Source organism: Elaeis guineensis, chromosome 7 (assembly GCF_000442705.2).
Source record: "Elaeis guineensis isolate ETL-2024a chromosome 7, EG11, whole genome shotgun sequence".
Taxonomy (NCBI): Eukaryota; Viridiplantae; Streptophyta; class Magnoliopsida; order Arecales; family Arecaceae; genus Elaeis; species Elaeis guineensis.
This window is the reverse complement of record NC_025999.2, coordinates 12,086,783-12,230,961: the sequence shown is the minus strand read 5'-3', so window position 1 is coordinate 12,230,961 and position 144,179 is coordinate 12,086,783. Positions and strand designations below refer to the sequence as shown.

At 36.6% G+C, this 144,179-nt stretch overlaps 5 protein-coding genes and 1 pseudogene across 8 annotated transcripts; 1 reads left to right on the top strand and 5 right to left on the bottom strand.

Annotated features, from left to right (window-relative positions):
• The first annotated feature begins 10,035 nt into the window (after positions 1-10,035).
• Positions 10,036-23,125, top strand: LOC105049139 (coatomer subunit epsilon-1). The gene is made up of 7 exons (XM_010928704.3): positions 10,036-10,258; positions 10,347-10,430; positions 17,564-17,715; positions 20,355-20,490; positions 20,601-20,756; positions 20,887-20,966; positions 22,759-23,125. Exons 1-7 carry the CDS (start codon positions 10,088-10,090, stop codon positions 22,850-22,852), a joined length of 873 nt encoding a protein of 290 aa, XP_010927006.1. The 5' UTR covers positions 10,036-10,087; the 3' UTR covers positions 22,853-23,125.
• A 2,387-nt stretch (positions 23,126-25,512) lies between these two features.
• Positions 25,513-38,268, bottom strand: LOC105049137 (large ribosomal subunit protein uL1c). The gene is made up of 7 exons (XM_010928702.4): positions 37,807-38,268; positions 37,490-37,669; positions 37,339-37,393; positions 35,092-35,219; positions 27,932-28,015; positions 26,055-26,180; positions 25,513-25,918 (listed from the first exon to the last, which is right to left on the bottom strand). The coding sequence occupies exons 1-7, from the start codon at positions 38,122-38,124 to the stop codon at positions 25,781-25,783; spliced, it is 1,029 nt and encodes a 342-aa protein (XP_010927004.3). The 5' UTR covers positions 38,125-38,268; the 3' UTR covers positions 25,513-25,780.
• Positions 38,269-57,605: 19,337 nt separating this feature from the next.
• LOC105049136 (uncharacterized) lies at positions 57,606-84,603 on the bottom strand. Of its 4 annotated transcripts, XM_073260796.1 has the most exons (7): positions 82,409-84,603; positions 82,108-82,212; positions 63,336-63,425; positions 63,101-63,205; positions 62,844-63,011; positions 59,774-60,629; positions 57,606-57,825 (listed from the first exon to the last, which is right to left on the bottom strand). In XM_073260796.1, the coding sequence occupies exon 1, from the start codon at positions 84,297-84,299 to the stop codon at positions 82,614-82,616; it is 1,686 nt and encodes a 561-aa protein (XP_073116897.1). In that variant the 5' UTR covers positions 84,300-84,603; the 3' UTR covers positions 57,606-57,825; positions 59,774-60,629; positions 62,844-63,011; positions 63,101-63,205; positions 63,336-63,425; positions 82,108-82,212; positions 82,409-82,613. The 4 variants fall into 4 exon arrangements, with proteins under 4 accessions (XP_073116897.1, XP_073116898.1, XP_019707117.1 ...); XM_073260797.1 differs by lacking the exons at positions 59,774-60,629; positions 62,844-63,011; XM_019851558.3 differs by lacking the exons at positions 57,606-57,825; positions 59,774-60,629; positions 62,844-63,011; positions 63,101-63,205 and adding an exon at positions 63,714-63,821 and having other exon boundaries at positions 63,385-63,425.
• Positions 84,604-105,450: 20,847 nt separating this feature from the next.
• Positions 105,451-108,911, bottom strand: LOC105049135 (uncharacterized). Its single transcript, XM_010928698.4, has 3 exons — positions 108,754-108,911; positions 108,604-108,656; positions 105,451-105,772 (listed from the first exon to the last, which is right to left on the bottom strand). The coding sequence occupies exons 1-3, from the start codon at positions 108,839-108,841 to the stop codon at positions 105,650-105,652; spliced, it is 264 nt and encodes an 87-aa protein (XP_010927000.1). The 5' UTR covers positions 108,842-108,911; the 3' UTR covers positions 105,451-105,649.
• Positions 108,912-110,901: 1,990 nt separating this feature from the next.
• LOC140859266 (probable NAD kinase 1) lies at positions 110,902-117,797 on the bottom strand (annotated as a pseudogene).
• A 2,028-nt stretch (positions 117,798-119,825) lies between these two features.
• LOC140859432 (serine/threonine-protein kinase-like protein At3g51990) lies at positions 119,826-121,657 on the bottom strand. The gene is given in 7 exon segments (XM_073261198.1): positions 119,826-120,464; positions 120,467-120,628; positions 120,631-120,672; positions 120,675-120,752; positions 120,755-120,990; positions 120,992-121,496; positions 121,499-121,657. Coding segments are annotated over 7 exon segments (1,599 nt in total). The 5' UTR covers positions 121,554-121,657; the 3' UTR covers positions 119,826-119,943.
• Between the last annotated feature and the right edge of the window lie 22,522 nt (positions 121,658-144,179).

The window sequence follows — 144,179 nt, the reverse complement described above, 5'->3', positions numbered from 1 at the left end:
TCAATGGCACCTACATTTTATAAATTATGCTTGGTTCACAAAATTCTATGATGGTAGATATAACTTCAAGATAACTAGCATTTTTAAAGAAGATGAATCTAGACAGAACAATATACAAGAAAGTTCTGCATCCAGATCTTCATATGCGGCACAAATTTTTAAGGAGCCTATTTTCTAAACTCCTAAAAAAAATCCAACATGAACTTTTTTCAGAAATCACTCCCACAAAATGATTATCAAGCATGATCCAGTAACATATTTTTTTATATGTATCAGCTTCTTTTCCTTTAAAGTAAAAAAAATTATATTAATCACATCACACCATATGTACAGAAAGACATTAACAATCTTACCAATGAAAAAAATTAAGTCCAAGTTACTCTAATTTTGATAGTTATATATGCACTTTTTTCTTTTATTTTGGTTTTTATTGCATTGCAGAATTTTTGCATTTAAATAATATTCCAACAAAATTTTTGTATGCTCTTTTTGTAGTTTGGGTGAAAAAGCCTTTGCGGATGAAGATTGATGATATATTCTTAATTTTTCTATTTTATAGCAAATAATACCAGCCATATGTGATGATGTTAGATGTATCATGAATGATGTCTACAACTGTTTATCATGACATTAGATAATACTATCTATTTTCTATTGAATGGCAGTATACTATTGTTAAAAAAATAGATAGAACCTAGATGGTTTTTTGGTGCTAAACAATATAATTCTAACTTAAAATTTTTATCCTTTTTAAATTATCATTATATACTTATCAATATTTTTTTTCATTAATTAATTTTGCCCCGTCACGTAGCGTGGGTGACTTACTAGTTAGTATGATGGAAACCTTAGAAATTATAAATTTCCTGTTAAGTCCTCTACGATGAAAGCAAAAATCTTACCTTATTTTTCGAACAAATACTAGTATTAAGCATCAACAAAATCCACCTAAATAAGTAAGACTTGCTTAAGACATGCACCTCAAAGAAGATTATATAACATAGCATCTAAAGATCACATAACATGCACTTCGGAGAGTAGACCTTAGTAGAGAAAAGTTCATCAAGATTTGATGGGGTCAAAATCTTTGACCGACTTAGCAATTCTTAACTACAAAGCCATAAAGATCATTTACCTATGGGGCCAACTTTTGTGAAGGAAAGTCTGTAAAGAGACAAAGATCTCGTCTATTAGCTAAGAAAACTGTTACAAAACTTGGACAATATTTATCAATAGGAGCGAGTTTATAACAATGGGGGTAGGAATATAGTTGGCTAAAAATAGGACTGTATTTTCTATACTAACCCCTTCCTCTATTTTTAAACATATTTTATACTTTTTCTTTGTAAATATTTTGCTTTAATAAATTTCAGGCATAAAAAGCACTGTTACACACTAGAACCTTTCTTTTGAATAAAAAAATCCACTCACCCATCTACCATTTCTCTTTTTTTTTTTTTTTAACTGCTTTCAAGAACCAACGTCCCTCTCTACCCCACCTCCCCTCTCTCCTCTTAAGATCACATCCAAGGAAAAAAGAGGCCAATCTTTTCTTTCTTTTCTTTGGGTTCTTTTGGTTTCTTACGAGGGAGAAGGGGTTGAGGATGGCATCAGAGAATGAAGAGAAAGAGATCATCAAATAGAGCCTGAGCGATCGAGAGCTTGAGTACTCTAGTTGTGTCTACCACTTCGGCATCAATTCCATTGACCACGAGTACTACCATCTTCAGTTTCTCTATCTAAGGGGCAAGTATGTTGCCATGTTTAAGAAGGATCCTTATAAGAATCCTGGCATCATTAATATCGTATAGAAAAGATTCTTTCTTGATCTTTTTTTTTCTTGATCTTTTTTCTTTATGATCTTTGAATTATGGATTATTTTTTGAGTTTTTCTTGAGCTAAATAAATATAGTATGAAGGCTTCTTATGTATTTCTTTGTAATTATGGTTACTGCAATGTTATAAGACATAGAGGATGCCATCATCTATATAACAGCAGAGGCAAAGGATCAGGATGATGGTATGACTGAACTAGTTGATAGATACAGAGGGTGGAGCTCATCATTGGTGTGAACAAAGAAGCAGAATCGGCAAGTGCAGCTAGTCCTATCCTTGTGAGAGTTGGAGAGTAGAGGTGCATTGGAGGAGGTCATCGTTGAAGGGAGAGGAGATTGGTTATAACAAAAGGAGGATGTTCTGACTTTATTTTGCTCATATCTTTTTGAAGATTATTTCAATCATTTTATAAAATTATTATGATGTGACATTAGGTCTCATTTAGTGTTAACGGTCTACTTAACGATATGGATTAAATAACAAACTTAAAATAAATTTTGACCCAATCTTAAGGAGATTTTTGTAATTTATTCTTTTTTGGTTTCATGCTTTCTAGCCCCAATCCATCCGTTCATCATTTATTTGAGTCCGCCCCATCCACCCAAAAGAAAAGATGAAAAATCATAAAAAAAAAAAGTCAAACAACACTCTGCAGATGTTCTTCATTTTTTTAAAGTTTTTTATAGAATTTTTCTTCCTTTTATATATCTTTTTTTTTGCTACTATCCTAATCCATCTATCCTTCATCCTCCTTTTTTTTTCCAAAAAATAAAAAAAAATAGAAAGAGAAAATTTCAAATCTTGGAACCATGGCAAATAGCTATCCTTTGCCCTACATCCTTCCATCATTTTTTTAGAAAAAAAAAATAGTTTTTTTTTCTTAAAATTCATGCATGTGTCCTGCTCATAACCATTTTTCTCCTATTTTATTCTTCCACTCTACAAAGCAAAAAAGGACAATGATTGCCACATGTCCCTCAACCACTAAATCCGACCTCTATCCTACTCAAAATAAATCAGCATGTGTCCTCTTTTCCTTGTCCTGGTATGAGAAACCAAAAAAATGGAGCAAACCGCATGTTCTTCTAATACTAGAAAAATACTAAAAAAAGAAAAGAAAATCAATATACTTTTTTCTTTCTATTGCTCTATATTCTTTCCTAATTACATCTCTTTTACTTATCTTGATTATTCTATATGACCATAAAAGTAAGGAAGTGGAAGGCTACCTCAAAAATAGCCACCCTCTCACCTCTCTCATCATAATTTTTTCATCCTGATCATGGGAAGTGGAAGGCTACCCTACCAGAAGTGACGTCCTACACGAAGAGAAAAAAAAAGATGAGGCTGAGGACCATGTGCTATGAAATCTCTTATCGATAAGGAGAAATATGGCTGAGACACATGCTCTGCACATGGATTATCATCCTTGGATTACCTGAGGTGATAGTATTGATCATTCTTTTAGATCTCAAAGCGATCCGCTATAGATCTTGCCCTTTTATATCATCCTATCCATTGTCGGTCCATATCTATCCATCCAATTTTTTTTACCCAACCTAATCAGGTTCCAAATAGCCGGTAGATGTAACTGGGTATGGATGGTGTACATGTCATATGGAGGTAACTTAAATCTTCTCTTTTTCTACTTATGTTTCGGCTTTGGTTCATAATCATCACTCAACATAGAATTTTTTCCTTCTCTAAGCAATGCCTAGCATTAAATCAGATTTTTTTTTAGCCGATGCATCACAGCATTAGCTGCATCACATTTAATGACCATTTAAATCCCTATACCGAGGGAACCATATGGGCGGCATCATATATATTGTATATCACATCAAGACTTCTTACACCAAAGGGCTAAAAGAAGAGAAGTGTCTACATCTGCAGCAGAGAGCATCTATGATAGAGCAAGAAAAAAATGTGACCCTTTCATTACATGACCCTAATTATCTATGGGGGAGTCTTGCACTTGTCTTTAATATATTGTATAGATATAGATGTCTAATTTCTAATTTTTGCTTCTTTTTTTTTTCTTTTGATGCATAAGAAGACTATAAACTTAAAAATTAAGTGTGAATAAAGAAAGTGCTATAAGTATTAGCTCTTAGCAGATAGAGTAGTTAGGTTGACACAATAATATTATCCTCAAAACTTATTTTTAAATAAAAATGGGCTGAAGCAAACCACTTTATCATCTGATTGCCTTTTCATATGAACATGTGCGGTCTTGAAAGACTAGATAGACTTCTTTAGTAGCTAGATAATTTTTAGTTGGAGCTTAATCTCATAATTTGGTCTACATGCCTCTTATCAAGTTGAATTTGAAAATCCAATATAAACATCATGTGATCTAAATTGAATGCTCTTTTATGAGACAAAAATATTGAGCTAAACCTCAATCATTAAATCAAATATCCAGGTTGCGCCTGGATTATTTATGATGCAATCTAAATTTAAATTTTATCCAGACAAAAATCAAAGTTCAATTTACATGGATAAGATCAAGATTTTAAATTCTATAGGATGAAGATATCTTGATATCTCCATGGAATGGGACGCACTCCCGATAACTATTTCAGTAGATATCCTCCATCTTTTTCTCTTTTTTTCCTTTCTTTCTTTTTTTTTTTTTCCTTTTTTTCTTTCCTTTCCTTCTGCCTTCCTTTCTTTTTCTTTTTTTTGTTATCCCTTCTTTTTTTTTCTTTCTCTTTTCTTTCTTCCTTCTTTCTTTTTTTTCTTCTTCCTTCCTTTCTATTTTTTTGTTTTTGTTTTTCTTCTTTTCTTTCACTTTTTCTCTTTTTTTATCTTTCATTCATTCTTTCTTCTTTCTTTTTCTTTCCTTATATGGATGGGTTTTGGAGTTCTCCTTGTAATGATCTTTTGATCTTTTTTTTTTTATAGTAATAGGATGGGATAGCCTAGACGCTGCCATCCTGCTAAGACATAAAATCTTGGATAGGATATGACTTATCAAATCCAAGTTTGTAAGCACCAATTTAGTAATACAAATACACATACTTTCCATACTTATTCAATGCATATTTTTTTGATCTCCACGAATATTTTTTATTTTTTTTAGTACTAACAAAGTTTTATTAAATGCTTGAGGAAAAAATACAACCTCATATGTCCATCAATACTTGAATTTATGAATATATGATAGACTAACCGAATAAAGTATAAATTAAATAGATACCCATATACACCTAGAAACATATTCTTAAACAAACACATATAAAAGGCTGGTTACCTCTACTATAACCTTGCTATTACAACAACAGCCAATATTGTTTCTTCAAGAACTAATAAGTATGAGTGACACTTTAGTTAGATTACTCTTGCTTCATCAAGGCTTCAGTAGATGCTGGAGTGGCCAAGGATGGTGGATGGTTCGAGTGCCGGAACGTCAATAGATATCTGAAAGAGAAATCCACATGCATCGGGGGTTCTTCTATGGAAGAACCTTCACTACTTAAGTCGGTTGGAGTTTGAAAATAGTAAAAGAGAGAGAGCATGAACTTAGTGTTGTATTGCACATACCTCAAGGGTCCCCTTACTGTCCTTTTATATAGCAATAGAGTTGTAGGCCGTTATATAGGTCGGTAGGTTGGTAGGCCAAATCTTGATTTGTTAGGCTATTAGGATAGGGATTCTGTAAATTGAAGGTTATTAGTCATAGGTAGTAATTATATTCTAACAAAGATTCTTAATGGTGGCCCACATGACTGGGTAGATCGGTGACCTAAGGTCAGGACATAGCTGAGATCTTGGCTCGAATATGTCGTCATTAGTGTCGATCATGAAAAATCATCCCATATAGTCGATAAAGTCCCAATGTTGAGCTTGGTAGGTGCCCGAGTCAGTGGGTCAGATAGGAGCCAACGAGATTATTTTCTTTTAGCTCTCGATGGCAGTCCCGACAGATCATCGACTATAGTCATTGACGGCATGTTGATGTCTTCGGCATATGACCGAGGATGAAAGCCAATAAAGTTATTCGCTCCATCAACAAGATGTCTAGATGATGCTTGTTATTTGGAGTCCTCCTCGGTATTGCAGCCAATCCAAAGAGTATATCCGAGGATAAGATCTAAGGGCAATAGTCGAGGTGGTATGACCCCGTAACACTTGTCCCCCACTTCTAAGTTCAAGGCATTTATTTTGGATGAAGGAAGTAGTAGTTCTCGATGTATATCCGAACTGGTGAATCTAAGTTGCCTAGCCTTCAGATGAACTGCCACATCGCTTCATGAATTATACCTTAATTATTTAGGAAGATTTGGTGCTTCATGAATCCCGATGTATTTATGAGGATATGAGGGATAGGTGGCTTGAGACAAATCATTATTTTAACTTTGAAACTTGGGAATTGATGGTTATGGCTTAACTAATTGAAGATCACCACATATTTAGCATCATTTCTAGAAGAATTAGATCTAAAAATTGCCCCTGGACCTACTCAGACTCGCCATATAGTAGGTTGTGGTAAGTTCTAAGGCATCTTTTATGAATTATTCCATGGGACTTAATCGGATATGGACATAATAAGCGATCACAAGGCCCATCGCTTCAAAGTTGGCCATATGGTATGATTTGATGGTTTGATGAATAGATCCACATCATTCAAGGTCTATATAAATAGACCATCCATCTGATAGAATTTTGTCAATTGCTAGCCACCTTTCCTGTTGCTGCACTTGTCAGAGGGTTTTTCTCTTTTAGCCATGAAACTGTTGTTGTGGTCCGTGAAGCAGGCAGTAAACAAAAAGATGGCTCCCTCTTGCAGAGAATCCTCATCCAAGAGGGTGAGGAATGCTCAGCCGAAGCTTCCTGCTATTGCTGCATTAGCTATCTCAAAGTCATCGTAAGCTCCTCAGTTGAGTTGGGCTCTGCCACCCCCCATAGGACTTGGGGTGAATCCTCCCCTGCCCAAAGGTAGTAGGGGGGCCCCCAACGCTTCCTTGTGGATTTCTGTTGAGGTCTGGCTCCACTGTGTTGAGTATAAAGCTTTAGCGATCTTCGAGGATGAGATTATCGATGCTTCTACTACCACCTTCATCCGAGGCTTTGAAGACTATAAAGCCTGCCTGAAGCCTATGATCTCAAAATTGAACCTTAGGTGCCTCCACCTCGACAACAGCGATGAGGAGGTTGGGGCATTCTCTTTGGATAAAGATTAGGTCTTCATCTTCCTATATTTACTTTTCGATGCCTTCTTTCTGGCACCTTTTAGTAAATAAGATATTTTAATTAATGAAAAGCATATTCTTATCGTATTTACTTATTGTCTATATGTCTTTGCTTATTTGTGTCATTGGTGTTTGTTGGCTTGCTGAAGTCTATTCTGACTTTAGATATCGAAATTTTTATAGTCATTGGCTTTAGATAAATCCAAGTTTTATTCACAGAGGCATGCTAATTCTCTTTGATAGAAGTTGTAAGTCGAGATCGTATGTTGTTCGATGAAGACTTCCAAGGCCTATCCCGAATTGACTATGTGGCCACATTTTTTTTTGTCAAGTCATTTTTGTCGATTGGTTTTTGACATCAAAGTTTGTCATCGAATCATTTTTGAGATATTTGCTAATGGAGATCCTAATTTGGATCAGGATATCTCCTCATTATCGGTGTCTTATCGACTAATATTTTGAAGGTCTCAGCCTGAGCTTCAAGGGATTGGTCCTTCGATTCAGTTATCAGGGTTCAGTTTGTGTTTGAATATCCTGTAATCATCATAATTATCGGTATCTTGTCGATCATAATTTCAGAGATCTCAGTCAAAGCTGATAAATCTCTGGAGGATCGTGCAAAGGGTTGCCTTGATTGGCCATCGAGAATGTGTTTGACTAATCATGAAGGATGTGTTCGACTAGTTGTCGAGGTTGTACTTGGTTGGCTACTAAGAACGTATAATTGTCGTCAATCCTCATCCGACCTTTTTCTCGCCGATGTGCGACCTGAGCCTCCTCGACCTGCATATACTTATGGGCCCAAACTAGAAGATCAGTATAATTCCTTAGGAATATCTTATCCATGGAGTAGATGAGGTGCTTGTTGCAAAGGCCTTGCTTTAGAGCCGACATGGTGATAGCTTTATCAAAATTGCAAACTTCTAACATGGCCGTGTTGAAACATGCCACGTAATCCCATAGAGATTCACACTCTTCCTGGTAGGTCGAGAAGAGCTATCTAAAATCCTCAACTAGATCCAGTTGTTTCCAAAATGAGCAATGAATTGGCATCCAAGTTTTTCGAAAGAGTATATCGACTTTGAACATAGATCAGAGTATCAAATTCTTAGTACCTTCTTCAAAGTCATAGAGAAGGCAAGGCAAAGGAGGACATCCGAGGCATCTTGGAGCATCATGAAGGCCTTGAAGCCCTCCAGATGATCCAACATGTTGATAAAGCCATCAAATGGCTCTACCTATGGCATCTTGAATCAATGTTGAATTGATTTTCGAAGAATGGTATAGGAGAAAGGTGGTTGGAAACTGAAGTCGAGAGCCTCATCGTTCCCCCTTCCCCATTGGACCTCGATCAGGCGATGCTCGATCTCCCAAATCTTTTGTTTGAGGCTGTCCTCCTGATGAGATCTTCTAGGGCATAGGGAGTAGCCCAGAATAGAATCCTTGTCGGAGGAAGTTGGGGAACACCAACATCTTTTGCCCTGGCTGGAACCACAGTGAGATGACGATCACTGATCAACCATGGCGGATTGGTGGGTTTCTCGAGAGGGACTCTTCAAGGTCGGAGATCGGTTCCGATAGTTATGTCAAGATGGCACTATCTGTGGAGCAAGCTGGGGGGCTACCGTTGCTCTGTAGTCTACTACAAGTGCTAGACGGCATCGATTAATATTTGGACCCGACAGACCACATCATCGAATTGCTATGGGTTGGCCATTATGGGCACCCTGGCTGTACAGACCCATTCAGAGCAGATAATTGTATGACTCTACCTGGCTTTGTTGGATGGACCGTCGGTGGAAAGCGGTGCAGTAGTTGTGTCTCATCGTTCAGCTGTAATCATCGACGGCATATTGATGTTTTGGACATGTAATTGGGGATAAAGTCTGATGAAGTTGTCCACTCTATTATCAGGATGTCTTGATGATGCTCATCATTTAGGATCTTCCTTGGTATCACTGTCGATTCGAAGAGTATATTTGAAGGTGAGATTCGAGGATAGTAGCTGAGATAGTATGATCCCATAATAACTCTTATTATGAGAAATTCTTTGTGCACTACGAGCGGTGTAGAAAATCCAATGTGGAGCATACCGCTTTATGTGATTAGTCCACGTAATCACTATTTTTCAACACGTATTTAATACTTGCAGTTTTGCTTTTTCATTTAAAAATTTTACATGACTAAAATATTTCTGCTCTTTAAAAAAAATTATAACATCCTGTGGCATATTATGACTTCCTATGCATAGGATGTCATAATATGGCTCATAAAATTATGAGATCTTGTGGTATATCATGACATCCTGTATTAAATTATGACTTTCTGCATACAGGATGTCATAATATGGCTCAAGATATCATAATATAGCCCAAGATATTATAATATAGAAAGGATATTTTTGTTCAACCACTTTTCAACGTGCATTTAATGCCTATAGTTTCACTTTTTTATTTAAAAATTTTGAATGATGAAAATATCTCTATTCTTTGAAAAAAATTATGACATTCTGTGGCATATTATGATATCTTGTATCAAAATTATGACTTTCTATATACAGGATGTTATAATACGGATATAGGATGTCATAATTTTTTTTAAAAAATAAAGATATTTTCGTCATTCAAAATTTTCAAATGAAATAGTGAAACTACAAGCATTAAATATGCATTGGAAAGTGGTGACTATGGACTAATTATATGAAGTGGTGTGCTCTATATCAGATATACGTTGAAAAATGATGACTATATGAACTAATTATATGAAGCGGTGTGCTTTATATTGAATTTTCTATGCTATTTATGGTGCACACAGAATTTCCCCACTTAGTATTGTTCTTTGTGTAATCAAAAAAAAAAAAACTGCTGCTATTCTTAAATAAATAATGAAATCAAAGTGGAGGTTGACTTTTTGTAGTACTCAGATTACGCTTTACAAGCGATCGGCCTATCGGGTCGGGTTGGATCAATTCATGTTGCGCTTCCTAATATTGTTCCAGCACCTGCTATCACTTTCTCTTTCCTTGGTGCTTCGTTTCGTTGGCTGGATCCGCGGCAATGGCGTCGTCGTCGGGCCCCGACCGCCTCTTCAGCCTCCGCAATAGCTTCTATTTGGGGGCGTACCAGGACGCCATCAACAAAAGCGACATCCCCAACCTCTCCCCCGACGACGCCGTCGAGCGCGACTCCCTCGTCTACCGCTCCTACATCGCCCTCGGCTCCTACCAGGTCGCCTTTTCCTCTATTTCCTCCAGATCTTTGATCTCTTGCTTCCTCTTTTCTTCTTTGATCCCCGGGATCTGCTGCTCCTCTGCAGCTTGTGATCAGCGAGATTGATTCCTCGGCACCCACTGCCCTCCAGGCTGTCAAGTTGCTCGCCCTCTACCTCGCCGGAGACAAGGTTGGTTTCCCTGGTACCCGAACTGAATCTGGTTGGACTCACTTTTAGGTCTGGTTGTTTGGATCTAGAGCAGGGAAACCCAAACCGATTGATCTGTCATGGATTTGTTTATTTCTTGTGATCTGATATGAAATTCTCGCCAAAATATGATTTTGGTCGTTAGTATGTTTCTTTGGAGTTCTTTTGTTCAGATCAGATATTGTGCTTTCATTCTTTCAATTGGACTAGCTGTGTACCACCATTTATGAGATGTGTTGCGAATTGTGTTCCACTTAGTCTAGATCATAGATCTATGTCAAATCGTTTTATATGGTACTCTGCGCTGCAATGGAGTGTCATTTCTTTGAAAGACTGAATATATTTCTGTGGGGTGCTTTTTCTCGGATCAGATATTGTACTTCCATACTGTCAATTGGACTAGTTGTTTACCACCACTGATGAGATGTATCACAAATCGTGTTACATCTAGTCTATATCATGAGTGCATATCAAATTGTATTATGTGGTACTTTGCGCTGCGATGGAGTGTCATTTCTTCAGATTTGGTCTGGCTGAGTCACATGAATAGCTCTGCTGCATGTTATTTTTGTGTGTTTACGTGCTGCATTTTTATTTACTTGTTTGCACCTAGTGCTTGAATCACTTATTATATGCTCCTAAGTGCCAATGTTGGAAGGTTGTGCTTGTAAGTTTTGCATTTTCAGCATGTGTATAGATTAATAGCAATGTAGGAATGGGTATCCACTACTTATGATGTTTGTTGTAGTATATGCCTTTGACTGGCCTTTAATTTGAGTGCCCGAATGATTTTCTTTTTTTGTTTCAATGTTTCCTAGGGCAATTACCCTTCATCAATGCATCAGGCTTTAGCACTGGGTGACAAATTATGCAATATGCAGGGCCAAGGTGTTGAGATATATCATTTATACTGATGAGTGATGATGGTCTATTATGAAGCATGAATAGCTTGAATCTATAATTTCCAAACATGTAAAGTCTTGCATTTTAAGCTTGATTTTTGACCTTTTCTTTAATGTTTAGCTGTTCTGTGTTTTGGGCAGTTGTATCCATAGGGACGTTACCTCAATTCTTCACATTAGGAAAGTTGTCACGGAACCTAAATTTCTGACTCAGATGATTGATGGAAGCTCAAATAAAAGAAAAATAAAATTAGTAATTTATTACTATAATATTTATGATTATGATGCATTATCATTTGGCTTCTTTTGATTTCAACCGTGTCTGCAATATTTGATAGTTATTGGGAAACACATCTCTTTTAGTTAGGAAGTTCCAAAGTTTCTAAAAACCCTTATGATAAATTGATCTTATCTGCTTTTTAAAAATTGTAAATTAAAGAGAAGAATAAAGACATGGGAACTAAACAAAAACTTGTTATACAAAATATTAAAGAACCACTGATTAGAAATTGCCTAGTGGCTTCTAAGAGTTTCCTAGATGCTTCTCACATATTAAAGTTTTTTTTTTTTCAATTTCATGCATTGAGGCATTATCTCTCAGCTGTACCCTGCTTGTATTTCAAGGTTAGTGATAGAAATATTGTACTATGATGCTATATTGGCTATTCAAACTCTTCTTATTCTGACTCTTGCACTTGCTTCTCAAGTGCTTTCTTAATCTATATTTCTTGAATTGCCCTCTGCTTCCCCATTCCTACACCTGAATCCACTCTTGATCTTGGAGATAATGGTTTGAATCTACTTGCCACATGTTTCAACTCACTTTCCATTCTCTCTTAATAAAAGGAAGAGAACAGCAAGCTGTAGCAGACTTTTAATTTATTTTCTGCTTATATTACGTTTACATAATTTTTCTTACCTTTTATGCAAAAGATGTGCTTGAAAGTTGAAAGTTGAAACCCTCCTTTGCTTAGCTAATTGCACCAGGTTTGTACTTGTTTCTTTCTTTTCTTTCATGAAGAGTAGTGTAGTTGCAAAATCTTTAGCAAGGCAATTCCATCAATTAATGAAAAAAAGGAAAAGCTTTTAGACTCACCAGTTAAAATTATCGAATTACTTTTTTACTATATTTTATCAGCAAAAGTGAACATATAAAATCATATTAAAAAATTAATCTGTTAGGATTTATACTCCCCTAACAAGAGTCTCTCAAATTCGAGGATGAGAAGGGCTCCAAAGGCAATAATATTAATCCTAGAAATTAAAAGGAATAAAAGAAAAATGGCAATCCATGCCCCTTAAGGGTGGTTGGTCAAGCTTATTTATAGCCTTCTACACTAGTTAGATTAATAAGAAAAACAAAGAGAAAAATAATGGCCAGGGCTGGTTTATAGTTTCAGCCATTCTTGCTTTATTTGTTGATATTGTTGATTAGCCATTTTTGCTTTATTTGCTGATCCACTGATTAGCCATTATTACTTTATTTGCCGATCTGTTGATTTATTATTGATTTGTTTTCAAGTTAAAATGAAAATCTTTTAGCTGTCCTATTTGTTTCCAACTATATAGATTACATTTCTTATCGAAATAGGGCTAAATCAAGCTAGATTTGTGACCGATCAACTGTTCTATTTATTTCTAACTATGCTGATTACATGCTTTATCAAAATAGGGCTGAATTAAGTTGGATTTATGACCGATCAAGATTGCCACTGTAACAACTCTCTGCCCCTTTGAGACACCTTGTCCTCCAGGTCCAATATCGGAAAAGCGAAGGATGAGATCATCATGGTCCTTCAACTCGTTTCTTCTTAAGATCATCACGGGCTCTTCGAAATCTTCAGATAATGCCTCCTCGCCTTCTTCTTGTGACTGTTCGTCGTAGGCTTCCTCGACATCACAATGCTCGTCGTTGAACATCACCAAGTACATTGAGTTTTGCATTTATGCTCCGATCAAGGTTTTAAATCCTGCAGGATGAGGTTGTCCTGATTTTTCACAGAATGGGACGCTCCGCCATCCTGTTCTGTCCTGACACTTAGGACAGAGGATGTCCTAAGACTTTTCGATTGGGATATTGAGACGCTAGCGAGACGGTTCTGTTGCGATGCATAGGATGATATCTTATCTCGATGTCCCATTGGGACCTGAATCTTTGGCCTCGGCCTCCAATTTTTGTCACAATGGAAACAGAGTCTCTTTTTCCTTCTTTCCTCAACCTGAGAGGTGGTAAAGCTTCACATTGCGTTGGTCGGAGTCTTATTGGCTCCACTAGTGGCCGACCCACCATGGAAGGGCCTTGAAGGTGGTCAGCCAGCAAGCGTGTTTGCTGGTTGATTGTTGTAGTTGCTTGCTGGCTGAAATTGGGATTGTGGATGAGCTTTATATGATGGGACAATCAAAGCCAACTAAGACTCCACCACTTTTGCTTCTCTGTAAGCCTCCAAAATCGATGTAGGCTCATAGGCTCATACCTCCACTTGTAGAGACTCCTTCAAGCCATCAATAAAAGAGCCAATCAAAGCATCTTCGAAGAGGTTGGGCAGTATATCAGAGATCCATTCAAATTCAGCTTGGTAGTTACCAACGGATCCCCTCTGTCGGAGTTGGTGAAGTGCCTCCATGTAGTTCATCATGCAATCTGATCCAAATCGTGTCTCGGTTACTTGCTTGAAATCCTCCCACGCCGGCTGCCCCATTCGTGTAAAATATCATTTGTACCATTGTGAGGCCTTTTCCAAATAAAGCGATGCAATTGCCACCTTACAATCTTTCGGCGTGTTTGTACATATGATATAATTTTTAGCAGCAAAAAGCCAAACTTGTAGGTTTGTCTTCCCATCAAACTTCGAAAAATCGATCTTTGAAGATTAAGGTTGCATTGCTTGTTGAGGGAAGCGATGCTCGCGTGGAATCCGGGGTTGGCGCAAAGGAGTCCGCTCGAATCCCATGTTGTTCCCTGCAGTCTCTCGTTGTCCACTGCCATGATCATAAAGATTTCGGCCATCATTATCTTATCGAGGTAGAACCTCATGATGGGCTGTTGGTATCTCTGTTTGAGTAAAAGTTGGAAGCTGTGGAAGTGCGAAACAAGTCCTTTGCTGCCCCAAAACAGTAGTAGACGGGCCGGCCTTGGTGGTAAAGGTGGTCAGCCCATAGTCTAAGTATTCATCATCATACTTCTTGCCTATGTATAGGTCTTGCGAAGGTAATGCATAGGTGAAGATGGGCTGATTATGCAAACCTTTGGACTACTGGTTTGCTGAAAGAAAATCTCTGAAAGTAGGAACAAGGGGTTTCTTATCGTGTCCCAATACTATTCCTTGGCCGTAAGGTGCACCAGTTATGTGGGGCTGCACCGAAGCACCTCCCCTACCCATAAAGGGGCCGGTGACTTGTGGGGACACCACATCTCCTTCTCTAATAAAAATCGAAGACAGAAGAAAAGCATCTACCTGTGCAACCCTACTTTTGCCTGAAATATTTTGCGCATTTGTGAGGGATCCGGTTGAAGTATGCCGCATCGGGGTTGAAGACATTTGTCTGACACTATTAGGCACCAGAGAGTAGAGTTTGAAGAATCTTTGATTATCTTCAACTTTCTTCAGCCGTCACGCTAAGGCATCGATGGAGGATAATATCTTTTGGAGAGATTGTTTGATTGATGGAGCTTGAGTGCCTTCAATTTTGTCATCGTTCTTCTTCATCATAGGTTCAGATATCAGAGAAGTGATCATGAACATCGAAGAAGAAATCAGCAAGAAGAGTGGATCGTTGTAGGGCTCTGATATCAAATTGTTAGGATTTATACTCTCCTAACAAGAGTATCTTAAATTCAAGGATGAGAAGGCCTCTGAAGGCAATAATATTAATACTAAAAATTAAAAGGAATAAGAGAAAAATGGCAATCCATGCCCCTTAAGGGTGGCTGGTCAGGCTTATTTATAGCCTTCTACACTAGCTATATTATTAAAAAAAATAAAAAGAAAAATAATAGGCTGGTTTATAATTTCAGTTATTCTTGCTTTATTTGGTGTTCCACTGATTAGCCATTCTTGCTTTATTTGCTGATCTGCTGATTAGCCATTATTGCTTTATTTGCTGATCCGTTGATTAGCTATTATTGCTTTTATTTGTTGATCTGCTTATTTATTTCCGAACTGAAATAAAAATCCTTTAGCTGTCCTATTTATTTCCAACTATGCAAATTATATTCCTTATTGAAATAAGGCTGAATCAAGCTAGATTTCTGACTGGTCAACTGTCCTATTTGTTTTCAACTATGCTGATTACATGTCTTATCAATATAGGGCTGAATCTAGTTGGATTTGTGATCGGTCAAGGTTGCCATTGTAACATTATCCTAGTATACATGGCAAATGAATATCTAACACTTTTCTGGTAGGGTGAAAGATCGACCTACTCTCTCTTTCTCTATCACTCTTTCGATGCATACATACTACGTACGTACGTACGTACATACATACATACATACATACATACATACATACATACATATATATATATATATATATATATATATATATATATACACACACACACACACACACACGTATGCGCACACACACACACACACACACATATATACATATGCATCTACATATACATATGTGTACATATGTATATGTATATATGCACACACACACACACACACACATATGTACGTACGTACGTATGTACGTATGTATGTATTCTGTTCTATAAGAAGACTAGAAAATGATAGAAGAAATTATCCTTTGTTATTAAAAACTATGGTTCTTATGTTTCCGCTTCCTCTTCTATTAATATGGTCCAGCCAAATCCTATTTTTGCTAACCAAGCAGAATATGAACTATCTTTTCTTTGATACTGGGTCTTAAAAAATCTCATGTTTGTTATTGATGTTGGGTTCTTTTACTTATAAGATGGAAGAAAAAAATGCAACATTACATGGGATAGGAACTAGTTATTGGATCAATATGGTCTTTTGAATAAAGGTAAGAGGGAAAAATGAATGGTGCTGGAAAATGTTATCTTTTCTAGTAAAACAATGCCAAAGGTCTAAAACTTGATTTTGGTCTTGGTTTTGGCTGGGCCCAGGAAGTTTTGATTTGTTTTGGTTCCGCTTCATAGTTTTGGCTTTAATTTTAAAATTTTTGGCCAAAATTATAAAATCAAGGAAATCCATTGGGTACCCTTTAGACCATATTGTGTTGTTGAGTGCCTTTTTTTTTTTTTTAAATTAAAATTTTTTTTTTGATAGTTTCATTCATCCAAATAAAGGTTTGTTCAATAAAAAGTTAAAAAAATCAATTCTGCATCAATTTATTGTGTAGCATATCTTCTTGACATTTCATGAATATTTTGCATATAACAAATTACATGGCTATGATATTTGAGATCTAGAGTATCCTGATTCATGTCAAAAGATATACTCCTTTTTTTTTAAAAAAAATTTAAATCTAACTTTGCAGTGCTTTTGAATATTTTCAAAACTTGAAAAGTCTGACATCAATCTTGAGAAAATTGCTTTATGGTATACCATGAAATGAAGAAATGACAGTCAAGGTGTCCATGTTTAATATATATTTGGCATAAATTAGTTTTACATTTTGATTGGTTTTTTATTTTTGCAATTTTCGCTAGTTGGATTATAGTTTTCTTTCCATTTCTCAATCAATTACATTAGAAAAGGATTGCAAAAATGTTAGGTGGGTGGATGTCATGAAAGCTTGTTTAGATTTATTGGTGAATGATATTTAAATAGTTTAATGTGATGGGAGGGAAATTGGTTTCCTTGAGGGGAATAGAAATATTAAAATCTGTAGAGGGTTTTAGATGGTGAATGCTTTAAGTTAGTGTGAGAATTACTTTGGTGGAGATGATCTCTCTCTCTCTCATCCATTGTATTGCTAGTAGGAGGCCTTTGTTTGTTTCTTTTTGATCACCAGAAGCAAACAGTTTCCTTCCCATAAATATCCAGTCTTGTTATTTATGCATTTTTTGTGCTTTATCTTTTTCTTACCCTATTGAGGATTTAACCTTTGCATCTTTATTGCATTTAATGTATATAACATAATGTATAGTTATACATACGTTGGAATATAGCTTATGAGCTTGGTCTGTGCCTTGTCTTTTTGCTCTGTTTTTTGTGCTTAGTCTTTGCATTTCTTGATTCTCAAGATTTTTTTTTCTTGCCTTTTTTTTCTCAAGGAATCTGCTATTGTGAGTCTCCAAGAGTGGCTGCATGATGCAGCAATTGGAAACAACCCTGTTCTTCGACTGATTGCTGGGATCATTTACATGCATGAACAAAACTATAATGAGGTTCTTAAGCACACAAACTCTGGAGGAACTCTAGAATTGTTAGTCCCATACCCCCTTATTATGTCTATTAGAAAATATTTCCTTCTACATTCATATGATTATGTGTGTGACAGACTGCATTGGATCTTTTGAAATTGTGGGATGTGGTGCATGTAATTGTGGTGATTCCTTGCTAATAAAATAATGATTTAATTGTTGGCTATATTCTGGATGAAATAATTAGTATGCTAGTCGGAAATCTCTTTGTTAACAATTTTAGATGTCATTGTATTCATGCAAAGTAAATATTATCTATTGAATTATTCATGTAGAAAAGATGGACTTATAACTCCTATCATCTCCATCTGATTTGTGCAACTTTTTATTTGGATTTCAATGCAACCCTTATTGGGTTACAAAACACTTGAATAAGGCCTTCATTAGACAAGGACTACAGTTGGCTTTTCACAAATAAGGATTATAAGGACTACATTAGGGTTGATAACAAGCAGGGATTTGATCAGGAACAAGTAGCTTGAGCACTGTTCAAGCTTTGCCCTGAATCTCAGAGCTCAATCCAGTCATGGCCAGGTTTGGGCCTAGCATTTCTTATTTATTAATTTGTTTTTTGGTATGTGTCAAAAGCCCTGGTGGGAGGTGGGCAAGTCCTGTGTAAGATGTTTGCAGTCGGACTCAATGCATAAAACCAAATGAGGAAGCTATTGCCTTGGGATTGAGGATATGGAAATTGGGATGTGATAGTAGTGGTGGAAGTGGGAAGATAGGAGAGTAGAGAAACAAAGAGATTTCGAGCAGGGAGACAGATTGTGAGCCAGGGGATTGGGGCTATAGGTTTGTTGAGTCGGGGTAGGTGATGCTACGTACTTGTAGCCATCCATATGGTGGGAAAGATTGGGCAGGATTGTGGTGGTGGATGAGGCAAGTTGAGAGTAGATGAGAGGAGGAAAAAAGGGAGACTGGAGGGGGAAGGAGAACTGTGTGGTGAGAAGAGGAAAGGAGACGGTACAAAGTAGGGATCAGGTGAAACTGATTACTTTTTTTCTTTTTCAAATGGATAATATGGCTATAAAAACAAAGAACAAGCCAAAAACTTTCTGTAGGCCCTGAATATACTGACTTAGAAATACAAATTCGTCTTGGTCAACAACTAATTTTACTTGGCCCCAGCCTAGTCTGATTTAGGCCCATGCCAAGTCCACTAACACTCTATTTGGTATCTTGAGATTGGACTAATTTTCCATTACAAAGAGAGGGATAATCACATATCTCCCAATAAGTTTGTTAGACATAAATCTTATCAAATTGTTTCATGTACCACTTTAGGTATTAATATGGAATAATACTAAAATAAGTTACATTCTCTTGTATGTATATGATGTGTAGGAAGGTTTTAGTTAGTATTAATATGAATTTGAAATTATGCTGGTTGGCTTAAAGTATTGCTGCTTTTGTTGGTGGGACTTGGGTAGCATGACTTCAAGGTTACTCTGTTGGATTGCCTATTTTTGCTCACCAGTAGGTGGAAGGTAATGACTTGGAATTTGTTCTTAGGCCATATAAAAATCTGAATATACTGATATTATTCTATGGAATAAGGTATTGCCTGGTGGTCGCAGTCTGGGTTCTGTTCTCCATCATGCTAGATGTGGGCTCATTTGAAAAAATAGGGGTACATGCCATTCTGTATTGATCAAAGCTGGTTCATGCTGGATACTACCTCAAAAGTCGAAATTTATGTCTACATGCCATTCTGTACTGATCAATTCTAATTGAATATGTAGTCATAAAATGGAGAAATCCCACCATAATTTTTTTCTGCTCTTCTGTGCTTGTGTAATAGTAGATATTTAATCTGTTTGTGTAATAGTGATGGCAGTGGGTTGACCTAACCGGTGTCCTTTTTGTTATTTTGTTTGACTCTTTTTGTTCAAATAATTAATGAATAAAACAAAAAACAAAAGAATAATTGATAGCATAGAGTCATGCGCTAGATGTATGATATATGCACCTGAAATGTACCTTTGTCCTTTAAGCTGCACTTGATGTATCCAAGTGATGCAACTCCACTGATTACTTGTTATTTATCTTGGAGCACAGATTAGAAACCTTGTTGAACCATGGTTTTCTTCTATTAGTACCATATTTTCTGTAATTGTTTCACCTGAGCATGTTAATCCAAGCTAGATTTTTCAGAACCCACTTTTCATGGATTACGAACTTTTTTTTGCCTGGTCATTTTGTTAATTTGCATAGTGTTAGATGTTTTGTTGGATTCAAATTTTTTGTCAAACTCATTTAAATCAATGGAAGAAAAGTAGTCTTATTCATATTTTATAGATGGCAGCTCATAATATGACTTATTTTCCTAGTGCATCCATACTATCATGCTCTTGGTTTTTTTGTGGAAGAAAAACAAAGGTGCAGGACTACAGATTGTGATGTGAGAAATGCTTTCAAGCAGTTGATGTGCTTGAATAGTATGATGATATAAAAGGTGTTAGAATGTATGGGGTATAAAGGATGCTTATGCATGATAAATGCCATGAGCATATTTAGATGCACTAGAGCATGAAAAAAATTTTTGGCTCTTGCAACTACTGATTTTTTCATGCTACTAATGCCTGCCGCCAAACAACACTTAAAACTATAGTGATTTGACCGAACTGCTTGTTTGCAGGCATGCATTGAATGTTCAGATATACCTTAAGATGCACAGGTCGGACTATGCAGAGAAACAACTGAAGATCATGCTACAAATTGATGAAGACCATACACTGACACAACTTGCGAATGCATGGGTAAACTTGGCGGTGGTAAGGTTTCTTTTTTTCTTATATATATACATATATTTGAATTGTGTGTTTACTTTGAGATACTCTTAACTGTTTAATATGGACCGAAATTATATTGCTTTGCAATGCAGGGTGGTTCAAAGATACAGGAGGCATATCTTATTTTCCAAGATTTCTCTGAGAAGAACCAGGTGACTCCTTTGGTTCTGAATGGTAAGGCTGTCTGTCGTATGCACATGGGTCGCTTTGATGAAGCTGAAATCCTGTTACTTGAAGCACTTAACAGGGTAAGCTCTAACATCCTATATTGTGCTTTTATATTCTTTTGTTTAGGTATTGCTTTATTTCAATGACTTATAAAGGACTAGTTGCACTGTGGAATGGACTAAAGAGGTTCTGATTTTTTGTTTTCTGCAGGATTCCAAAGATGCAGAATCACTGGCCAACATAGTTGTATGCAGTCTTCACCTAAAAAAACCTGCAGGTCGATACCTCAGGTATATGAATGAAATGCTGCATAAAAATTTTGATATAAGAATCTAAATAACATGAATTTTTGGCTTGCTTTTTCTATGCACATAAGTGTATAAACTCGTCTGTTCAGGCATGAATCCATGCTTTGATTTTCTTCTTCTTCTTCTTTTTTCTTTTTTTTTGTGTGTGTGTGTGTGTGTGTGTGTGTGGAGGTGGGGGGGGGTTGTTACAATCCATGCTTTGATTTTACTGAACCATAATTTTCTTAACATGAAATAAACCAAGGTTTTATGTACTATTGTACCATGCATATGGGGTATAGTACAGAGGCTCGACATGGTACCATACTGACACATGCTATTGGCTGACTTAGCATGCTTACCATGTGTCAGTGAAGGGGTATAACATACCATGCCACACACACAAGGTACTGATACAGGAGCTAGCATTGAGATGTAAAACCTTTGAGATCAACCATATGCTCTTGAGCCTGTACACTTCATTTTTATTCGTTGCATTCCTTGTTAACTGACTCTTATGAATCCAGAAAACTTATTTTATTATAAATTAATAGAATGCAAAGAAGACAGGCATGTACTTAAAGCATGCTAGAAAGCATAGAAATGATAGATACGAGAACATAAATGAACAAAGAGGAAATTTCAGTTAAATTTTGAAAAGCTTGTGCTTTTGTTGCACATATCTTTTTCTGTCTTTGTTGATAGGATATTGGTACATGTGTTAATATGATTGTATCCATTGATAAGATTTAACTTCCCTGCATGAGTAGTTGTATCCTTTTTTTTTTTTCCTCTTGCGGATTCTTATTCAACTGTTGCAATGTGACTCTTATTCGACTCTTGCAATGATGACCATGAAAAGCTGGTTTTATGGTATCTGGAATGAGAAATAATTTCAAGTTTCTGCCACCCATTGTTGAAGTTTGAATGCAGCTTGCTTGTCATTGGTAGATCTGTACCTAAGATCAAAACTTCATAATGTTTTCTTCGAGCATTGTATATACAAGCCAGGATTTCAGCTAAAAACCAATGACTTGTAACTGGACAATTGCCAAAGCTTCAGCCACAATTATGTCTAACAAGATGATATGTCATGCCAGGGAATCTCATCCATATCTTCCTATCAGTGGATCAATTCTCATAAATCAGATGTGAACATGATATGTTTTCCCTGTTTTGTAGAACCACAATGTTAATCTTTGGGACCTTACTCCTCATATCTGGTCACTATGGGTTTTAATGTTAATTTATTATCGAATCTATAATGTTAATCAACTTTATGATGATATCAAGGCAGTTGGATGAAGCAGGTAAAGTTCAGTGAGAGAACTGCCAGAAAGCATCTTGAGTAAAGTTTTGTACTATTACTTATGCATCAAAGTGATGTCACATTACCAATTTACTGTAATTGTACTATTAAGTGCCAAGAAATGACAGTAGTTTTCAAATTTACAATAATACTCGTAATTATATTTATGTTACAATGAAATTAGAACATATGTAAAGCTTTCATTCAACATAACTTCAAACTGCTGGATGCTTTGGCCTTGTCTAAGATCCGAGATGCACTCTAGGCATCTGGGTAGTTGCCATAAAGTGCATGTATAGCTTTAGACACTGAGTTAGGCTTTAGGCATTTATTGTAAGTCCTAACTCCTGTTCCTGATCTCCTAGTGTACTTGCCTGCAACATCCTCATTCTTACTGTATACTTGAAGCAAATTCTCCAATTTAATGCATTATATTAATCTAATCCTAGTTGAATGCTGCTGAATTTTGTGACTTTGCTTCTTCAGCCAGTTGAAGCTATCACATCCTGATCATTTGCTTGTTCATCGTGCCTCTTCTGCTGAAGTTATCTTCGAGAGAGCTGTTCAAGCCATTGCATGAGCCCTTGATATTGCAGTGTCCAACTGGTGGAGCGTAATTTCATCTCTGTTCTTTTTGATTATACTATATCATAGTTTAATGTTCAGCAATTGCTTTTTTGGTGGTCCTCATGTGGGGATTATATTTTCTCATTGAATTTGACCAAAAGATTGTTTTTGGTCACTATATTTTGGTCTTCTTTTTTAAAGCCAAACCCTGTTAGTCATCGAAACTGTCCTGTTAGATGATATGGATATTATAATGTTCCAATGGTTACACAGAACATGAAGAAAATTGTCCAATGTTCTTTATAGGTAGGATTTCTTTGTCTGCAGGGGTTTATAGCAGCTCTCTATATGGAGAAGTGCACCGTTTGACAGATATTGCAATAGTTAATTTAGTTGTTTTCAGATCAATAAATTGTATATAGATAATTATGCCCTACATTCATTTAAAGGAATAATATTTAATCTTTACTGCCCTGGAAATGACAGTCACTTCTGGCAATATTACCTGTCTCTTTTGCAAAATATGGGGATTATTGAGGCTTCTGCTAATTGGGTGTCATCAGTATGTTAAACCTCAACATAGATTTGGCGGAATCCATTTAGCAAATTAGTATAGGATAACTGTTGAAATATATGTGGAATTGTAGCTGAGCCCTTGGATTGGCTACCATTTATCATTTATGCCTAGTGATTGGAACTTTATCTTGTGCCGTTGATTCGACATTATATTCTTTAATTCTTGTCTCGTTATAAGACAGGCATGAATGTGTTCAGAAAGCAGGTTGAACTGTGTGAAACGATCCAAACTGTCTGCCGACAATTAAATGATAAATGAAAATTGGAAAAGGATTAAGCATGATTGCAGTCAAACGGCTAAAATAAAGTTTGCCAAATATGAATTCTTTGTAGGATTAAGCATCTTCCATCAGATTTGAACTTGCTGCCCTTCGATGTAGGCTTGAGCGAGTTGAATCCAACTTAGATGCCATCAACCATCTTTCACCCCTAGCTCTGAAAATTTGGGACCAGCAACCGAGACCACCCCTCAGTTGCAAAAAAAGAAAAAAAGAAAAAGGAAAACAAAGGAGACACGTCTTCGAAGGATTTGACGAGCGAAGGAGACAACCCAGAGACCCAGTGCTAACGTTGGGAAATCTGATCTTACAGTAGAAGTGCCACCAGAGTCTCCTAGGCTTTTTCCATGAACGAGGAGACTGCAAGAACCAACCTAAGCAACAAGCAAAACAATCCTTTAGCCTTCACTTGAAATAACTTGGATTTGAGTACAAATTTTATATAAAAGACATGTTATTATTTTTAAAATATCATAATAATTAGATATATTATATTAATAATATTATGGTATCTAATATGTAATATGAAACGTATTATATAATGCAACTACATTTTAAACTATATATAATAAATATAATTGCATATTAGCGTAATACATCTTACCGTTAAATTAATTATTAGGATTTAATATAGTATTTTATGATTTTCACATTTACATATTAATGGACAATATGTTTTACCACCATTCATATATGATATGTAATTCATTATGTAGTTAATAATATATTACATTGTTATAATTATTGGGTAATATATTTTCGGTATTAATATCTTATATGATTATTATAATGATAAAACTCATGTGCTAGTATATTGTAATATGCAAGCTACAATGTAATAGCATATAACATTAAGAAGACTGTTCAGACTTACCTCATCAACAAGACTACAAATTCTAGTAGAATATGAATAATACCAAAAAAAAAGCAAAAAAAGAAGTAATAATTCACGAGTAAAACAAACTGACAAGATTTATCACAGGAGGATAATTAAGGACAAGGCAGGGGTCTCCTCAGGATGAAATGATAATCATGCTGAAGAATCAAGATTCAAGAGATTCAGAAAAAGTTCGCTCCCTGAAAGTTCCTACGGAAAAGTTGGTGTTGCAAATAATTTAAATATAATCTTCAATTTCCCAGTTTATTCTCATTTTGGATGAGGCTGAGCAAGCAAGAGCTCTTCAATTTCAGATGATGTTAGGGATTTTTTCCAACATACTGTGTGTCAGCAAGCACCTACAAAGCAACTCAGTAAAGAATTTCATGAATAGGCCAGCTAACAATTGTGTCCTCTCCCTCTCCTCCTCTTTTTTTTTTTTTTTTTTTTTTTTTTTTTTTTTTTTTTTTTTTTTTTTTTTTTTTTTGCGCGCGAACGTGCGATAAAATCAGTTCTCTCGTCACCAGCTCCTAATGCAGAAAATTCAGCACGGATGATATGTCCATGCCCAATCAAGCAAGACTTCTCAGCATCAAAGTGATCCCACAGTTCAGTTGAATCGCCACCTACCTATGTGGCAGCCCTTGTGTGGATAACTTCCATTTCCGAAGGCCAGGAATATTACACCTCAAGACTCTGTTCTCTCTATGTAGATACTTCCACAACAGATTCGTACTCATTGAAAGTGGCAATTACAGCAAGATGTTCAAGTCCGAAAACCCGCTAACTGAAGTGCTTCCATGCCATTCAGTGAATTTTTAATACCTTATGTACAAGAATTGGAAAAACAGAAATTACAATGAAGATCCCAGAATGCAAGACAACAGCCTATTTTTGGTCCATGCAACAGGGTTATAAATAGCTCCAACGGGGTGCAAAAAATTCAACCGAATTATATATGCATTGCTGCAATTATCTGAAAGGACAATACAGACAACCAATAAGACCACTTAATCCCAAGGCTAACAGTCAGCACCCAAGATGTTGCTGGTCTGTAACACCAAAAATCTGGACCAAAATACCTCCCTCTCATTTTGCTTTTCCCATCTCATTTTTGTGTGAGCAATCAGCAATGACAATTTTGTAACCAGTAACAATGATGGTAAACAACTCTTGGAGAAGATTAACTTTACAGGTGTTTCTAGAGCATTTAGACTGTTGCAGAGGGCTTGTAGTCAAGCATCTCTCTAATATTCAGCCGGATGGAAGGCCCCATCGATGAGCAAATATGTGCACTTTTCCAGTATACTCCTTTCGCACCAGAAGGTTTGTTTGCTTCTACCGACCTCTGCAATATCATAGGGAGGCAAAAAATAATAATAAAAAAAACAGTCAGGTTCCACGTAAATTAGTCTCTCCTTGTAAGTTGACTTAACTCATTATTGAATGCTATTGGAGCTTTAGAAAGAAGCTAAACAACATACAACTGCAGCCATCAGATTTATGATAAGATCTTCATCAGGAAAGTTAGCCTTTCCAAAAGGCAAGTGAACAATCCCTGTCTTATCTGCTCGGTATTCAACTTTGCCCTTCTTGAACTCTTGAATAGCCTGCAATTGTACTTGTATCAGAGAACTTCTACCCAGTTGATAACTATAATAAAAATTAAAATTCAAAGGATAGAAGCTAGTCAGGGTGCCATAGGCGTGCATAAGCCACACACTACAGCATTTAGATGGGTGGGGAATAACCCTCCTAGCCTCCAAATTAAAAGAAAAAATGGTATAGCAGCTACAGCAGTTGAAGCAATGAAAACAAAGATATATGCTTTTGTAAAGCATGATATGATTTGATAATAATAGATAATCTAACTGAACAGATGTACAAAAATAATATTTAGAATGATGGATGCATCTCTCCTCACCCCTTTCTTCTGAAAAAATAGAACAGCTGGGAATTCACAGTGCATGACCTGAAGGAATGCCTATTAACATAGTGCCATCGCACCAAATTTCAGAAAATAATTTCCCTCTTATATCCAGCAGCTGAACATAATAATTCTGTGACATGACCTCCGAAACTAATACAGAAAGTGATCAATGTAACAAAATCCAACCAGTATATTCAACCAAAAGGCGTGATTTATAGTTAAAAAAAAAAAAATAGTTCTTAGCTGATGGTCAGATTTATTTGTTTAATCTTAACGTTAGTCTATGGTGTGAGAGAAAACTAATAGTTCATGAACCAATAGACTTGAATTTCTGGATCCTTAATTTTATTGCCTTACATTTTCAATGGCTGAAAGGAGGAAACTTTGTACCAAAAGTAAAGCACTTTTGTACTGGACCAAAAGTGAAAAATACTCAATTTAGAGAATGGAGAAAATTATTAAAATATATTAAGATGATGGAGCTTGGAATCTAGATGCTTGAGGCGAGGGAGGGGAACTAGTGAAAAAAAAAAAAGCCTCTTTGTGCCAACCATCTACATAAGATGGGGAACATGTTAGAATTCTTTCTTGTGATGAAATACCAATCATTTACCAGAAAATGGAGAAGCGTACACCATACAACTAGACCACATTAACTCAGATGTCAGGAAAAAATTCAAAACATGCAACTAAGTGCAGCGGACAAACCCATATGCGCGCGTGTATCCCTTGTGTCATAATTGATATTTGCTGTGTGGAGATATATTCTATCAAGATTATACACAAAAATCACTGATTTATGGTATATTAAACAGTCATAAAAAGAAAATATGCCTAAAATGTTTTTGATAAATCTCTATTTATTCATGGTTATCCTATCTCAATATGTTTTCAAAAATCTTTCTCTATTCATATTGATACTTCATCCTAACATGCTAGTTAAGGTTCAATCCAATGTTTCAAACTAGCCAAGGTGAGAAGATACTTGCTCAGGCAAGGCACACTGATTCAGTTCAACTGAAACATGCCCCAAAACCAAGATATCAAATCTTACCTCATAAATTAAGGTACTTAGTCTAGCAAAAATGAGTCTAAGAATGTTAGGTGACTTTACATTCTCTGAAGTTACACCTAGGATTTGTGTGTTGTCAAGAAACTTCACCTTCTTGAGCAATAAAATTTCCACAACTTTTGCAATCAGAACAAATCTGAGGTGGTCATAGTCAGGCCTAAGAAGCCATTACTTAAATAAGCACACTGCCACCCTTCCATAGGCTTAGCTTTGTTTCTCATTATCGTTTTAGCAGTAAATAAGGAACCGACCCAGTCAAGAAAAAGCAATACTAGGATCAACTTCTGTGCGCTGAATATTGAAAATAGCAAAGCTGCAAAATGGAATCAGCATTATGTCAGCAAATCAGCCAGTGATACCTGAGGTATATCTGCAGTAACTGTACCCGCTTTGGGATTTGGCATGAGTCCTCGTGGTCCTAAAATCTTCCCCAAACTGGCAACCTGAAGGAAGTTCAACAAGATGTTCTGGGATGAAACTCAGTTGATAGATTGTTCTCAGTTTGGGCAAAGAAATCAATGACAAATTATAAATAGAGCAATTCTTCAGACCTATTTCTATGTTGGGCAATATATTTAGTCATGGAATATATTATGAAGCTCAAATAAATAAAGAAAGACTTTCCATTGTAGAAGCAGAAACTATCTAAATATAGTGAATGTTGAAATGTAGTGAAACTTCAAAAACACAAAAGAAGAGTCACTACAGATCACAATATAATGAAGATTGAAGAATGTATACACTTTATACCAGAAATTCGGCTCCTGACAGATTTGTAGCTCATGCTGTTCTGTTAGGTACATAGCACATCAGCTGACAAGTTTCCTCTCCCTCAGAAAAATAAAAAGAAAAGAAAAGAAAAGAAAAAGAACATAAAGAGACCTTTTGTTGATGGTACATGACTATCATTTGTGGCTTTAGTATAGTAGCTGCAATTAATAGTTATGATTCCCCCTATAAGATCGGGTGAACATGGAAAAATGCCTTCTCTGTGATGCTCTCTGAGGTTAAGATGCAGCAACCCGACCCACCATATCATCCAACAGACAGGCCACATCCTCTCAAAGTCTTTGCCTCCATCCATCCATTTTAAAGACCAATTAGGACCCTTATGCCTTGTCCACCAAGAGGTCCTTCAAGTTATTGTCACCTAGAACTGTCAAGATTATGCTTCTTTGCTTGGTGGTCCACATGAACTGTTATCTACCGGCCCCATGAAGGTAAATGATTGTTATTAATGAAAAATGCTTTTACCATTATTTATTTCAAGAGACAAGTCAAAAAACAATCCAAGATGTCTAAAGCCCCTTGGCTACTTACTAATAGTGAATGCAGATTTCTCTCTAAAGGAACTTGTTTTAGCAACGTAAACCTTTAAATTGATTAGCCATGTGTACACCACTGAATACGGTTGTCAGATGATTACCTAACCTAAATATCTCCGCACCCAATACACATACTTTAAATCATGGACCAGTGTTTTTCTTTCAGATGCTAGAGAATCCACGGGCTATTCAGTCATCTAGGAAAGCTTGAATCTGTATGATAAGCAAATATATAATTTCTAAAAGCAATCAATGACAACTCCATGTGTGATCAAGTTTGGGGGCACCCAAACCTCATGTACATTCATTCAAATGCCTCCCATGGAAAGATAGATATTCTGTCACAGAACTAGCCTTCCTCTATACATGCTGATGTTGGTAATTATAAGCAATAGCTCTCTACTCCAACAAAGTACAAAGCTCAGATACCGATGCAGTGACTTACCTTTGTGAAGCAAGTTAACCAATTCTTGGCAGAAAGGTTAGCAGTCTCAGTGTTGGACCCCATGCCAGTACCCAACCAGTACACCCTGTATCAAGTGCTGGCACAGTATATACCTCAGTACTGAAACTAGGGTTTTTATGGGGGGCGGGATACCAAGTCTCAGTACCTTGCTGATGCATTATGGTATGCATCATACAGGGTGGCACAGTCTGGTGCAGCAAAACATGCTTGGGATAAGAGAAGTTCATATGTCCTATTGTGCATAATCAAGTACTTTTGAAAAGGTGACAGCTTCAATCAATCAATCTCTGGTGGAACATGAGTAGCAACCTTATCTACAAACATGACCTCAATGTGGGCTAGTTAACCATCCATTTGCCAATGCAGTTGCATCATGCACCAAGTAGTAACTCCAAGAAACAATCACTTTCGGTTGATTTCTCCCTCCTTGCCAGAACTACATGCTTTCAAAGTAAGGTTGATGTCAATGATATGTCTAATAACCATTCTTTTGGCTTCTTAATCACCAAAACATCGCCTCAACTCTGAAAAGATCATGAAACAATACACACATAAACATATACATAAATGTACACATATTGATGTATGCATATACATATACCTGTGCGTAGACAAATACATATACATGTACATATGCATATACCTATATTGCTCTAGTGCCAAGCTCAAAATATGCAAAGGCCCATATGTTTAATCAGTCTGTGATGCCCTCTCTCTTATCTATGCACTTGTCCACTGCTTCCAAACCTTTCTGCTGTGATAGCTGGAGCAGTATTCAAATGACCCCTGATCCTATTGTTCATGAGAACAAAGCAGGTCAAGATCAACCACCCATCTTGCACCATGATTCTCATTCTAGACTTGCCTATATTAAATCAAGTGGCTCACCATAAATTCATAATGACTTTACCAAGCACACTCCTCAAGTCTATGGTGTTTATCCAGTATGAGACATGGATTCTTTAGAGTAGCTTTCCTATATGAATTGCACATAAGCATCATACCAGGATAGGAATTAAGGAACAAAAGTTCATACTTCAACAAAAGTTCTGAAAAAATCAATAAAATTTCAGGAACAAAAATTAAAAAAAACACTAGTTTTTGATACAACTAAATGAATAACAAGAATTCAACAAAATAAAAAAAGCAATTCAGAAAGAAACCATGAATTGCTGAAGTCAGAAAAATAAAAAAATAAGCATAATAAATTTTAATTATTAAAGAAATTTGCCAGCAACAATGCATGTTTGTCCATCATTGACTTACATGTAAGGGGAAGCCCTACTAAGCTGAGGGCACGCAAAGTTGCATGTATGTTTGTCAAGATACTGTGTGTGTGTGCATGTCCCTCGACAACCACCCCCCCAACCCCAACGCAACACAAAAATACTTTAGTAGTGGGTATGATTAACTATTGCAACTTTCTAACATGGTTCAGAGCTAGAAGACACCAAAACCTAGAACTATTGTGGATGGTACTAAAATTCCTCCACGTGCGAGCTACCAAAAACTTAAATATAGTTAGCAGTTTTTCTAAACAAATAGTCACCAAGTCATCTTTTACCAAAAATAACATATTCTTGTAGATTTTATGACATTTCTACTGAATATTATCTCCAAAAAGAGCTTTTCTTTCACAGCTACAGTTAGACTAACCGCTAGGTGGTAGCATAAATGGAGATGAGGATAACCTTTTTGACTTTTGAGCTTTGAATGCACATATGTTTTAATCCAATTCACAATTAAGTGTGATGTTCACAATCTAAGACCTCGATCTTCTGATGCTGTTTAATGAAAGTGTTCCATTTCACATTCTAAGTGATTCTATCACATTAGTTGATAGGTTTTTTTCATTTTTCTTCTCTATAGCACCTCAAATTTATTTTTCAGTTTTCTTCTCTAGAGAGCCTAAAATTAGCATAATTGCAAATGGACACCTAAAATTTATTTGAAAACTAGATCAATGGTCATCTTTACTATACACTAACAATGCTGAACAAAAGATCCGATCCAAGATTTGTGGACTCGGTACCGGATCTTGTGCCGGCCAGCCGGCCGGTGGTATGGGTCGGTACGGATCCATACCGGATCGGACCAGCACGAACCGACACAGGCAAAGAAAACGAATCGGGAGGAAAAGAGAGAGAGAGAGAGAGAAATAGAGAGAGAGGGAGGAAGAAAGAAAAGAAAGGAGGGAAAGCTGTCGGACAGGCAGTCAAAGAGGTCGTCGGCTGGCCGCTGTGGCCGTCGGATGGCCCCGACTTCACTATTTTCAATTTTTTTAAAAACAATTCAAAAAGTGAAGCCAGCAAATCGATTGCCGGGCTTCACTATTCATCGTCATTTAAAAAAAAAAAAATACGATAAAGGAATAGGGGCTGTCGCCCCTGTTCTGCAACCGTGGCTTCGTCCGCACGGTTTTTGCCGCCTGGTGGCCATGGCAACCACCCGGCAAACTCCGACGGTCACTACGCCGGCTATGCCTTCCTCCAATACGTCGCTCCTCCTCTTTCTCTCTTTCTTTATCGCTCGTTTAAAAGCCCTATCAGATGACAGTTGAATTGTGGAGGCTTCCACGGCCCTCCGACGGCTGCAGCAGGCCTCCGACGGCATCTGCTCTCTCCCTCTCCTTCGCTCTCTATCTCTTCCTCTCTTTCCCTCTCCCTCCTTCGATATACTGCTTTCTCTGGCCGAACCATCCCGATTCCCCACCGGTCTGGCTCAGTACGGGGTGTACCGACCAGTTTGAGCCAGTATAGAATTCCTAAATCCAATCTAAATCTAACATCTATGATTCAAATATAAATTTCATCCTTGAAAATGTCTCACCATGCTCCCTAAACAGTCATAAAATATCGGATCAAACAAAACAAATATTTACCTTAAGTCAAGCTATAATATCACAAGGCCGACTACAGCTTTTGGAGTTTATATTGCATCAAATCTCTTCCAGGAGGACACAAACCTTGATTGAATATGCAATATAAACACAAGAAAGCATCAAAATGAGCTTATCAGCGAATGTTGGAAATTTATAACTCCATGCTTCCACTAGAATGACAATTGACAATTAGCGATCCAGAAAACCATAGCCTATGAAAGCAAATAATAACCATTTTGATTTTTGAGCTTTGAATGCACATATTTTGTTGCGGCCAAGGATTCATGGCTCGGTACGTGAGGTATTGTTCGCTCTGGTCTATCGGTCTCACATTCTTGCCCTTCAAAAAGTGCCTCACGTGAGAATGATGGTCCCTTCCTATATAAACCAGAGTTTTCCTTGATTCACAATCAATGTTAGACTAATGATGCCCTCCCTTCTACACCACAATATAACCCTCCAGTCAAGAAAGAGTCTGTGTATGGACTGGAGATATCCTCTTTATTTTTACTACAACTCTCCAGTAAAGGAGTCTGTGTACGAACAGGAGATACCCTCCTTATTTTCACCATAGACTGGTGTCCGGACATGAAAAGCCCCAAAGTTGCAAAGGTGGTCCCCTACCTGGTGTGCTATTATCGTAGCCAAGGGCTCATGGCTTGGCATATGGTATTGTCCGCTTTGGCTCATGGGCCTTACGGTTTTGTCCTTCAAAAGATACCCCATATGGAAAGGATGGTCCCTTTCTATATAAGCTAGAGTCCTCGACTCACAACCAATATGGGACTAACGATGCCCTCCCTTCTACACCACAATATATTGTAATCCAGTTCACAATTAAGTGTCATGTTCATAATCCAAGACCTCAATCTCCTAATGCTGTTTAATGAAAGTGTTCCATTTCACATTCTACATGATTCAATCCCATTAGTCGATACAATTTTTCATTTTTCTTCTCTATAGAGCCTCAGATTTATTTTTCAGTTTTCTTCCCTAGAAAGCCTAAAATTAGCGAAATTGCAAATGGACAACTAAAATTTATTTGAAAACTAGATCAAATGGTCATCTTTACTATACACTAATAATGCTGAACAAAAGATCCTATCTACATCTGACATCCATGATTCAAATATAAGTTTCATCCTTGAAAATATCTCACCATGCTCCCCAAACAGCTATAAAATATCAGGTCAAACAAAACAAATATTTATCTTAATTCTTCAGTCAAGCTATAATATCACAAGGCCAACTACAGCTTTTGGATTTTATATTGCATCAAATCTCTTCTAGGAGGACACAAACCTTGATCGAATATGCAATATGAACACAAGTAAGCATCAAAAAGGTGCTTATCAATGAATGTTGGAAATTTATAACTCCAGATTTCCACTAGAATGACAATTAACAATTAGTGATCCAGAAAACCATAGCCTATGAAAGCAAATAATAAGTTCATAACATAAGTATGATCAGCGGTAATTAAAGAAAAGTGGTAGGTTAACAACTGGAATTGCAGAAGATATTATTTTCTGAAGTATAGATTTCAATTAGCACAATGAGAAGAAATGGTGCACCTCTAGTTTATGTTCCACCAGAGGTTATTGAAGCACTTAGATGGTCTCTAAGAATCCTCCTCCAGTTAGGCATTCTAAAACAAGCTCAATTATCAGAAGGCAAAGGTGTAACAAGAAAATATACATAGATAAACAACATATTAGAGGCAAAATTACATATCTAGGTGGCAATATTGGATGAGTTACTGATGCAGCAGAAGAAGGCAAGATGGTTGGTGAGAGATAAAAAGGAAAACAGGAGAAGCAGAGAGGTTGTGTCATTCTCTTACCAGCCACTTCCAGATCTCCTGACCTATCTAGGAGCACTCTTTTGGTATTTTAGACAAGTCTCAACACCAATGATTATAGATATTTCATATCTTAAAGAGCTACTGATAAGAGTATGGATAGGCTGACTGCTTATCTTGATTCATTTCTTTTTGAAAGAATCCTTTAAACTGGCTCCATCCGTAACTAGAAATACATAGCCTGCCCCTAGTGCTTTCTTTCTCTTCTGCTAAGAGTCCTCATGGAAGGGTTATCACATAGAAAATAAATGGATGGACAATACATGTGTAGTAATTTCAAAATTAAGAATCCTTAAGTGATTGAGTAGTCTTCATTTAATTTTTCTCTTACTAAGTGCATTATGATAAATTATGAAAATGTGAGTTCATGAAGCTTATATAACAGCTGGTGTGTCTCTTTTCAGAGCAAGATGACATATGAATGTGATGGGAAACTCAATACAGAAACAGGCTTGCAGTTCTAAATTTGACAAGATCATGCATAGATTAACCATTCTAGTTAAAAGCAGAACATTGCTTGCAAATGACAAAGTGTTTACATATAACAATCATGTCTGTAATCTGCATATCATTCCTAGGAAAGTAGACAAAAGAATATATGCATTGTTGCTAAAATTATAACCATAAGGAATTTTGTAGATTATTGCCCAAAAAAAAATCCAAAGTTACCTAATATAACAGGTACTATGTGGCCAACCAGCTAAAAGTTACAAATAAAAATCTTAACAAAATCTAAAAAATCAACTGATTAATTCTAGTTTCTTCAACCACTGTTTTTTTAACTATGCAGTCAAATGATTAAATGGCTGATCAAAATTTCACTTCATTAGCTTTGAGGCAAAATTATATATTTAATAGCAGGTGAAAGACATTTCCTTCAGAAAGTAAAAATATAAACTCCTATGATTTAGTTTGCTTACAACCTCTATCTGTATCATTAAAAGAAAAGGCAAGGAGAAGACCCACTTTGAATATAGGATACATACCTTAGGCATCATATCTGGTGAAGCAATTAACTTATCAAACTCCATGAATCCTTCCTTTATTTGTTCTATTAGATCTTCTCCACCAACTACATCAGCTCCTATACTTTTTGCTTCATCAATCTTCTCTCCTATAAAATTTAAACCTAATAAATATCAGATTTAGGAAGCATAAAGTTTTAAAAGCTTGCTGTAGAAAAAATTAATGTAACACCATCATCATACTAAAACAAAATCCGAAAAAGGATCTAAATGGCAAAGTCTCCAATTATGCCCACAAAGACAAACTTCTATGAATTGTTCAACTTTAATAAACAACAGCTGCTTTAAGCTGATTCAAGTGCATTGTTGGATGGGCTCCGCTTTAAGAGAGGAATCTTCACTCACAGTCAAGGCAACTTAGCCAAATGATCTAAGATAGGACAAGTTTCTTTAATTTTATAATCCCAATGTTTAGTCTGACTTCGTTCTTGCTTTGACGAGCTGAGCTGCTCCATCATCAATGGGGATGTGACCTGATCTCATGTCTATCCTACAAAAGTTGTTCGTTGAGTAAAATTCATCCATAAGTTAAGAACCACTGTATTTCTTGCAAGAAACCCACTACGGTCCAGGAATTCCTTTTGTCACAGACAATAATATGCTTGATCTGTGACAAAAACAGATATCTGCAAATATTGTTGCAGCAATATGAATCCTTAGGCACATCTACCAGAAAGTCTAAGTCTAGGCATAGGCACCATGAAGAGCAAAATTTTACTATGATTGCCCACAAAAGGCTCACTATAGCTATCATAGGGACACCATCACACTATATTTAAACTTTGCCTATTCTAGCTGTCTTTGATACCCAAAAATCTGAAAGTTGATGAAATGCCAGAGAGAAATTTAGAGGTCAGAAAAGCAAAAATATTTCACCATATTAAGAAAAACATCGGCCTCCAACAATGTGGTCACTTCCAAGATTATGTCCTTCTTGGGTTACAAAAGGTTTAAGAGGATATCATCTAATTAAGGAAGAAGATTCAGAATTTGTTGAATTATCATTCAGTGTTTGATCAGCTGATTGATATTCTATGGACCAGTGGAGCAATTTGACATGATTACCAATGCAGAACTGAAACTATGTGTCTGCTGGAACTTCCAATATGATCTTAAGTTCCAGATAGTATTAAGCATAAAAAGGTGGAAACTTAATGGAAATATCATGTAGCATTGTAAGCTTAGGTGTAGGGATAATGGATCTACAGATTAGTGTATGCTTTGATGAATTTTTTGTTGAGGAACAAACAATTTTTTAGTTCTCCTGGAAGCAAGGACCATGGATCACTAGGATTACAAAAGGTAAAAAGGATAGCATCTGACTAGTGTTGAACAGACTGATTTCAGATAAAGGTAGGAGAGACCATCCAGAGTTTGTGATCCCAAATGTTGATCAGCTGATGGACATACACTATGGATCAATAGGCAATTTGACAAGGTTTTTCAGTAGAAAGAGAATAATAAGTTTCCACAATTTCTGATCATGCCTCAAATTGGACACAAATGGAATAAGAAATTGGGAATCTAAATAAAATACAATAATGAGATTCTAAACTATGAGTCAAAATGAAGGATATATGGCTTGGTTTAACTCATGAGGGGTGCAATTGTGTATTCGTATAACAGCATTGGAAAAATGTGGAGTTAGACTTCAGGGATTTAACAAAAGCAGTATGTGATGGATGGCTTTAATTCCATCTGAATCATAATCATCCAGTTCAGTTTAAGCAAGCTGGATGATCATGGCCCTCCAAGCAAATTACAATGTTATATAAAAGCACACACAATTTCAGAACAGTTTCCATGAATTAAAAAGATAGTACAGCTTTGAGACCAAGACTTCCATTCAACATGAATGAAAAGATAGGAAACAAGCAAGTTGTGCAAACAGTATTTCTAATGTCCATATAGTCAGAGTCGCTTTAATTTATTTCTAAAGCTCACTACCGATCTAGAACATTTATCTTCTTGGACATTGACTAGTTATTGAAAAATCACAATTGGAACCACAACATAAAAAAATGAGAAAAATCAAATTATTGAAATCACATTGTACAATTATACTGTCAGTTCACTGGGGAAGAGTAGGAAAGCCTTACTCATAAAGCAAAAGGCATTATCTAAACCTATTTAAACTCCGGCATAGTTGTGTGAGATGCGAAGCTACAAGCAACACCAATGTATCAGCAATAGTATCTAGTTACCCGCCTTGTGTAAGAACGGCCACTTTAACAGTCTGTCCTGTCCCCTTGGGTAAATTCACCTACAAGAAGATACAAAAACAAATAAGCAATCAATGCCGCAACAACCAAACAAATTTAAAATGCAACAAAGAGAAGAATTTAGTGAAAATCCACACCATGGCCCTCAGCTGCTGGTCATTGTACTTGGGGTCAATATTGAGGCGGAAATGGGCCTCGGCGGACTCGACAAACTTAATGTTGGACATCTGCTTGAGAAGCGCCACCGCCATCGGCACATCATAGTCCTTCTTGTTCTCCCTCAGATTCTGGATCTCCAAAAACCGCTTCGACCTCGTCTGCTCATCAAAATACCACCTTTATCCGAACTCCCTTCACTAATTCCTCTAAAATCCGACAAACAAACACGAACACAAACACAGACACAAACATCGAGAGAGTAAAGAAGAAGAAGGAAGATCGGATGAGGAAGTACTCTGTCCCTCTTGAGGAGCAAGGCGGCCTTGCCGGTCTTGGGTTTGGAAGGAGGCGACGGGGCTTCAGCGGCGGCATCATCCTCCTCCACGACGACGGTCTCGCCGGCGGCAGCGGCGACGACAACGGCAGCCTCCGCGTGGGTGGGGGGCTTCCAGAAGACGATGGGGCGGCATGGGGTGCGGGAGTGTAGGGTGTGGAGAGCCACGGAGGGGTAGGACGAGGAGGAGCGGAGGGAGAGAGTGGGGGCGGCAGGCTTGGGGCAGACGAGGGCGCCCGGCGGGGAGAGGGAAAAGGGGGAGGAGACGGCGGCCATCATCGCCGCTCGGTGGGGATCGGCTGGGGGGTGGTGGGGTAAGGGAGTGAGCGTAGATAAGAGACGCTTGGAGCGATGATAGGCAGTTTCGGGGCGGGCTGGGTTGCCATGATGCGTTGCCGGACGATCAGGATGCGGCGTGGTGGTTCTCCGTAGACCGTTGGATTCCAGGACAAAGAATGGAAAGTTACCGTATTTGAGGACTTTTATTGTAATTGCCGGGTGCCCATCTTTGTACTTGCCGGATCATTAGTACGATCCGTATTTATGATATAATTATTAATGACTTATGAAAATATATATATATATATACATATATGCATATATATTTTTTTTCTTCTGAGATTTCGTAGCCAAAATTGAGTGAGGATGGAATGAATGATTAGAATAAAAAAATATTAAAAAAAGTAACTCGGAGAAGTGTAGAACGATGAGGAAGAGACGGTGTCAAAAGACAGCCAAAGTGAATCTCCCTCAAAACTCCATATTTTTCATCTATGAGATGAAGGTACCTTTGAGTATTTCATAATTTTGGAAGTACAAAATCTATGATCTCTTGAATAAAAACTTCCACATTTCCTCACTGGCTCTGCTTCCTTTCTGTTCTCAAAGGCGTTGGAAAGGAATAGAAAAAAGAGGACAGTCCATGAGGCTTCCACCACCATGAGATCAGAAAAGGCTCAAATATACAGCCAATCTTAGCCTGTCTGCAAATACATTATTTCGATAATTCAAATGCATGATATACAAGTCCTGATGGAGTAACGTTATTGTTGTACTAAAGCTCATCCTCGGAGAGAATCTCAGAAAACAAATGCTCAATTCCTTTAGCCTTCCTCTCTTCTTTGCATTTTCTTTTCCAAAGGTCAGAACTCAAAATTCAACCATGCTATTATCATGACAAAGTGCAGAGACACCATCTCTTTGAGCAGGAGAATAAAAAAATTTTTCGGAGAGCCAATCCGCTGCTTGATTGACTTCTATGTACTACTTATCCTTTTCATTAAGCAGAAGAAAAAAAAATTGTTAGCATGGAATCTTATCATCATGCAATTAAGCTTTGATCTACAAATAGATAGAATTTGACGCCTCAAGATTTGGTTTATATTGAGCCCATAACGAGATCCACGATGAAAAACGGAGTCCAACGAGATCAAGATCATCTCAAACGAAGTTCGGACGGAGAAGATACGCACGATCGAAGATGGCATGAAATCCGAAGTGACGGAAGACCGCCGGTGGCTGGCGGCGGGCCGACAGAGCAGCAGCGGCATGGCCGCAGGCGCGATAGTGCACGGCCTGGGCATGTAGAGCCCGGCCTAGCACGCTAGGTGTGATCCATGCCCAGGCGCGCGAGCGCAGGCACGGCCCAGGTGCGCGCACGGGCGCGGCCCAAGCCCACGCAGCCCGTGCTGGGAGCTCGTAGCCCGATCCATCATGGACCGAATGGTGCATAGGGAGCTCTGTAGACCGAGGGAGCATTTTCCCTCGGTTTCTCGCGATCCATCATGGACCGCATACCATTTTTCGTACGTTTCTCACGGTCCACGGACTGTTCCGTGGACTGACGCATGATCGGAGGGCGTGGGTTGATTTTGGTATTGATCTGACAGTTCAGGGATTTGGTTTGCGCCTGATTAGGAGTCCTAATCATGTTCTAATTGGTTTTTAACCCTTTAAAGAGTCTGATGATGCAAGAATAGAGAGGTGTGGCTCGATTTTGACAGAAAGGAACCCACGAAGAGAGAGAGACGTGCAGCGCTGAGAAGAGAAGGAGCAGAGAAGCTCTTGGACAGCGGACAACAGTTGCTTCAGGGGTTCAGGGGGTCTTCCTAGAGAGAGAGCTTTTATGAGAAAAAACTTCATATAAGGGAAAAATTGGGTGTACGAGGGTTGAGAGTGAGATCTCCTCTTGTAATATTTTTTTTTCTCATAATGAAGTTTGCATGCCCCGGGAGGCAAATCCTTTTTTGGCTGATCCACATATTTGATTGTTTTCTATTTTATTCTTCTTTCTTTTTGCTGTATTGTGCGGTATCGAAAAGATCCTAGAAGATGGTGTCCTGGCTAGACATCCACCAACAAATGGTATCAGAGCGAGGCGTACAAGGATGCAGATTGCAGCAATGGTGAGCAAGATTGAAGATGGAGAAGATATGATCAATCAAGTTGGAGATCAACAAGTTTGATTGAAAGAGTAATTTCTCCTTGTGGCAGGCAAAGGTCAAGGACATACTCATCCAACAAGGATTGATTAATGTTTTCTTATGCAAGGAGAAGCCGACCACTATAGAGGTGCAAGATTGAAGACGGCTACAGATGCAGGCGGTAAATACCATCTCCATGTATCTAGTGGAAGAGGTAGTAATCCATGTGCTTAGCGAGACTTCTCCGACGGTGTTGTGGTTAAAACTCGAGGAGTTGTACATGGCGAAATCTCTCAAACACTCTTTTCCTCTGGTGGTAGTTTTACTAGCTGCGGATAATTGAGGGACAGAGCGTGCAGGAGCATCTCAGCCACTTCCAAAAGATCCTCACTGACCTCCTCAGCGTTGGTGAGAATGTTGAAGAGAAGACCAGGGTGCTGGTTTTGCTATCGTCACTTCCACCTTCGTATGAGTCATTGGTGACTGCTCTTCTAATGGGAAAAAGCACCATCAAGATAGACAAGGTCACCGCGGCGTACTCCAGAATGAAGTTCTCAAGAGGAAGAACCCGACTTCGAGCTCAGGTGGCGGTAGCTCAGTTTTGGTGATTTCTGGAGGAGCAGGAGGTGGTAGACGGAGCGACAGAAGATCGCTACGAGGGTGGTCTAAGTCCAGGAGAGATTTGAGTAAAATCAGATGTTACCGATGTGAAGAGTTGGGACATCTAGCCAGAGATTGCCCTCAACTCAGGGATCGGATGATGGCTGTTATAGCGACGGCCAGTAGCGATTCAGAGAGAGATATTCTGGAGATATCTAATGAGGTATCTACTTCTTTCCAGCAGTAGATTTTAGATTCTGCATGTACCTATCATGTATGTTGTAGAGAGGAGCAATTTGACTCCCTGGAGAACAGTGAGGGCACTGTTTATCTGTCGGATGGATCATGCTGTGTGATCAGAGGTATCGAGATGGTCAACTGGAGGACACATGATGGTGCAGTGAGAAGATTGGAGGAGGTTCGATACATATCTGATTTCAGACAGAATCTTATCTCACTGAATAGACTAGATTTGAGAGGCTACAGGACGGTAGTTGGTGGAGAAATTCTGAAGGTGCTACGCGGTGATAGGATTGTTCTGGAAGAAAAGAAGGAAAGGAGAGGACATTATTACCTGACGGAGAGCCCAGTGCGAGGTAAAGCTTTAGGAGCTAAGAGAAATTCAGAGCAAGGTAGAGCTCCAGGTAGAGGTGGATCGGGCATTAGACAGGAGACTCGGGAGGATGAAAGGCGATATCGCAAAGTGAGATTCCTATTACTGCAGGATGATGCCTCGAGCAGATCTTAGACCAGAAGGAGCATAGTATATGATGGAGATGGGATCAAGCAGCTTGGCTTGACTCCCATGTTTGCCCATTCATGTTCAGTAGGCGATTGTCCCAGGACATGGAGGCAAGGAGATCCAGAAGCTCTTAGAGTTAGGAGGAGATCGAATATCAAGTTGAGATAGAGATTATTAAGATTTGATATCTCAAGATTCGATCTATATTGAACCCACAACAAGGTCCGCGATGAAAAATGGAGTCCAACGAGATCAAGATCATCTCAAACGGAGTTTGGATGGAGAAGATACGCACGATCGAAGATGGCATGAAATTCGGAGCGATGGAGGACCGTTGGCGGCCGGCGACGGGCTGGCGGAGCGACGGTGGTGCACGGTCCAGACGCGGCAGCACGCGACCTAGGCACGTAGAGCCCGACACAGTGCGCGAGGCATGGCCTAGGCCCAGGCGCACGAGCTCGCGGGCCGGCCTAGGCCCGGGCGTGGGTGCGAGCCAGGCCCACACAGCCTGTGCTGGGAGCCCGTAGCCTGGTCCATCGTGGATTGGGCGGTGCACAGGGAGCTCTGTGGATCGAGGGGGTATTTTCTCTCAGTTTCTCACTGTCCACCATGGACCGCATGTTGTTTCTCGCATGTTTGTCGCAGTCCATGGACTGTTCCATGGACCGACTCACGATCGGAGGGCGTGGGTTGATTTTGATGTTGATCCGACAGTTCAGGGACTTGGTTTAGGCCTGATTAGGAGTTCTAATCATGTTCTAATTGGTTTTTAACCCTTTAAAGGGCCTGATGATGCGAGAACACAGAGGTGTGGCTCGATTTTGACAGAAAGGAACCCGCGAAAAGAGAGAGACGTGCTGCGCTGGGAAGAGAAGGAGCAGAGATGCTCCTGGATAGTGGACAGCGATCGCTTCAGGGGTTCAGAGAGATCTTTTTAGAGAGAGCTTTTGTGAGGGAGAACTTTTTATGAGAAAAAAATTAGGTGTACGAGGGTTGAGATCTCCTCTTATAATATTTTTTTTCTCATAATGAAGTTTACATTCTCCGTGGAGGTGAATTTTTTTTTGGCTGATCCATATATTTGATTGTTTTCTATTTTATTTCTTCTTTCTTCCTGCTACATTGTGCGGTATCGAAAAAATGCTGGGAGGTGGTATCCTGCTAGACATCCACCAACAAATGGTATCAGAGCGAGGCAGTACAAGGATGCAGATTGCAACGGTGGTGAGTAAGACTGAAGATGGAGAAGATAGGATCAATCAAGTTAGAGATCAACAAATTTCATTGAAAGAGCAATTTCTCCTTGTGGTGGGCAAGGGTGAAGGACGTGCTCATCCAACAAGGATTGATCGATGCTCTCTTATGCGAGAAAAAGCCGACCACCATAGAGGTGCAGGATTGGAGACGGCTACAGATGCAGATGGTGAGTACCATCCACATGTATCTAGCGGATGAGGTGGTGATCCATGTGCTTAGCGAGACTTCTCTGACGGTGCTGTGGTTGAAGCTCAAGGAGTTGTATATATCAAAATCTCTCACCAACACTCTTTTCTTCTAGAGACAGTTTTACCAACTGTGAATGACTGATGGACGGATTATGTAGGAACATCTCAGCCACTTTCAGAAAATCCTCACCGACCTCCTTAACATTAGTGAGAATGTTGAGGAGAAGACCAGGGCGCTGGTTTTACTAACGTTGCTTCCACCTTCGTATGAGTCCTTGGTGACTGCTCTTCTAGTGGAGAAGAGCACCATCAAGATGGATGAGGTCATCGTGGTGATACTCCAGAATGAAGTTCTCAGGAGGAAGAATCCGGCTTCGAGCTCAGGTGGCGGTAGCTCAGCTTTGGTGGTTTTTGGAAGAGCAGGAGGCGGTAGACGGAGCGACAGGAGATTGCGACGAGGGCGGTCCAAGTCCAGGAGAGACTTGAGTAATACCAGATGTTATCGATGTGAAGAGTTGGGCATCTAGCCAGAAATTACCTTCAATTCAGAGATCGGATGATGACTGCTGTAGCGACAGCTAGTAGCGATTCAGAAAGAGATATCTGATGAGGTATCTACTTTTTCTCAGTAGTAGATTTTAGATTCTTTATGTACCTATTATATATGTTGTAGAGAGGAGCAGTTTAACTCTCTGGAGAATAGTGAGGATGCTGTTTATCTGTCGAATGGATCATGCTGTACGATCAAAGGTATCGGGACGGTCAGCTGGAGGACACATGATGGTGCAGTGAGGAGATTGGAGGAAGTTCGATACATATCCAATTTCAGACAAAATCTTATCTCACTGAGCAGACTAGATTTGAGATGCTACAGGACAGTAGTTGGTGAAGAAATTCTGAAGATGCTATACGGCGATAGGATTGTTCTGAAGGAAAAGAAGGAAAGGAGAGGACATTATTACCTGACGGAGAGCCCAATGCAAGGTGGAGCTTCAGGAGCCAAGAGGAGCCCAGAGTGAGGTGGAGCTCCAGGTGAAGATGGATCGGGCACAAGACAGGAGACTCAGGAGGATGAAAGGCGATATCGCAAGATGAGATTCCTATTGCTGCAGGATGATGTCCCGAGCAGATTTCAGATCAGAAGGAGTACAGCATACGATGAAGATGTGTTGCTCCAAGAATTGATTTTGATGATCGCAAACTATTTGAAGAGACTACTAATGAGTTTCTTATCTTTGAAAAATATTTTTGTGATGTTTCAGGTAGTCCAAAAGATTGAATTTGAAAAGCTTCATCAAGTGTGTCAAAATTGAAGTTTTCTGTAAGTTGGAGAAGTTTTCGAAGCCTTTTGAGAGTATCAAATTGATTTGAATATATTTGAGAGCATTTGAAAGTATTTTGGTAAGTTTCAAATCTTAAATGTATGAAAAATTAGATTGCAACAATATGGGGTGATCCATCTGGGTCATCCCTTTTCATTGAGTAGCCAGCACGTTTCTTTTTGACTCATGGCACGCAGTGGGACGACCCACTTGAGATGATCCATACAATAGGATGACCCACCTGGGACAATCTCTGAGATCCTGAGATCAAAACAGAAAGTTTGATTTTCGGACTGGCCAAATGAGGCATCTCATGGGACTTTCTAGTCACAGTGGGACGATCCATCTGGGATGATCCATTTTGGGTGAGTTCGTAACGGTTAGTTTTCAGCTTATTTTTGATACATTTAATGCGCATTAAACACTCTCCAACGGCTCTAAACCGACTTTAAGACATTCTCAAGGATAAATGGTGACTATAAATGCTCTTTTGAAGTGGAAAATCAAACAGTTTAAGCAAGCATTCAAGTTTAAATTCGAGAAAATCTCTATCAGCCCTAAAAAGATAAATAGAAGCATTTAATCACTTCACCAACCACTCTCCAGCAGCAATCAAGTGTGAAATTCATTGAGGATATTCAGCAAAAGCTTCTTTTCCTTAAGTATTGTATTTCTATTACGTTTATTATGTTTATTTAAGGAGATAGTGTGCTGAATTTTTTGTACCCTATTTTTTTCATATTATTTTTAGATTTTTGAGTTTTGGGGGATTCCAAAATTCGGTTGGGTTGATCCGAATCCTGAATCGAATTATTGAGGGTTGGTTTGTATCCGAAAAATAAGTATTTTTACTTAGATAGCAAGGGTCGGAGGTGTCCAATGTGGTGTAATCCTTGTAATCCGTTTAGCGGATTGAATTTTCAAGTAGAGACTTGAAAAGTGGATGTAGGTGTAAGGTTGGCATCGAACCACTATAAATTTTTTGTGTTTGTTGTGCTTGCCTTTCTTCTTTATGCCTTATACTTGCAATCTTATCATTTGTGTTTGAATTTATTTTTATTAAAAATCAATCCTCTCCACTCAAACACTTTAGCACATTATTTTAGTGCATTAATCTTTAAAATTTTAAAAAGATCCAATTCACCCCATCCTCTTGGGCTCTATATCTGGGTAACAAGTGGTATCAGAGCTCAGTGCTCTAGTTCTTACTTGATTTAACCATCAAGAGTTAAAGATCTATGACAGCTCAATTTGGTACATCCCTAGCTGAGGGGCAATTCACAAACCGACCTTCACTTTTCAATGGATCAAACTACATCTATTGGAAAGCTCAGATAAGAATTTTCATTCAAACATTTGATTATGACATGTGGAGTGTCATAGTAAATGGACTACACACACCCACTAAATTGATTGATGGTGTGTCTCTCCCTAAGTCGGAAGGTGAATGAGATGAACTTGATAAAAAAATAGTTCAGCTCAATGCTAAAGTCATGAATATTTTATATTATGCTTTGGATGCTAATAAATTTAATCGTATTTTCACATGCAACTCAGCTAAAGAGATTTAAGATAGATTAGAAGTCACACACGAAAGTACAAATCAAGTAAAAGAATCTAAGATCAATATGCTTGTGCACAACTATGAACTGTTTAAAATGGAATCTAAAGAATCAATAACTCAAATATTCATTTATTTCATTGACATCATAAATAGTTTAAAAAGTCTTGACAAATATTATTCTAATAGTGATCTTGTGAGAAAAGTGCTCAGGTCCTTACCAAATCATAGGAGGCAAAAGTCACTGCAATCCAAGAGGCCAAAGATTTGAATACTCTACCATTGGAGGAGCTACTTGGATCCCTCATGACTCACAAACTGACCATGAAGCAACACACTGAGAAAAAAATCAGAAGAAAGAGGACCATAGCTCTTAAGTCGACAGCTCAGGAAGAAGAAGATACAGAAAATCAGACAATAGTAAGGAAGATGAGGACCTGGCCTTGATTACTAGAAAATTTAGATGCTTCATGAGGAGAAAAAAATAAAGGATCAAGAGAAGACCACCAGTCAAGGAGGAGCCGAGCAAAGAAAAAGAAAAGGAATAGCTCATCATCTGCTATGAATGCAAGAAATCGGCCCACTTCAGATTAGAATACCCCCAACTCAAGAAAGGCCAAAAGAAGTTCATGAAGAAGAAGATTATGATGGCTACATGGAGCGACAGTGATGACTCCACCACTGATGAAGAATCTCATGAAGAAGCCAATCTGTGCCTTATGGCATATGAAAATGAGGTAACACCCAAAATTCAAAATAAATTTACTTATGATGAACTGTTAGAAGCTTTTCATGAACTTTTAAATGACCTAAAAGAATTAAGAATAAAAAATAAAAATTTGAAATCAAGAAACCAAGTATTAGCTAAGGAAAAAGAAGAAGTTGATAAGAAAAATGGAGAATTAGAACTAAAGAATCAGTCTCTAATAAAAGAAAAAAATGAACTGTTTAGTCAAAATGAAACTCTTGTAAAAGAAAATCAAAAACTAAAGGAAGAGGATAACAAGTTAAAACCTATAGTTGATAGATTTACATTAAGTTCAAACAAACTTTTGATGATCATTGATAGTCAAAAAGTTGTATATGATAAAGTCGGACTTGGCTGTAACACTCTAAGAAAGTAAAAATTTTTGAAAAATATTTTTGTCAATACATCTACAAGAAAACTGTCAAATATTATTTGTTTTAGATGTGACAATGTAGGGTACAAAGCTTACTCATGTTTATCAAATAAATTTGATATTAGAAATGTTAAGAAAATATGGATTCCAAAAGGAACCATTGTGACTAACCCCAAAGGATCCAAGTCAGCTTGGGTACCTAAGGTTAAAATTTGATTTCATATGTGCAGGTGTGTCTTGCATCCCAAGCAACAAAATGAAGTAGTATCTCGACAGTGGATGCTCAAGATACATGACTGATGATAAATTTTAATTCATCATATTGGAAGCTAAGAATGGAGGGATGGTCACCTTTGGAGATAATGAAAAAGAAAAGATCATCGATATTGATAACATTGATATCACTCCCTTCACTTGTATTGAAAATATATTACTTATAGATGGTCTTAAGTATATTTTTTAAGTATTAATCAATTATGTGATAAAAGTTATAAAGTAGTTTTTGAATCATCTATATGCATTGTAACTAGTTCCACTGATGTTAGCATTAGATTCATTGGATATAGACGTGGCAATGTATACATAATTGATTTAGATGATCTATCCTTACGAAATATGCAATGGCTTATGGTCATAAATGCTAAAATTAATGATACTAGTTAGCTTTGGCACCATAAGCTTGCACATATTAGTATGCACACACTTTCTAAAATTATTAAAAAAGATTTGATTTTTGATTTTTTAAAAATTAATTTTGACAAAGATAAAATTTGTGATGCATGTTAATTAAGTAAACAAATAAGAATTTTTTTTAAATCTAAAAATATTGTTTCAACTTCTAAACCTGTAGAACTCTTACATATGGATTTATTTGGTCCTACAAGGACAACTAGTCTAGGAAGAAAAAGATATGGTTTTATAATTATTGATATTTTTTTTATGTTTTACTTGAGTTTTGTTTTTAGCTTCTAAGGATGAAGTATTTTCTGTATTCTCTAAGTTTTGCCGAAAGATTTCAAATGAAAAATATTTACCAATTATTTTTATTCGAAGTGACCATGGCACTGAATTTAAAAATAAAGATTTTGAAAAATTTTGTAATGAAAAGGGCATAGATCATAACTTCTCAGCACCTAAAACACCACAACAAAATAGAGTTATTGAAAGAAAAAATAGAACCCTAAAAGAAATGGCCCGTACCATGTTATGTGAAAGTAAACTCTCAAAATATTTTTGGACAGAAGCAATTAACACAACATGTTACATTTTAAACCATACTTTAATAAGACCTATTTTAAAGAAAACACCTTATGAATTATTGAAAGGTAGAAAATCTAATATAGGTTATTTTCATATTTTTGGTTGTCGGTGTTTTGTTTTGAATAATGACAAAGATAACTTAGGCAAATTTGATGCTAAATCTGATGAAGCTATCTTTTTTGGCTATTTCACTTCTAGTAAAGCTTTTAGAGTATTCAATAAAAGAACACTGTAGTGGAAGAGTCAATTCATGTTATTTTTGATGAAACTAATGATCTTCAATCAAGAAAGAGAGAGAGTGCTGATGATACAAGTATCATAGAAAATGAAATGAAAGAACTCACCTTCAATGACTCAAATAAATAAAATAAAAATCAATTGGATGAAAGCATCAATGATCAGAATATTCAAAAATAATCTCAAGACACAGGTAATCTTCTAAGGGAATGGAAGTATGTTTACAATCACCTTAAAAAATTAATAATTGATCATCCGGCACAAGGAGTAAGAACTAGATCCTCACTTAGAGATGTTTGTAATTATGTAGCTTTTATTTCATATCTAGAACCTAAAACAATAGATGAAGCTGAAAAGGACCATAACTGGATAATTATCATGCAAGAAGAGCTAAACCAATTTGAAAAAAATAATGTATAGATACTAGTTGCTAGACCTAAAATCCACCCCATAATAGGAACTAAATGGGTATATAGGAACAAATTAGATGAAGATGGAAATGTAATAAGAAACAAAGTAAGATTAGTTGCTAAAAGATACAATCAAAAAGAAAGAATTGATTTTGATGAAATATTTGCTTCTGTTGCTAGACTAGAAGCAATAAGAATACTACTTACTTTTGCTTGTTTTATGAACTTTAAATTATTTCAAATGGATGTTAAAAGTGCTTTTCTTAATAGTTATATTGCTGAAGAAGTCAATGTAGAACAACTTTCTGATTTTGAAAATCATAAGTTTTCAGATCATATGTTTAAGTTAAACAAAGCTTTATATGGATTAAAACAGGCTCCTAGGGCATGATACGAAAGATTAAATTTTTATTAAAAAATAATTTTTCAAGAGAAAATATTGATACTACTCTTTTTATAAAAAAGAAAAGATAAAGAAATTTTAGTTATACAGATATATGTTGATGACATTATATTTGGATCTACTAATAAAAATTTGTGTCAAGAGTTTGCCAAGCTCATGCAGGAGGAGTTCGAAATGAGCATGATGGGAGAACTCACTTTTTTCCTCAGACTCTAAATTAAACAAATGAAAGAAGGGATCTCTATCACCCAAAGTAAGTACACAAGAGAACTATTAAAGAAATTTGGAATAGAGAGCTCAAAAATTATAAGTACACCTATGATCCCTTCTTGTGAATTAGAAAAAGATGAGCATGGTAAAAATATTAATTCAAAGCTCTATAGAGGCATAATAAAATCTTTATTGTATCTTACTACTAGTAGACCTGATATAATATTCAGTGTATGCATGTATGCTAGATATCAATCTAATCCTAAGGAATCTCACTTAAATGCTGTTAAGAAAATTTTTAGATATTTAAAAAGAATACAAAACTTAGGTCTTTGGTTTTCAAAATAATCTTCTATGGACTTAATAGGTTATTCAGATGCAGACTTTGCTGAATGTAAACTAGATAGGAAAAGTACTAGTAGAACTTGTTAGTTTTTGGAAGAAAACTTAATCTTTTGGTTCAGCAAGAAGTAAAATTCAATGGTATTGTCTACGGTCGAAGTCGAATACATTGCAGCTGGAAGTTGCTGTATTCAAATCATTTGGATTAAGCAACAACTCATAGATTTTGGTATTGAACTTAAAAATATCCTCATAAAATGTGATAATACTAGTGTTATCAATTTGATCAAAAATTTAATTCAATATTTTAGGTCAAAATACATTGAAATTAGATATCATTTCATAAGAGAACATGTTCAAAATAATGATATAACACTTGAATATATAAACACTAAAAAACAACTAGCAGATATTTTCATCAAAGCATTAAATGAAAATAAATTTTATAAAATTAGAAGAAAATTGGACATCTTAGATCCTTCTACTTAAATTTCAATTATAATTTTACTCTCAAAATTTTTCTAAAATTTTTTGACATTATTATCTTAATTTTGGGAGCCATCTATCTTTTTTTGAGATTTTTTTAAGATAATTAAAAATTATCAGTGTTATTCAGATATCTTTTTAGATTTTTTTCTATTGAAATACTCAATCAAAAATCATATCAAAATTTATCTGAACTTTTCGTGATCATCTCAACTCGATATCACCAATTTCAAATTTTTTTTTTGAATTTTTTTTTATTTTTAAATCTTTTTCTCATTGACTGAACCTTTTCTGGAGGGGACGACCCATGTGAAATTTTTCAATTGATCGAGCAAATGGATTTCATGAGAGCCGACCCATTTCCTATTCTATTAAATAGGCTTTTGGGGCGTCTCAAACCTCAAAACCCTTCCTCTCTCTCTCATCCTAAACTTAGGAATCTCCTTCTAGATCTCTCCAAACCCCAAAATCTCACAAAACCGTGGATCACTCTCCTCAAATTTTTTGATCTCACGGCTCACTCTCTTGATTTCCCCAAATTCCAAATCCTAACCCATAGAATTCATGAGAAACTCTCCAAAATTATCTTCTCCTCTTAGTTTCACTTCAATCCACATCCTTCTCTACTGTCTTGACCATTATCCATCCTCTCCTTGGGACATGGCCCCCAAAATGAGGTTACCGCAGAGAAGGAAGTCGGTTAGATCCTTGGAGGCTGAGGAATGGAGGAAGAAGGTAGCACAAGAGCCAACCCAAGTATCTCCACCGATCACTCCAAGTAAGATTTCTCTATCTACAAGGAAGGTTGCTTTGGATAGAAATATATATTTCAAATTTTTGAGGCATGATAGTTTTTCTATTAGAGAAAAATTAATTAAGCAAGGATGGAAATTTTTCCTAAGTTTGTCTGAGCTAGTTATATTGATTTGGTCAAAGAATTTTACTCAAATTTTGGTTTTCTCTGATAATGTTTTGAGGTCTACTGTGAAGGGAGTCCAAATCATTTTTAATGCACCTAGACTAGGTAGACTCCTTTAGATGCCTTATGAGGGTAGTTGTCTAGATGAGCTATCCAAAAAAAAAATTGAACTTAGAACTATCCTTGGAGGAGAAGATGTAGAAGAATTTCTGAAAATTGAAGCCAAGGATCTGAGTGTGGAAATGAGGTTGCTCCACCACATGGTGTCTAGGATTTTCTTCCCTAAAGGAGGAAGATATGATTTGATGACTGGTAGAGATATTTACCTGATGCACCATGTAGTTTCTGAGACTCCCCTAAACCTACCTTTTCTGATGATCGATGCCATAAGGGAGGCCTCGAACAGATCCAAGGCTCTCTTGCCATATGGCATGCCTCTCACTGTGATTTTTAGGGAGTCTGGAGTGAGTTTTGAGGGAGAGGTTGTTTATAGATTGTCATACACCAACACCTACAAAACCATTCCCTTTGACGCATGAGGTTTGTCAGAGTTGATGACCATTGGGCCAAGGGCCGTGCAGCTGCAATTGAGGAAGAGGATGATGAGGAGGAGCATACTGAGGGGGAGGATCCATCTACTCCTGTGCCCAAGCCGAGTCCAATTGATCACCATATTTCAGAGTCTGAGGTAGGATCCTTAGTCAGAGTACCCCCATTGAGCCATATCATGCCTACTTTTAGCTTGGGGGATGTTGATATGAGACAGCTAGCTGAGAGAGTGGCAGGGATCTTATCTGTTTAGCTGCAGCGATTTCAGGATTAGTTTCTTCAGTAGTCTCACTTGTTCCAGTAGCAGATCCTCCTGTTGGTGCAGCAGCAGTAGCAGCAGTATCGCCAGGCTTCATCGAGTACTTTCTCTGATCCTTCCTCAAACCTTTCTATAGTGCCATACATATCTTCACTGATGGAGCTCTTGTCCGATCTGAGTACTAGACTGGAGAGTGTGGAGAGCTCCCTACTTAGGTGCAGTGGCAGGATTTTTGATATTGAGAGGGAGATCAGACGGATTTTAGTTTTTCTATCAGGAGGAGCAAGTACTTCGACCACCACTTCACCTCAGCTGGATGATTTAGCTTGAGAGATAGAGAGACTCCACAGCCAGCTTCATTCTTCTCTTGAGCTAATTCGAACAGACATCAGAGACTCCAAAGACTTCGTATCTGCTGATCTAGATGGGCTCCGACTTATAGTGAGGGGGATTTTATTTCAACTTGATGCCATTATGACTCAGCTTCAATCTAGGCCCTCTGTATGTAGTGAGCCAGCCTTTGTTCAGCCCATTACTTTCCGTCCTTCGACATCTTCCTTTCGGATCAGATCCTTCGATCAAGGACGAGGCTGATCATCTTTTACCTATCTTGGTCTCGTGCTCGATGCCCATTCTCACTGATTTCATCATTTTGTATTAGGTTACTTAGTTGTATTTTGTAGATTGGATGTATGAGAGCTTTATGCTCATGGACATATATTATGACTCTTGTAACCTCTCTATAATTAATGAATGAGATTATTATCATGGCACACTTCTTTTTTCTTAGATGAATGAATGAATGAATGACTGTTATACTTGAATGAATGCACTATTATATTGATACCTGATATGTAATCATGAAAAATCTTACCCGCTTTAGTTTATTTTTTTGATGATATCAAAAAGAAGGAGAATGATATCATAATGGAGAAAGTAGTATATTGTCTATCTGAATTTTTTAAATTTACATGCTCTTTTAAATTTTTTGTTCTGATACAATATTTTACACTGATACGTCCATTTTTTACTCTGATACATCTATTTTTATCCTCATTTTGATACTATTTGAAAAATTGCTCTAATACATCTATTTTTCTTGAGTGCTCTGATATTTCTGATAATTTTATTTTTGCATGAATGCCAAAATATCTCAAAATATTTATTTTTAATTTTACAAAACACTCCAAATTCTTCTCTTTTAATTCTTAGTTTCATCCTTGCTTTGATATCAAAATGAGAGGAAGAAATATTTTTTTCATATTTATTACTCTGATATTTAAAACAAGAAAGAAAAGAACAAAATTTTTTTATGAACCATCTCTGCTTCAATAAGAAAATTTTTTGACAAATTGAACACTTTATATAAAAAAAAGAGGAGATCTTTTTTAAAATAATCAAAATGATTATTTTATCTATTTCATACAAGAAAGGAGAAGATTTTAACTGACTAAGAACAATCCTTAAAAAAATTTTGATACCTTCACAAATGAGTTTTAGCAAAATGAATTGAAACATTAAAATTGTTGAAAATATGTATCTTATGATTCTTCATGTTTAATCTTTGGCATATTCCTACAAGTACTCCATAAATCTAAATTCTTTGAGCTTTATAAACTTATCTTATGAACACTCAAATATTTTATCATCATCAAAAAAGGAGAGATTGTTGCTCCAAAAATTGATTTTGATGATCGCAAATCATTTGAAGGGACTACTAATGAGTTTCTTGTCTTTGAAGAATATTTTTGTGATATTTTAGGTAGTCTAAAAGATTAGATTTGAAAAGCTTCATCAAGTGTGCCAAAATTGAAGTTTTCTGCAAGTTGGAGAAGTTTTTGAAGCTTTTTGAGAGTGTTAAATTGATTTGAATCCATTTGAGAGCATTTAGAAGTGTTTTGATAAGTTTCGAACCTTAAATGCATAAAAAATTGAGTTGCAACAATATGGGGCGACCCATCTGGATCATCCCTTTTCATTGAGTAGTCGGCACGCTTCTTTTTGGCTCATGACACGCAGTGGGATAATCCACTTGGGATGATCCATGTAGTGGAAGGACCAACCTGAGATGATCCCTGAGACTCTGAGACCAAAACAAAAAGTCTGATTTTCAGACTGGCCAAATGAGGCATCCCATGGGACTTTCTAGTCACAGTGGGACGATCCACCTGGGACGACCCATTCTGGATGAGTTCGTAACGGTTAGTTTTCAGTCTATTTTTAGTATATTTAATGCGCATTAAACATTCTCCAACGGCTTTAAACCGACTCTATGACATTTTCAAGGGTAAATGGTGACTATAAATGCTTTCTTGAAGTGAAAAATCAAACAGTTTAAGCAAGCATTCAAGTTCAAATCCGAAAAAAGCTCTATCAGCTCTAAAAAGAGAAATAGAAGTATTTAATCACTTCACCAACCATTCTCCAGCAGCAATCAAGTATGGAATTCATTGAGGATGTTCAGCAAAAGCTTCTTTCCCTTAAGTATTGTATTTTTATTGTGTTTATTGTGTTTATTTAAGGGGATAGTGTGCTAAATTTTCTGTACCCATTTTTCTTATATTATTTTTGAGGGATTCCAAAACTTAGTTGGGTTGATCCGAATCTTGAATCGAATTATTGAGGGTTGTGTTGTATCCGAAAAATAAGTATTCTTACTTGGATAGCAAGGGTCGGAGGTGTCCGATATGGTGTAATCTTTGTAATCCGTTTAGTAGATTGAATTTCCAAGTAGAGACTTGGGGAGTAGATGTAGATGCAAGGTTGGCATCGAATCACTATAAATTCTTTGTATTTATTGTGCTTGCCTCTCTTTACTTATTTTTCGTGCCTTATACTTGCAATTTTCTCATTTATTTTTGAATTTATTTTTATTGGAAATCAACCATTTCCACTCACACACTTTAGCATATTGTTTTAGTGCACCAATCTTTAAAATTTTAAAAAGATCCAATTCACCCCCCCTCTTGGGCTCTATATATGGGCAACAAGATGGGATCGAGCAGCCTGGCTCGACTCCCATATTTGTCCATCCATGATCAGCAGGCAATTGCCCCAGGGCATGGGGCGAGGAGATCCAGAAGCTCTCAGAGTCAGGAGGAGGCCGAATATCGAGTCGAAATAAAGATTGTTAGGATTTGATGCCTCGAGATTCGATCCATATTGAGCCCACAGCGAGATCTGCAATGAAAAATGGAGTCCAACGAGACCAAAATGACCTCAAACGGAGTTTGGATGGAGAAGATACGCATGATCGAAGATGGCACAAAATCCAAAGCGGCAGAGGACCGCCGACGGTCGGTGGCGGGCCAGCAGAGCGGCGGCAGTGCGGGGGCGCATGGCCTGGGTGCGCAGAGCTCGGCCTAGCATGTGGGGTGCGGCCCAGGCCTAGGCGCGCGAATGCGGCACGCATGGGTGCGGCCCAGGCCCGTGTGGCCCGCGCTGAGGGCCCGTAGCCCAGTCCACCATGGATCGGACGGTGCACAAGGAGGTATGTGGATCGAGGGGGCGTTTCTTTTCGATTTCTCGCGGTCCATCATGGACCGCATGCTATTTCTCGCATGTTTCTCACAGTCCACGGACTGTTCCGTGGACTGACGCGCGATCGGAGGGCGTGGTTGATTCCGATGTTGATCCGACTGTTCAGAGTCTTGGTTTGGGCCTGATTAGGAGTCTTAATCATGTTCTAATTGGTTTTTAACCCTTTAGAGGGCCTGATGATGCGAGAACAGAGAGGTGTGGCTCAATTTTGACAGAAAGGAACCCGCGAAGAGAGAGAGAGATATGCGGCGCTGAGAAGAGGAGGATAGAGGCTCCTGGACAGTGATCGCTTCAGGGATTCAGAGGGGGTCTTCTTAGAGAAAGCTTTTGTGAGGGAGAACTTTCTGTGAGGAAGAAATTTGGTGTATGAGGGTTGAGGATAAGGTCTCTTTTTATAATATTTTTTCTTCTCATAGTGAAGTTTGCATGCCCTATGGAGGTGAACCCTTTTTTGGCTGATTCACATATTTGATTGTTTTTTGTTTTATTTCTTTTTTCTTCCTGCTGCATCGCATGATATTGAAAAGATCCTGAGAGGTGGTGTCCTGGCCAGACATCCACCAACACAGATTACATCATTTGCATTTACAAAATATTTTTTTTGGTAAACCCTAAAAGTGGTCATTCTGAGAACTGAAAGAAGGCAAATCATCATATCTTGGAAGGCAATCCGAGGATCGATTATGAAAGCAGACAACATGAAATAATAGAACAACTAGAGCTGTCAATTCGGGTTGGACCCATCGGGTTGGCTCGTCCTGCCATATAAATAGGGCAAGTTGAGTTGATATTTTGCAATCTGTTTAAAAGCGGATCAAATGATCTATCCCATTTGGATCGATGGATCGGGACGGATTGGGATGGACTGATCCGTCTCTTTATATATATATATTTCAAAAGAGGATTTTAATATTATTGAAAAGATAATTGATGAAAAAAAAAAGAAGATGAAAAATTAAATGATGAGAACTACAATAATGATATGGAGGATAATTTTTTGAAATTTTAATTTGCTTCTAAATTAGTTTAAAAATTGGAACTTAAAGTCTTTTAAGTTTGAGTTGCATTAAACTAGTTTAAGTTTGACAATTTTATTTTATAACTCTAAGAATTGAGATGTGAGACTTTGATGGATTGATTTGAACTCAAATTGAATATGAAATTCAATTTATATTACTATTTATATTTTTTTAAAAAAATTTTAACGGATTGGTCCATTTAACCCACAACCTACAGCGGATCGAGTCGGATTGGGATTTTTTCAACCCGTCAGTTAAACGGATCAGCCCATCCAAACCCGTTTAGAGATAAGTCGGGATAGATCGCGATGGATCGGGATGGGCCTGCCCATCTTAACAGCTCTAGGAACAACTACCAATTAACATAACATTGCAGGCAGTGGTCTGGTCTCTTATATGCTCCCATGGGAGGCTAGGACCCAGGATGGCTACTCCAAAAGCTACAAAGTAGAGAGGAAATTTTGAAAGGAGGGAGGAAGGTAGCTTTGAAACCTCTGAAGTCTGAAGTATTCAAACTTAACCATAATTTGCATGGGCAATTGATATAAACAAGTTCAATTAGGGAAAAAAAGTGCAATAGAAGAAGCAAAACATGAACCACAAACTAAGAGATTACATGAGAAATGAAAGCAGGCTCATCAGCACTGATTCTTCTCTGGCGGAGCATAGAGCATATAAAAATTGAGACGAAAGTAGGATCTAATCAATAAATAACAATTTTTGATCGAGTAATACGATAATTGCCCAGTAAGTTATTATAATATCGATATGGTAGTTCTGTCTGCGCCTTAACAAAGAGGGGAAGACCAGGTAAACAATTCCTGCAGGCAGCAAGTGGATCCATGCACGTGATTTTTGAACCAGATTTACAACTGATTTGCCCGAGGAAATAGGGGAATTTTCAAGCTGATATGTCTAACATCTCTTTATAGATAATTAAATGTATAGATTTGAGATCTGGAAAGGAAAAACTCATGAAAAAACTGACCATTTCAGGTGGTATCATGAAATATCAAAATACAAAGTACGTAAATGTAAAAATTATTATGTGTGGTTATTAAACAACTCCACTCATTTATTTGCCTCAACAATTTCTCTGTATTTGTTCTTCATTTTCACGCCAGATACAGTCCTGCAATGTCCAAGGATTAACAGGATCAGCAGCATGACATATAAAGAAGTTAACAAGTAATAAAATGTTCTCAGAACTCAGGCTTATGTTATTTGCTATGAGAAGTAGTTGGACATAAATAAAGAATTAATGTAATATTAATGCTGCATTTTTAAGACACTAGTTGCCAAGCTACGAGTTGCCCTACAGAAATAGGGACCAGAAGGAAGAAAGCAACACCAAAAGATGCAATGTTTCTTGTGCATAAAGGTAAGGTGGGTACAACTACACACTTATGCATGCATGCTAATAAAGATATGGTAAAGTTACATATAAGATGGAATCCTACGAGAAATTTATGGACTTGCTGTTCCCTCTCATTGAAGCCACTCGTTCAAAACCCATTATTAAAATTGGAGAACTTGTTTCTTTTTTACTGGCAGGGACAGCAGTTGGTGTTGTTGCATACCTTTTTTGTAGCCATAACTCACCATTTGTTTCTGTTAGATTGTCCTAATAAAGACTAAGAAACTTCTCATAAATTCCATCAAGAGTCCAATTCTTTACAAACTCTTCAACTCAAAATAAAAATCCTCCCCACCAGTGCATGGTCAAAACTCTCCAAGTCTAGGACTTGGATCCTACCTGAATTATTATAAGTTTAGCTTTCTCCCAGACAATTACAAGTCTGTTCTATGAAAAGCATTTGATTTCATTCAAAAATTTTAACCAGGACCACTATTTTAGCAGAAACTGAACCTGAATGGAAATGTAAAACAAGCAGATAAGGATTGCAACCAAGTGCACAAGGATTGTAATGATTTCACTGATTTCTTTACATGGTTTGCATAATGCAGCTACAGGGATGGGAAATGATCCAAGAAACACAAAATCCAAAAGTTCAGGAAGAACGAAGTTCTGAGCTATTGCAAATAAACTTTAAATCAAATGTCATCAGAAGTAATAAATTTTGTAACTACTTAGTGCACGGTCAGCACTCAGCAACCTTCAATGCCATTGATGTTAAAATGTCATAGGTCATAACTGCATATGTTGCCTTTTCAATTTAAATAAAATGTTTTCAACTGACAGGATTTGAGCTCAAATCCTAGTAAAACACCATGTTTTGATGGCATTTCCGTAATATTTACCAATGTAATTTTTTGTGATCAAGAACTTGCAAGTGGGTACATACATCCAACTAAAAGAACATGGAAGGTTTTGGTAATACATGAAGATTAATCCTTAAATTATTTAAAAAACATTTTACAAGGAAAATGCTTTGGGGTGCCTATAATGAACACAAATTTTATCGTTCCCACAATTGCTGATTTGGCAACACCATTAGCAACCAACCCCCTTGTTTGGCAACAAAACCCATGAGTTGCACCAATCCATTAATAACGGGAGCCTTGCAGCATTACTCCTCTCATAATGCTACAGTTCTCACAACACTTACCCATAACGTCCTTATCGAAGATTTCTTGCTACAGGTTAAGGACTTGTGCCTAGACCATATATATCTTGAAGAAGCAAAAGCAAAACTATTGACCTGCGAGAAATCAGATCCTTGACAAGACTTGTTTGAAAATTTGATTCACAAGGATGCTAGAAATTTGACCTAGAAGGTTGCACATTTTTAGAAGGAAAGGATCGGTCAAGTTTAGACTTGTATTCTTCAGCAATTTCCTTATGAAGCAAGTCTTCTTGAGATTATCATATCTTCATCTAAATCCAAAAGGCTCTTACAGATTTTGAAACTGAGATTCTCTGACTGGAACTAAATTTCATGCAAAACAATTGAGGGCCAGAAACCTGTAAAAATTATCATCCATACCACCTATAAGTATGCTGGAAACTAAGCACAATATTGTGGATAAATCAACATTGAACAAATCAAAATATTGTCTCAAAAGAATGTGGAAACTTTAAAAACAGCCAGGAAATAGCTACAAAGTTGCTAGCTTACCAAGATGCTAAATTCTTTGATAGCTGTACCAAATGAACTGAGATTAAATCCTGCCTTCACAAGATTTAGAGGGATAGGGGCATTTGGGGAGGACTCCCCTGCATTGTATACCCCAATGCCTGTGGGTCTCTTCTACCAGAAAAACAGGAAACAACTATCAATCTTTTCAGCTTTATATGTCATAGTTTACCATTTATTTCTACCCCAAGGCAACATCATTGTATATGCTAGCATCTTGAGATCTTTCTCATAGCTTCCATCAGATTTTCTCAAATAGGCTCTCCTAGATGCAATAAGCTTTTTCGAATATAAAGCAACAGCAAAATCAGAAAATTCTGACACTTAAAATCTTAAACATGGATATACCAGACGTGAAGTACGCATTGCCACATATCCTATAGCAAAGAAAGGGATATGTCTTTCAAGTGAAACTCTTGCAGGGACTGAGATGTTAGATTTGATTGTAATGCTCTTTACATAGACATTCCATGACAATAACTCATGAATGACTTGATCCAACCAGATGCTGCAGCAACTTAAATGTTGCAATATTAACTTTTCATCACATACCAATGAAACTAAAGCCTTGTAACCGTAAGGGCAAAGAAAGTCCACTTTACATGTTTCATAGATAGCAGCAAGACAGCAGATACACACAAGCATGAATAAATCCAAGAAATTATATGTAGCTGAGCTAACAGCATCCTAAAAGGAAGCAGCATTACTTGAGCATTTCCTTATGTTTGAAAAATTGCACACAAGGTGTTCCCATAATTCCTGCTGCTTCCACAATTTCAGGATCTTCCTCAATGTCAATTTCAATAAAGTGTACATTCTGATCAAATTCATCTACTACCTGCCATGAAAGAAAGCTTCCTGTTTACTTATGATAATAAAACAAATGTTATAACTTTTGAGCAGAAAATTATCAAAATAGACAAGTACATAGAGAAAACAAAAAAGCAGGAGCTAGCTCCAATCAACTTGTCAAAATGCAAGCATAGGCACTTTAATCCTCGTTTCCTGATAAAATAAATGTAACTTCAACATATTTCATCCAAACATGAAAAACCAGAATATTGGCAAATGGCATGCTACCAACTGTCATGATATAGCTTAAATTCATATAAATTGGAAACTCCTCATAAAAGAAACTTTAACAGCAATGGTTCACTACAACTACATGCTGTAGCACATCCAACATATCTGCCATAGAGTTTTATGGATAACATGACAATGGGGTTTGGCTTGCAGCAGTGATGTTCCATAACTTTGGCATTATCTTGTTCTTATCCATCTATTTTGGCATATAACATAGACCTCTAAAAATAGGTCATCTTTTTCTCCCTGCTTTTCCCCAACACACCTTAACACTAGTTAATTACTGTAGATAAGTTGTCCAACTTAAAAGAATAACTTAAATTCCTTAAATCACCTGACCGATTTTTGATTCCATACTTCAGCAACTAATAGCACCCTTTTTTTTAAAGAAAACTAGACTCTTGTTTTCTAAAAGTAGGCTTTGTCCTTGTACAATCACATACTAGCAAAGGGCAATGAGAATCTACAAATCATGGACTTTTAATATCCTATTTTGGAAAAAAAACACCATATCTAAAGATCATATATGAACACCAAATGTCTTCATGTCATGACAATCTTGTATATTTTAATGTGCAAGGAAAAGCATGAGCACCAAGAGATCTACCATGTAAACTATGGTGATCTCACACATAAGTAGAAAAGGAAACTCTTAAGGTTGGTGGAGATCAGCCCAGGACAACCTAAGGATGACCTAAGGTCACTTTGATGACATGTAGTGACTCAACAACTCCCAAGAGAACTCCACATTGACTTAAAAATTGCCTAAAAGCCAAAACTTTAGATAAACTTGTCCACTAATAAAATTAAGATGTACAAGCAACAACCAGTACACAAAGAAAGAGAAAGCAGAAGATTAAATAAATATCTCAATATATATAAAGTATGGGATTGATAGTAAGTGAGAGAAGAAGGAAGAAAGAAGACTAAAGAGAAAAAAACGCAAAGGTTAGCAGAGAAACCTGTGGTGTGCACAGACAAGAAACCCAACTGCACACCCCCCCCCCCCCCCCAACATCCCCGGCCGCCCGCCCCATCCCAAAAAAAAAAGTAAAACCAGAAATCCCTAATAAACATTAGGTTGTCACGGGGATGCTATTTTGAACAATTTTTAGCTCAAGGTTAGCATCTAACAATACAACACTGGCTCAAAGACATGTCAGTAGGTGTGATAAAATAAACAAATTGCTGTGCAGTATGAGTCCATATAGCTCCCAAGTTGGAACTAAAATGTCAAAGCATGGCAAGTTTGCAAGTTCAATTTTCTATTTGGATCATTGAATATATTTAAAAGGATTGGTAGGGAGGGAAGGGGAGGAAGAAAGAGAGAGAGAGAGCATGATAATCAGCTTATTAATAATCATTCTTCCAAACAGGCCATCAGGCGCAACATCATTAGTTCTTTCATGATGGATACAACTAAAGCATCTATTTCATCTAAGAATGATGTTACGATAGGAAAAAAAATCTCAACTGTGCAGAAGTGCACTGTAACCACTATATTTGCTTGATGTTTCCCTGATTACTTAATTTCCAATTTTAAAAATGTTGATCCTACCATCAACCCACTAGTTTTCCTAGAAATGATAACATGTTCATGAACACATTAGTAAGTTATGTTCCGCTTTCTTAAAGTTAAAACTGACGCTCTGTTGCTCTTGATCTCATAAAAGGGCAGTACATAGCAGAATTTATGATGAATAAGAGTTGCACAATCTCTGATCATGGCCAGTTGACAGATAGCACAAGGGGGTCCTACCTCATTGATAAACATGACCAAGAACACAAAGGATACAAAACCTGATTATCAATGCAACATTCTTTATGCTAAAAATTTCGATGTACAACCATCTTATATGGCTCTTCGATCACATGGAGTGCACACACCGATAGAGAGATGAAGCAACATTGATTGATATGAGCATGTATAGAAGTGTACAATATCTTTATGGATTAGCAATAAGCTCACCATCCACAGATCTTTGGTCATTAAAGCATGAGATCCCAGAGGTTTAACACACGGCTATTTTGTACACTTCATCTGATTAGGAGATCAAGTTTGAAGATAGCAAGATAGAGAATATGACTGCAAATGAAATGGAAAAGCAGAATTTGCAAAGCCTACCGCAACAGGCATCTGTGGCATGATATATATGCAAAGTATCATATACAGATAATATACCAACATAAACTGAATTAACTCAATAGAATACAATACAGTAGTACCTTGTCTAAAATTGGTTTTAAAGTCCTGCAAGGACCACATGTTGGTGCAGTGTACAGAACACATAGTAGCCTTGGGCCTTCATGGTACAATTTCCGAAGTGCATACTGCAAAAGAAAAGAAAAAAAGAACAGCTCAAAATTAATGCCATATGTTGGCCACATATTGGTAACCTTAGAAGTTCTTTAACTGATGGTAACCCCAATCAGATATGCTAAACTCCTGTTTTATACATACCTGGCCCTTGTGCTTTGTATGCGCTATGTCAAAGCCCATTCCTATGTCTGCGTCTGAAATTTCTTTCTTTTTTACCTCTTCAGCTACAGGCTGATGAGAAAAAAGGAGTCACAAGAAAGAAAATGCGGTATCCCTTTTTTTTGGACACAAAACACATGGACATCCAAAGTGCATTACAAAATATTGTTAAAAACCAGAAGCAAACTGCTGGGGAATCACCAACAATCTAAAATGTTATAGTGATTGCCAGCAACCCAGTATCCAATTTTGATGAATCACCTTTGCTCAAAGCCTCTAATAGATATGACAGGTTCTACCTCAAACATTATGAACATGAAATGATGGTGCAAACTCTATGACAGGAAGTGACAGATTTACACGGTGGAATTCAACAAGGAGATCTTTGGAAACTAGATATCTCTCAACTGATAAAGCAGCAACACATCCAGATCCAGCAGCAGTTATCACTTGTCTCCATTCATGATCCTATCAGCAATAATCCATTAATCGTGAGGATCATGAATAATGATTTCGAGCAACAGACTGTAGGAAGTTCTTCTAGTCTAAGAAAATCATAAATAAAGCACTGTGGAGACAGACAAACTAAGGATTGAGCCAAACAGTTACTTAATAGCAGCCATAGCCTCATCACTAATTTAAAATTTCAATGAGGAAAGCTACTTCAATTACAGGCAATTGATGTGCTAGATGCTAGACATAAATAACCTGAAATGCCACCAACACCATTTTGTTTCCTCTGTTAAAATCTTAATTGCGTGGACATTTAAGGAAACACTGCCGATGAAGGTCCCAAGCCAGGATGGAAATGATAGAGTGCATGCCTGACAGACAACATGTTGTAAAGAGTATGTCAAACTATGAACTGGATCCAAATTCAGCATCCAACATCCAAGAGTTGGAAAAAGCCTGGCTTGGTAGTTATGATTATGACTATGGACATGTAAAGCCCAGAATAGAAACTTGGAGAACTCCAACTCCAACCAAGATTATATATTATACAGAGAAGAGATGAGAGTGAAAGATGGGTCCACATGAATCCAGAACCGAGCTTACAATAAATATGAAGTCATCCGGTTAACAATTTCCTGGGAGGTAAGGATGCCTGATATTGGCCGTCTAAACAGAGGAATCAGGTTGACAGATGAAATAAGTCTACAAAGGACATAGTGGTATCACCAGAGAAATATTTTACCACTGTTATTCATGATCCTAAACAAAGAGAAGTGCACAGATTGATATGTGCATCATGTAATTATCACATAGCATTTTTTTTTGGGGGAGGGGTGCTCATCTAGTGGTATCATACAAAGTAAAAAGGTCTAACTTAAGAGTTTATTTATGCAACTTTACAAGCTCATTATGAATTTAACATGAATGCAAATCCTAAGATTTATAGATAAATATTTAATATCACATCTAGTAAACATGTAATCATGGAAGGCTGAACCATCTTGAATTCGAGGCATGCCGAATCATACAGGCGGTGGACCGGGACAGCTCCAGCCTTCAAAACAAGACACCAACAAGAAACCATGGGAAGGAGAAGGAAAGAGAGGAAAAGAGAGAGAGAGGGAAGGAGAGGGAAGGCAATGGAGAGGGAGAAAAGCCTCCTGAGGTTGTCGGAGGGCCGAGAGGCCACTGCTACCACTACCGAGGCAGTGGGCCTCATCCTGACCTAACACAACTCGAGGGAGAGCAGAAGGAGAGAGTAGAAAGAGAGAGAGAAGGGGGCAGAAGGAAAAGGAGAAGTGACTCCCCGAGGGACGTTGGAGGTGCTATGGAGGCCGTGAGCCTTTGTTTGAGCAAAATAGGGGCTTCGGTCTCTATTTCTTTTTTATTTTGAAAGTATCCAGCGAAGTCAGCAATGAAGTTGCCGACTCCCTCATTATTTTTCTATTTCCTTCCCTCCCCTTCCCTCTCTGGCTTTTCCTCTCTTTCCTTCTTCCTCTCCCCCTCTCTACTGTGTTGATTTAGCCCCGACATAGACCGGTACAATGGTGTATAGAACTGTACAGCTGGCCGACCCGTCCAGGATCCGGTATCGCATGGTGAACCTTGCATGTAATAAATGTAAGAACATTTTTTTTGAGAAAAACAAAAGTCGAAACATTAATTAGAAAAAAAGACATTAAACAAACATAAAAATAAATGTCTGCATGCATGTTCATTCATATTTTACGGAGTTTATTACTTTATATTCTATAAAAAAATATTTATGTATGGACCAATCCCAAAACTCTGATTTTTTGCTATCATAAAATCTAACTGAATCACATGTCTAAATTCCACTGGATACATACACATGCATATATTCACATATAGATATACATAAATACATATATCATACAAATATACATCTACATAAGTATATAAGTTTTTGTTTTGCAAGTCAATTTATTTTTACAAAAACTATTTTTGTATGGATAGTACCCCATATCCCAACTTTTCCTATTTGCAAAATCTAAGTCTAAGATATGCATGTCTCCATGCGTACATACATAAATCTGTGCATCTTAGCTTGAAATTTTGAATTTTACAAATCTTATATATTTCCATATCTAATATCTTTACAATGATGAGTTCCCAAACCTTGACTTTCACTATTACGGAATGACATATTTCTAAAGCTCAATATATTGTGTGTGCCCATCATGATTATAAGTTATCCAAACCAAACAATGTTTCTCAAAAGGATGATACTTACCTAGGCCTAATTCAATATTTTGATTAAATTTTTAATTGAACATCCTTTAGATTTTGCCTTATTTGCATAGAATCGTATAATTATATCACTCATTTTCAGCATACACTAGTAAATTCATGAAACCACTAATATAAATCAACTTCCTCCTGGTAGTTTGTAATGACCCATGATTGCACCCAAAAAAGCAAGCCAAAAGCCATAAGGTATTGTTTTGATTCCTCAGCCCTGTATAAATACCCAAGATCTATCTAGCACACAACCAATATGGAACTAAATACACACTTGCATTGGTCCTCACATATTGTCTCTGCTTAAGCCTTAGTGTTATTACCAAGCTAAGGGTCTAAATTCAATCAAATCCAATCACAAATACCATGATTGGTTTGTGGTCAATCCAAAATGGGGCCATGCTGTAGTTATACAAAGGCCGTAGGCCGGGTCCACTCTGATACGATTTATAACAATCGAGGATCTCACCTAAAAAAGCTAGTTAGAAGGTATTGTTTGGACTCCTTGGCTTTGTATAAAAGATCTACCCAGTACTCAACTAATGTGGGACTAAAGACACAGTCGCATGGGTCCCACATATACTCTATCATGACCCAAAATTAAAAACCCTTAGTGGTCCTGATTGTGACCAATAACAATCTGATAACAAAATCAAAATCCACAAATTTCAACATTCCTTAAATTATTTTAGTAGTACAATAATATTTGAGAATACTTTCAAAGTTGCTACAAACTCAAATTTTGCAAACAACCACTACAATATGTACTACAGAAGATATCACCATCCAAATACCAACTAAAATAATAGTCCCTTGACCTTAAAGGGCAGCAACATAAAAGAAAGAATAAACTGAGACTTTTCAAGCAGCTTTCAGTAAATTAGTCATCCATCTATCATGAGTCATTGTTCAAGAACTAACCATTATCCGCAAGCTGTAATAATAGACAACGAATGAGCCCAACAACCATTTAGTAAACATTCATAACATGTCAAATAAGCTTGAGTTGGAAGGTTGAAAATTGATAACACAAAATGACATATTTATCCAAATCAAATCAAGGATGGGATGCAAAACTTTCAGTTTGAACAAAGATCAATGACAAATGGATGCCAACAAGCTAAGTATAAATTTCAAATAATTCATACTAAATTCATAATTTCACCATATTAACAACAACAGAAATCATGGTCTGCCACACCACTCGGCATAGGATGTATCGTACTATATCGGATGGGAACTGGTATGAAACTCAAGTTTTAGTCGGTAAAGGCCCCGTACTACCCTCTAACAATGTGTACTGTCTCGAACCAAGGTGTATCGATCCATACCAAGTTAAAAAGGGAGAAAAATGGTTAGAGGACTATTTCAGTATAAGATCCATATTATACCATACAGACCGTACTATACCGAACCGGTAAGGTACCAGTGTGGTATTGGCATTGCAGCAGACCTTGATAGAAACAGACTAGTACATAAGCAGACTAAATATGAAACAGACACTATTAGTTAGAGCACACAAGCTCTTATGGGCATATAATTTCCCTTAAGCAGGGGCATATACAGAATAGAATCCCTACTAAATAAGGCATATGGAAGCCCCAATTGTTGACCACAATGCATAAAAATCATATATTTATATCACATCAAATCACATAGGAGCCATAAGAATTTTGAGACACATTGACGAGTTTCGAAACATAAAAGTGAACTACAAGCACATTTTACATCAATGATATAATAAAATATAGTCAAATAAAGGAAGATGAAAGGCAGAAGTGAACAAACTGTTCATAGGGCCATGTGCGGTGCCGCATCAACTAATCGAACAATTGGGCAGAATGTTGCTACTGCTAGGGCTGAGAAGGGAAAGGACTTGCAGAAATATGGTTCCCAAATTAATGCAGAGACTAGTTATAGAAGCTGGAACAATAACAATTCCAACAAATGTTTCTCTTGCGGAGATGCGGGACACACAACCCATTCATGTCCACCAAGAAGGGTAAACTTGGCTGAATTTGAAGAGGAGCCAGAGCTTGGGGAGCCTATTTACGATGAATATGACGAAGCTGAGTGGGAGAATGTTGATATTTTGCCCATGCAAGGAGAATAATTGGTGGTACGGCGAGTCATGACTACGCCAAGGGTGAGAGAAGAAGAGTAGAGGTGCCACAACATTTTCAAAACCCGTGTGCTTTGTGGAGGAAAGGAATGTGATGTTATTTTAGATGGTGGCAGTAGTGAAAATATTGTCTCAAAAGAAGTTGAGGAGAAGCTGAATTTGCATACTGAAAAACATCCAACACCATACAAGGTTGCTTGGTTTCAAAAGGAAAATGATGTACCAGTTACTTCTCGATGCCTAGTAAAGTTTACAATGGATAATAATATTGAAGATGAGGCCTTATGCGATGTTGTCCCAATGGATGCATGCCATATTTTGTTGGGAAGACCATGGTTATATGACAAGGATATGGTCCATCACACAAGGCCTAATGCTTATATGTTCCAAAGGGGGAAGAACACTTTTACTTTGCAGCTGCTGAAAGAAGAAGCTGCCGGTAGCTCAAAAATCAGCAAGGTTAACACCTTTTTAACTAGACAAATGTTTGAAGCAGAATGCAAGAAAGCTGGAATTATTTGTCTATTAGTTAAGAGGGATGTCCAAGAAGATCAACCATTGAATTTCTCACCAGAAATTCAGCAACTGCTCGGTGAATTTCAGGAGGTTATTCCTGAAGAGTTGCCTAAAGGGTTACCGCCTTTGAGAAGTGTGTAGCATGCCATAGATTTTGTGCCTGGGGCACCTCTACCAAATCTGCCAGCTTACAAAATGCCACCTCTACAATGGCAAGAAATGAAGAGACAGGTAGAAGAATTGTCAACCAAGGGGTTAGTCCAAGAAAGTAAAAGTCTGAGTGCTGTACTAGTTTTATTGACCCCGAAGAAAGACGGAACATGGAGGATATGTGTGGATAGTCGTGCCATCAACAAGATTACTGTGAAGTACAGATTTCCAATTCCAAGGCTTGATGACATGCTAGATATGATAGTTGGATCAAAGTACTTTTCTAAGGTGGACTTAAGGAGTGGCTATCACCAAATCAGAATGCGACTTGGAGATGAATGGAAGACTGCATTCAAAACCCCTGATGGTCTATATGAATGGCTTGTGATGCCATTTGGGTTATCAAATGCTCCAAGCACTTTTATGTGTGCTATAACTGAGGTACTAAAACCATTCTTAGGTTATTTTTTGTCTATTTTGATGATATATTGATTTACAGACATTCTGAGAAAGAGCATTTAGTCTATTTGCGTAAAGTCTTTGAGGTTCTTCGGAAAGAAAAGCTTTATACCAATCTCAAGAAGTGCTCTTTTATGCAAGAACGGATTGTGTTCTTGGGCTTCATCGTTTCATCTAATGGCTTGGAACCAGATCCGAAGAAGATAAAGGCAGTTCTTGAATGGCCAACACCTCAGTGTATAGGGAATGTATGCAGTTTTCATGGGTTAGCTTCATTCTACCGGAGATTTGTCAGAAACTTTAGTGCTATCATGTCGCCTATCACTGAATGTTTGAAGAGGGACACCTTTGTGTGGACTAGTTCAGCAAAGGTAGTTTTCAAGCAGATTAAATCAGCCATGACCAGTGCTCCAGTTCTTATGCTACCAGATTTTGACAAGTTGTTTGTTGTGGAATGTGATGCATCACATGTTGGTATAGGGGCTGTTTTGAGTCAAGAAGGTCGACCAGTGGCTTTCTTCGGTGAAAAGTTTACTGACGCTAAAAAGAGGTATTCCACGTATGACCTAGAGTTCTACGCTCTAGTTCGAGCTCTACGACATTGGGAACATTATCTATTGTATCGTGAATTTGTGGTGTATTCTGATCACCAAGCTGTGAGGTACTTGAATTCTCAGAAGAAGTTGAATGACAGGCATGCAAAGTGGAGCTCCTACATGCAGAAATTCACATTTTCATTGAAGCACAAATCTGGAAAGTCAAATATTGTGGCAGATGCATTAAGCAGACGGACCTTGTTGTTAACAACAATGAAGGCACAAGTTATAAGGTTTGAGGAGTTAAAGAATCTGTACAAAGATGACCTATATTTCAGCCGTATCCTTGAAGATTTGAAGTTCAAATTCAACAGTCTGCCAGAACTCTTCCTACAAGCTGCATGATGGCTATCTTTTCAAAGATTCTAGATTATGTATTCCGGAGGGGTCCTTACGTGAGCAGATTGTTTGGAAATTGCATAATGGTGGCCTCAGAGGTCATTTTGGAAGAGATAAGACTTTAGAAATGGTTATTGCATGTTTCTTTTGGCCTAAGATTGTTGAACGGGTTGTCAAAAGGTGTCGAAATTGCCAGCTAGGAAAGGGCAGTACACAGAACACTGGATTGTACACTCCATTGCCTGAACCAAACATGCCATGGATCCATATTAGCATGGACTTTCTGTTGGGACTGCCTCGATCAGCTAGGGGACATGATTCAGTGTTCGTGGTTGTGGATCGATTCTTAAAGATGGCTCATTTCATAGCATGTTCTAAGACTGAAGATGCATCACGAGTGGCTCAATTGTTTTTCAAGGAGATAGTTCATCTACATGGAGTTCCTTCTTCTATTATTTCTGATCGAGATGTGAAGTTTATGGCATACTTTTGGAGGTCACTTTGGAGGCAACTGGGCACAGAACTCAAGTATTCTAGCACATGCCATCCACAAACAGATGGACAAACAAAGGTTGTTAACAGGAGTTTGGATAATATACTGCGTTGTATTGTTGGAGATCATATGAAGACATGGGATGACATTTTGCCTCAAGCAGAGTTGCTTATAACAATTCAGTCAATCGTACCATAAAAAGGACTCCGTTTGAAGCTGCTTATGGTTATAACCCACAACACGTGTTAGACCTTGCTCCGTTACCTCAAGAAGCTCGAGTAAGTGAAGATGGGGAAGCTTTTGCAGATCATGTAAAGCAGATTTACGAGGAAGTCCATGCTGCACTCAGGGCTAGTAATCAGATTTATGCAGAATCTGCAAATGAACATTGGAGAACTAAGGAGTTTAATGAAGGAGACTTGGTGCTAGTACATTTGAAGCAAGAGAGATTTTCAAAGGGCACTTATCACAAGCTGAGAGCAAGTTTGGGCCATGTAAGGTGATGAAGAAGATCAGTTCGAATGCCTATATCATTGATTTACCTGATAATTTACAGATTAGCCCTATCTTCAATGTTGCTGATGTCTTTGAATATGAGTGTTTTGAAGGAACGGATGGTCGAACAGAATTGAATTTTGAGCAGCTTCCAAAGAAGCCCTTAGAGGTCATTGAAGATATCTTGGATGTGAAGCAAGTCAGCTCTAGAAGGGGAAACATGTATCGCAGGGTTTTAGTGAAGCAGGCTGGTAAGCCAACCATAGAAAGTATGTGGATTTCTAAAGACGAGTTGAGACGCATTGACCCAAGAGCCTATGCAGAATTTTGTCAAGCTTTCTCGTCGGAATCGAGTTCTTTCCAACACGAAGAGATTGATGCAGAAGCATTAATTTTAATTTTCGTATTTTATTTGGAGTTAGTTGATTTTGTTTTACTTTGTTTTAAGGGTTATTTGCTGTGTTTTTTTTTAATTTTTTAGTCAATCATTTCAGTCAAGGTATTTTGGTCCTTTTAAGATATTAGGGCATCGCAGTAGGGTTTTATCCTTTAAATATTGCTGCAATTAGGGTTTCTAGCTGCCATTATTATTATTATTCAGTTTTTTCAATACAGAGAAATTCTTGAGAGTCTAAACCCTAGAATTCTACTATTTCTTCATCAATCAACGTATTTTCTCTTCTGCTACGTGTTATTGCTGTTAAATTCTATTTCTTTTCTTTCCCCTACGAGTTTTTTGCGTCAATGTGTGCCACATTCTGCAACAATTCTTCCTCTCCTTCTATACGCCAGCAACTCCTTATCCTGATATTTAGATCTAAGTCTAGCTCTATGGTCCTGGTCCTATATAGCATGGGTGAAATATGCTTCTTCAGTAAAAGGACTGATCCCGTATGCTTCGCCACCCCCTCCATCCTGATCATCAGATCTATCATCACTCTTGCTATCATTATCATCATCACTATTATCATGAGATAATCTAAACAATCCGGAATCTAATGGCTCGTGTGTCTCTCTATCACCATCTCGAACCTGCATATCATCAAGTGCCTCTAGTACATCAATTGTTGCCTTCTCTTTTAATTTGAATTTTCTACCTTCCCTCAACTGCAACTCTCTACTTTCTCTTGAGCTCTGACTGATCTTTACTTGTTGACTTACCCTACCTCTACTACTGATCCCAATGCCCTATCTTTCGAGATCCTTGTTTAATGTCTTGAACAAAATATTCTGCGATCAAATTATTGATCAGAATCCTTAGATTGCCTGCTACCTGATCCACCATCATCTCCACCAATTTCTCGCATTCCACTCTAAATGAAGGATAAATGAGAGGCCGTCCATCGGTCTACATCTTGTATCCCTACTCATGTGCTATTGTTTTGCATGGTCAAGAAGATCTCCTGGCTCATCCCACACCAATGGATCCCATGCTTTCTAATCTGCAATCTAACTCAGCATGGGATCCTCATCATGGACAAAATCCTCCTCAAATGGGTCATCTTGTCTAGGCTCTTTCTCCTAATTGATATATTTGAACTTCAACCTCATATTATAGCGGATAAAAATCAGATCTCTTAATCTTCATAAGGTTAGATGATTTCTGATTTTCATATGGATCAGGACAAATATATTCTAATTGCACTTGCATCCACTTGATGAGACAGTCTGTGATAGAATTCGAATGGCAATCTTTCTTAGATTTGATGCAGATGTGCCCCACTAGACCCACCACTTTTTTACATTCAGATAACACATGTATATAAATGTTTAAATCCTTAACTATACATAAATGTAAAGATAATAAAAAATAGTCTCATATTTATACTTGATGACATTTTAAATATGGACCTATGTGCTCCTTGTTCTCCAAAATTCCCTTTCCTCTCTCGAAAAGTTTTCTCCAACCCAATCAATATAGACTTCTCATTGAAGGTCATTTAATTTTAATAAATTAATATAATTCAAAATACACCAATAATCCTACTATAATAGGCATCTATTTTTTTATTATCTCACTTATAGTTTCTGCAGCCAAGTTCAAATCACTTTCTAGCCCATACACCACATTTCTCAGAGCCATCAGAAGCTCCTCATCCAAGGCAATATTATGGTCATACTCATATTTAGGATTGAAATAGTAGGCTGTATAAAAAATAAGAACAATATTGACTAAAAATAAAGATATTCATAGCTTATTTGATAAAGGATAAGTGAGAGTTGAGATTCAAACAAATTTTATCTGCCAAGTGCAATTCGTTCTCCATTTGAGTATCCCATCTATCCTCAGTATTACACAAATATGATGTTACTTTCTTCTATCCTACTATGACTATAATCTCTTCTATGCTGGCAGATATCTTGGGATATACATAGTCCATCTGAGAAAACTTCTCAGTATCTACTATCCGTAGCACTACATACAAGGACTCTACTGTCTTAACCATCTCAGAGCACCTATCTCAAAAATCATTATTCAATATAATATCCTCAACACGTCGTCCATTATTGGTCCTTGCATATTTGGAAGTTCATTCATTAGAAGTCATCATAGCCCTCAAACTAGGCTTATCATCAAGAAGGCTTTTTAATACTATGTAATTAATGGTAAATCTTATCAATTCTGGCCTAAGCAGCTCTCCTTATACATATTTTCTCAAAAGAGCAAGTATCCAAATGTAATTGTAGATGTATTTCGATACTGCTTGTCCATTATCTACTATGGATTTTACCTTAGGTAACTGTCTGAAATCCTTCATTATCAGGTTTATACAATATGTTGCACAAAGGGTCCAATATAGATATTGCTTTTCCAGCATTAGATCCATTTCTGCTTTCATGTAGTTTGCCTCATTATTTATGACCACTTGGACGATATCCTCTTCACTAATCTCATTAACTATGTCCCTCATCAAGCCCAAAATATAATTAAAGTCATATATTTTGTCTGAAGCATCAACTGAAGTATGAAATATAGTCATCTTATCACAATAGACTACAAAGTTGATAATATTGCTCCTGATAGGCCCAGACCAACTATCATATATAAATGTCATTCCATAAGTGTTCAACTCCCTTTTATAACTTTCAATTCAAGATTTGATATTCGTGACTTGCTATTGCAAATATTGTCCATGTATCTCATAGGGTGTAGAAGGATTAATACCAGGACCGGCTTTCTATACTATACTAATCATCGACTGAAAGTATGTATTTGCCGCTGCCCTTGCTAGAATATGACTAAAGTGAAACCAGTTAGCAATTGCCTTTCCTATTTGCTTTTCTTATCCTTATTTATATAGTTATCAATTCGCAGTTGCTTTGACTCTGGATCTAAATATGCTGTATGATCTAGATCATGGATGCTAGGACCTTTTGAGTTCTTCGACTTCTTCCCAAATGCACCGAACTATGACTTCATTGAAGATGATTCCATCCTCGTGGACTAACTCCTCTTTAATCTAGCAAATTATAAATGTGAACGTGATCTTTCTCTTGCACTAGAACCACCATCCTTCTTCAATTATCCAAACTGTGCTTTATGTCTCAATACCTTCTTATATTGCTATTAATCTTGTTGGGAGACCCTAATAGCCTTTTGTAGATGAGCTACCTCTAAATCATCTGGATCAAAATAATCGTCATCATGATCCAAGTCTACGTGAATATATGATTGAAATGTTCGACGATCAAATGCTTCCCTTCAAGCTTTGCATGCTATCTTTGCCTCCTTTTTCTTTTGCAGATGCTCTATCATCGTTCGAACCTCTATAGGTACCTTTAGACACTTCTTGACATCATTGAAGCCACCTACCAAGTGTTGCTTTAATTGGATGACTCCACCTCTTCTATTTTCCAACCCATAATAATTATATTTCCATTGATGTCGATCCTTCCCTATTTTTCCAAAATACCACCCAATATCTGGATCCTTTTATTGCTTGTTGTTAGGGTCCATCTAGTTTAAAAAAATTATAAGTACCTAAAAATTTAAGTTGCATATTCTATATTCATATTTTTTTCAAATTTATTATAATTTTTTAATAATTTTGTGTTAACTATGGTGAAATAAAAGTTTAAAATTTATTATAATTTTAAAAAATTACTTGGATATTTATATTATTTCTAGGCATTATTTTAATTAATTTTTTATTTTTAATATTTATCTAATTAATAATCAAAATCTATTTTTATTATTTTGTTTATAATCACTAAAATTTATCAAAAATAACTAAAAATTGGATTTAAGTTGTATATGATATATCCAATTATTTACCATTTTCCATGTTTAGGAGTTTTTATAATTTTTTAAATATTTTTTTATATTTTTAAATATTTTTATAATCAATAAAATTTATTTTAATTATTTTATATAATTATCAAAATTCATAATGAGTAACTAGAAATTAGATTTAAGTTGTGTACGTCGTATACAATATATGCACCTTTTTTTATGTTTTTTTCTAACTTCTAAATATGAACTTTAACATGCAAATTTTATCTTAAATATATGGACCAATAATAAAGTATACATGTTACGATATAAACAGAGCAGGACAATTTTCCACCTTAGCGAGAGAATAGCAGACCTTAACAGAATGTACAGAAGACAAAAAGAAGTTAAGCATCCGAACAAAATGCGTAAAGCCCTAACTAGAAAATAAAGTGCCATCTTTGATCCTAGAGTTAAAGCCCAACAGATGCAATATGAAATCTAAGATGAGCATCTAAATGCTTCTAACCAGCAACATAAAAGTGTGTTGTAATAGTAAATATAAAGATATTGACACTGAATGCATATTGAAAATACTATAAGGATTGTGGCACACAAGCTTCCAAGTTCAAATATTTATCAATGAGCATTGAGTGGGTTCAAATACTTCTATACCAAAAATTGATCAAATTGTTGTCTTATAAGTTATAATAAGTCTTAAAAATTTAAATTGATTGATTTCTGTTAGGGGCATGCAGACCAAAAACTTGAGGAGGCTCTACCAAGAAAAGGTGCTCAAATTTGTGGTAAAGGTTCTAGAAAGAAGAAAGGAGTACTAAAGCTAACCAGATGGAAGTTATGAAAAAGGAATTGAAAAAGCTTGCAATAACACCATAGGTAGTCCCTAACAGGAATAGTTGGACATTAGGAATTGCGACAAGTCTCTGTGATTATAGTTGTCCCAAAAAAAAAATTATACGTAAAAATTATGAGAACATTGTGGATCCCAACTTTCAATGCTCCATTATGTATTTTGTTCTGACTAAATCTCTGGCAGGACTCCTTATACATACGTTTTATATGCATGCACATGTGTTTCTGTACGTATGTATCCGAGTCCATATATAGATAACATAGATACTTACATATATGGACACAGTTACTATAGATTGTAGCCCCCATTAACATGCAGCATATGTAAACACAGTATATATAACATTATAAAACACAATAAGACTTAATAAAAGCAATATGTTTAACTTTGGAAATCCAAAAACTTCAAAGAAGCATATTAAAAGAGCACTTGATTTATAAAAAAGCACAAAATACCCTTAATCTCAAAACCATTACTTATATCCATCTAGGCATTCTTAATTGGGCATGGGAATACGGCTGTGAGTCCCAATGATATCACTGGGAATGGTGGCTAGAGACTGGAGTCTTGATTTGAGCAATCCTCTAAGTCTTCTTCCTTCCTCCCACTTCTAAGATAAGGCACTGAGGGTGAATATTATTTGCCTGATGTAAAGAAATATATAGAACAGCAACCCTGGCCTAAGCAGCTTAGGCCACACATGGATTGATAGATTATTACCATGCGAGAGTCCCATCACTGTTTTTTTAACCCTCTCCTTCGTATGTCGGCCATGTGAATTCGTTGAGAAAGTTACTCCCATGAATTCTTTTTCACGTGAATGTTGGATATGATGATCTCTTTTCATGGGAATAGCTGCATGGGCATCAATCGAGTCAAAAACTCAATCTCTCAAAATATGGGTACGATGTACGTAGATGTCCCGCTGCAAAAGTGATTTTTTTTTTTACAATCGAGTGCTTTGATAGCGTGGGTGCAAAGACCGAATGAAGTCACAGGCACAAGATCGGAGGGTTGTGGGTGCAGCCTCCGTATTGTTGCATGCACAAGGTGCAATTGGACCATGCCAAATCCCATGATGGATAACACGCCATGCTACCCCTTGTATTTCACCAAATCCTGATTGCGCACTATCCACCATGAATATGCTCCAGGATTTGCCCTGGTTCACTGGGACCTGGGGCGTGATTTGAAGATCAAATGGTGTCAAAAGGCCAGGCACGAGATACGTCGCGATGGCACAATCGGATGGATGGACTGGCAGGAGACAAGTCCGTACTAGAGCCCAAAGGCCCTGAGCCCTCTTTCCTTTTCCTCCGGTCCTCTCTCCTCCCTCTCAGTTGGCTTGGCTCCTCGTTGGAAAATCCGACGGCCTCCTTCCTCCTTTGTCTCCTCCCTTCCCCTTCCCAAATTGTCCTCCCTCCCAACGTACTTTACTCTCGAAAAATTGGAAGCGAAGGGAGAAAGCCATGCTCCCTCCGATGATAATGCCGACGCATCAGCGGAAAAAGAAAAAAGGTAGTACTCTCTTCTCCTTCATTTTTTTCCTCCCCTTACGATGATGAATGGGCTGTTCGAAGTATCATCGACATTCGATAACGAAAGAAAAAATTAGGACACGATCGTGACGGCCGTACCAACACCTAATCCGACCGGGATGAAGATAGGATGGTCGAAATGGAGGCTAAAAATGTGTTTCGAGGTCCCGTACCCAACCTCGATGCCAGAATCTCAAAAGAACGGGGCAAAACAGCTGAGACGGCCCCTGTCCCACCGAAACTTAAATCGTTGATCTAAGCTTAACAATTCACCCTATCCTCCACTTCCTTTATGCACATAATAATAGTATTATTCATGGAATGTGTCCATACAATTATTTGCAACCATTAAAAGAGTCACCTAGTAAAACAACCCACAAGCATAAGGTTTCGATTTCTAGATGCACTTCAGCTAACAAGAAGTTAATAGGATATTATACAACAAGAGAGAAAGAAAGCCATTATTGTGCCGCACAAAGCAAGTTTGAAAAGTCAACAAATGAAATATTGCAAAGGTTTGGAAAATTATATGCAAGTATGGAACACGCCAATTTTTAATGGAGGCTACAGTCATCGCTCATAACCAAATGGCAGCCTTTAGGGCCTGTTCTTTTGTGGATAAATATCATGAAGGGTTGGTCAACCTTTTCATTGACCAACTTACCCATGTTCTCATGCTTTTAAGATGGATAAGTTAGTTTTCCATAGATAGCATTTATCCATGAAATGAAAAAAATCTTGTCCACCTAGGGGGTGGCTAAATCACTTTTCCATCAATCAAGAAAATAATATTTTTAATTCATTCCTAATATATTCTTAACATAATAATAATATAATATCATAATATAATAAAAAAATATATAATATATCATAATAATAATAATATAACACAACATAATATAATATAATATATAATAATATTTATATAATATACTATAATATGTTATTATAATATAATACACTATATTATATTTTAATATAATATAGAATATTATATTACAATACTATAATAAATTATTATAATATAATATATTATATTATATTAATACTATAATAATAATATAGTAATATAATATATTATTATATATCATAATATATTATACTATATTAATATAAGATATTAACATAATATAATATAATATATTGCATTATATTATAATATAATAATATAACAATAATATTATATTATATTATTATATGTAATAATATTTATATAATGCTATAATAATAATATAATATAATATATTTTATATATAATAATATATGCTAATATGATATAATATATTATTGTATATAATAATATTACATAATATATATTATATTATATTAATATCTTAATATAATATACAATAATGATATAATAAATAATAATATAATATGTTTTATATATAATAATATATACTAATATAATATAATATAATATAATATAGTAATTGTATATAATAATATTATATAATATATTATATTAATATCTGAATATAATTTATTATAATATACTATAATATATTATAATAATTTAATATATTATTATATATTAATATATTATAATATAATAATATAACAATATATTATATTATATTAGTATATATAACAATATTTATATAATGCTATAATAATAATAATATAATATTTTTATATGTAATAATATACACTAATATAAATATAATATAATATACTATATTATTGTATATAATGATATTATATAATATATATTATATTATATTGATATAAGATATTAATATAATATAATATTATAATATATTATAATAATATAATAATATAATTATAATATATTATAATAATAAAATATCATATTATACTATTATATATAATAATATTGATATAATAAAGGATATTATAGAAAATATAGATAAATCTTAGCAACTTATCTAAGAAACTAGTAATACAAAAGAACATGGATAACAGATATCCGAACCAAGATTTTAGGAACCAGTACCGAGGTCCGTACTGATTTTTGATCGGTAAGATACCGTACCGTACCCACAATAAAAACATTCAAAAAAAACCCACCCAATGTCCAAAAAGAGAGAAAGAAAAACAAGCTAAACCGGTACCGTACCGGACCAAACCGTCCAGTATCAGGCGGTTCGGGCCGATAACGTACCGAACCAACTGGTTCAGTCCGGTTAAGGATATTTTTCGATCCGGTTAAAGATATTTTTCGAAAAATCAGCCTGAACCGAACCAATTTTCCGCCGGTACAGTACGGTACGAGGTGTACCGACCGGTACAGAATATCATGATCCGAACCATTTTTCAATGCATAAAAAAATATGGGTATATTATTTTTCTATCTACATATTGCCTGAAAAATACTTACACAGAAAAATACAAATTTCTGGATAATTTTGTTACCCTCAAAAGAATGGGCCCATAAGGATAATAATCCCATTAGGACAAGTTGAAGTTGATGAGTCTCTCTGATATATATTCCTGGTTTGCACATTTTTTTCCACCATGAGCCCGATCAAACCTCTAACCACCAAATCCATTCATCCAGACACCTATATTAATATATTAAGGTCACTTGTCATGGTTTCTCATCAGTTTCAAGAAATGTCAAATCCTTTCACAGAGACAACTCACTATCTCTTACTAAATAGAGTCAAATCACAGAAAGCACTAGCATTCTTGTCATTGCCTTCATGCATCAATCACTCATACTTCCAATTATATAAGTCACTCCTGCAATGTTCTTTTTTTTTCACATCCAGGTTTGTTGCTGTGTAATTGGAATTTTTCCTCTTACAGTCATCTTTGCACTTCCAAGTGCACATGTTTCATCCTCTTCTCTTGGTGAAAAGACTAAGATATTCAACATATCTGTGAAGTATGCTTATCGTCTAACATAGTGCCAAAAAAAGATCTTTTGGTATTAATATTCCTCCTCTTGGAGCCTTAGTCACTCTATGCCCATCACCTTACTTTACATGCTACCTCAATTAGGGCCTTGCTTCATTCTGACCCACCACATACTTCTATGCCTACTCCCAAGATCCATTTTACACCATCCTAGCATCCACTTATTTGTTATTCATACTCCTTATGTGATGCAGGAGCATCCAAGGAGTTTACTGAATTAGCTACTCTTATTATGTTCTTTTATTATCTTATTTTACCTTATGCTCAGTATTTATGTTTCTAGTTTGTATTAAATAGTCATGTGATTGGCATGTGACTTTTAATGAGTTGGGCAGCTAATATTTGATGGGGGCCATTTGTCATCAAGGGTTGGGATTAGAGAGCTATTGTAACCTAAAGATAAATGGTCTTTTAGACTCAAAGCAAGCAGCTATCTTATTCTTGTTTCAGAAGTTAGTGGTTTAAAACCCTAAAGGCCATTATTGTTGTTCCTGTTTCAATCTTGAACTTTATCCCATGTTTTGCTGTTTACTTGCTGTCTTTTACTTCCAGAACTATACCATCATGCTTCAGAATATATTCCATCTTACTAGTATATTCTACATGCCATGGTGTATTTATCCAACTTTGGAGTCTATAATCCTAAATCAGTAATATATAATCTGATGGTGTGATCCCTAGCAATTAACCCTGATATAGAATATGGATCAATTGCAATCTCCATTTTGTCTCACATTATATTTTTGAAACATTTTACGTTCTCTAGTAAGTAAGGAGAAAAATATGAGGATATATCAAGACTTCAAGAAACTAGAATAGGCAATAGTGGTAGATGTTTTTTCCTTTTTCAAAAAGTTATAATATATAAAAACATTAACATATCAATATCATAATATAATTACTACATCAAACAATGCCAGGCATGCAACCAGAGTTCTGAAATAGGAAGAAAAAGAGAAAAAGAAATACATGATATTTATAAATACAAGGAGGTAAAATTTCCATAACTTCTACATATAAGAGAGGTACAATGACAGTCTACGATAAGGATCATGTACAATTGACTGACCAAATCCACACTAAATCTAAATGACGAACATATAAAATCAGTAGACTGTGTGATTATTATACTACCTCAAATGTCTAAGTTCAAGAAATGTACAAATCGATCAAAGCTCTCTCTCTCTCAACTTTAAAAAGAATATAACACTATATTTGAGTAGCCGACTGCACTAAAATTCCTAAGTCCATTGAATTATAGAATAAATGCAAAGAGTATGCGATGCATCAGTCATGTTCATGTACATGTCTCTGTATTCTGAAATTAGTAAAGAATGGCACTTATATCCTTATTTTTTTACCTATATTTTTGTAGCTTCAGGTATTCCTTGATTGACAGAGGTCACAGATTTATAAAGTACAGGCCTCTCCTGGAGAAAACTCACTTGTGAAATTAGGATCAAACACTGCATCAAGTATGTTAATATCGATATCAGCACAAATACAAGACAAACAAAAATCACTTGATCTATAGTCAACTTCTGAATTAGTACCCCAAGAAGGTATTGAGAAAATAAATAAACAAAGGACTTCCTCTTTCTGTTCATGACCTTCATGAGCATAAAAAGAATTAGAATATTACATTAGAAGAATTGGTCTTACATATTGCCATCTTCTGCTTCAACATTTTGAAAATAGCAGAAGGCTACAGGCTCTGGTGGTGACCAAGACTTGTAAGATGCCCTCATTAAATTGTTTTTCCCTGTTTGCATCTCCTATAGCTTTGACATTTTGGAACAGCAGAAGGCTACGTGCTCTGATGGTGACCATGACTTGTGAGAGGCCATCCTTAAATTGTCTTTCCCTATTAGCATCTCCTATATCCTTTGAACCTTGACAATAAGTGAAGATAGTGACCCTTCTCCACCATATAGCTAATTATATTATTTGCTTCAGAAACCTTCCCTGCATTCCGCAGCCTCCCTACTAATGTACTATACACTGAGAAATTTGGAGTGCATCCCTTATTGTCCATATCCTTCAGCATGGTGCATGCCTCATCGAATTTCCCAGCAATGCAGAGCCCACGGATCATAGAATTGTATGTAAACACATTTGGTAGCTGTCCTTTTATTAACATATCATCAAACAATTGCTGAGCGTTCTCAAACTCACCTGCCACTACATACCCTGTTATCATTACTGTATAACATATAACATCTGGTTCGCATCCTTTCTTGATCATCTCATCAAAAAAATATTTGCAAGCATCAAGATTCCCAGAACGACTAAGCCCGTCGATCAGAGTCGTAAAATGGAGAACACTTGGAGAGCAACCAACATCATTCATATAATTCAAAAGATTTAGTGCAGCAAGTGGTTTGTCTCCTTTTCCAAGCACATGAAGCAGTAAATTATAAGTATGCAAATCAGGAGCAAACCCATTTTTCCCCATCTCATCAAGCAACCTATGGAACTGATCTAGCTTACCCAACAAGTATTTGGCACGCATTATAACATTATATGTCAAAACATCTGGAGAACACCCTTCGAGCAACATCTGTTGGTAAACCCACTCAATCAACCGATACTGATTCACAGTGAGAAGCGAATGGAGGATCGCATTGAAGGAGTGCCTGAAGGGACGATAATTGAAAGTCTTCGATTTTACAAATCTTTCTACCACTTTTCTTGCCATACCTGCCTCTCCACAAGTGCAAATCAATATGTTAAATGTGCGGGCAGTGACTGGGAGTCCATTTTCTGTCATCTCATCGACCAATCGCCACAATGCTTTCAACTCCTCCGATTCAGCAAAAATCTTCATGGTGAGATTATAGGTGTTAGTAGTGTGCTTATAGTCCTTCTGCTGGCCTGCCCAAACAAAGAACTTATAGGCCAGCTTAGCATACCGTGACTTGTTTGCACCATTGATGGACATCAGAATGCGGAGCAGGACTTCCCTGACAAGAGCATTAGACACCTTCAGCTGCAGCTCTTCTAGCACTAGCCGGGCATCGAAGCCCGGCCCATCCTGTTGGAGGATTTGGAAAACCTGATCAGCTTTGGATTTAACACCCTCGATGAACCTCCGACGTGTGTTGAGATAATCATGGTCATCACCATTCACTTTCTCTGGAGAAAATTTAAGAAGGGTCTCTTGGGGAAGGTGTTCACAATCAAATGTTTCATCATTATCCTTTGGGTGGCCAGAATGGTCATGGCTGTCTTCTGCCTTATCAGGGCTAGGTTCAAGATTGCTCTCGTCTGGAAGGTGACCAAGATCCAATTTTTCATCATTATCCTCCGAGTTTTGGGTCTTGCTGCCATCGTGAAGGTGCCCAAGATCCAATTTTTCACCATTATCTTTCAAGTTTTGCGTCTGGCTGCCATTGTGAAGGTTCCCAGCATCCAATTTTTCATCAGTATCCTTGGAATCCTCCTCATCTGCTCTGTTTCCATTGTTGTAGAGACCCATCGAAGGCCAAATCCGTGTCCGGGACCTGGAGTAGATCTTCCCGTATCTTGGACCAAAGAGAACAGTAGATCTCATGGCAATCCTGGAAGGCCAAGGAATCCAAGGATCGAGCCGGTGCTGTCGCCTTTGAGGAATCCTCTTCGCTGCGCAGCTCACTCGCCAACATTCGTGTCGGACCCTTTTTGGCTCCAATCCGGTCTGGAAGATACTCTTGATGTTGATGGCCAGAGAGTCACCGGCGACCGCCGCATGCCGGTGCTCGTGTCGGAGGCCGAGGTTGCTCGCCGGCGGCGGATGCTGATGAGGCGGTGGTCGGTCGCTGCCCTAGCCTTTCCTGTGACAGTAGAAGAGAGGAGGGAAAACAGAAAACGCAATCAAAGAAGAAGAGGAACGAGCATATTTATACCTTGGGTTTTAGTTCATTGTTGACTCAAAGTTGCATAATAAAGGGCTTGGGCCAACCACGGTGCTTTATTTTATATATATATATATATATAATAATTAAATAATATATAATTTTATTTTAAGTTTATATTTTACTATTTTGAGTTAAATTAAGTTTGTATTTTAAGTCCAGCTACATCTCGGTTTGGATTGAGTTCCTTGCTAAATGGCATGCTAAACTTGAACTAAGTTTCAAGCCGAAATCTTGATGACTCATCAACAGATTACTCAATTAGACAGCATGGTATGACTAAACCTAAAAGATGTTATAATGTAATATATGGTGACTATTTTTTCTAAATAATATTAATTTAAAAAAATTTCGAAAATAATATTCTTTTCAAAATATTTATCAAAATACTGCTCAAAATAAAATCGCCCAATGATAAGACGACTTTATGTGCTGATTCACCATAATTCACGCCATATGAAAGGTGGACTCAGTAACTAGTAAGTTGCCTAAAATAGAGCGACTTATAAAGTTGTCCTATGATAGAGCGACTTTATATTTTTTTCAACCACAATCTCTCATGATCCAACCATCTCTGTCGCCTTTCCCACTCCTCTACTCCCCATCCCCTCATCCTTCTCCTCACGCCCTCCTTGTCTCGATCAAGGAGGCCTCGGTGGCTTCCCTTAATGGTCTGAAGGTATGAGGACTCCTCCATGGGATAAGAAGAAGAGTAACGTTGATTGTTAACATCAGCAATGATGAGAAAGGGAAGAAGGAAGAGGAGAATGACAAGGAGGGCGAGAGGAGAAGGACGAGAGGAGGGGGAGCAGAGGAGTGGCGAAGGCGACGGGGATGGTTGGATCGTAGGGGATTATAGTTGGAAAAAGCACAAAGTCGTTCTATCATAGGACGACTCTATAAGTCGCTCTACGATGGGACGACTTATAGAGTTGCTCTATTTTAGAACGACTTATTAGTTGCTGACTCCATCTTCCACGTGGTGTGAATAGTGGTGAGTCAGCACATAAAAATCTCTATGATAGGACGACTTTATTTAGGACAGTATTTTGATAAATATTTTAGAAAGAACATTATTTTCATAATTTTTTAAAATTAGCATTATTTAGGTAAAATTGTCAAATATGGTGGTTGTGGATGGTGTGTTTCATTACATGTCTATTTGTAGTAATTTAAGTGGCACTATAACATGGCTAAGCTTCAATATTGGTTGGGTTTGATCAATTTTGTTTTTATCAATTGTGGAAGTGCCTCCAGATCCTCTATAAAAGACATAATTAGTTGGTTTTATCAAAAAGATATATTGTAATTTTGTTTCCTATCCCAGATAAGATAATATTTAATATATAAATTTAGGGAAACAAAGGAATACTTGATATCATCATGCTCTATCAGAAAAAATGAAAAACGAACAACATTTTTACCTCCAAAAATGAAAAGATAATATATGAACAAGCAAACAACAATCCAAAAATACATCAATATTCTAATATTTTATCATCATGTTGCTATACCCACTCAAACGTGAGTGTTTGTAACTTTGAAAATCAAATACAAGCATTTAAAGCAAAACATTGCAAGAAAACAAAAGACAAGTCATTTTCTATTTCTAACATAGAAGACCAAAGCACCATTGTCTTCTCAAAAGTTAATCTCATTCCGATAGATAACTCAATAAAAATATTATTAAAGTTCATCAAACTATCAATGGATAAATATACTCTTAAATTAAAAAATATTAAAAAAATTTCAAAATGATCTAATGAATCCATCCAAAAGTTAATAAAATAAAGTACGATCGAATAGCTAAACAAAATATTTTCCAGCATATCTTTTTCCTTCATCTTCATTCATCGGTTATCATGAAAATCTATATTTAGAATAAATAAATAATTAAAAGATGAAGAGATTTAAATATGAAAATTTATAACCTAATATGGATAAAAAAAAATTATAAAGATGGTTACTTAATATTATATCTATGTCCCAAATTTATACTCGACCTGCTCTGGGGTGCCATCATCCACATTCAACTTTAAAAAATTAGAGCAATTTGTAACTAATAACATACATATCAATCATAAATCTTCAATATATAAGCATCATAAATAAATAAAAAAAATATATAAATTTAAAATACTCATATACCTTCATCAAATTCTTCACGAAGTCAATACTGGATACAATTAAGGCCTCGATAATAGATTGGCTTAATAAACTCCGATATTGATCCACAACTCTATCACTAGTGCTAAATGCCAATATGATAAAATAGTAAAGATTAAAATAGTAAGAATATCTCTAGTCATTCTCAATAATACATGATAGACTACTGTATTGCTCTTCCATCATGATAATATATTAAACTACTTGTCTCTCAAATCAGAAAGTACATCATAATCTAAATAACTATCTAGCTCTGATCTCTTTGGCCTTTTCGAAGAACTTTGACTTCTAAACTTTATAAAATCTATACCAAATTTTATTTTACACAATTTAAAAGAAAAAATTGAACGTATATCAATTTATTCATCAAAATCAGATTTTAACTCATTTGAACCTATAGAAGGCTGCACTCTTGTTGCATCTGCATACTCATTATAAAATTTATAAGACAAGCATAAATATCATCAATTTTCTTCTTGCTTCCTTCCACATCAAATGCTACTTAATAACAAAACTCTATAAATATCAATTTTGATCTGGGATCCAAAATAGAAGCGATAATTAGTAAATAATTATATTGTGACCAATATTTTATCAAACCTCTTTTGCATCTTATTTGTCAATTGATTTAGTATATCATTAGTATCAACACTCCCATCTATCAATAAAGTCCTAATTTCTCAAACTTCTTTTATATATAAATTAGATATGGGATACTTGTAACTAGAAAATACTTTAGTAGTATCTAAAAAGCCTTCTAAAAATTTAAGAATTACATCAATCTATTTTTATTCATCATTGTCGGAATATACACATGAATGATCAGTCACATACCTAACAAAAATATCTTTATAACTAATTATATAATTCAACATTTCAAAAGTAGAATTCTACCTTGTAACAACATTCAAAGTAAGCCATTTTAGCAGGAAGTCTCATATACTATGCAATTTCATTAAATCCTTACATTCGAGATGACGTTACAGATACATATCAAATAATCTCTCTTGTACACTCAATAGCTTCATAAATTATTTTTATTAATAGTTAATATATGTGCACAATATGTAATATGACTATACTTTTATTAAATAACATTCCATAATAAAAATGATCTGGAACCCTTCTAATTATAGTATCATTTATGGAGCAATTATCTAAAATAATAGCATATATTTTGGAATCCAATTTTCATTCAAAAAGGCACTTTCTAATAGTATTTTCAATTACAAAATTTTTATAAGGATATACTAGTTTCTTGAAACTAATAATCTTCTTATATAGAATAAATTTGAAATCAATATAATATGCTAGAGAGAGATATAATTGATTTTCTGATTTGATGCCTAAATATCACTAGTGGAACTAACCTGAGGATTTAAGTTTTTAAATACATCATATAATTTTTTTCTTTTTGCTTGATACAAAGTGTACAATCACTTCTTACTAACTTACAACCAATAATAGTAAATAATGGTTGAACAAATCTCATAAAATCTAAAAAAATAGAATACTCCATAAAATGAAATAGAAGCTCGACATATATGATAAATTTTGTAAATATTTTTCTGCTCTTTTTTTGGTTAAATTTAAAAGAGTTCACTAGATCTTTTGAACTTGCTGCTATAAATATTTGATTAACCAGATTCTTTTGATACTTCTTGCAAATATTTTTAAGATATCATTTTAGATGACTTATTTTATCTTTAATACTATCACTTAATATCTTTTTATAATATTTGTATGTAACTATTGATCCATTAAATTTTTTTTTCTCAATAAAGTGATTCTACATTCAAGATCTTTTGTTAGAATCTTTGTCACTTTCAATAGCTTCAGTAGTATCTTCATTAATTTTTATTATCCTCATCCCTTATATGTTCAATAGTCTTATTTTCATCCATTTTAGAATAAGACATTGGTAAAAATAATTTGCCAAAATAAGAACTAAATTACTAAAAAGAAAATCAATATTTACAAAATCAATATTTGTAAAAGTATATATGTTAATTGGCAATGATATTCCTCTCCACTTATTTCTTTTTTTTAAATATTATTATTGATTTATTATAATATTATAAAGTGCTAATAAATTAAATCTTTTGGTTTCAAGATTTTTGAACTTTTTCATATCCATACCAGATGTTAGAAAACTTAAAAATTTTTTGAAGGTCACCGAATCTGATAAAAGACAAGAAAGAGGAGTCGATAGGAGATACCTACAAGGACTGATGAATGGTGAACAGCGGCTGACGATTGATAATGATGGATGAAGGTGATCGATGATGAGGGAACAAATGGATCTTGGAGCGGCCAATCGACAATAGAGGAAGAAAAAATTTTCAAAATCTTAGACCCCAAATCTCGAGAGCATGAAGAATCGAGGAATACCGATGATGGATGAAGATCGAAGGAAGGGAGAGTCGGTCGAAGGTGCCTGCTAGGTTGATAAATAGCGAATGATAACCGATGATTGATGATGATGGATGAGGATGACCAGTGATGAGGGAACATCGATGGATCTTGGAGTGGCCAACTAGTTGTGGAGGCGGAGAAACTTCAAAATCCTAGGCCCCAATCTCAAGAGGATAAGGAATAAAGAAATATTGATGATGAGGGAAGATCGAAAGAAGGGAGAGTTGATAGGAGGTACCTAGAAGGTTTAATGAACAATGAACGGTGAATGGCGATCGATGATTGATGATGATAGACAAAAATGATGGGCAATGAAGGAACATTAACGGACCTTGGAGGTCCAATCGATGGTGGAGGCAAAAGAGAACTTCAAAATCCTATGCCCCAAATCTCGAGGATGAGAAATCGAGGAATACCGATGATGATGGAAGGTCAGAAGAGGGATTCTAATTTCTACTAGACATTCGGACTCTAACTTTAAGATTCTTCGAAATGACAAGATTGGGCTTAAAGTTAAAACTAATTAGCTAACCGACTAACTGGCTAAATATCCGACAAATCTTTTTAAATAGCTAAACCCATGTGGCTAGGAATCAGACTCGAACAAGCTATTCGGGCTATTGATTGGGCTTGAATTCGAGCTCGGACTCGGGTCGAGCCACTGATATACCTAAGCCTGATTCAAAATTATAATGGGCTATACATCCAAGTCCAAGCACGGCTTGATACTATTTGGGCCTAGCTCTAAGTCTAATCCAAAGTCAGGCCAGTCCGAGCCCATTTCTAACCCTACTTGCAAGATATATTTTTCAAATCTTCATTTGTTAGTTCACTGGTTAAAGGTACTCTATAAAAGAGTCGGTATAGGCAAACACTATGCTATTGTCAATCCTCATTTCAACATTGTATTTTTGATTGCCCCCTCCATTTGAAGTGACTTTTGATGGTGTTGTTAGGGATGGCCAAGCTACTACTGGCTTTATAATGAGGGATTATCTAGGAGCATTAATGCTTGCTGGAGGAAAAAGTTTACCTTACCATGTTGTTCCTCATACAAAACCCATTGGGCTTGGCTTGGACTCTAATTCACACTCTGTTATTGTAATGCTAAAGATGTTCATTTGTAGAGTGATTCAACCACTATTCTAAATTAGATTAATTCCCAACCAGTTGTAGGTTAAGTCATTCTCCTATATTTTGGGATATAATGCTATGGAGGAAATATTTTAATTCATTTGTCGCTTTGCACATTTATCTCGAAGAAAATCAAGCGGCTGACTGGTTAATAGTTTTTGCTTGCAAGGGAACCATATTTCACCAATCTGGTAGGCTGCAGCCAGACTTAGCATGTATTTTGCTAGCTGATGCTAATAAGACCTCCTAACTAAGACACTTCTAGCTATGTTGATATTGTGTGTTAAAGATGGGATTGTTTAGATGTCTGGGCCTTGTATCCCATATTGTTCTTATACTGTAACCATCTATCTATGTTCAAAGTCTATATGGTCATCTAGTTGAACCAGATTTGTTCTGTACTTTGATATTATAATGCAGCCTTCTGTTTTTGCGTCCAGCCCGCAACATCCCCCTAAAAAACCCACACCACCACCCAACAAAAAAAAAAAAGAGTGAGATTAATCAAGTTTAATTTAAAAAAAATTCAAACTCATGCTGATATTGAGTAGCTTGATAATATTTATCAAGTTGAAATTATTTCAAGCTCAATTTAATTTTAGTTCAAGCTATATTTAAGATTTTCTTTTTCCTTTTCGCTGAGAAGATTTAAGCTTTTTCAGGCTTCAATCAAGCACAATTGACATTTCATTGAAGCTCACTTTAAGCTTGACTTATGGTGGAGAACTCGAGTAAATTGCGACTAAAAGAAACATCTCTGATCGAATTTGGTTAGATATGATAGATACTTATCATGTAATCTATGCACTCATCACTTCTCAGTCCAAAAATATAAAAGTTGATAAATTTGTTATATCTCTCAACCTTAGTAACACAAGTTCCCTCTTGCACTCCCTTGACACCATGGTTCTCATTCTTTGACTGCAACCAAGTCAATGCTAACTAAATACGCCCCGCTTGGAAGTCTATCAAATATTGATCATGTTGGACCATTGATCCTATATAGAGCTAGGCTAGAATCAGGTCGACTGGATTTGGGCTCAAATCCAGTTAGATTAAAACTCTATAATAGGAGTCCTACATTAATGATTCAAGTTATTAAATATGATCTGCTACCTCAAAACTACTTGCACACAAAAAATCATATAATTTGGAGACCCCTAACCTATATATCAAATAGTCAAAAATTGGACGGTCTAAATAAAATTAAATTAGATATATTTTTTTATCACTCGACACATAAGCTAGGGGTCTTTAAATCATATGATTTTTAGTATACAAGTAGTTTTGAGCTAGTAGATCACATCCAATAGCTTGGATTATCGATATAGGACCCCCATTATCTAGTTTTGATCTGACCAGATCTGTACCCAAATCCGATCGATCTTACCCAGTCTGCCTCTATAGAGAGAGAGAGCGCTAAACTAGGCTATACTTGGATGGATCTCCATCCGGATATGGTCAAGTATAGATTAGATGATGGGAGTCCTACATTGATAATTTAAGTTATTGGATCTAATGTACTATCTCTAAATTATTTATATACCAAAATTTATATAATTTAGAAATTCCTAGCTATACATCAAGTGGTCCAAAAATGAACAATAGAATACATCCAATGGCTCGGGACACCAATATGGGACCCTCATGATCCAATATAAACCTAATTGGATCTACATGAAGATCCATTTGAGTATAGCCAAATCCATCTCTCTCCCTCTCTAAGATATATATATATATATATATATATATATATATATATATATATATATAAATATAAATGGAGGCTCGGTCTATGCGAAGGTCTCTTTTGCTATGTGACACCAATATTTTAATGTGCCAAGCCATTATTAAAATCATTACTTAATATACAAAGCATGATTTATCAAATCGAACCGATCTGCCCTATTTGGCCTATACCGAACCAAACTAGTATAGAATTGGATCAGTTGGCCCTAAAAATCAAAATAGGGGCTGAAATGATCCCAACCACTCCAAATCGGATGATTCGATTCAATACAATTTAGGACAGAGTTGACCAGTTTGATCCAATTCCAAGTTTATATTCTACTGGATTTAGTGGGTATGGGATCTTTATTTTAAACTATGGGAAGAGAAGTCGGAAGACTTCTCTTTCCATCATTTTTCTTTCTAGGTATGTGAGCTTATCTCCCACTTTTTTTTTCTCCTCTTCCTCTCTCTTTTTCTTTTTGTCAATCTCAAAATTCATAAAAATTGAAAAAATAAGAAAAGATCATGTCAAAATTTTTGATTTTGATATGATTTCATTACATATTATAAACTATGGATGATCTATACAATGATACTAAAATTACTAATTTTTATTAAATATTTAATTTTTTTAATTAAAATATATTTTTAAAATAAAAAATTATTAAAAATAAAATTTAAAAATTAATTATAAAATTAAAGTATTATTTAGAAGTTTGCAAGCTATTTTTAACATAAATTTAGTATCTATTTATCAAAGTTTTGATACATTATGTGCATAGTAATGTAAGCCTAAATTTGATTAAAATTAAAAAATAAATAGCATTTCATGCATGCGCACTATCATAAAAAAATATATAGCATTCATGATAAGATTCTATATGAATCTAAGTTCCAATTAATTTTTTATAATTTTAAATTTTATAATATTTTAAATTTAAAAATATTTAAAAATAAACTTAATTTAGATAAATAAAAAAATGAAGGTAATAAAATTTTATTATTTTTACATAATTACTAAACTACTGTAATTATTCAACCTTTAAGAATGTATCCATCGAAAAAGAAGCAAAAGCATGACATTAGTTGAAATCATGAGTAAATGCTCTTTGATCGACACCATTGGAAATGTAATTGGTCTAATACAGAATTCGAGAGAAAAAGGATAACTAGATTGAAGCAATACTTAGTTGACGGCTACTCTGATATAGCTACATGCGGAATGTACCCATAAAAGATCCATCAATTGATGAAGAAGCGATTCACTAATTTTAAAGTAGTGAAGGAGAGGACTTTAAAGAAGATGAAGATGGACCGTCGAGTCATGCAGCTATCTTTCTATTATTTTAGAGAGTCAGAGAAAACACCTACTCCAAATGATGAGGAGGTATAAATTCAGGCTGTCATTTATGCGAGCTTAAAAGATTAGTAGCAGTTTGAGGAGTTGGCGAGGTATAGGGCTCAATTTCGACTATCAGTTTATGAGTTGGGTCAGGCTCTGCGAGCATTGTAGAAAAGTCAGAGTTTAAGAAAACCTCCTCAATTAGAAAGCTCATCAGTAGAGATATGAGCCGTATTTCTCTTTGTTGAAAGCTTTTGACAGTAAGAAGAAGTTCTCTAAAGAGATTCCAGCTGGAGTCACTATCCATGATTTGGATCCATATACCTTCTCTAGTGAGAATTTCAAGCAATAGAGAGTTGATAATATACTAGAGAAGAATAAGAAAAAGGATATATAGTGAGCTATTGCATTCTGTTTTTACTTCAGTCATATCCCAATGCATACGACAGACAATACATATTATCGCTCTGTCATTATATCTATAGAGACTGTCGATCTAGATGTAGATCCTTTAGGACCAAACAACATTTATGGTGAGTTTCTTGACAATAATATTAAGAAGCTACAGAAATAGATTGCATCATATTAGAATTAGTGGCTGATGTATGGACTTACAGTGATATGTAATGCTTGGACCGATCCTACCAGGCAAAGCATCATCAATTTTTTGATATATTATGATAAAAAAATATTTTTTCAAAACTCTATTAATGCTTCAGATCAGATGTACGATGTCATATATATCCTCAGATTGATGGAGAAGGTGATCAACCAGGTCAAAAAGCAAAATATCATGCATGTTGTTACCATCAATAAGCCATAGTATAAGACTATAGGGGAGATCCAGATACAACGATAATTACATATATTCTGAACATCATATGCTATATGTTGTATCAATCTGATATTGATGGATATTAGAAAGTTTAATAGGATGTAAAAAATAGTGGACTTAGCATAGACTATTACTAGATTCATTTACAATCACATATGGATCCTATCATTGATGTAGCAATATATAAGAAGAGACATATTGAGATCAGATGAGGTAGATATTTTAACAGTGGGTCAAAAATATAGTGAAGACTATCAAGCCTTTTATGAGGTGTTTCGGACCATGGATAGTGAAAAGTATCTCCATATGGGCTTCTTATATCACATAATGGAGAGTGTAAAGGATCAAATTAGGTTGGTAGATTTGAAACATACCTATAAGTATATCCAAATCAATGAGTATCGATAGAACTATTAGATGGGTAGGAACTTGTATCTAGCAGGTAGGCAATAATTAAGAATACTCTAAAAATTTGATTACTCTTGTATTTATATAAATATGCTTTACTAATTCTAAAATCTATTTATAATTTATTATCTGAACTCAAGATTCTAATATATGGTTCATAAAATTGATATGGATGACGAGCTTCTGACATCCTTACAAATGTGATATACAAGATAGAGCCTAATCCAGAAATCGCTACTATGTATATAGAAAAGGAAGTTGAATTAAGTGATTTTTATTAACTTAGTTGTATCTTCAACCAATAACATATTATAACAAATATATTTTTTAATAGATGAAAATATTTAAAGAGGGCATCGATAGCTTTGAAATCAATAGTTTGAGCATAAGCAAATACAAGATGAATTCAAGTAGATTATATATGAACAATGACAACTCTTATTTGACATCATACAGCTACTAATAAATTTAATATGATATAATATTATTTTTAAGTTTGTTCAATCTTAATACTTTTGCAGCTAAATGATGGATCTATTATGGATTAGCAATAAGAAATCTGAAGTGACTTATCATCCAGATCCTCCTCCAAACATTCTCTTTGAGTGGCTGTGAGCACAATTGATCAAATTTTATTTTTATCCATAATAAGCAGAGAAACTGTTTGACAAAAAAATATCTCAATGATCTTGTATATATTCACTACAATCTGAGCTTGAAGCTTAAATATATTCAAGAGAAAGTTAAGTTGAAGTGCTTAGATTCGATTGCAGATGACTTTATAATGATGAGGAGGATCCAATGATCGGATGGCTTGTGGGTCAGCAACAAGCATCAAAGTTTGATGAGTTGGGATCGCCTCTACAACTAGTCGGTTTAGTAGCTAGCGAAGTTTAGATAGATGCTGACCAATAGGCAATCAGTAACATTCTACACGGCTTTCTAGCTGATCAGCCACAATGAGCTTCCTCATGAGGTACGAGGAGAGGATAAGTAGCTACTCAACATAGAGATCAAGAAAAAAAAAAGATAGTTGTAGCCCAAATGGAGAGGATGAACCAATCAGTTGATCTAGTTCACTTAAATTTAGAGACTAGGCAGAGCAGTGATGGTAGTTTTTTTGATGGTCTGAATTTGATAGTCAGAAAGAGAATAGAGGATAAGAGACCACCATTTATGGGATACAGCTGCAAGGTGGTCTTCAATTTACTTTTGAATCTCAGTTTACGTATACCACATAAGATAAAGACCATGATGGATGAGCTGATAGAGCCTACAAGTATACAATTGCATACATGTGATGGACTCCTTAAAGTCATTCAAGATATCATGCAGCTGCAAATGACCTCTTATATAGAGTTGGATCCATGAACATATTAAGTTCTTTATCATATTTTGGATCCTCTTATCTACAGTAATAAGCAGCTTATGATCTTTACGAATATAGATATAGTGCATCCAAGATATCGTCCTCTAGTAGCTACTATCCTATATAGTCCGAAGAATCTTATGGATCAGATTTTATTATAGACATATTTGGATGGGCCCTTCCATAATCATACTATCATCTCAAAGATATCTCTTAGAGCCAAAGCTTCAGCAAGAGATCTAAGACAAGTTACAATCCAGCACACATACCTTATGGAATGAACACAGAGGATTATAGTGCTGCATGGTTGGAGGGATGGGCTGATATCTCTAGATTATATAAACGATTCAGATATTTATAAATAACATCGATGCTTGATGAAATTCTTAATCTCAGTATATATTGATTATTTATTTTTTATATTTTTTAATTAATTTGAGTATTTTAAGATTCAATAATATCTAATCTATATAAGGCTATCCTTAGGCTACATATTGAAACTTGTAATGTTATTCCCTTATGTTAAAATATTATGTCAGATTTAGATTTGCATCACATGCTTAATCATGGGTGTATCAAAGTGATATAAATATCAAATAATATAAACAAACATCAATTTAGACTTAAAATTATTTAAGAAATCATGAAAATTTGATTAGATATCTTAGAAATTAAACAAAAAGCAAAAAAAATTAGCATGCCAATTTGACCAGTATGCCCTACTATACTGAATGTCTGTATGGCATCAAACCGATATTGTACTGTATCGATGGTGATCGATACGGATATCAGTATCGATTCAGTATTTCTTGATACAAAATATGTTAATATTATTGTTATAAATGTGCTTGATGATCATTAAAGTTTATTACTTAATATACGATAGAAATTTAACTATTGAAGCTTTCTATATATTATAATTTATTATATTATCATATCACATTTCAAAAAAAAAAAAAAAAAAAAGTTATACCTTGTGCATCACATAGAGCTTGTATTAATGATATCGATACTAATAAGGGGAGTTTTTTCAGAGGTTTGGTTAGTATAAAATTCTTCATTCATTATATGGATCCTAGTATTAATAATAAGAGTTTCTACATGACCAATATTAAAATTCATTACTTAAGATCAGTATAAATAAGGCCACTATATATATATATATATATATATATATATATATATATATATATATATATATATATATATATATATGTATGTATGTATGTATGTATGTATGTATGTATGTATGTATGTATGTATGTATGTATATTGTATTAATATATAATACATCTAGATAAGGCTAGTATTGAGGTGCATGGCCATCATTAAAGCTTCTTGCTTCATATGCAATAAAAATTTGACTATTGAAAGTCTTCTATATAATATAATTTATTACATTATCATATACTTATGATATTGGACCAATATTATTGATGCCAATATTAAAGGTTATTGCTTAATATGCAACAAGATTTTAGCTATTAAAACTTTCTATTAATTATAACTTATTATATTTTTTGAGAAAAATATGGTTATATTGTATTTCAAGAATAGTTAGAAAAAGAAGAAAAAATCATATTCTGTGCATCAAATAGGATGGATATTAATAATATTGATACCAATATATGAGTCTCTTCATAGGGGCTCAGCTTATGTAGATTCCTCCTTTCATTTTGTGGATAGTAGTATTAACGGATGAAATTTTTGATTAGCCATTATGAAAGTAAATTACTTAATCTACAGTAAAAATTTGGCTATTGAAATCTTTTATTTATTATAATTTATTACAATGCTATATTGTATTTAAGAAATCTATAGTACCCCCTAAAAGCATATAGTAGGAGTTTTGGTCATATTACAAATTTGACTGTACCTATATAATTGATTAAAATATCTTAAACCAATTCAAAATAAATATTTTCAATAATAATAATAATATATTTATGTGTTATAAATGCATGTAATTATCCTCTTTTTTAAACTTATCTTAATTATTTGATTATCTTAGCAATGACACTTAGTAAAAGTAAATATTAGTAAATTATCAAGATGCCCCTATAGTAAATACTATAATCATGTTAATAGTAAATTGAAAAGATTTTATTTTGAAGCATTAACTTAAGATAATAGTATATAGTATTATAACATGATAATAAGCAGGAGGTGTAAAGTAGATGATTATTCAATAGCCACAAGCTTCATAAAGAGTCCCAATCCAACCACAATTAATAATTCAATAGCATCAAAATAAAATAAAAGTCATATAAAAGGCATTTTATTTCTTCAAACTAACAACAAAGAAATAATTATATATGTTAAATTAAAAGTGATCATAACAAATTTTAAGTTCTTACCAAAATCTCAACTCAAATATTACTTGACCATGTTGACAAATCAGATTGATCATCAGTGTACACACTTTTTTTTAAATCTCATAATTTTTATTAAATAATTTTATTGCTGTCCTTTTTTTTCTATGATAGTTGTTTACATTAGTTTGGTGTGAGCAAATCTAAGAAAACTAGAAAAAAATATATCTCTCAATATTTATGGGGGGATATCCAATCAGCCTATAAAGCATCAACAGAATGCTCAGTGACAAAAGAAACAATTTAATTTGCCATCTCATTCGTCTATAGGTAGACATATCTGGTGATAAAGACAGTGCCTTCATTAGCCAACTCCCAAACATCATGCAACAAAGGAGGAAGGTTCCCTTTACCCAACTCCGGATCTAACCAATTATGGTCATCGAGTCTCCTTCTAACAAAATAGATCTTGCCTTGAACAACATCCGTCGAGGATATCTGATGCCCTCCCAAGTTACTCTCAATTCCACCCATGGAATTGAGATGTCAAATATCGAACTCACACCTACTACAACAAATCTAGAGTCGGGTCCTTTGATCATAAAGTCCGCACTATCATTCCTACCTCCATCTAATACATTGCCATTAAAATTGACCTTGAAGAAGCTCGGGGGTGAAAGCTCGCAAAAGTTGAAAATCATCAATTTATTGCTGCTTGCATGGCCTCTTTTGCTTGATTAGAACTAATTTGAATATTATGCATATGTTCTAAATTTTTAACTTCTAGAAAAAGCAAATAAACATGATGCACGTCTTTGATCCGGTTCTCCACAGCATTTGAAGCATCTTAACGCCACATCTTTAGCCAAAGAAATTCGAGTATAGTAATATGGTATCCTAATAGCAAGTAGTGCTTGGTGTAGGCTCCAAAGTATCCCTCTTTATGGATATTCTAGTTACTAAATTGCTCTTCAAATCATTTGCATAACAACCCAAGAAAAGAAAAGAGTCCATGGTACTTTAAAATTTCAAAGTGAGAGGCCAAGCTCTACCTAAAAGTATCTAATGCACTTCACTTTTCTCAATGGGTGGGGATCAAATCCCTCAATTAACCTCTAACAAATAACATGCATGTGTGTTGATCACATGCATCAAATGATGCTCAAGCTCCAAAAATATATACCTTGAGAGTCTCAAGATTGCCTTGAGAGGATGCAAAAATAAGTAGTGCCTAACATAAGATAGTACTCATAAATTAAAGATTAAAAGCAATGCTCATGATCGAGACATCTTAAATACATTCTAAATGTGGCCTCAAATAGAGTCAGGATACATGTTTATAGAGTATTTTAGAGAGAGAGAGTCTGATGAGTGAGAAAAAAAATATAAGGCTAGAGTTTCTTTAGGACTTGCCTTCGAGGGGGAAAGAAGGTCTTGTAGAGGCTCCAATGGAGGTCGAGAAGCAAGATTTTGGAGGAGGTTCTTCATCTAGCATTCTCCTTAGACTGGATCGGGAGGCGAAGATGATGTCTTACTCTCAACTAGAAAGTTCGATGGTGAAAAGTGGGTCGATGGTAGAGGCAAGCTGACCTTGGGCTCAAGATGTGTAGGATTCTTGCTGGTTCCATGAGAGTCGATGAAGGCAACAGTGGAGGACATAGTGGTGCTTGAAGAGAAGTTTATCCGAGTTATCACCTTCTCCAAGGAGAATATCAGTCAGGCTTGCTCGAGGTTGAAGACAACGATACTCTGTAAGTTTGAGGAAAAAAATTTCTCCCTAGAGTTTATTCAAAAAGAACTCAAACTCAGATCGAATCTAAGTGAAGTTCTCCATATCTCTTCCCTTTTTGAGGATATCTTACTATTTAGAGTACCCATTAAGGAGGAGAAAAATAGAATCTTAAAGAAAAGATCGTGGTCCTTGGCTAGCCAACTCCTGCATAGAAGAATTGGACTCCCACCACCAAATCGGGTCGGAATGGTGTTAGGCAAGATAGAGAATGGATAAGGCTACTTAATTTGCCTTTGGAGCTTTGGAATAGAGAGAAGATTTTGAGGATTATGGCTATTGCTGAGAAGCTTTTATTATTGGACAAATAGACTGAGTCTCCTACAAGAATGGGCTTTGTTAGAGCTTGTGCTAATAGACACATCCTAAATCACATGTTCGGGCACCAAGGTGATAGTCAATGATGAAATCATATGGCAGGAGTTTATCTACGAGGATCTACTGGCTATATGTGCACCGATTGGCTTTTGATTCTGAGACTTGTGGCTTCTAAAAACTTTTAGAGCACTAATAGGGTTAGCTGATCTATGGGTCCTGGATTAAGGTAATTAAGGTTCCAGTGTGAAATCCATCACCAGAGGGTCCTAAGAGATCTCCTACTCTACCAAGATCTAAGAGTCAATCAATTGGAACTAAGATGCAACAGAAGAAAAATTTTAGGTAATCATCTCCGATTAAAGCAAAATCCCTTGAGCTAGTAGCTAGATTGGAGATGGGGTCTAAGGTTGCTTCTCTGATGCAAGATGAGGAAGAATCTATTGTGCAACCTATGGACTTGAGCTCTTCTTCTTCAGCTAAGGTGGAGTTATTGGTAGCAGGTCCTATGAAGGAGAAATGCAAGAGATCCCCAACCAAGGTCAAAACATCAATAACTTCTTCAGATTCTGAATCCCCACCTTAAACAAAGGTGTTGGTCAGAGAAGAGGTATCTATCACTAGTGACTTGAAAAGCAGATGGCTCTCTACTCTCCAGAGTTGACACATAATAAGGCTACTCATAGTATTCGAGAAGTATGGTGACCGGTGGCTAGGAAGGTAGCAGGTTCTAGCATGACACAACATGAAGATCACAGTATTGAAGGAAAGGATATTGATGTTACTTCAGATCGGAATGATCAATTTATGAAAGGTCAATTTGGTACTCATTATGCTCATATATCTAAATTACAGATAGTATTAGGTTATTCAATGAGTATGGAGGATAGTTTACAACATTATATTGGGGGTGGGGGTCAACCTTTCAGGGAATGGGGGGTATTATGGTTTGCCTTCTAATTTGTCTATGAAAGGGTCTAAGGCTATGGGGGAGGTCATTCATTCATTTATTCCCTAATGCATATATTAGTATAGAACTATAGCAGGACAACAAGACCTCCTCTTGCGAATTACACAGAGAATGTGATGAGGCAATATAATCCAAAGTATATTATTTTCTAGAAATCCATCTGTCTGAAAAGGCCTTCGGTAGGATTTAGAGGTTGATGGGACCAAGATGGAGAGCGTATATGATTCCAGCTAGAGGCCTTTTAAGGGGAGATTATGGTATATGAAAATTTGGACAAGAAAAAGCTAATTTTCTTCATGTTAATAGCCAAATTATATTTGAGATTATCACTTCTTTGACTAGTCCTGCATGGATGTTAGGGGTTGTGTATGCCAGTACTAATGGTGTAGAGCATAGGCAACTATGGGATTAGATCATTCAAATGAAGTCCTTGGGGCTATCTATGTTCATAGTAGATGATTTCAACTATATTTTACATAAAAAAGATGAGAGAGATCGTAAATATTTTCGAGTGGATTGGAAGATCAAAGAATTTCAGCAATTTCTTAGACAAACAAGACTTCTTGATGTGGATTATTAGGGACCTAGCTTTACTTTGTGCAATAATAGGTTGGGATGAACTAGAATTTGAGAAAGGCTAAATCGAGCACTCACTTTGGATATCTGGTTAAATCTATTTCCTGAATCAAGGTCTAGCATTTGATGAGGTTTGTTTTTGATTATAGGCCTCTACTGATTATAGTATCAAATTCTTGGAGCAAAAGAAGGGTCCCATTCTAATTTGAAAAAGTTTAGATATTTTGTGAAGGCATTGAAGAGAAAATTCATCAAGTATGGAAGTGTTATGGAAATTATTCTCTCAACATAGGATTATTAAAGCTTCTTCAACAAACAAAAGAGACTATTCATAGGTGGAAAGGTTCCTCAGATAATATCGTCAAGCAAGGATAGAAATTGAATGATGTTATTTTGATGATATAATACAAAGAAAAATAATTTTGGGGGCTTTATATGTAGGAGCATTTATCTTTATTCATTTTGATCATACAATACCATAAAAACTTTTATCTTCAAGAGGTGTTTTGGAGGCAAAAATCTAGAATCTCCTAGATTAAAGATGCGGATACCAAAATCAAATATTTTCATCACTCTATCATCTTGAGACATAGGCACAATTGGATCACTCAAATTACTGATCACCAAGGAATGCTTATTTCGAAGGAGGAACACATTAGATCTTTATTATTTATCTAGTTTCAGTAACAATGGCTTGCCCAAGCTTAGATGGAGGAGAAAGAGCTTCCATCAGCTAAGAATGCATTAATGGCTGCACAAGATGAAACACTTATTAAGGATGTAACTATGAAAGAGATTGAAGAAGTTGTTCAAGAGTTGAGGGCAAATAAAGTCCCCAAACCACATGGTTTTCGAGCATTCTTTTTTCATAAGTTTTGGCATATTGTTTTGCTTGAGGTGATTGATACTATTAAACATATATTTTATACTATTTATATGCCTCGTTGTTGGAAGAGAATTTTTATTGTATTGATTCCCAATACAAGCAACCCAATGCGAGGGAATGACTATAGGCCAATAAGCTTTTGCAACACAGTCTACAAATTAGTAGCAAAAATATTAGCTAACAAATTGAATCCTACTCTACTTTCGCTGGTATCTATAGAGCAGGAGGCCTTTGTACCAGGTCAAAGTATTGTGGATAATATCTTGGTTGGTCAAAAAGTCATACACTCTTTGATGCGATCTCCAAGGACTCATCGTCTTATGGCATTAAAAATTGACATGAAAAAGCATATGATAGAATACATTAGCCTTACTTGTTCAAAGTATTGCAACAATTTGGTTTTCATATTTGATTTATGAACTAGATTAAAACTTGTATGACACAAATGCAGTTTGCTCTTATTATAAGTGGTACTCCTATTGATTGATTTGATCTGACTAAAGGATTGAGAAAAGGATGCCCTGTTTTCCCTTATTTGTATATCCTTTGCTTGGATTTTTTATCTAAAATGTTTAAACAAGCAGTGGAGCTTCACTTACCAATGGCCTATTAGGTTAAGGAAAGGTGGGCCGTATCTCATATTTTCTATGCTGATGATGTGTTATTAACAACACGAGCAACAATCAGAAATTGTCTATGTATAAGAGCTATTTTCGAAGCTTATTATGGTCGGACAAGAGGTAAATGCTGCAAAATCATATATAACTTTTAGTTCCTCTACACCAAGGAGAATTAAATGCCCTTCATATGTTTGAGAAAAGAGAGAATTGGAAGTATTTGCAGGTGCCCTTATCCGGGAAGCAACTAGTTGCTTCTGATTTTAATTATCTTAGGGATAATGCAGCCTCAAAAATTAACAGTAGCAGTTGGACTACCCTCCCTTTTGCAAGCAGAATGACCTTCTGGAATCTATGTTGTCTTCTCAATTACTTTATTGTACGTCAGCTGCATATATTCTAATGACTATTTTGCAGAGAATGGAGACTGATTTTAGAGTATTTCTTTGAGGTCATATTCTGGACCGCAGAGGAACCTTGTGTCTTGGAAACAAGTTTGTTCTCCTAAAAAGAATGGTGGCTTAGGATTACATTCTGATTGAGAGGAAGGAACTACAGCTATGTAAGCTAGCTGCTCAATTTCTCCTCCATCCTCAATCTCCGTGAGGTTGGTTGGTTTCTATTAAATACAAGTTCAGAGGATCTTGGGTTCATTACAGGAAGCCTGGCTGATGTTCAAGTATATGGGCTAAAATTGTGGCTCATGGAGTAAAAGTACAATTGGAGCATTGGTTTTGGAGATTCAATTAGTGTGCTGCAGGACCCTTGGTTATCTAATGTCCCTTTGATTATGAGCCCAACCTTCATCAATGTGGATATCCTTTATGATAATTGGAAAATAAGGGATCTTATAACTATGGATTAGCGATGGGATTGGAGCAAGATAACCACTCTTTTCCCTATTGAAATGACGCACCAAATTGCTGTCATTCCTATTTCTCATGGAGTCTGGTCTGATCAATTGTGCTAGGAGAGGAATAGAACCTAGAGGATGAGGCTTGCCGATCTAAAGTGTATGATGCACAACCTGAGCTGCAGTTGGAAAACTCATAGTTTAAGTGGATCTGGAAGTTAGAAGTGCCAATGAGAGTTAAAAATTTTCTGGTGGAGATTATTGAGTAGAAGATTGCCTTGCAAAGAATTATTGTGCCACCTCAACATTAATCTTTCGAGAATTATGATTTGTATAACAGGGAGAACACAACTGCCTCTTTGCTATTAGTCTTAATAGGAAATGGCCGTTGTGTTTCTGCTTTGGTTCTGTTGTTATCTTTTATCCTTTTGTTATTTGGATGGTAATTCAGATCAGGTTTATCTATAGTTTGTCATGCATTTCCAAGACCTTTGCAATTCCTGTTGACTCTTTTGGTTAATGAAGCTTAGCTCCATGTTGTTACCCCAAAAAAAAAAAAAAAAATTCTAAACAAAATTCAATTTTTGAACACCTCTAAACCATAAACAAATTCAAAGCATTCTTTTGCAGAACTTAAATAATTTATTTTGTAATTACGTAAATGCATGAGTGAAAACATCTTTTATAACATTTGGTTTATCGATAAATAAGCATCAAAATGTTAAGCATCAACCCTAAAAATGTAGAAGCTTGTCTAGCTGATCGACCATCTAATTTGCATCGACAGGAATGAGCAATCAATCGACCTAGCAAAGTGCCTCTCTTCACCTGATCGGCCCACCATGTTTGGCTTAGTCACAAGGGCATCCAAGCTCCGGACTCAAGCTTAGAGTCGCCACGTCTGATAAAACTGAACCAGCTAACTCTTGAGTAGAGCTTCATCAAATGACTCACTCATGAGCCTTGAGTTGTGGCTTTAATTCGTCATTTCTTCCCACCAAAGGAGCTTGAAGAAAGGAAAAAAGGGATTATTGACCGGACCACGAAGTATTTAGATTCATTTGCATGCTATTGAAATCTAATAACAAATATATCAACTAATCTTCATGAATATCCATATATCAATTTACATATCCTCAAGTATAGCATAAAAACCAGCTTTAGCATCTTGCACAATTAAAAGGGACTAAACAAATATCGAGATTACAGCATGTCAACATCTAATTCATGCAGGCATAATCAGGTCAACTTCCATTATGCTCCAAAATCGCACCCATTTTCTTCAGTGCTTCTTATTTCTCTGATGAATTTGATGGATCTGCGTTGGGCTTTAAAATACTAAGTTGACCACCATCTTTGCTGGCAACAGATGCAGCTTTGATCTCATTGCAGTGGTTTATGAACTTGCTCAGTTCCTAGAAGCAAAGTGGAGTTAAAACCTATCAGTATTATATAGAACAAATAGAAACAGCATGCAAAAGAACAAACTTTCAAGTCAACATAACAATTATTTTTTTCCCAAAAAACAAAACAATTTGGAGACTTCTTGCAATATTCCATATCTCCCTGCAGAAATATCGGTGTCATGTCTTTCTTTTGTGAATGTCGATGCTTAGCTGTGTATGAATAAACATTGGCAAAACCATAATAATTTCTGAACTTGGTACAAATGCAACCACCAACAAGAAATTAAAACCATAAATCACTCAAAATTTGAAGAACAACAGGATCAGACTTTAAAAAACTTGTCCTCTTTCCTAAAGCACGTTCAATATTTTTTGTAGAAAGTTGTGTTACCTGGACACTCACAACCAGCTCCAAACTTCCGTGTGGGATATGCATCCAAGTCAAATACATGGATGCTTGAATACTTATGAAGTTTTTTTGGTTGCCACATTTAAAGATTGGTAGAGAGCTCAACTCTCCCAACAATGAATTTGGTCCTCCATTTTAACATTAGGAGTATTTGTTATTTCTCAAGATTGGTCAAGGATGTTGTGCTGAAATAACTTTGCAAAATGCTATATTTCTTACACCGTTAAGTTAATTGAAAAGTTTGAATGAGAATTGTAGACACCCGAAGATATTAAAACATAATATATTGTTAATATATTTTTTAATATTTCGACAAACAAATATTACAAGATATATATAATCAAGTATAATTAAATTCTATCCTGCGTGTCTCCATATCCCAATTTTCTCTCTAATCAAGTCAGACACTTGAATTCACGTCCAAATCCGATTCTCAAATCCATGTCCATGCAAGAAATATAAAGGATAAATAAAACATAAAAATGTGTTATTTCTATGACATGTGCTTGCGAAAATAATTTTGGAGGAACAGCTTTCGTGCAAGCAAAAGCTCGATTCTTCAAAGAAGCTAGAAGACCAATTATTAAACAACTGCTACCTTAAGACTTAATTAAGGGCAACGACTAGTGATAACTCAGTTTAGGTAGATCCAGAACTGAGAACCATTTGGACTCGACCAGCTCTCTAGAACCATGTGATTGGGTCCGAATCTCCCTCACCCACCACAAGCATGCATAGGCACACATTAAAAATAAAAATAAAAATAAAAGGAGGGGGCAGCTATATCCAACAAACAATTATGTGCACTCTTCTCGAAGTGCTTTTGAGGAAGTAGCAAAATCTATGCCAATTTCCAAATAGGTAAATCATAAGATCTTAGGGATAATGACAAGGTATCTACTATTCTCATGCAAAAAGCCTTGAATTGCCTGTCCATGAGACCTTCAGCCAACATTTCTGAAGCTAATTCTGCACATGTTCCCTTCTTCTTGAAATACACCCCACGTAGGTAGGTTTTCTATTTTTACAAGAAATAAATCAAATAGAAGTGTATTAATCAATATGCCTAATAAAATATAAAGCTCAATTTTGATGAGTTCAAAACCATCCATCCATTTTTTTTTTTTTTGCACGCCGCGCTGGGGTGTAGGGGGTTGTTGTGAGGGTACAAAAACCATTCATCCTCCTTGTTGTTCATGCTTAACACATCGATAACTTTTCAAGCAGTGAACATAATTGCTAAATGAGCTGTAAGAAGGCAACCTCAATAGGGTTAGAGAGCTTCTAAGATGCCACAAATTCACATGACAAAGTGTAACATAATTATAGACCACCGTTTTGAGGTTACTCCAAGGCTAAACTAAAGAAGTTGTGTTGCAAGACATAGATAACATAGGTATAACATAATCCCAACCGCACACTCAAGTCAAAGTGGAAGTGAAACGTATTAACTTTATATAATTGGTTTTTCATCACGCACTCCATGATTCTGTAATTACATGAAAAATGATTATATGCATAAATTACATTTTTAAGAACTTCGAAACAAAAGTCCTCCAATGTCCAAGTAATAGTAATATGCCATATGACATATAATGTGTATTACGCAACCCACTCACGACGTATCATAAGGATAGCCAATTAGTTTGTTTAATCTATTGCTGCAAAACTTTATTGCTCCACAAACTTGTTGTGGCGGTGCTTTTATCAACAACTAAGCCTTTTCATATCTTAAAATCACAATGATTTTCTCCAAAAGATACTTTCCAGTATACTTTGTACAACAATTTTTCTACCTAACACCTAGTAGAAAACTCACCAGATAACATCACATGGTTTCATATAGATGAACACCAAATACATTCTTTATTTCATTCTTCTACTTCTGCATGTAGGCAATAGAGCATATATCATAAATAAAACATGCAAACATTAAAAACTACGAACAAAGTTCAACCATGATTACTGCACTACAATCTTAACATTACATGCTAGCAATTTTAACATCACCATAGGCCATTTACGATTACTGTACTTCAATCTTTAAAAGTAAAAGTAGATTTAAAAGATGAAACATTTGAAACGTTCATACATGTACTTGTTATTTATACACATGCAGGTTAGACAGCAAGCTATACTATCTTCTACGTCAAGTTCTTATTTGCAATTCCTCAAACACAAAGTGGATGGCAGATCTTGGCTCTTAATTGCAACATAGTTGATCCAGTGAAGATGCTAAGATTCTATTAACTAGAGTTGCAGTCATAATAACTAAGAGATGAGGGTTATTTTCCTTCTGAAAAGGGGAGAAAAAGTTTCACCAATTTGTAGAGAAACAAAACACGAAAAACAACGACGACGCTATATAGTCCCCTAGTTGCTAAGAGATTTGGAATGCAAAAGCCAAGGAAAAAGAAAGAGAGCTTCTTACTCTATCGGCCTCGATGTCTTTGGTGACCTTGGACGGCTTCACGAACCTTTTCCCTGCAAGCGAGAGAACAGTGAATAGAAATTTAAAGGAAGAAAGAAGGGAGGCAGGCTCAGATTCCGAGGAATCCAAAACCTGAATCAAATCAAATACCTTTACGAGTGTGAGAGGCTTTGCCGTGGCGATTGGGAGGGATGGTTTTCTTCTTCTGCCCCTTGAAGAGGTTCTCCTTCTGCGTCATCTCCGCTTGCTCTCCACCAACCGGCCGCTTGGATGTGAGCTTTTTCTAGGGCTAAAGCCTTTCTAGGGTTTTTCTAGGGCTGCATGGGAGCTTGGAATAAAACCTGAGGTGATTGAACCAAAAGTATCTTGGGTTGGGTCTGCTTGTGATCCAATTCCAACGTCATCTGATGTCAATGAGCATGTGTAGGGTAGAAGGGGCTAATGTCTAATAGGATATTTTTTTTGGATTAAAATAGGTTAGCGTTGTGGTTAAGAGATTGCAGCTTGGATTGGTTAGTCTTCCCTCCCATGTACGAGGTATTGTCTCTACTCCCATATGTATGAGATATTATCCACTTCGACTTCGACTTATGGCATGGGGCCTCACAGTTTTAAAATTTAAAATATGCTTTATGGGGGATAGAAGGTTATATTCCATATAAACCAGACTCCTCTTTAACTCACAGGAGATGTGACACTAATGATGCCCTCTTTTCTATACCACAATATAGTCCTTTAATAAAGAAGGAGTTAGTGTACAGACGAGAAAAGCCCCATAGTTGCAAGAGTGATCTCTTATTTGAGGCACTACTATTGCGGTCAATACCTCATGGCTTGGCATATAAGGTATTATCCACTCTGATCTATAGGTCTCATAATTTTATCCTTCAAAAGATGTCTCACGTAGGAAGGGTAGTCGCTTACTATATAGGCCAGAGTCCTTAACTTATAACCAATGTAGGACTAATAATGTCCTCCCTTTTATACCACAATATTTAATAAACAATCTTGGCTCATATAACATGCAAATTTGACTTAAATTTTAGCTAGGGATGCAAATTTTTGTAGATTGGAACATCTTTTCTCTTTTGATAACTTTACCGCATCAAGAAACAAGTTATGCCAATTGTCCAAAACATAACCCCTCAATTGTGCATATGTTTAAAATGATATTTTTAATTTAAGCTATTTTATTTTGCAAGGGGTAACACAATGGAGTAGCATATGCAAAGGAGGGATAGGAATAGCATATGCAGAGGAGGGAGATAGAAGAGAACTATTGTGGCTATTGCTAATCAAGAACATTGTAATCCTAAGTTCCTAACATTGTGTGTGCATGCTTGTACTCAATTTTTTATTTCCTATAATGCCTCTAAATAGTTTTTTTTTTAAAATATTATTCCCATTAATTCTTGTACCTCACATACTTTATAATTCAAGGTCTGCTATCACTTCAATCTGTTTAGCAACCTATAACCATTTGCTTAGGATAACACATTAATATTTTTTTATAATTTAAAATTTAATTGAATTATGTTGTATTTAGAAGATCTTATCAAATTGTGCATCGGATACTTGTGTCATATTCAAGCGGACCACTAAATAGCAGATTTCCTCTTTTGTTCTTAAAAAAAAAAAGAAAGAGGGCTAGTGGTCCTCCCCAATTTCATCTGACACAAGGAGATATCCAGAAATTTTCATGAACATTTATAGAGTTCACATGCAATCCAAAACTGTGAACCTTGTCCTGTAACACAAATAATATAGACTGACATTATGGCACCAAAGGGCACCAGATGAATTGCTGAATTACTGGAGATAGAGATGCATTCACTTTATTGGGAGAAGCCATAGAAGTTCAGCAGCAGTGCCAAACTGTAATCACCCATATCTGATGCATTAACGGTCAGGTGTATGAGAGAGTTTAGGATTAACACCTATATATTTGATATCAACCATCCATATTTATATAATAATAACTTGTTTAAGTGCAAGCAAAAAAAAAAAAAAAAGATAAAGGAAAGCAAAACTCGTCTTGCTACTATCTTTATATATATGAGGCCATTACAACTTGTGTAACTCTTGTTTTCTATAAATATACATTCATCCTTTTATATTAGCTCCTTTTCGCATAATTTCTGCGAAATGGGGTGGGAGCAGCAAATCACAATTTCAGGTCAAGTTATAAATAGAGTGATTCTTGCTTAGGAACTCCTGCTACAGTGGTCAGGCATCAAGTAAAACTGCTTCAGATCACCAAGCCTTGCTGGTGCACTGGAGGAACCAGAGCAGATAAATCTATGGATCATGAAGAGCATCAAATGACTGAATCTTCCTCAGATTCCAGTGAAGGCCTTCATGGATGCTTGAGAGGAAGTCGTTGGCCATCAAAAGGTACTTGCAGCCACAATACCAATTACTCTGGTTATGTCAGGGATCAGAATTTTGAATATATGGGAAATAGCTGCCATTGAAAAAACTGCATTCTGACAAGTCCGTATAAATGAGTAGCTTGAGAAAATACTGATGGATACCACCAACAAATAAATTTTTCTCTAATTTGTCAATCAATAGATTGGAGGTATTTGATATGACCGCCAGTTGAGTTATCCTTGGCACCGGTATATGTTGGGGTGAATGTCTGGCCAGGACACTATCTTTCAGGACCTTTTCAATACCACACGATGCAGCAAGAAGAAAGAAGAAATAAAACAAAAACAATCAAAATACATACATTAGTCACAAAAAGGCTCATCTCCACGGCATATGCAAATTTTAGTATGAAAAAAAAATTTACAAGAAGAAATCTCACCCTCAACCCTCGTACACCCAATTTCTCTCTCACCTGAAGCTCTCCTCACAAAAGCTCTCTCTCTTAGAAGACCCCCTGAACCCCTGAAGTGTCTGACGTCCGCTATCCAGGAGCCTCGTGCTCCTTCTCTCTCAACAATGTGCGTTTTTGTTTCTCTCCTCACAGGTTCCGTACGGCGTCCACGGTAAAAACTAGACCACCGTTTCCCTCTGTGCCTCACAGGCCTTTTTAAAAGCTAAAAATCAAATTAGATTAGGTTTAAGACTCCTTAATCAACCCATATAAGGATCTAGACCGTTGGATCGAGAACCAGATCAACCCACGCCCTTCGATTGCACTCCGATCCACGAAATAGTACTGTGGACCGCAAGAAACATGTGGAAAATGCCCATACGGTCCACAGGCCCATCCGTGGACCTCCCGGTCCACAGTGGATCAGGGTACAGGGCCCAGGCAAGGCACCTGGGCCTGGGCCGACCCGCGCTCGCGTGCGGGCCCGTGCATGGGCTGGGCCGCGCGTCTGCCTGGGCCGTGCGTCTGCCTGGGCCGTGCGTCTGCCTAGGCCGCACGTCCCGTGCGTTGGCCCCGTCTGGGCCGCGCTCCGCTGCCTGCGGCCGCGCCGCCGCCGCTCTGCCGGCTCACCGCTGGCTGTTGGCCGTCCTCCGCCACCTCAGCTTACGTACAATCTTCAAAAATCCGTATCTTCTCCGTCCGAGCTTCATTTTGGGTGATTTTGATCTCGTTGGACTTCATTTTTCATCTCGAACCTCGCTGTGGGCTCAATATGGGCTGAATCTCTAAGCATCAAATCCTAACAATCTCCAACTTGACTCGATATTCGGCCTCCTCCAAACTTCGAGAGCTTCTGGATCTCTTCGCCCCCATATCCTGGGGCAATCGCCTACTGATCATGGATGGGCAAACATGGGAGTCGAGTAAGACCACTCGATCCCATCTCCATCGTATGCTGTGCTCCTCCTGACTTGAGATCTGCTCGGGGCATTATCCTGCGGCAATAGGAATCTCACCTTGCAACATCACCTCTCGTCCTCCCGAGTCTCCTGTCTTGTGCCCGATCCACCTCCTGGAGCTCCACCTCGCACTAGGCTCCCCGCGCAGATAATAATGTCCTCTGCTCCCCTTCTTCCCCTCCAACACAATCTTATCGCCGCGTAGCACCCTCAAGCTTTCTTCACCAGCTACCGTCTTGTAGCCTCTCGAATCCAGTCTGCTAAGTGAGATAAGATTCCGTCTGAAATCGGATATGTATCGGACCTCTCCCAATCTCCTCACTGCATCGTCATGTGTCCTCCAGCTGACCGTCCTAATGTCTCTATCGCACAGCTCGATCCATCCGATAGATATACAGTGCCCTTACTGTTCTCCAGAGAGTCAAACTGCTCCTTTCTGCAACAAACATAATAGGGGCATGCAGAATTTAATATCCACTGCTGGGAAGAAATAGATACCTCGTCAAATATCTCCAGGACATCTCCATCTGAATTATTGTCGGTCATCGCTACAGCAGCCACCGTCCGATTTTTGAGTTGAGGGCAATCTCTGGCTAGATACCCCAACTCCTCACACCGGTAACACCTGATTTTGCTCAAGTCCCTTCTGGACTTGGATCGCCCTCGTCGCGATCTCCTGTCGCTCCGTCTACCGCCTTCTGCTCCTTCAGAAGCCACCAAAGCTGAGCTATCGTCACCTGAGCTCGAAGTCGGGTTCTCTCTCCTGAGAATCTCGTTCTGGAGTATCACCGTAGTGAGCTCGTCCATCTTGATGGTGCTTTTCCCTACTAGAAGCGCAGTCACCAATGACTCGTACAAAGGGAGAAGCGACTCCAGCAAAACCAGCGCCCTGATCTTCTCCTCAACATTCTCACCAACGCTGAGGAGGTCGGTGAGGATCTTCTGAAAGTGGCTGAGATGCTCCTGCACGCTCTGTCCCTCAGTTATCCACAGTTGGTAAAACTGCCTTCAGAGGAAAAGAGTGTTGGTAAGAGACTTCGCCATGTACAACTCCTCGAGCTTCGACTACAGCACCGTCGGGGAAGTCTCGCTCAGTACATGGATCACCACTTCATTCACCAGGTACATGCGGATGGTGCTCACCGCCTGCATCTGTAGTCGTTTCCAATCCCGCACCTCTATGGTGGTCGGCTTCTCATCGCACAAGAGAGCATCGATCAACCCCTGTTGGATGAGCACGTCCTTCATCCTTGCCAGCCACAAGGAGAAATTACTCTTACCATCAAACTTGTTGATCTCCATTTTGATTGTTCCTGTCTTCTCCATCTTCAATCTTGCTCACCACCACTGCAATTTGCGTCTTTGTACCGCCTCGCTCTGATACCACTTGTTGGGGTGAATGTCTGGCCAGGACATCACCTTCTAGGACCTTTTCGGTACCACGCGATGCAGCAAGAAAAAAAAAAATAAAATAAAAATAATCAAAATACGTGGACCGTAAAAAATGCATGAGAAATGCCCACGTGGTCCACAGACCCATCCGTGGACCTCCCAGTCCACGGTGGACCAGGGTACAGGGCCCAGGCAAGGCGCCTGGGCCTAGGCCGGCCCGCTCGTGCGGGCCTGTGCATGGGCTGGGCCGCGCGCCTGGGCTGGGCCGCATTGCGCCACCTGCGGCCGCACCGCCGCCACTCCGCCGGCCGTCCTTCGCCATCTCCACTTACGTGCAATCTTCAAAAACCTATATCTTCTCCGTCCAAGCTCCATTTTGGATGATCTTGGTCTCGTTGGATTTCGTTTTTCGTCGCGAACCTCGCTGTGGGCTCAATGTGGGCTGAATCTTAAGGAATCAAATCCTAACAGTATGGTTGCAAACTTTTCAACTTGTCAAGCACTTTAGGTCATTCAAGACACAAGGACATGCATAAGCGATGCCTTAAAACTTGAAAGGGCACCATCAAAGGGCTCATAGCCTCTAAATCAAATGCCTTTATCCATTTAAAGCTATAATGAAACATGACATTATGTGATAGAAATGGTGTCTCTTGCATGTCAGAATGAAGCACCAGAAATTTATTGTTATGTTTAGAGGGTAGAAGTACGAATGCTTCTTTTGAGGTGCCAAATCTTTTGTTCTTGGCAATAATTCATACGTGGTGTAATTGGCAAAGGAGATCCTAATTGATTAACAACAAAGGGACACAGCATAATTTAAGAGGACAAAGGCAGAAATCAAGACCCACATATGAACGAATTAAAGCTTCATCGCCTTAGATTGGACAAAATAAGATTTTTCTCAAAACAATAATGAACTCAGAATTTGCTATCAGGATAAAGTTCCCCTAGGAGTTCAATCATATTCTCATAAAATTGTTCTTAAACAAAAAGATGTGTTAATGAACGATACCACCTATCAAGGAACACCAGAATATAATTTTCGAACAAGCTCAAAAGCTGGAGAAATTGAATATGGATAAAAAGGTCAACCTTTGACCTGGAGCATAAATGGATATTCTGAAAAGTAGTCCCAAGTTACCTCATTACTGAAGCAACACATCCCGTAGTTTTGATTTTTTTTCTTTTAAGAGCTCATGTCAGAATAATTATGACATTGTTTCTGTGTTAAAAGAGAACTCCATCAAGAGCGAGTCTTACTGACAAGAATCATGTGATGACTTATTTCTTTTGTCTGCATAGTACAATAATGAACCCAGTCAAAATGAGGTTAGATGGTCCAGCCCATGAGCATATTTATTTGGAAGGATAAGTGTCAGAAGTACCAGTTTTAAGGGTAAAGATGAAGGTCGAGACATTCCTGTGGATGGACCATTGACACTCCAGCTGCCAAAGAGTATGAGGTGCTTCCAGATGTTGTCACTAAAATCAATCCATCCCCTTGTATGAGTGTGACAAAGGAGGTGTCACAATAGCATTCCAGATAAGTAAGGTAGGATGATATTCAAAACAGTCAATTGCAACTTCATTTAGGACTAGGATGCGCCTGAGAATTAGCTGCTTCTCACATAACATGGCAATGTAACTGGTGGCACAATGTGATGCTAATTGGTCCCTTTAAAACTGTATCCAAACAATCCCGATAATTCTCACTTTCTTGAATATGTCAAAGATCACTAGAAGAATCTGATTTACATAACATATATATATATATATATATCTTTAAGAAATAATGAAAACATTTTTTTAGAATGAAAGTAACATGCGCATGCATGGTAGTGTGGCGAGATTTCTGACAGGATAAGGTATAACTTTCATCTTCTGTCAACTGGATTCAAGATCTAATACATATAAATTCTGTAAGAATTACTGCAAAGAAAATACACCAAGATGAATTGTTTGTGTTCTGAGGATAAACACACTAAAATTTAAGTCTTCATATAATCATCATAATAAAAATGCAATCTAGTGAACCTGAACCAAAGCATCAGTTGCAACGGGAAGGGGGAATCTATGGATGGTGTGAAAGGAGCATGATCCTGTGAACATGTTGGATCTTTTATAAATCTAAACTGAGGATCCTAAAGTCTACTATGCGTTAGATAAGAATGCCACCAGGTAAGCATATGGCTAAAGAGCCCCGGAAAAAAAAAGATTTGACCTTTTGAGGCACTGCTGTATCCATTCACACAATACATCAATGGTCTAATATGATAGAATCAGCCATCTAATTTTTCAGCGTACACATTTCTCATAAATGTGCGTATATCTTAGAATCAAGTTTTTTGTTGATAGGTTTCTTACTTTTACCAAGGTTTTGCCATCACAAATTTCGTTCTCATATTTGCTAGAAGCTGACAACTATGTATGGTAAAACAAGGTTGGCAAATCAAAATCTGATAAGGTTTTTGCTAAGCATCCATATTTGCACTCAGTTAGGAAATCAGATCCTCCGATCCTCTTCTCTAACCATCTGTTGTACCTCCTGTAAGTAAAAGACCTCTCAACTCCTCGTTAGAATTTTAATACCGTGATCAAGTCAAGACAACAAACTAGGTTCTAGAAACAGAAAAGCTTCAGCTTGTATGCTTGATTCCATTTAAGAGATGAGATATCTCTTCCTCCAATTCGCATTACTTGGATGGCCATTGCTGAAGAATCAGGAATAAACTATAGTTCTAGTATGAATAAGTAAATTATTACTTCCCCATTTTAGGTTTTCGCTTTCATACAAAACCTACAAAAGACCCTAATAAGAATCGAAGAGTTTTGTTAAACTAATCTGACCTAGTCCCCTGGAATTAGTGTCAATTGTTCTCCAACAAAACCAAAATATTTTACAAAGCAACGCAAAGTTTTAGTAGGACAGAGCAAGGTGGAATTTAATCCAAAAATTTAAATAAATAGAATAAATATCCTAGTTCACGTTTTTCCTCTAGAGCATCCATGGGTGTTATTTATCTGGTGAGATATGAGCTAACTGAACTTTACAATGCATAATTTACTTTAACCTAGTAATTCAGGCAATATACAGCCTTAAAGTTGTGCCAAAACAGCCTTCCAAGGATCTTCCTCCCACTAACCTTGTCATAGAGTTCCCTGAATTCACTTTTAATAAAGTAGTGCTCGATCAAATTCCATACCGATATGTCATGAAATCCAAAGGTTAGAAATGATGATCAGTGAGAACACGTCAACCGTGCAGGAAGCTAAGCCAAGATAGCAAGAAGAGTTTCAGCAAAGTTACAATAAACTAGGTAACCCTGGAACCTGGATGTGACTAGGTATACCTGTCAAATTTAAGTGCTCTATGTATATGATAAATTGAAGAAAGCTTTCCAAACAGTACCTACATCCATTAGGAGTATGTGTTTGTATGAACATTAAGCACGCAACGTGCATGGACAAACATGTGCCCCAAAGGAGCTGGTTAGAAAATTAATAACCTCAGGAACTTTTTATGTTCCCATGGAGGTTGCCAACTGACAATTTATTTTAGATCATTATGGCGTAGAAAGCAGTGAGTGATGATGAATCTCTATATGCAAGAAGGTACCTCAAAGGAGGACAAGAAGAGCTTGTTTTGGATATCCATAAGAGATTTTAACAAACTATTGCGAAATCAAAATAGAACAACTAACAAGAAGAGCTTGTTTTGGATATACACAAGCACTTGGAAGAGCCCTAGAGTTATGAGATTGATAGAATTAACAGAAAATTAGAACCTAGCCACATGATAGTAAATAAAATTGATGTGTCCAGAAGTAGAAAAATAACTATCATTGCTCAAAATGGTACAAAAGAAAGAGTGAATGATGAAATTCAGGGCCAAAAACAACAGAAGTAAGAAAGAATGATAAGTGGATACAGAAAGGGGTCATAAATCCCAATGATGCTCGGGAAAGTGGCACAACAGGAGGAACTGGTCCTTTGAACAACGATAATGCCAGCACAAAGAAATAAAATCAGAACTCCAATCTTAAGATTCAATACCAAAGCAACTTCAAATAATCATAGCTAGTTAATTGAGACAACCGGTGCAGCCAGTAAAGACATTAGCACTTCTAGAACACAAAAGCGAATCTGAAAAAACAAAACTAGATTACATACAGTTTTTGGGGTGGGGGGTGGAGGGGGTTGGTTTACTACTGGGTTTTGGTTATTTAGATGAAACATATAGTTACTTCTTAGCACAATGCAGATGGTAGAGTTACAGCAACCTTAGCCAACTTCTGAACCTCAAGTCCAACAGACTGAAGACTCCCAACTTGGAAATGACAAAGCTTAGCTTTAAAACATGTAGCATTGGGTGTGTCATGATAGGAGTCCAAAGAAGGTAATCAGGTGCAACAATAAAAGCACTTGAAGAATGCAATCATCAAAGCTAGATATCTAAATATATTAAAATTAGTAGAGTGAGTCAACTGGTAAAGTAGGCAAAGTCTCTTGTGTAGATACAAGAGACCTAGGTTCAACCCTGCCCTCATTCCAGATTTCTGCTATGCTTCCACCTCCTTCCCAGTACATATATACATAGATATATTTGCCTCACAAGTTAGCACCATAAAGCTTTGTTAATAATGCCGTGCACCATTTGTAAATACCTATCAACAAGAAATGGAGGATTAATCAGGAGTATATTTTTAAGGTAGACATAGTTGCAATCTATAGCATAGAGTAAATACTAGACAAAAAGTGATGTCTTGAGCAATTAGAGGAGCACTATGATAAACAGAATTGATCTTTCACATGTAGGTTTTCAGGTTGCTTCAGAATATTATTGTCTAAAATTACGTTCACCCTAGCTGCAGGTCTGACACCACCTTGGAGCTTTAAATCCTATAACATTAATCAGGTGGCGCAAATGGTGTTGTCCATTGTTTTCCTTTCCCACTACCCTAGATCATCTATTGCTTTAGATCCACCACAAGAAGAAAGCAACCACCCACTTAAGCTAAGAGCAGCTTACAGGCTTTACATGTCCAACCTGAAAGGACAGGAAGTAGGAGTATCCTGTCATGTTGACCCATCCAGAGTTTGGAACAACCATCTAGAGTTTGTGCTTTACAGGATTTTCCTTCAAGGTATCAGGAAATGTGATCGCGACATTAACACAACAGAGTCACCTCTCAAGTCTCCACTCAGCTCTAGTTCTACTACCATCTTCATCTATCTCTCCATTATGTTGGATAACATTTCAATTGCTCATGCGCTCATGGAGACATACTGAAATTAGAAAACAATCACATCTAATCCATGCTAATACCAGGAAGTGAACAAGGGAATGGTGACTTGCTTATCTACTATATTCTAACCGGAACTCCTCTAAAAGGCAATTTCCCTCGAGAAAAGAAATTTCCGATCATCTGCAAGACCTGAAAAATTAAGATTCGTATTAAAAAGTGAAGATGGAGTTAATTGGGTTAGATAGCCATATAATATCTCAATGCAGGTGCTCTCGAGATTACTAGCTTCCTCTTCAAGAAGGATTTCAAACCTGTAATCTAACATTCAAAATTCACAGGTGGCAGACAGCAGTTCAAGGTTAACTTTGTAATATAAATATTTAGAATCAAGGTGCGGACAGAATATATTCAAGCCTAATTGGTGTCCTTCTGCATGGAGAATAATCTTGCTGGAAACCATATAAATGTTGATGGCATGTTCTTTTGCAAGATGAGCATGAAGAAAAAGGAATATCAAAAGGAAAAACAAAATAGATTCTAATCGAACCAAACAGATGGATGTAGGAACACAATCATATAATTTAAAAGAAATATAAAGTAAACCCTTACAAGAATTTGAGACTATTCATATTTCTATTCAAAAGATATTTAGACGAGCTACATAACACAAAAGAATGTAAATTTACCAGGACACATTTCTTGATACAAGGATGTAAAGATGTCAGACAAAACTACTCGGAGGTAGCAATGCCAACCTAGGACTTGCATGCATGCTTAACTAGATAGCAAAATGGCATGCCAAATGCACTTGTAAATTAATCATCCCTAAACTCTACAACAATCGGAAATGCCAGAGAGAAGAACTCTCAAGCTCTTTTTCCCAAGAAATACAATGATTCTGATTCAACAGTAATAATCAATTGGTTTTTGACCAACCAGACTCGGATCGAATTGGATCTCCTGCTCGACCACAAACTTTTCCTTCCAATTTCTCCAAGCCATCCAATCTCGAAAATGCTTCCAATGGGACTCCCCTCATGCTTTGGTTCCTGCGCAACCGCAGCATTGCATCTCTATCATAAAATTCGCGGGCAACATGCACCGTCCTTGCTCTGCCGATGATAGATCTTTGGCTACCACTCCCACCCACCAGCACTCCACTGATAGGTTCACCATTAGTCCGAGCCATGAGCTCCATCAGATTCCTGGTTCCCCTGGTGCTCGCATCCGAGAACACCCTTCTTGCATTCCTCGAAGGACGAGATTCTTTTACTATAGAAGGCAGCTTCTTGACACCAGCAGGCATCTCTTCTTCTTCGGCATCCTGCTCATCATCTTTAGCCCATCTCGACACCGAACTCAAATTCCGATCCAAATTCAGGCTATTCGGATTCAGCTTCAAGATCGTCCTCTCAGTATCGACCACCGAGCAAGGATGCCAACCGAAAGCCCGTTCCAGGCTCTCAAAGGCACCGTCTTGCTGAGGACCTTGAGCTGCTCCACCACCTCCTGCATCGGCGGCCGCTTCTCCTTGCACGACCTGACGCAGCTGGCTGCGACTGATGCGAGCTGCCGCCGCCCCGCCGGATCCTTCGGGGGGCAATTCTCGGGTCGTAGAGCGCCAAGATCTTGCCTTTTCTCAAAGGGGCACCGCCCATTCGACGACGGACGGCGGCGAGTGGGCGACGTCGATGGCCTTGCGGCCGCTCATGATCTCGAGGAGAGGATGCCGAAGCTGAAAACGTCGGTCTTGGTGCTGAGGTTCTCCGGGGTGACGTAGGAGGGGTCGAGGTAGCCGAGGGTCCCCGCCGGGGGGTGGCACGGGCGGCGGAGAAGAGGCGGCGGAGTCGTCACGGAGGCGAGGCCGAAGTCGCCGAGGCGGGCATTGAAGCGGCGGTCGATAAGGACGTTGGCGGACTTGACGTCACGATGGATGACGGGGGGATCGGCGGAGTGAAGGCGAGGAGGCCTTGGCGGTCTGGAGGGCAAGCTGGAGGCGCCGCGCCCACCCCGGCGGCCGGGGATTAGAGTGGAGGAGATCATACAGAGTCCCATTGGGCATGAACTCCACCACCAAGAGGCGCTCCCGGCGGCTCACGGCGGCCGCGGAGGGGGAGGGGGTGAAGCCGATGAGGTTAACGAGGCGGGGGCCGCGGAGTGAGGAGAGGATCTGGATCTCGTTCTCGACCTCGTCGCGGGAGGGGGTCAGCGGGCGGCGGGAGGGGCGTTTGACGGCGACTGGGCGGCCACCGGGGAGAACGGCCTTATAGACGGCGCCGTGGCTGCCGCGGCCGAGGAGGGCGGTGTCGGAGAAGTGGCCGGTGGCGGACTCCAGCTCGCGGTAGGTGAAATGGTGGATGCGCGGGCCGGGGATGGAGGACGGTCCATCGTCGGCGTCGTCGCCGCCGTCTTCTTTATGTTTGTCTTTGGACTTCCTTTGGGTCTTGTGGGTGGGCGTTGGGTTGAGGAGGAGATGGAACGGCAGGTGATTATGGAGGACTCCGCCCGGCACGAAAGGTAGCCCATAGAATCAAATTCAAGGAAAGAAAAAAAAAAATTTGGAGCTTAGAAAATAATTGAGGTGGAGATAGAAGAATATAAAGAGAGGAAATGAGAGAAAGAGAGAGAGAGGTTTGGAGCTAAAAAATAAGAGAGATGTTGAGGTGGAGGTAGAAGAATGCAGAGAGGAAATGGAGAGAGAGAGAGAGAGATTTGAAGCTTAGAAAATGAGAGGAGATGGGAGCTGAGGTGGAGATAGAAGAATATAGAGAGAGGAAATGGAGAGAGACAGAAAGAGGGAAGCGATCCCAAGGGGGGGATGGTTGATGGTGGAAGGCAAAGAAACAGAGATCCCGCGGGAGATGATCAATCAGTGAAACACCTTTCCATCACTTTTAACAACGGTTGGGTGGTGACAAGTAACTATTGATGGAGATGTTAATAGGAACTTATAGAATAAACTTAGAAGTATTGATTAGCTATTGAGTTGTTCTGTTATACAAAGTGGTTGACAATAATCTTTTGGACATAGAATAATTATATAAGACTAAGCAAGGCATCATAGCTTGCGTGTGGGCCTGTAGGACCCTGTTTTATTTTAGCTTTCTTCTTTGTTCTTGCAGGATAGAATTCCTTCAGTCTCCTTGTACATTTCACCATTGGTACTTGGTGGATGAGAAAGGGAGGTTAGGACACCCTTTTAGGATGGCAGAGGAGGGACAAATTAGTAGCTATCTCTGAGATCAAAAAATAATCAGTCATAAATTCCGAGGAGAAAGAGGAAGATAGCCCTTGTCTTACCTGCTTATCTCTTTGGAATATACTCTAGACCTGTGGAAGGTTAGGACAGAATTGACCAGTTGTCTTTTCTAATGAGATGTAGGTAGCGCAAGGCTTGGGAAAAGTCTCTCAGTAGAAGCTACCAATTGATGCCTGCAAAGGATTTATGATGGATAATTTGAACATATTGTGTGCTTTCATTGGTGTTTTGTGCCAAAAAGACTTCCTTCTAATGTCACGCGCCGGCACGCATATATATATATATATATATATATATATAAATTCAAAGAAATTAAAAATTTTTGATAAATCTAAATAAAATTTTGTAAAAAGAGATCTTAGAATTTTCTATTACTGTTGAGGAGCAATTTACATCGTCATTTATTTTATCCCGATGCCGCCATCAACTACTACTATGCTTATTTTATTACAAAGTGCTGGATCCAAATCTTTTTCTTATTGATGCATATCATGGATATAGATTAGGGTCCTATTCAATCGCCCACCAACCAGAAAATAAAGAAATCATTAATTTCATTTCATTAACTTGAGAGCTAGACTAGTCCAACATCAAATCCGGATCCGTCTATTACGTGTTATCGACGACAAAAAGCCATAATTAGGCATCACATTGTAAATCTAGGAAATTTTTATAATCTATTCGAGTTATTATAGTTAGATTTTTTTTTTTTTTGGTATATGAATAAAGTTGATTTGAGTTGGTTTGCATGTCCATCAATTCCTTGTATGGATTTGACATAATCTTGGATCCTAAAGACCATAAAATCAAATTCAGTAAGGGTTCGGCAACAGCTGAATTTTCCTTTTGGTCATTGAAGGAGGAGAGAAATGTAAGGACAAATTGCAAACATATTTTCTATGCGAAGGCGCTTTCTGTCCTTTTTTCTAACAATTATCAACATAATTACAATATTTTATACGTTGGGATGTCAGTTGATCTTGACTATACTGTGACCTTGGCACACCAAGCAAGGAGAGTGAAATGTGGTGCAGAGAAATCTTGGCGCCTCAAAAGGATTAAGAAAAAAAAAAAAAAGCATTCCATGTTGGCTGTGGTTGGATTGATCCACGGGCTCAACTAGGTTTCCAATTATATCTTTCATCCAAAAAAAAAAATGATTGATCTTCCTTCATTATGTTAATAATTGGCTTCAGTATTGCACAACTTTTAAAGCACTTCAATCTTTTTTTTTTTTTTTTTTTTTCCATCTACAATACGGATCATATCATATTTTAAAATATGTGCAATATTCTTCACGTAGAAAATACCATCCAAACCTGCTCAGAATTTGGTCTTAACTAAAAATTTCATCTTGGAGCCTCCCTCCATCCAGCTGCGTCCCTTTATCTTCTTGTCTTTCCAAGATATGCACCAAAATAAAGTTGATAGGTGGCCACCTCATCTCCTTGGAAAGTTACAGGGACTCCTGTACCATGCTGGTAAGTCCCCGCTCCCCAAATTAAAAAGAAGAAAGAAAGAAGAGATGCAAAATAAAGAAACAAAAGGAGACAGGAGTATGGCCACCATTCTCAAGGGACCTGCTGAGTTTGTCAACTAACTGTAGTCCCCTGAAGGCACTTTCTTATCATCTTTTATTATTCTTATACCTTCTCCATTCCATCTTCTCTACATGCATTTATCTATGGTCTAATGCATGTTAAGTATGGATTTTTGATGATCTATCAAATCCTAGTTTCACTCCATTGCACATACTCTATCTAGACCCAACACAATCAATTGTATATTTCGGAAAAGAAAAAAAAAAAAATCATGATCTGTTGGATCATCATAAACAGTTATAGATCAAAACTAACTATTTCCCTGATATGATGTGAAGGTCATTATAGATATCTTGTGTATTGCAATTGGTTTTCAAATTGAAGTTTTGCACAAGCTTGCATCTAGCTTCTTATGACAGAAAGGGATGCATATGTTTGTTTCCTCCTTCAGTCAACTGAACACTCATAACATTAGCCCATTGCATTGAATCCATGTGCAATCTTCTTTCCTTCAACCCTTACCTCTTTTCTATCATCTCATAATTTTAAATCATTTAATTAAAGAACTAAATTATTCATAAAATTAGTCATTACAAATATTAAACAAATGCTTGTAACCATAAGAACAAATTCTTGAGGCTTATCCTAGTGGTCACCACGTGCTACTTAGCCAGTAAAGCTTTAGATTCAATCTTAGATGACACATTCAAAGTATTTGAATTTGAATTTGGGTCACTGCTTTGGTAGTAACTAGCTAGCAACAAGACAAACGAAAATAGTATTACAATATTCGTTACAAGATAAGGGAAGGTTACGAGTTCAAATATAGGATATTAATTGATTTGGAGCAGATGTCAACTACATAAAAGAAAGATCGATCTTTTCTAAATATCTTAAAGAATCAACACATGAAGTACATACTGATCAAGGAGAACTTAGAGTTGGCTATAAAATCCTAGATGTTCATGTCTATATAGAAAACACCAGTATTAAAGACCTCTTTCTTATTGGACATGTTTGTATGTATATATGTGTTGAGGCTACGTGTCCAGAGTACGGATCTTCTTTCCTCATCAAAGTTACATGAGATATTGTCTGCTTCACGATGGCGCGTGCCCCGAGGGTGCACTGAGAACGTCGTCTCTCACAGTTTTGCCCCCAAAAGGCACCTCACGTGGGCAAGAGAGAGTTCGTACTTTTAAGTAGTAGACACTCTCGACTGTGGTCGATATGGAACTTTCGAGACTCGGCTTCCGATGCCCGACCCACAACATAGCCCTCCAGTCGAGAGGATCTATGCGTGGGGTGCGGGGACAGGTTTTTCTATCTGGTACGTCAATATTGAGGCTACGTGCCCAGAATACGGACCTTTCCTCCTCACCAAAGTCACGTGAGGTATTGTCTGTTTCGGGACGGCGCGCGTCTCGAGAGTGTGCTGAGAATGCTGTTCCTCACGGTTTTGCCCCAAAAAGTGTCTTATGTGGACAAGAGGGAGTTTGCACTCTTAAGCAATAGACGTTCTCGACTGTGGTCGATATAAAATTTTCGAAATTCGATCTCTCGATATCCGACCCACAATAATATATATACAAGTGTGGACCGTCTCTTTTGCAAATACTAGTTAATTCAAATTATTTAGGCCAGGCTAGCTAGTAAAAATCTAAGAATATGTTGGCATGCCCAGTTGCCCAGGTGTCACGTTCAAGTCACGTAGTTTGTACAGGCTCGAACCAGAAAAGGTGTGCAAGGAAAAGAAAAGTAGTACAATAGGAAGTGGTCAAGACCACACTATTTCCACAGGAAAAGCCAAATTCCTTTTAAGAGGTTATTTCAGCATTACTTTCTTCTTAAAGAGTTTCCAAATTCTATTTCTCTGGATCTCTCGAGTACAGTGTTTGCTTCTGCAATTAGAGCCGTCCGTGTATAGCTGGAAGGCTCATGATACATCGAGGCCTGCATGACACAAGATAAAACATCCCTAAATAAACGGGACCCAATCTACTGCAGGTCGTCCGGCAATGCATCGAAGATCATGATTGCCAACTAGACCGTTGAAGTTTACTTAGATATTAGATAGTGTTGACAGTCATTTTGATGCTCCCGAAATAGAAATATCAAGTTTTTAAAATATTTTATTTTTATTTTTATTTTTATTTAATTAAAATTTATAAGATCCATCGAAATTATATATTATTATTTTTTAAATAAAAAAGATAAAATTTTTTTTATTATTTTTTTAAAATAAACTATTCCATGATGAAATATAGAATAGCTTAAAGGGAATAAGATGTAATTAATATATTTTTGATCGAAATTATAAAATTCATGGGTCCTATTGTCATTTCATAGTGTATTTGGAGAATAAGATGGAATAAGCTTTTATTCCACCTTATTTCCATCAATCAAATGCTATCAAGAAAATCCAAATATTATTTTGGCTCCTCCGCTGCACATCATTGTGCTACTTTGAACCACATGGACAACTAAACAATGTCTTTGATGTAGTCTGAATTATATTAGCTAGTCGAAAGATGATATGTATCCGTGGCACAACAAAAGATTAGCTAAATTTGGATTCAAGAGTTAATCTAGATAAGAAAAGCTTTGATAGCTTCTCACCCAACTACGAACTTTAAAGCTCAATTTCAGAAGAATATAGACTCATCATTTATAAAATAAAGCTTAAGATATCAGACATATATTATGAAAAATATATTCTCTCTATGATCTCCTCCTTCTTCTCCTCCTTTTGTTGCTCCCTCTAGCCCTATCTGACTTGAGCATTTGTAAGGCTTCCAGCTAAATTAGTTTCGATGACTTCAAATTTTTTCTTTCCTATGTGTGGGCAGTAGATGCGGTTTATATTTTTTTTCTTTTCATCCATCAAATCAGATTTTAGTGGCAATACTAATTATTTAGGTCCCAATGAAATATCCCATGAGATATCGAAAAGGGATATCATCCTATGTATCAGGATAGGATCATTCCGCTAACATTTTAGAATCCCAATCCAAACATCTCAGGACATCCTTTATTTTCAATATCGGAATAGAATCAGACAGCGATACATTCCGTTCCATAAAAAAATCAAAATAGTCCATTCCACAAAATTTAAAATCTTTGGCAATACATTTAATTATATTGAAAAAATAATAATTGCAAATGTACATACCACGTGTTAATTCATCATCTAGATTTAGGAAACAAAACTAATACTATGCTTATCGCTGTAATATTCTGAACAAAATATAAGTGTAAAAAGATATACATGCCATGCCATGCATTGTTGTTGCTATACTAATCTCAACTCACTTTGATTTTACCGATCTCAGCTTAACCTCGAAGAAGTTCAACATCTGCTGCTGAATTTCGAGCATAGCCGTAAATTTTTCACAAAGTGAACTCAGATCGGTATGAAAAAACTATGTTATAACTTTTTTATCTAAACAAATGTGGTAACACGAACCGAATATTAGAAGATGTCCCTTAGTATCTTAAGACAAAGCTAATTGAACCACATTTTATCAAGAAAAATGCTAAGGATGGTTAAATCAACCCTCCAATTTTTGGATATGGAAATCAATGATTGGTTCAGCGGTACCAGAGGAACGAAAGACATTACCAAGCTCATCATTAAGTACACCTATTGTCGAGTATCATATCAGCCCGGTCGACTGATTTAGCAATATGTTTGATTGCTAGCAGGAGTCCTATCATCTCTGTGCATCCTTGCCTTCCTATGTTGAAAGCTCCTTCCTTCTTAAAAAAGATGCACCAATCTCAGCCATTCCTTTAATTCTAATCAGAAAATTATACAGCAAAAAATAGTGCATCTTAAAAATAGCTGATCTTCTACCAAAAAAAAAAAAAAAAAGGAAAAAAAATAGCCGGTCTACGTGAGCTAGTGGAGCACAATTGATGGGGTAGCTAAATTCTAACTCGACTAAAGCTGACGAGCCCCACCTTTTTTTCTCGTCAAAGTAGCGCCACCTTTTTTTACTTCTCTCCTTTTGGGGCTGGGCGCCGTGGCAACCAAACGGTCACGACCTTTCTTTTGGTTCGTGCTTAGTGGCGTGCATGCGGAAACGGCAAAGAGATGCGAAATTAAATACTCTGAAAAAAAGTTACATAGTTGATGGTTATGGTCAAAGGTTCTGGTCAAGAAAGTCTGACCGTTGGAGCCCGTGGCTCGTTTCGAGTAATTCAAATGCTTAATTTTTTCTAGTAAGTGAAATAAAATAATATTAGGATCCGAGATAATCCGGTAATCCTCAAAAATTATATATTTGAAAAATAGTTATAGAAAAAAATTAATTTTTATTATTTTTGATTGATGAAAATGTTGCTTCAAAAGATAATATTGAAAAATAATTATTACTTTGAGAGGTAATCCTATATAGAAAAATGATTAAATTTATAAATATATTTATTAATATAAAATAAATTTTTAATATCATGTTGGTATTGTCAACTCCAATCAATTTTTATATAATAACTATAATCACATAATTTTTTATATAATATCCTGTATTTTAGTCGTTTTGCAAAAGCTCTTTATTGAATGGATTTAGAAAGATATCAAAATAAATTTAATGATTATAAATATATTTGATTTTTTAAATTTTATCCTTCTTAGTAATTTCAATATCATTAATATCTTATTCTGTACCTCTTTTATGATCATCTACTTAGGATATTTTTGTTAAGTATGAATTATCGTGACTTGAAATTTATCAAATATCAATATCTCATAATATTTGTTTGATCTTTTCTCTCTCAAAAATAAATATGAGATCTATCAATTTTTTTATCATCACTTTCTTCCATTTTTCACATCAAATATGATAATATGATATGAAATTTATTCTTTTGTATCAGATTAATCCTGATCAAATGGATCCTCAGAGATTTTTGTTTATTAAAAATTCCATAGATGATGAGTAACATAAGAGGAGCTAATCCTTTCTCAAAAACCTCTAATCTTTTAAAGTTTTGATGAAAATAATTTTTAATTTTAAATAATTTGATGTTATCGTTAAAGATGTTAGCAATCGTGCTTTCAATAAAAACTCATCTTCCACCGTCTCCCGATCTTTTTAAATGGAATCTTTCTACTTTGGCATGGAACTTTTAGACTCATGCACCAGCAAAGCCATACACCCAGCCAATCACAACCATCGATTTCTATAAGATGCATGCTTGATGAATGTGGTCCAAACGAACCAGCGGTCCTTATTTGCTAGGGGAGGACCACATCATGCCCATGTAGGCATAAATTTCTCCGTTAGAGAGGGGTAGGCTTTTTCATTTTAAAATTAAAAATGCCGACTCCTATTAGCTTTCTAGTATGTTTCTCTAATTTATCAGTGGTTCTCACTGGATTAGAACATGTTTAATATTAAACTATTCTGTAATCGGTTGGCTGCGGCCGCGTGGATGATTGGTAATATGAAGTAACTTCAGGTAGCATAAATGGAATAATGGAAACCAAGGCCCACCACCAGGATTGAAGTGACGGAGAAAACTGCTTTTTTTTTGCCCCCTTTTCCCCGGGGGATGGTCATAGGCTTTTGAGAGCCAGCCAAAGTTTCATTGAATAAATATAACTTACTAGTTTTATTCCGTTTCATTAGCTGCTCCTTCTCTCATATCCAAAATTTTAAACTCAATATTTAATATTGGTGTCTGAATATGTAATATGGATCAAGATAGATAGTTTCAAATAGTCCTGAAAAAAAAAAAAGCTCAGTTGCAATTGATGGTAAAAACAAACTCTTTTTCTCGGCTGGCTTGACAAGAGGCTTACTCGACCCGATATAGCCAGAGAACCAACCAATTATTGACTCCAATACTTTGGATCGGCAAAAATAAATAGAAATTTGGCTCAATTCAATTACAAACTTCTTGTTAATAACAAACGAGTAGAGTTTGAATATAGATTATGATGATTTAGCTCAAGACAGTCTCCTTTTCATATAACAAGTCGAGGCTCTATAGGTAGCCACTCATCTCAAATTATCTGCACCTCTGGTGGATTGAAGGATGGTTGAATTTAGAAAGATCAAAAATTTATAAGATCTTAGTTATCATATCGGAACTAAGATATAAATTTTCATTCAATAAATTTGAGATTAACCATCATTTCAAAAACTAATTTTGAGATATGCTAGAAAGTGCTATCTTACTAAGCTACAAAAATATTTTGATAGTTGTATTAGAAACTTAGATACTCAAATATTGTTTTCACCAAGTGTCTCTTCTACGAAATAATAATAATAATAATAATTTAAAATATAAATATTTTTTTAAAAAATAATATATCATCACTTTATTTGTCTATGGCATGATAAAAATTTTCAGCTTGAGAGTAAATAGTTTTTTCAATGAACATAATTAATTGTCCACTCACATGAAAAATAAGTTGGACTAAGTTGGACACGAACAACCCAACTCTTACTTGCCATCGTAGAAAACTCTCTTTCTCATAGAATTCGGTCGATATCTTCTGAGATTTTGGTCATAATAACGAATAATCAAATGTTTCTAATCATGCATCAATATTATATTTCTTCATAAAAATATAATTAAAATAAAACTTATATGTTTTGTTAATTACAATGTAACATCATGATACCAAGTGTTTCTATAATTTTAATCCCAAAATGTGCATGTTAAAAGCAGATGAAAATCAAATATCCATAGTTTCTTTTTTGCAGCAACTGCTCTATGATAAGAATTGTAGATATGCTATATGCACTGATTGATAGCACAAATGTTCATTTAAAATCAATTGGTAAAAGCAAATAAGAAACTTGTGATGGTGGCCTCACTGCTTAAAGAAAAAAATACTAATAATAACTTTACCCTAAAGAAAATCAAGGAGAGTCAAAATTGATGTAATGGGAAATGAAAGAAGAGGCAATTTGATCAATAAGATTATGTTTTGAAGATTAATACATAAATAGAAGAAAACTTAATTAAAGAATCTTTCACTTTAAAGAAATTCTCTTGAAAAAAATATTAATATCTCAAAGACCACCATTTTAATATCTTATGTGCATACTTATAGGACATGATATCTTAACTTTAATTCGGATATTAAATCCAATATAGAGTCATATTTGTAATAGGACTCGATGATAAGAAAATATACTAGACTAATTCTATTACACATATGAAAATTTGGCTAAATAAAAAATTTATAAAAAAAATATTTGCTTACTACAGTCTTTGCCCAAAAATTTGCTGGCTTCTTCGATATCACATATCATCTAGTTGGTTATAATATCTATTGGTTGCATCAAAAATAAATTAGAAAAAGCCACTAAAGCATAAGAGTGTTAACTTAATTTGGATAATTTCTCAATATAAGCTGGATTCTAATAACTTTGGTGGAGACTGGCCTGCATCATCTTTGGATCAATTGCAAAGAAGAGCTCATACCTGCAAGTTTGGACACCCCATCCTGCCAACCCCACCCTACCAAATATTCTCCTCAAGAAATGCGACCAGATTAGATAAAGTTCTCGAGTCAGCTTTTTGTTTGAAATGTCCATTCCGTTGTGGTCTCAGTGCGTTCTGACTCAGCAACTTCTTACATTTACTTCCATCCTCATCTCAAAACCAGCCGTTCACTTTCTGCTGCTCCTTTTCAAATGTTTGGCCCTCTCTCATCAGGCGTGGAACCTTGGGACGGCCTCACCTTTTCCCTCATCTACACTACCTTTTCTTTGTTGTCACTTGCCTCAAACGTCTTGATTCCCGGAGATGGCCAGGTTGGGCCACCCTACCATCAGAACAATCCTCATGAGAAAATGGGCCTCAATGGGAGAAAAAAACGGTACGGTTTTGGAGCTGCCATTTGTCCTGCAGATGGGGAGAATACATGGGAGGTCATTAGATTAAAATATTGGAGACAGAAGTGGAGTCCACCTTTGGGCTGGTTGATTGGCTCTATAATGCTTGTTGCCTTGCTTGCAATCATTTACCAGTAATGAACTTTAGTAATAGAAGTTATATATTAAGTTGGATTAGATTGCTTTGCAGTGTGTGTTGATGACTTAAAAAGGTACCATGGAAATTGTTTGTTAGCTTACTGTATTCCTTCCAACAAAAGACAAGTCATGTTATTTGGTTGTAGGTTGTCATTAACTTCGATGAAGTAAGAAATCTTTTCTCACAAGACTGTTAAAGTATGTTTGGTTGGAAAGAGTTAGACTATAAAATGAGAATAGAAATGAATAATTTTCACTCCAACCGTTTGATCAGAGGAAGTTTTATTCCTATTTTGATTTTAGGAGAAAATATGAATGCCCCAATTTCCTAAAATTTAATCCATACTCTCTCTTAGTATTCAACTTTAGGTTCTAATTTTGGTCATGAACCACATATGTTAGGAGATATGGCTATTTCGATTTTCATTTCATTCCAATTCAGATTCCGATTCTAATTTGGATCGTGATTTCGAATTAGTTGCGATCAAAATTGAAATTAGAATGGATTGAAATGAAAATCGAAATAACCATATCCTCCGACTTATTTGGTTCGTGATTAGAATCGAACTCAAAATTAGATTTGATTACCAGAACAAGTACAGATTGAATTTGGGAGGGATCAGGATGTTCTCATTCTCCTCTAGATTTGGAATGGGAATCGGACTTTCACTAACTAAATGGTTGGAACGAGAACTACTCATTTTTATTTCTACTCCAGAATCTAACACCTTCTAACTAAATATATTCTAAAATTATTACAATTGATTCCTCGTTGCTGGAAGGGGTGTGAACTCCATGCAGTTGGCCTGTGCTGCGGAGGCTGCATGGCCCTCTATTGCATGGACCAATTATGAGACAAACAAGGGGGAAGACTACATGATTTTGGATGGATTCAGGCTACATGGATGCAATTAGAAAGAACTAGCGTGCCAATGAGAAACAGCCATCACTAGTAATTGTTCAACAATAGTGGTAACTGATTTCTGATCTGTTGCATGGAGCCCTGTACCTTGTTTACTGTTCCTTGCCATTGGAATGCTATGGATTTCTTATCACCAGAACTGATGAAAAGATCCGCAAGACCTAGGATTGGCCCAAGCTGATCTTAGCCCAGTCACGTCAAATCAGAATCGACCGACCACGGAAATATGGGCCCATGACAGAACAGTCTTACGTGACTATCAAAAACAATTATAAGCAATTGGTTAACACTTTCTATCCCATGACAACTCTTTAAGTGAGTTTTAGGTATGCAAGTAACATATAAATTTGTACGTATTACATATTCTATATTGGCCCTTCAAAACTTCGGGTTACTTTGGATTGACCCCGTCTGTCAAGAATCTTGATCCGGCTCACTAAGCCTAGATGTTTAATTTGGCAGGAATTTCCTATGTGTAATTATTGCACCATGGAATCCTGCACTACTATAGATAACTGCCACATCATCCATATTGAAGACAAACGGCTCTCATTTATCTTGCAAACTTATCCACGTGATTTTTAATGTAATAAATGATACAAGTGAATATAAAGAAAAAGATCTCTGAAATAAATGATGTGGTGGCTATCCACGATAATTTTGTACACTATGATGCAAAAGTAATGGAAATTTTTTTGTTGTAACTAGCCTACTATAAATAATGGACTTAAACTATTTTATCATTATTTTTAAGAAAAAGATGATGAAGAAGAAAGAATTTTAAGAGAATCCTAAGAGGTCAAGCAACTAACTTTTTTGCAACCAACAGAGGTTTCCCAACTAATAACTGATGTGAGACTCGTTACATGCCCACACCAATTCCCACATATTTTTTTCAATTTAAGTCATCGCATCCTCGTTAGGTTTAAGATTCAAATCTATATATCCATTTATAAATATCACGATCGATCCGTGATCAACTCCAATAAATCTGTGCTGCAATATTTCTTATTCCACGTAGATTATGAGCTAAATCAGTTCTGATATCATGATAACTCAAAATTTCATTCAAAAAGATTAATTAAAAAATATTATTTAAATTTTTTAATCTCATATAAATATGTAAGAATTTTCCGATAAATACTTGATACGGGATTATTGCGTCAAAAAACATTTGATAGATTATTGTGTCCCAATCTCGCTGATGCAAAAGGCCGGGCGGCTGACCATGCATAGCCACTGTTGGCAGTTTTGTGTGGACCGCTGCATTTCACAATCATATCTTGTTCACAACTATTCTTGAAACTGTGGGGCCACCAAGTCCTCGATAATAACTTGTTCAACAGCGCCCCTACCAACAATTGGCAAACTATACGCGTCAATTGCTTTCCAAGTTCTGAGGCTTTCCACCTTAATTGATTGACCCTTTTTTTTTTGGTAGGAATTGATTGTCCCTTTGGTTACACCACCTATGCATGCAAAAAAGTCCATCATGTGCTCGCATTAATTTTAGGCCCTTGGGTTATTCCCTTGGGCTTAAAGTTGCAATTCGCAGGGAGCTGAGACCAAGCTTGTGCTTTAGGGATAAGCAAAAAGGGATAAGCAAGGAATACCATATAATATAACATCACATATATTATATGGTATTCCTTGAAGTATTAATATTAGTTCTCTAGCTCAAACCACCAAATTTTAGTTTGGATGGTATAACCTTTGGCTTCTTTGACTAGGGGCAAAGTTTGATTCTTTAGGGGTTGGTGCTTGCTTTGACCTCTGATAATACTTAAGCTTCAATCCTGTAAGCATGGGTCACTTTGCCAGGTGGCTTGAATTTTGACTTGGATGGGATGGTGTAGAGTAGAGGGTGGGGAGTAGCCTCTTTCATCTTTGAAAAACATTATATACGAGGAAAGACCGTCTAGTGAGAGAAAGTTTAGTGTGAGAAAGTCTCACGATTAATCAGCTTTGGTATTCCTTCTGCTTGTTAGGGTATTGAGAGTTAGGATTTCGTCTTTCTTTGATCTTAAGGGCAAAGATAGGTGATTGAAGGTCCTTATGGACTGCCATCCTTCGGGATCGGTCCATCATTCCATCTCTGAGAATTTGGAAGCCCCCTCATCTATTGGTGTCATATCTTCTTTGCCTATTTCGCACCACTCTAGCAAGGGTGGGACGGAAGATGTCGCTCAGGTAGAGATAAGGGGAAGTCTTGCTGAAAAAAAAGAAAAATCGAAGATGGAGTCTGCTTCGATCGCTACTACCTCACCGGTTACTGCTCCTTCTATTGTCATGAAGGAAATAAGGGGCTCTCCTCCTTGGGGGATGGCATCGCATGGGAAGCCTTTGTTTTTTCAACTTCACCACCAAAAACCTTAACTGTTGATCCCAATCGATCGTAGAGCCAAGTTGTTCAAGGACAGAGAAGATTTCACTGAAAAACTACTAAAACTTCTGACGTTGAGATTGCGCAATTGAAGCAAAAGTTTTCCAAAGTTATTTGTTTCACAGAGGAAGATATTCAACTTTTAGCTCAGCATTTGCATTTAGCGTTAATTGGTAAGTTCCTAGGTAAGAGTTTTTCACTTGATTTTATTGAAAAAGAACTTCATATACGATGGGGTGTGCAAGGAGATTTTCATGTCTCAGCTTTATTCGAAGGATTATTGTTGTTTTAGTGTCCATCGGAGGAAGTTAGAGATCAAATCCTGGAAAAAGGGCCATGGTCTTTAGCTAGTTAGTTGCTTGCTCTAAAACCCTGGAGACCAAAATTTTGGCTCGAACGGGATACTGTTTCTCAATTACGGGTTTGGCTCCACTTGTTGGACCTCCCTTTGGAATTGTGGGAATCGAAAAATTTTTTAAAAATTGCATCTTATGCTGCTATTCCTTTGTTTTTGGATGAATGGACTTTGAACTACTCACGTACGGATATGCTAGAGTCTGTGTCTTGATGGATTCAAACAAGCATATTTGCCCAGGCACTACTACAAAATAGGGCTACAGCTGTTGAAAAATAGGCAGTTCAAAGCATATATTTTTTAAAATTTTTATAGCATAAACAGTAGATTAAACTATTTAATCTCCTACATATGCTTTAGATCAGATCTAAACTATCTTCTTAAGGATCTATGACATAAAAATATTGCATAAAAAAATCTAATCTAAAAGAAAATACTGCATCAATTGTATCAATGCCCTGAATCAAATCTAACGCTTAGATCTGATCCGAAGAGTTCAAAATTTATTACCTGATCGCGGATCGACAATCACCACTGCTGATGCATATGGTAGGAGATCTTTCCTGATGTCGAGTAGCTGCACAGTATGTTCGGCCTCTACAGGTAATCCACTCGAAGCTCCGAGCAGATCGTCCTTTCCGGGAGTGTTAGCTCGCGACGAAGGATCTGGATGGCTGATAGAGACTCATTTCTTCGAATCAAACGGACACCTCTAGATCAGAAGAAGGAGCTGTTCAAAAAAGAGATGGCGTGGAAGAAGAAGAATAAAATACTTTTTATTTTTTTCTCTCACAAAATAAGAACTAGGAAATGCTAGAACCCCCACCCTAGATCTCATGCCTCAAAGAGGATCTTTTTCCTCTTTTTCTCATGCTAGCACGGATGCCCACCCCTCTCTCTTAAATTTCTCACACCCTCTTTGAGAATCTCTCATGCCAAATCTAATCTGGTTTAGCGCACAAAAATCAGCCCTTCTTAAAGGTGGCGTTCCATGTAGAATTTGGATAATCTGGTTCAGCTTCAAACAACCTTTGATCTTATCATGGATTCAAATTAAATTTGAATTTTTTTTAAACCAGATTTAATCCACATATAAGAGACCTAGAAATGAAGATGACACAACTCAGATTGGTACAAAAAACATCACACAAAAATTCATTTTGTGCATGAGAAGAAGGCTGGTCGGCGGCTAGGTAGAGTCCTACAAAACTTGAACTCTTGATTTAAGTTTGATTTCAAATCAATTTGAACTCAAACTCAATCTAATAAAATTCTAATCCAAAGAGAATTCGAAGAAGGCATGACACACATTCTAAGTATAAAAAATTTCACATAAAAATCATTCTCACATGTGAACAAAGAATGGGCGCAGGTAGAGGTGGCGCAAGGGGTGTTTTGATTCTATTTGAATTTTAACTTATGTTCTTATCTAATTAGGTTCTTGATCCAACCAAATTAGGTTAGACTCAATTAGATTATCTAATCTAATTAGGTAACAAATGATCTCGATTAAATTCTAATAAAATTAGAAATTAATCAAGATTGAATCAGAAATCGAACTCCCTTAGCAATTAGGTCATCTCATAACCTAATCGGATCAAACCAAATTGAATCTAATTCAATTAAATTTAATCCAAACTTCAATACTCAATCAAATTGAGTTAATCAGCAATCTAATTGTCAATCAATCCTCCTATAATTCATCAATAATTAGTAAATTAATTTATTATAACTTTTGCACAAGGTTAATTATCAATCGAATTGATGTTTAAATTCTAGAACGATTCTCAATCATTGATTAGCTACATGATCAGTCAGAAATTTCTTTTGAGTATGACCTCTTAGGTTTGAACCTAAGTCGATAACACAAAAACAACTTTCTGAACTAATCGATATTATCATCTAGCAATAGGACCCAACATCCGAATAGATCGAAAGATTGCAAAGCATCATTCATGAACCTATTGACATATGGTTATCGTATAATTCATTTCTTTGACTCTAATGCTCAAGGTGACCTGGAGTTTAACTGTCAATCCCAGATTAATCAACCACATTGTATCTCAACCTTTCAAATTCAAATCCATCACATGGATTATCCTGACCAAGGTTTTACTAAATTGAAATACACTAATGCATTAACTTCTACTTATTCGGAGGGATCAATTCTATCTTGACTCACACACCGACTTCGCAAGTACTTGACTATATCCAGAAATCTTTCATCACTGAATTAAAAATTCAGATAGTCCGACACCAAAGTACAATGAGTTACTTGCAAGTCACCATGATGATTTCAGATTAGAGGGACAGTTATATCCATATCCTTCATGAGCTTCTCTTGACAGTAGAGTGCTCAGCAGTTGGTCACATTCAGTGAGATGTACTCCTACATCTCACCTGTATGCTATACCAATATCTCTACACCACTTGATTACGAGGATAATCAATGCATATAACACACAACGATTTACACTCGATAAATGCTATCATCTTAGTAATAGCGTATCATTTGGTTGTGAACTTATTTTAAAGACTAAACGATATATCCTCCTATATCGATTAAGATAGTCCTAAGGACTTCGTCACAATAATTGGAGTTCATTAAAAAGATGTACATTACTTTATGATGAAAAAGTTAAATAATAATTTTATTAATTTATCAATTCATATACATTTATACTGTTTAGCACAACCGTCAACAGACTGACGATTGACTTTGAGACATAATTTTTAACAACTTCTACTTGACCTAAAGTCAATCAGTATAGTATCGTATACCCATCTTCTGTTTATGATCTTCGAACTCCTTGATACTAAGGGCTTTAGTAAATGGGTCGACCAAATTCTCCTTTCCGTCTATCTTTTGAAGCTCGACGTCACCTCTTTCAATGATCTCCCAGACCAGATGGTAGCGGTGCATAATGTGTTTGGAATACTGATGTGACTTTGGTTCTTTCGCTTAAGCAATGATGCCAGTGTTGTTGCAGTACAACAAAATAGGACCAGCGAAGGAGGGTGCCACTTTGAGCTCGCAGATGAACTTTCGTAACCACACAGCTTCTTTTGCAGCATCGGATGTCGTGACGTATTCCATCTCGCAAGTAGAGTTAGCCATGGTGTGCTGCTTGAAATTTTTTCAGCAGATTGCTTCACTGTTCAGGGCATAGATATAACCTGACACACTCTTACTGTCGTCATGATCTGACTGAAAATTAGAGTCTGTAAATCCCATAAGTTTTGAATCGGATTCTCTATAAATAAGCCACTGGTCCTTAGTATTTCTTAAATACTTAAGGATGGCTTTTACAACCTTTCAGTAGTTCTCCTCTAAATCAGACTGGTATCTGCTCATTATTCCAAGTGAGTATGCAATGTCTGATCTTGTACATATCATAGCGTACATTATGGAACCTACTATCAAAGCATATGGAATCTTGCTGATATATTTTTTCTCTTGAGGAGTTATCAGACAATCCTTCTTTGAGGGAGTAATTTTTATGGCCTATCGGAAGATAGTCCTTTCTGAAATTTTTCATGCTGAATCACTTCAACATGATGTTGATGTACGTGGACTGAGACAATCCAAACATCCTCTTAGATCTATCTCTATAGATCTTCATTCCAAAGATGTAGGATGCTTCTCTCAAGTCCTTCATGAAGAACTGAGACGATAGCCAAACTTTTATTCTTTGTAATGCAGGAACGTTATTCTTGATTAAGAGAATGTCATCCACATACAGAACAAGAAATATAATCACAAAATTATTAATCTATTTATATATGCAAGGTTCTTCTCTATTCCTAACGAAGCCATATGTTCTAATCATTTTATCAAAATGCATGTTCTAATTCCTAGTTACTCGCTTCAATCCATAAATGGATCTTTGAAGCTTGCATATCTTAGACTCACCTGTCGATGTGAATGTTGGGATATATGTCCCAAAAGTCAATCGTCAATCTGTTGACAGTTGAGTAATCTTGTATTGTAATTGATTTGTTAATAAATAAAATATATTTTTGGTATTTTCATCATAAATTTCATCTTCTAATGAACTCCGTTGTTATGATGAAGTCCTTAAGACTATTTAGGTTCGATAAAGAGAGAATTTATCGATTAGTCCTTAAAACTGTTCACGATCAAATGATAGGCTGTTAATAAGGATGACAGCCTCTATCGAGCATAGGTCGCTGTAGGCCATATGGGTTGGTTGTCCTCTTAATCAAAGAGTGTAGAGAGACTGGTATGACATACAGGTGAGATGTAAGGGTACATTGTCATGGAACGTGATCAACTCCAGAGTATTCTGCTGTCGAGAATATCTCTGATGGGATATAGGTATAAGTATCTCTTAGACCTGAGATCGCCTCAATGACTTGCAAGTAACTCACTGTGCTTTGGTACTGGACTAACTGAATTTCTAATTCAGTGACAGAAGACTTCTGAGCACAGTCAAATACTTGTGAAGTCAGAGTATGATCGAGATAGGATTGACCACTTCAAGAGTTGGAGAAGAATGAGTCACTGTATTTCAATTTAGCAAAACCTTGATCAGGATAATCCATCAGATGGATTTGATATTTTGAAATACAATGTAGACAACCTGATCAGAGTTGACAGTTGAACTCTGAGGTATCCTATGAGCATTTTGGTCAAGAGGATGAATTATATGGAAACTATATCCGCATGGGTTCTAAGGATGTTGTTCTATACATTCGACCTATCCGACCGTCGGGTACCATTGTTAGATGGTCACTTCGATTGGTACAGAAATTTATTTCTATGCTACCGACTTCGGTTCGAACCTATGAGATCACACACATTAGAGTTCATGATCCGATCGGAAGGTTGATCAATGATTAAGAATTATTTTAGGATTAAACGATCAATATGATTGACATTTAACCTAGTGCAAGTGTTGCAGAAGGATCGATTAGTAATTCAATTACTAATTGGCTTAATTTGATGAAGTCAATAGACTAAAATTAAGTCTAATTGAATATGATTTAATTAGATTTAGTTTGGGCTTGATTGGATCAAGTCCAATTGATTTATTGGATAAGCCAAGTGCAAGAAAAAAACTAGTCCTAGTTCAAATAGGACTTGGGTCAATCTAATTTCTAATTTGATTAAAAATTTAAATCAAATTTAAATCAAATTTAATCTGATTAAATTAGGCTCTTAATTGGTTTAAGACCTATTTTAATTAGGTTGATTTGATTTTAATTTGATTTGGTTTGAGAAACCAAATTTGAACAAGTCATAGATTGAATCCTAGTAAGACTAGGATTCCACCTTGCGCCATCTTAGCCCCCACACCCACTCTCTCTTATCCCACGCCCACTCTCTCTTATTTTGTATGACAAAACCCTCTCTCCCAGATCTTCATGCATGCCCAAAACTTTTTTCTCTTTCTCTCTTACATGGAATGTGGTTGTGGATCAAGTCAAAGTAGGAATTAATTTGGAGTTTAAATTCTATGAGATAGAGTTTTAAGAAACCAAAACTCTTTCCTTATGGCACTGATTTTATCTAGATTTTTTTTATGATTTTTGTGACTTTTATGGAATATAATATGCACCCTTTGCTGGTGGTCCATGACAGAAAAAGGAGGGGACGTCCAAGAGTTGGGCGCCCCTTGTCTTGCCTTGTTTGGATAATCCTTGACTAGGTATTTGACTTAGACAAGGACTCTTCATATCTTTCTATTTAAAATAAATTTTTTCATAAAATTTTTGTGGATTATAGATCATTGAGAGACATTTGGGGCATCCAAAAATCAAGGAGAAAGAGTCTTGGGGTGTGGAGATCTAATAGACACAAAACTAGATATCTGGGTTAGAGCAAAGAGAAGAAGAAGAGGGTCTTCTTCTAGAGTTGCTGGGTTCATCTCTTTCCTTCCTCCATCTATAAGTTTTTTAAGAGTGTCTCATCTAAAACTCCTTCTACTTTTCATCTTTAGAAGAGTCCAAATCAAGAAGAAGGAGGCATCTGATCGATCATCGAAGGATCAGCGCAGTACTAGCATGCTGATTTCTTGGACCAGAACTTCTGATCATGATTCATGGGCTCATATGGATGACTCCTAGAGGTCGGACGTATGTGCAGCTCGCAACATCATCTTCAAGCCCGGATTAGCAAAGTTAGAATGTCTAACTTGCAAGGTAATAGATCTGATCTATTATATTTTACATACATTAAATGTAGTATAAAAACATGTTGATATGATCAACATGTAGTTCTTGCTCTTTATATTTTAATTTTTGATTTAATGCCATATAATAATCATATAATAAGATCTTAGATCTAGAGATTTTTTGATTTTACAAGATAAATTTTGATTTATGTTGGTCTTCTGCTGCTTGATCTTGAAAAAGTTTCAAGATCTAACTCTGAAATCCTAGATCTGGTTCCATCAATTGGTATCAGAGCCTAGGTTGTTTATTACATTATTATTTATACATGCTTAGATTATTTCTTAGATTAGATCTAATTTATAATCTGATTGTTAAATCTGAAATTAAAATTTTTAGATCAATCACGAACTGTAGGTTGTCCTGCTGTAAAGTTTACCCCTTACAGTGCAAAGGTTATTTTAGTTCGTGTAGATCTATCTTTAATCATAAATTTGTTAGATGTGATCTAGATTAAATTTATGATTTATTAGATTTAAAAGATGTTTAAATCTAAAATAAAATATTTTTATTAATAATTTCTACGTAAAGAACCATCATATATTTGTCTAAAAAATTTGTGCAGTTTAAAGTTAAAATTGTTGCAATTACATGAATATGTTTAGATTAGATCTAAAGTAGTTTCATGCTTTTTTTTTTTACTTGCATTTTGATTATGAATCAAACATGCAACTTGGTTGGTAGAACCATGTTGTAAAAATATTTCACAAACATAAAAATTATTTTCGAAAAGTCGAACCCCAACCCTTAGCCTAAAACTTAATTGAGAATTAAGAAGTTGTTTAATTAGGTTCTAGGATTGTGAATTGAAGAACCTAAGACACAAACCATAACACATTGGGTTAATAGATTAGTGAGAATTAGGTCCATTAATTGGGTTAGACCTAAGGTTAGATTAAAGATGGACTTAATTAGAGAATTGACTAAATCTAATCAATTGTTGTCTTAAACTAGGTCAAGGATTCTCTAGATCAATTACAATAGTTGTCGTTGGTCAAGTCTTTGTCTTTAATGAGAACCAAGTGGACTTGATTCTTTGCTAAACGGTCTAGCATGAACTGTTAGGTTGATCTAATCGAAACTAATTAAATCAGTTGGTGTCTAAGATAAACCAGATCGGTGATTTTTAATTGGCAGCCCGCTTACCTGACCATTTCTGATGGTGTCTAAGGCAAGCTTTGGCAGACCCTCCCACCGATCGAACTTATCTGGCCTCTTGGTGAAATTATATTTTGATCAGATCACTTGACTATTCGAGTTGACCCATGTCAGCTAGGTAAATCAGTGTGACTGATTTAGGTGCTCCTAGACCAGCTTTTTTAATGGTCTCCCTTAAGCTGACTTGGTGAAGCCAGTAGGAGGATCATGATGAGCTGGTTCATCTGACCTCCTCCTCTAAATCAATTAAATTCTCTAAAATTATTAGATCTTTAAAATAAAATAGTTATGATGATAACTAGATCATAGCCTCCCATTAAGTGGATGATAATGGATCCATCAGTTGGATAATCATTGGAGGCCCAAAGGCCTGGTACTTATCGGCTGATGGAATTGTCATTCATAATATGATTTTTTGACTACATCTTTCTAAATGGTGGTTAGGTTAGTCAACCAAAGTTGGACCTAATCATTCATTGGCTAGATGGGCCAAATATGGTCATGTTAATGGTTGGACCTAACCAGACCTTTTCAGTGGAGGCCAAAGCCTACTGATTAGGGACTGGGGCAAAATTAAAATTACTAAAAATTATTTAAAGAAATAATTGGTTATGAACCTATCCTTAGATGTATATGGGTTGGCCAACCAAAGTTGAGCTTGTGTGTAGTCTAAGTGGATTCTAGTACCCACTAAGGAATTAGAGTAATTCTTCGAATTGGAGATAGAGGTTACCAATTCAAATAAAATAGTGGGAGAAATATTTTGATTAAAGTCTAAATCTTTAGGTTTAATGAATCAATTACTAATTAGGTTATAATTTTTCTTTGTGCAGATATGGCCACTTCTCTATCGCTCCGATCATTGTTGGACAATGATAAGTTGGTGGGATCCAACTTCGGTAGCTGGTACCGAAAGTTGAAAATAGTCCTGGAGCATAAACGGATCCTATATGTAATAACGGATCCTGCACCTGAGGAGCCAACTGCCAATGCACGTGGAACAGTCAGAGATACTTACCAGAAGTGGCTCAGTGATCGGACCATGGTGCGCTGCATAATGCTGGCTGCCATGAGTGACGAGTTCAGTCGTAGATTTGAGACGACTCAGTCAAAGGATATGCTTCAAGTGTTGGAGGATGTCTTTGGCACATCCGATGACGTGGAGAGGCACAAGACTAGTTGTGGCATCTTCAATGCCAAAATGTGGGATAGTGCCTCTGTCACTGATCATGTATTGTATATGATCGAGCTGATAGAGCGTCTGAGCAAGCTCGGCTTTTCTTTGTATGAGCAGCTTGGGAAAGATGCAATACTGAACTCACTGCCCAAGTCTTATCTCCTATTC

Coding starts and splice junctions, on each gene's coding strand:
- LOC105049135 (XM_010928698.4), bottom strand. CDS start 108,841: ATGACGCAGAAGGAGAACCTCTTCAAGGGGCAGAAGAAGAAAACCATC. Junction 108,657..108,753: donor AGCCTCTCACACTCGTAAAG/GTATTTGATTTG, acceptor TCTCGCTTGCAG/GGAAAAGGTTCGTGAAGCCG. Junction 105,773..108,603: donor AAGACATCGAGGCCGATAGA/GTAAGAAGCTCT, acceptor CTTTGCTTCTAG/GAACTGAGCAAGTTCATAAA.
- LOC105049137 (XM_010928702.4), bottom strand. CDS start 38,124: ATGATGGCCGCCGTCTCCTCCCCCTTTTCCCTCTCCCCGCCGGGCGCC. Junction 35,220..37,338: donor AGTGGCCGTTCTTACACAAG/GCGGGTAACTAG, acceptor TAAATTTTATAG/GAGAGAAGATTGATGAAGCA. Junction 25,919..26,054: donor TAAATCTGATGGCTGCAGTT/GTATGTTGTTTA, acceptor ATGATATTGCAG/AGGTCGGTAGAAGCAAACAA.
- LOC105049136 (XM_073260796.1), bottom strand. CDS start 84,299: ATGAGATCTACTGTTCTCTTTGGTCCAAGATACGGGAAGATCTACTCC.
- LOC105049139 (XM_010928704.3), top strand. CDS start 10,088: ATGGCGTCGTCGTCGGGCCCCGACCGCCTCTTCAGCCTCCGCAATAGC. Junction 10,431..17,563: donor TCTACCTCGCCGGAGACAAG/GTTGGTTTCCCT, acceptor TTTTTTCTCAAG/GAATCTGCTATTGTGAGTCT. Junction 20,757..20,886: donor TACTTGAAGCACTTAACAGG/GTAAGCTCTAAC, acceptor TGTTTTCTGCAG/GATTCCAAAGATGCAGAATC.